The 144,179-nt window shown below is 37.0% G+C and overlaps 1 protein-coding gene across 2 annotated transcripts; it reads right to left on the bottom strand.

The window, feature by feature from the left end:
- Nucleotides 1–25,658: 25,658 nt before the first annotated feature.
- brinp3a.1 (bone morphogenetic protein/retinoic acid inducible neural-specific 3a, tandem duplicate 1) lies at nucleotides 25,659–101,480 on the bottom strand. Of its 2 annotated transcripts, XM_032573037.1 has the most exons (8): nucleotides 100,876–101,480; nucleotides 100,325–100,632; nucleotides 75,986–76,176; nucleotides 72,341–72,525; nucleotides 40,663–40,768; nucleotides 40,004–40,240; nucleotides 32,810–33,032; nucleotides 26,297–27,413 (listed from the first exon to the last, which is right to left on the bottom strand). In XM_032573037.1, the coding sequence occupies exons 2-8, from the start codon at nucleotides 100,576–100,578 to the stop codon at nucleotides 26,297–26,299; spliced, it is 2,313 nt and encodes a 770-aa protein (XP_032428928.1). In that variant the 5' UTR covers nucleotides 100,579–100,632; nucleotides 100,876–101,480. The 2 variants fall into 2 exon arrangements, with proteins under 2 accessions (XP_032428929.1, XP_032428928.1); XM_032573038.1 differs by lacking the exon at nucleotides 100,876–101,480 and having other exon boundaries at nucleotides 25,659–27,413; nucleotides 100,325–100,578.
- Between the last annotated feature and the right edge of the window lie 42,699 nt (nucleotides 101,481–144,179).

The following is a 144,179-nucleotide window of genomic DNA, read 5'->3' as shown; positions in this document are numbered from 1 at the left end:
TTGGAACAGTGGGATCTAAAATATAAAATAGTAGTAGGAAGACACACATCTTGGAGACAAGTTGTTGCTCCTCTCATTAAGGTAATGTGACTATCTTAATATTAGCAACTTAGAAAATGAGTTCACAAGACAAAGGATTATGGAGCTGTGAGGTTTCAGATCTGTCTTTGTCAAGCATGAAAAGAATTAAAGAGCACACAGGAAGCACCAGCATGCTATTACAGCTTTTCAAGAATCTGCTATCTTTCTTGTTTCTAATTAAACAGGTTTAGCAGATCTTTGAACACAAGTGAGGAGGAAAAAATCCCTGTGGTGACAAACATCTGCTTGTTTTTACCCTTCTTTTTCAAGTAAACATGCTAAAGGTTGACATGGGTACTCTTTATGTACATGTGAGTGTAATGCTTTATTATATTTCCAATGAACTCATGTGGCTAATGAACCAAAGAGAACTTGATGTATTGAGTATGATTCTTTTTTTTTCATTTTCATCTCCTGGCTTTTAACTCTGCAGCTTATTTTTCTTGTTGACCGTGTGATTTTTAGAGTTTGACAACAGGAGTGATGGACGAAAGGAAACTAAAAGTGCAGTTTTTAAGTTATTTGTAGTAAAAACTCTGGATGTGTAAAAGATGATTAGAATGACTTGATTCGAAAGACTCGCACTTGATGAAGAAACGCTTTTCTCCTTTTAGAGTGTGAAGGTGATGGAGGGGGGGAAAAAATCTTCAAACGCTGTTGCCAAAGATGTCAGTATTTGAAAGTCAGCACAGCAGTACTCGCTTGGAGAAGGAAATAATTGGCTGCACCGTGCAAAGGCATATATGTCAGTCTTCTTCGGTGTATCCATAGATGTGATAACAGCAATGAATTGTGCATTTTTCAACATTAGCTCTGTTTGGATGTTGCTGCATATACAATAAATAGCCCTTAATGAATATCCCCATACAGAGAGCTTAGTTTTCCACATATTTTCTACTGAACTTTTTTTTAAAATCAGTAGCTGTTCTTTATGTCAGTGACTACTAATGTTTTATAATTGCAGTTTAATATCACTGCAGGACATCAAAGGACAATGCCAGCCAACTAGCAAAGATGGAAAGTAGCCGATTTTTATTGAAGTCTTTGCATCACCCTTTGCACAGTTTTCTCACTTGCTTCCTCTGATGTTATATACCTTCATGGCATTTCTCACTTTAGGGAAGAAAAAAAGGAGAATAGTTACTTTTTTTGTCTTTGAAAAGCAAAACAGAAAATGTATGGATGTCTGGGTGAGAGTTAATGCAGACTAGTTTCTGGCTTTTGAGAAAACAAGATGAATGCTTTGAGGAGTCCACATTAGTCTTCAAAGATGGGACTTTTCTTTTTCTTATTGGATTAACTTGAAATATGAATTTAAGCAGCTGTTTCCCCTCTTCTTAGAAAATTGACAAGGGCGTACCGTTTCTAATATCCACCCACACATTAATAATACAAATTGCAATAACTACAGGTATTGAAGTGTTATGAAGAAACGGGCGTGTACGTTTCTCTAAAAGCAGATTTATTGTATTGCAGGCTAGTTCCCCATCACTCCTCAATGACACTTTTTCACCTGAAGGTGCCCAGTGATTTTCCACTGCCTGTCACATTGTCATATATGGAAAGTATCGACAGCAGAGGCAGAACAGGAAGACACTAATAAGGCGACAAAATACAGAGCCAAGCATTTTCTAGGAGGGGGAAAAAAGCTGCCACCACAATTTTATATGGGAAAGAAAATTAATGTGCACTGCTTCTCTAATCCTGAATCTTATCTGTCCCCTCAGAATTTTTCAATAGTTATTGCCACCAAAATTGCTGGATTTCTCCAGGCTTTTTAGACAGAAAAAAATCTGTTATATGCTTTCTATTCTCAGCTAATGCATAATGATTCAGAAAAATGTGCTAGCACAGTAATATTAATCCTTTTCTTGACCAAAGGCTTTTTCAGTGGCTTATTTGTATAAAGAGATTTAACGAGAACGCTCAGTTATACAGCAAACTGAAGTCGTGACTGCTCATACATACCATAGATGCTGTAAATGCTTTTGCATTGTAAATGGGAAAAAAAAAAATAATTCACATCTATGACTTTCCTCTAAAATCCAGACAAAATGGTGAAAGCAGATTTAAAATTTATGTTCTTTCTGCCAAACTTTCAAACGGGAAGTTTTTAATTGCTGGGTTTTTTTTATTGTAAATAGTCAATTAGGCACCCCACAGGGAGTCATTGTTGTGAAACATGCTCATTGAAACAAAATTGGTGTATCAGGGCCAACAGAAAGAAGAGAAAGCAGATCTGTTTCTTGTCTGTTGTCATAAATGGCTACATTGTGCTAATGAGCCAGTTTCCACGCTGAGCTCAACACAACCGCAGGAGAATAATCTCTAGAACTGCGCCCTCCCACCAGCTCCTCATGGACCTCGGCCCATAACTGTCACTTTGATTCACAGCATTTATGGCTGGGAAGTAGAAAACAAAGCACTGCCTATCATTGTATGATTCAGAGGGACCCGATACGCCCAGACATTCTGTACATTCTGGGGCTTTAGGGAGAACTTTTCCAAAGGCTGTGTGAAACACCTGCACAGCCAACTGTGCCATCCATTAGATACAAACTGGTCTCAAATGGCCCATTCTCAATTGGACCACATCATTAGTTTTGCTTGAGCCTCTATCACTACATAGACTTAACCGCTATCTCACAGGGGACTCCCACTTGCGATCCTCTGCACTGTTTTTCCCTCCCTAAGCCTCCTTTGCTTTTTACATTTCTCATTCTGATGATGCTCTATCATCCTTTACCTTACTCTTGCATCATTCCCTTTGTTTCTATTACACTGTATACCGCTTCCAAAGGAAAAGACAAAGCAAAATGACAAAATCATTTAGCTTATAGTTTTATCACTTATATTTACATTACTATTTTTTTTACCTATAATTCTCTTTTCACTCTCTTCACTAGTCATTCTCACATTCTCCACATGCATTCACTGCCCACCATTTATCAGCTCTATCCTCCCTAGTTTCCCCTCCTCCCTGCTGCCTTTCTAACCCTTCCACTATTTCCCTCTGTGCTTGCTGCCTAGCCAAACAGAGTCCCACATTATGCCGTCCCCACCCCACCACTGCCACCCCACCTTCTTTGCTTCTATCAGTTGTAGCTTTCCCTGTCAGCCCCAAGCCTTAGTTAATCACTCAGGCAGCCCGGCATTCGGGCAGCTCACAGTGAACTCCCTGGGCACTAATAGCAAGACAAGTGAGAGCAAGAGCGGGGAGGTAGGAGGTGGGCGGTGGGGGAGCACTCATTAGGAAAACAGGTATTTAAAGAAATGGTCCATTTCAAACCAAAAGATAATTTGTCTCTTGCTCAAGCAATGATTTTTTTTTTTCTCTCTGAAAAAAGAAAGCATGGTTATCTACAAATGTGGAGTAGTCGAATTGTGCTGCAAGCTATGCTGAGGCCGGCTGTTGACATTATCAATTTAAGGCTTGATAAATACTTCCTGTGTTCAGATGGCATATTTTATTCCCAAAGGAGTGGTTGGGTTTTCAACCTGAAGGCATTTTAAATTTTTATTTTTTTTTTATGCTGACTCCCTGTTATCGCTCCACTGATGGCGGAGGACTCGATAAAGTTGAAATATGACCTCCATTTGCACAAAGACTTTGCCTGATATATAAAAAAAAGTTGTTGTCGGGTTTCTGAGGTGATCAATGCACCTTACCAAATCCCTCATTGCCTATTTTGTGTTTACTGCCTGAATCAGTGATAAAGCAAATAAAAAATGTATATCTTAAGCGATGAAAAAAGACAGACACAACTTTAAATGGCAAAAATTTTTATGCGAGAGCCTCATTTTAGAAAGGGTCATCGTATGCATATATCACCTGAAATGGATTATGCAGATTACAACATGTTAAGTGGGGTGTACTTTTTGTGGAAAGATTAGCTGAGGTGTGATGACTATCCAAGCCTAGAAAATATTGACAGATCTTTCTTTACATTGAGTATCTATAGCGAGTAAATTTGGTATTGTATTTTTCTGTTTGTAGCATGAACGGCTTTCATGCTGCAGTGTAATTCAACACGGTTGTTGTATGGAAGACCAAACCTTCCATAATTAAGAACAAATAAATAAATTAATAAACAAGTCATTAAGATAGTCAACGAGTGAAAAAGCAGCTTGATAAATAAATTTGCCCAGGGAATCACTACAGTGCAAAAAGATTTTTACAAACTTGTTTTGTAAAACTATTAGATTCTGTTGAAATGTCACTTTGAGGCATTTCTAGATCTGGAACAAGCACAGAGTGGAGAAGACTAACTATGCATCTGACCCTTTATATTTAGCTATTTCCATGTTTTTCAAACCCGGATTCAAGAATTGTTGCTACTATACAACAACTTAAAACAGCAATAAATTACTTTTAGTTATGCAAAGACAGCACCGTAATGATGTTCGTGCCACACAGCACAGTCCGTCTTCATCTGTGTGTGAAGTAATCTCTGTTCTCATGTGGTGAGTGTAGATTGGCCTGTTTGGCCATCTGAGTCCTTGCTGTTTGGCATACAGTACGCTTCAAATTGCACCTCCTCTGAATAAATGATTTTCTTTTGTTTTGTTGCCTTTCACAAATACATTTCTGTTGGTAATGTGTAAGATGCTGCTTCTTTCTTTTCTTTTTTTTGCTGTGGTGCTGTTGACCTTTTGTGTTACACATGTAATGAGCGTGTAGTCTGAACATTTCAAGTTCTGCCATGTAGTACAATGTATGAATGAAAAGCAACAGACACAAACAATAATAGCCAATTTCACAGATGTAGTGGATCTTCTTTCATGTTTCTGTGCCATGTTGCTATCCTTTCTCACACCCATCAACATTAATTTGACAGGAAGTGGAGGTGGTTGATTGTTGCAGGTGGTTAGTTCACCTTAAGAACAGGCTGGACTGAAGCCCTGACAAAGATGTTGTGTGCAAGAAGGGCTTGAGCATACTATTTGTGAGGAAACTCAGATAGTTTCATGTTTTCAGTAAATTGCAGATTCTAAAAATCTTTTACCAGTCAGCAATCTACTGCCATGTGAACTGCTTGGGAAGTAACATACAGTATGTGCCAAAGCCATATATCTGTAAAGCATTTATTAAACAACAAGGCTGACTAAACTGTCAGTTTATAAATTCATAGGCCGTATCAATGGGATTTTAAAATTAAAACATTAAATTAATATATGCAAAAATCTTAAGGACAAACAAGGCATTTCAACTGAAAAACAGACATTCAAATCTTGGTTTTGGCATTACTTAGTACTGGCAGGAAATTTGTGTCAAAGACGCATTCAGCATGTTGGACATCTAAGACTCGGTCTTATTACTCAGTCTTGACAAAACGTTGCTGTTTTGTCAAAGCAGAAACACACAAGATGTTCTTTGGCACCCCTCGCCATGTATCAAAAGCTAGAAAGACTTTTTTAACGGCTTTTAGGGGATGTTCACATGACTGTACTACAGGAGATGGAAGATAAGTACTTTAATTAGTATTTGAACATAGCTCTTCAACTTAAGTTTCCATACAGAATGGTTTATATACATGGATAAAACAAAGAGAAGATGGAAAAGTAAAACAATTTCCATTTCATAGTGGAAAAAATAAAAGACCTTCCATGTCTTTTATGATGAATTCATTAAAGACCTTCCATGTCTTTTATGATGAATTCATTAAAGACCTTCCATGTCTTTAATGAATCATTAATGATGATTTCTTAATCAAAATCCAGAACAGTTCTTTTGACTACAATACAAAATTAACATAATTTTGCACAGAAGTGGTGTACATAAGATACTGCATTATGATTTTAAAAATTAGTATGCAGCAACTGGAACGGACATATAGCAAGCAGGGCATATATTTTTGGGAAGAGGAATCTTGTAATATGGGCTTTGCCATGGATGTCTTGGTCTTTTCCATGCAGTAACACACATGCACGCACACCCCCACACAAGCTACTTATTATTTTCTCTTATTCTCAGTCTAAATAGTTTTTCTCCCTGGACTCTTCTGCAGTTGTTCAACTCAAGGTGCAGGACATAATTCATTGTTCTGGTGAGAAGTTGGAACAGAACCCTGTCAACAATCTTACATACGTTGAGATAAAAACAAGAAAAGAAAAAGAAAGCATGTAGGTGCCTTCACAAGAAAATAGGATGAGAAAAATATGAGAAAATTAGATCCGAACAACCTGATTGCTCCATTTTAATTCAGCTATTTTAATGCATTTAGCAAACATACACAAAGTCGCTATTGATATTTTTTAAATGATTATTTTAGCAATATTAGATTCTGTCAGAACAAGTTGGTCTCTGTTGGCAAGGCAGATGTAATTTAATTGATACATTCAATAGAGTTGGCACAGTTAAGCTAGATTAGAAAGATTACTAAGTAGCATTAATATTTTTGCTTAGCAAAAATAATGCTTATATTTGACGTATATGTTTATAGTTCACCACCTGAATTTATCAATCTAAATTCACAGTCCCAGCATGTGCTAGCTCAAGTTCATTAATTGCTTTTTATTTATAAAATAACATTTTTAAAATATAGCATTTAATCACCAAGCATCAAGTTAATTTTTATGTCAACCTGGAAACCAACTTGGACAGTCATTGTATACACGATGAAGGCTTGCGCATAAGAGACCAAATCTTACCTGCACAACTCAAACACATCAAGGATTTTACTTTGAGGAGAAATGTCAGGTCTCTTTTACATGCAGCAGCTCAATTTTGCCCTAAGACTTTCTCTCTATGGAGTGTTCACTTCCAAATAGAGCAGTTTAATGATGCCAGGAAAAACTGCAATCACTTCAAGTTCTCAGAAATGTTATCGTCACTCATGAATGTGCCCATTTTAATGTGCTAGTGCAACCCATTGATTTTTAGTAATAAATAATTTTGAAAAAAAAGTGTGTTTGGTTGGCTGTACTGTATATTTAAATGTTGTTAAGTGTTCATGACCCTGATTGAAGGACATTTGAAACTTTTTTCTTTTTCTCAGCCATAAGAGAAAAATTTTAAAGTGAGAAAAAACTTTTGAAGTGAATTGTATTACATTTTCTCAATGTCAGGTTGTCCCCAATTGTCTGCTTGTTTTCAGATAATTCATTAATAAAATTGTTTTACTTTTGATTTAGATTTATCCCAGTTCCCAGTTGCTGTGTGTAAGATCTGGCACCCACAGATTAAGTAGTATTACTAAGTCTGCGTTAGCCTCTGTTGTCTCTAGTAATCCCATGAATCAGTTGGTCTGCAGTGCACTAAATAACTTGAATGCAGATCATTTGATCTTTTTACAACACTGGGATTAAAAGGCTAAATGTTGTGTTGGTTTTCAGTACATATAGCTTAGATTAATACAATTTTAAAAGATATTAAAGAGCACTTTTACTGAAGTTAGTTTAACAACAAAGGATGTGCTGCTTATATTTAAAAAGATGCAGGTAAAAATTATATATCCTCTTCATATAATAGCAACAGCTATTCACTGGGTTGTAGCTTCTTTGTTTCATCCACTTGCCTTTTTCCCTCTGGTGGAACCCTATATAACTCTTGCCACATGGTCATTTTCTCAAACCTCCCCTTTGTGGGCCTTATCTTTATAGCTCATTGCACAAAATGAAAGTACCGTTTCATGAATAAAAGGTAGCAAATTGAAAGAAAATGCTGCAAATTGCCTTGACTGCAGAGCACCTCTTCAACTGAACAGCGATGTATAAACCTATGATAAGTGACCTCAAAAAAAGCTTTTTCCTTTATTGCTGATAAACAGGACCTTTGTTGTTGATATAAAATGTGTCCTGACCAAAGATTGATAAATGTGTGCTCATTTTTAAAACAAAAAGTAACAATCTTTGATCTTTGAACTAAATTTGAATCTCAAATCTGACTCAGTTGGGCTGTGTTGTGTCCTTTTTTGTTTATCCAACTGAGGCTATATGATTCAAGTATAATTGTCTTATAGACTTTTTTATTAAAACTGTTATCCACAGTCTGGACAACCTTCAAATGTGAACAAAACACACAAGATGTAACAAACCAAAAGATCTACACTTAACTTTGTGCTGAAGGAATGTGTGTTACAGGATTCATTCCAGGTTTGTAAAGCACAACAACACATATATTTCATCTGGTCATAGATTGTAGTGTTTGTAGCTAATTTATCTTGTTTTGCTGTTCATCACATTTTTGCTTTTATAGAAATCTGTAAGCATCACACTTAGGGATAGATCCTCTGATGCACATTTACAGAAGCACTGAAAGTTTCATTGAGATGTGTCAGAGGAACTGTATCTACTACTCTGTCCTCATGTCACAGCCATTATGAGTACCCAAGATATGAGTGCCAAGTTCTAGAAAAGTTCAAGCATTTCTATCAAAGTGTTAACATCTGATGATAAATTATGTTTTGTTTTTTTATTGTTGTTTTATTGTCATATGTTTTAATTGCTAACTTTCTTCCCCATCAAATCCTTAAACAAAAAAGCAAACACTATATTCTGAAAACAGCGAAATGGTACCACATTAAAAAAAGAGTACTATCAAGATCAGTCACTTTTAGCTCATTAAACAAATTATGTGTTATGCTGCAGAATGTGCATTCATCAAACTTTTAGTGCAGAGGCATTGTCTAGTCTTTGCAAATGCTTTAATATGGATACTTCAATACACTGTATGAAAACAGAAAGATATTTTTTTCGTCATTGTCAACAATAAATCTTACTTTGCTGATTTGGGTTAATTAGGATTACCAAATATTATTTCTGTTTGCTGATTGTCATACTGAGAGAGAATTTTTGAAAACTTCTGCAAAAGTTTACATATTACTAAGTATCAAATAAACATGGACAAACCCAGCTGACATGGCTCCTTAACCCTCTAACAGGTCACTACTCAATATTTCAGTTAAATGGCTATACACCTTTGAATGTGTTTTTCAGGAAACATCTCAAATAGTCATGTTTGTATAAGGTTTATAGTGTGGCCACCAAAATTGCCTGATTTAAAATCCCAGTAGTTTTTTTGTGAACAAGATGATCAATAACTTTACTTAGTTACACCAGATTTAGATTTATCAAAGGAGCCGTTCACCCATTCTTGCTGTTGGCGTGACTTTGTCGAACACTCACATGCTTTCCGAGAACAATATTTTTCACAGATTTTCTGTATGAGTATTAGCACATTGCTGATTGGTCGACTTTTGTCCCATGACGACTGCACATGTCTGGCTCCCTGGTAGGACTCTCTCATGAAGACTGCACATGTGTGTTTCTCTGGCCATGCTCCCATCCTGTCTGTCTCTTTGTATTTTTTGAGAGAGCAGATCCTTCCAGCTTTAATATTACCATGTCTCTTCTAAAGCCGCAGCATAGTTGTGCTGTGAAGATGTTTTAGATTAAAAATGTTATTTTCTAAATGTTTTTTAGATGTGAAAAAAACATTAGAATAAAATGCTATAAGACAGATAGCTTTGCATGTATACCACAATAATGAGCTAATTAGAAGTGGATTCATTGTGTTTGGGTTGGCAATGAGTTTGAGTCCATCAAAAACTCAACCTTTACGTCCTCCATTGTCAAATAAAACTGTCATTGTTGTTTTCTAAGAAGTTTGGCATAATGATTGAGAATATTTACTCATATTTCATTTATTCCGAATGAGAACAGGAAGGTGTTTGACTGTTTTGACAAAGTCTGTCTTTTAAAATGTTTTTTTTTTACTTTTATTATGAAACAACAAGGTAAAGAGCTTGTTAGAGCTGTGACTTTCACCATTTCAAATATTGTTGTAAATGATGACGTTTTAGCTTGAGTAATTCAGTTATTGCATAAAATGTAGCCTTCTGATGATCTCTAAAATTACAAGGTTACTGAGCCACAGGGGGCTCTTGTGAGAAGTACAGTGTGGTCAAAGCTTGATTGAAACTGTATAAAGTATGAATTCAGAGAAGACAGTAATGCTGGCTTCTTAACTGAAGACATTTTCTGATGCAATTCTGGACTTTAAGCAACAAATTACTGTTTGATGAAGTAATTTATTAACAGTTGTTCCACTGTTTATATCTTCTGAGCAAATTTAATGGATAGTGATGGAAGTAGTGATGTGAAGTTCACAAATGATCTGATTCTTTTGATAAGCTCTTTACCATGAATGATTAGACTTGAGTTTCAGTTTGTGAGAGCTGTGCTTTCGATGTGTTTTTATAACTTTTCTTGGTGACAGTGCTCTGCATGTTATTCAGTTTAATTTAAATTTATATTTATTTAATCGGCAAATAAAACACAAGAAATAGGTGGATGTTCAAACACACAGAGCACATTCTCATAGCTCTCTGTTTCCTTTGCATCTCATGGCAGCAGATGGGAGAGAGGATGAGGATGGTCACGTTGCACTCCCTTTTTCTTGGTTACTTCTTGCTTGTTGCTCCTTGGTTGATGTTTATAGTTGTGTGTTGCTTGCTGTTAGTGCATTGCTGAAATTGTTATATTTAATGGTTCAGAAGAGGATTTTTGGTTCTGCCAAAGCAATCCAAACAAAAAAACAAGTGTTTTCCAAGTGATGATCTTGTTTCTATGCTACCAGTATTACAAAAATATTGTTAATGCATATGACACTTATAAAAACTGTATATATATACAGTACAGAGCAAAAGTTTGGACACAACTGTGTGTCCAAACTTTTGGTCTGTACTCAATACAGACCAAAAGTTTGGACACACTTTCTCAATGAATTCAATGAGAAGGTGTGTCCAAACTTTTGGTCTGTACTGTATATATATATATACATATATGTATATATATATATATATATATATATATATATATATATATATATATATATATATATATATATATATATATATATTGAAGGTTATCCTGCAATAGTCAGCCCCGCCCACTCCTCACTACTTCCCAGGGCTGCCTACTGACCAGTTCTCCGTCTAACAGGTCCGGAAAATCTCTGAGACCTGGGTATTACCCTAAAAGTACTCTATAAGAGATAATCTATTTAAACTGGTGGCGAAAGTGATTCGTCTAGCTCTAACTACCTTCAATCCAGAAGTTATGACCCTTTACAGTCAAGAAACAATCAGCTGAGTAGCCCTCGCAGCTGCATAATTCCCATAACCACTTCTGTTAACGGTAGCTCACTTTCTAAATCATAACTTGCACTTGGAACCGGCTAGATTATGTTTAGTGACTTAGATGTAAGTCCCCGGGTCATTATTTAATCTCACCAAAGGAAATTATGAAGCCTCCTATTTACTGGAATCATGTATATTGGTTTTACCTTAATTAAAAGAACTGGACAAAGATTAAATGACTCTATTAATTCCAATGTCCACCAACCTCATTAGAATTTTGTAGTATAAATTTATTAAGCAAGCTTAAGCAGGGATATGCAACATACAAATCAATAATCAATCGTATATAGTTCAAAACAGTGTAATAAAATTTACATGTACAATCCTACTACCCTGTCTCCTTTCCCTAACTCAAGTCGCACTTTCTGAAATGGAATTTAAATGAGCAGATTCAACTCATACCCAGACGATGGTGGATCTTTTGGCAACAGTAATTTCTAGCATCCTTGGTTGAGGTCTTTGCCTTGTGTGGAAAAACCCTCCTTAGAAAGGAACAAAGCAGAACGGGTCCGAATCCTTTTGCAAAACCCAGTTCCTCATCCCTGAGGGACCTTTGTCCTTCCTCCAAGTCTTGTTGCAGAGTTTGAAATTGCTGGGTTGAGACGAGACCAACGGTCGAATAAAGAACCAGAGATGGGGCGATGGGACCCAGTCCTTTCTTAGCGGTGTGAAGTCCGAGCTCCCCCGTGGTTCTGAAGTGCGGTCCGTAGCTCAATCTGCTCCTGCAGGTTGTCTCTTCTTCTGCACCGCCGGACTGGGAACAACTGGTTCCTCTTTTCAGCCCGTTTTTATACATTTCTCCACCATGTGTGTGTATGGGGAGGTTTGGTCTACGTGACTTTCTTCACATCTGCTGTCTCTCATGGAAAAGTCCCCACATTTCCCCACCTGTTTTTGCTGACCGTAGTGGAAGTTCCCGTACTTCCCCATTCCCCGTTGCCTCAGCCAAACTCACCGCACCACCCATCCTGTGCGCCTTGGCCATCTGTTCAGAACTGCTTGCGACATTTCCTGTTATCAGGACCTCACCCATAAGTTCCTCTTCTTTCTCTAACTCACTTTTCCATCTGTTACAATCATTAAACACATTCAACCTGTATTAAACCCATTTGAACATTGACTTCAAATTATCACAAGTTTTAATCCTCAGTTAATAATTGATCACATGTCTTACTTATTATAATTCATCAACCATAAATCATTTACCATAATCATTCCATAGTTAAATCATTACAGGAATTATTACAGATCATAGTTCAGCAATACATTTCAGAAGGTTATTATGTGATTATGTGTAGTCATTTTACTAATTATATTCATTCATATTCAACTTAATCAACTTTTAATCAAACTACAAGATTACTTATTTTTTCTCAGGCCTCTATGTACCTTTTCTGCATGCACCCGGAAAGATCTCACACCCTATGCCAGTTTTCTTGACAATATATATATATATATACAGTACAGTACAGTATACAGTATATATTTCTTTTTTTTTCCACAATATACACATTTTCTTTCTAAGAACATACTATGGGTTTTTTCTTAATGCAGATTATTAAACTTTCTTTAACTTCACCCACAAAAACGATTGATATAAAGCTGTTAGGGATAAAATGGCTTGTTTTGAGAAAAAAAATTCTATTTTAAAAAATGTATAATTTAAGCTGCCTTTTTAAACTGATTGTGAATATTCAATTTCCTTCAAAGACCCACATGCCCATCACTGGATGGATGTGTAACCAGATCCCGGTTCACTGCTTGCTGGTACACTGGAGATGACGAAACGGTTAGAGAAAAGAGTGAGTGTATGTACAATAAATTATTTAAGTTTTTACGTTTAAATCAAGAGTCAAATTAAGGATAAGGTACTGACTTATATATTGGTAAGCAATGTGACATAAATCTTTTTGGATGCTGTGACAGCTTCTAAATACGTTGACGCTGTGAAAGATGTCGAATGTAATTATTTTTCTTGTTGAAAGGATAAATATTCCTTTGTGATTTTGGTAATACCAAAGTTGATTTTGTTCAACCCTGTTTAATAATGGTTGATCTGCATGATGAACTGGGCATGCCACTCATTGAGTAGTGCTCTTTAAAAAATTTTTTAAAAAATGTCTATAGATTTACATATGTGACATATTTACAATGTCACACTGCAAGATGACATAGTGCACCTGTTTACAGTCCGAGCACACTTTGCCACTACATAGTAAAACATAGAAACTTCATTCAATTCACTTACTACATTCTTTAATTTAGAAGAAACTAAAATAGCATTGTCAGATGATTTTTATCATTGGTTTAAATGAACAAATTAATAAAAGTCAATGTAATTAATCATTCTTGATAGATCTAATGGCTTCAACATTTGCACACTGGTCAAGACAACTTACAAATGAAGTAAATATATGTCCTTTAACTTGGAACACAGTGTCCAATGTTTTCACCTCCCTATCATGCTGATAACTAAATGGTAACATTTTAAAGCAACTGACTGCAAATCTTGTGAGGCAAAGTGAATTTTAATGCAAGATGCTGTACCAAAAAGAAAAAAAAATAGCACAGGTACAGTCATTGAAGAGGAAGTGGACCTGTCACCATACTGACATTGCTGCTATTAGAGGAACGTTCTCAGGTGCAGTGGCTGGCAGTCTCCAGTGTTTACCAGAGAACATCATTAGCCTGGCGTCTCACAGCCTTAAAATGTCATATATCCACTGTAATGAACTGTGAGAGCGTGCATTATTCCCAAACTTCCCTGGTGCAGCACCCACATTAATCCAAATGCTCAAAACCTGCACTTCCAGTCCCTCCACTCATTAACAGTGGCAGATATCAGGATAGGAATAATGAGAAAGTGCCCGCAAGTCAGGACATATATTAAAGAAATAGAAAGTGCAAGAGAAATGGAGCTTTAGATGGAGAGAAGAAATCCTGTCATAAATGGCAAAACACCCTCGAGGAAAGGTCTAGGGTTATATGACAAACAGCATGAATTCATATTGTTTGGAGATGTTGACAGACTCTGTAGAAGTCATGAGCAGTCTAAGAAATTTTTTAACAGCATTCTTTAGGCTGCTGGTATTTACTGCATGTAAAAATTATTAAAATATAGACAGAAAAATCCATACAGTAGATTTACAGGGATATTAATCCATAAATATTTCAAGCATCATCCTATGGTTCAAGAAATGATACACTCTTCAATATGTTCTGGGAATATATCGGTTCTTTATGCAATTTTTATCTTGCTGCAAAATCATAGGTTTGAACAATTTATAAGCTTTTGAAACTATTAGAACTGTGCGATTTAGATCAGCTACGCTTGAAATAAACACAACTTCTCCAGTTTTGCTCGGTTCCCAAGGACCTAGCTCTAACATATGTTATTGATGATCTGATTACAATAGACAATATGTTTTACAGTGGTGAAAGACTGATTAAGGATTATCTACATTAAGTTACCTTTGCTTCTTTTTCAGAGGACAAACAAGTGCCCTTACTTAGAGACACCTATTTTTTTCCCAAAAAATCTTAAGAATAAGTTAAGATTTAGGGAATCCAAAAGAGCTTAAGTGATTTACTCTTTGGAGTAATTAAACATTTTGAAAGAAACAGGAATTTTTTAAAGAAAATAGATTATACTCCATGCTGTAATTCAGAGAGTGTGAACTACAGTCACTACAAGCCAGAAAAAGGGGAGATTTTCTTTTTTTGTTCTGCCCTAGCACTGAGGGTAAATCTGGATCATGATCATTATGCTTATACATGATCGACATCATGTATAAGTAACTTAAAGCACATTTTGGTTAAACACACGTGTACTTTTATTCCAGCTGCTTGCAAGACCGATTTTGTGATACTTGAGAGCAAAGACAGGTATCAGTAACCACCAGCTGCACCAGTCGTCCTGTTAAAAAATTGTAAGTCCAAGCAGAAGTATCCATAAACATAATACGAATTTATGGCCACAGATATCAGGATGACAGACTTGTAGTCATTTAACTCTATGATGGTACATTTCTTGGGGATTGGGATGATAATGAAAGCACAATCCTCAATGCAACCACAGGAAGCTCCTTGGGCCAACTAAAAAAGCATCCAACACAAACTCAAATCCACTGAAAGCTGCCTCCAGCTACATTTTGTCCAACAGCAGGGGAAATGACAGGGTCCTTTCCTAAATTCCTTCTTCTGCAGCTTGATCCATCAGCTAGGTTCTGGAGAGTCCCACAGGTAAAAAGTCATAGAAGAACCAGATGAACTAATGAGAGATAATTTAGTACAGCTGTGGCAAGGAGAAGGCAGAGAAACTGAGGGAGGAAACTAATTAACAGAATGAGCTGAATTAAGATTCAAAGGATCTGGGAACCAAATAGAAAAAGCCTGACAATATTCAAAGAAAAATACATTCAAATATACAAGAAACAGAACACAAGATTAAACTAAGAGACAAAGGAATGAACAAATATGTCAAAACCTTAGTAACAACAGTTAACAGAAAAGAACTAAATAAAGCAATACCTACAGAATGTAGATAAACCACAAGAAGATGATCAAACATAAACCAAAACCACCACTTCAGTTAAACAATTCTTTAACCATAATATGTAATGTTTTTTCTTGCTATTTATATGGTGACAATGCATTCAGCTTTAAATTTGGCCAGTGGTGCCAAATAACATTCCAAAAATGTACATTTTTAATTGGAGATAATATTATTTTATATTTACAAAAGCCAAATGGTGCTTTCCAAGCATACGCACAGTATTAAATTAATTTCAAATTTAAATTTAATTTGAAATATTACTTGATGATTCTCAAAAAAAGAAAAAAATTCCATATTTTATCTAGAAAATTAAAAAACCCTGAAATCCCTTTCAGCATTTCCATCAGCTCAAAGTTGAACTTCAACAGGACATCACCTTAGATGGCCATTTGGCCCAGAGTAGGGCTGCAGACTCATCCACAGGGCAGCAGCAGGCAGGTGTAGCAGGAGGCCCTTATAATTGGCAGTCTGCTGTAACCAGGCCTCTGGTGGGGCCAGGCTGTGACTCGTGAGGAAGACACATGAAATGAGCTACTGCATCAAAAATTGAGGTTGGCAACCTCCATGCACGTCTGGGCGATTTTTCAAATGAGCATTTCTAGGCCCCAGAGGAAACCACTGCACTCATGCTATCGTAAGCAATTGGAATAAAAATGGACAAAAAGTTCTTCTTTTTTTCCTGGCATGCTTAACTGGGCTGGGCAAAAGGGCAAACTGTGATGTTCAGAAAGATGTCTAAAAAAAATAGGTTAGCATCATTTTGTGACCGTAATTTTGTTCTTTCAAACCTCACAGGCTGTTCTCTTAAGTAAGGGATCAAAAAGAGACTTTGAGTAGAATTAAGGACTATACGGCTTAAGAGTGTTTTGCTGCAGCTGACATATTTTTTTAACCTCGCAACAAAAATAACTCAATTTTCACATTGAAGATTCCAAATCTCTTTAAAGTTTGATGTGAAATATGCCTTTCATGATATCTGTTATCATTTTTATTAAATACAAAGCAATTTCAGAACAGCAGCATTTGTTGTTTTCCTCTCAATTTTTTAAAGAAGCATGGAACGACTGGTTGTGTAATGTGTCTGAATACGAAGACAGAAACTGTGAACACATCACAAGCGGTATTTTCATAAACAGTAAAGCGATTTGGTTTAGTCAAAAGTGGGTGTGTTTTGGGTTGGCACTGAGTCTCTGGAGGCCTAGAATTTCACCACCACAATGCTGGCATTGAATAAGAAGGCAGAAAAAGAAAGCGACAAGCTTTGGATTAGAAAGGATTTGCAAGCAACTTAAAGAAACATATAAATCCCACAATGTCTGTGTTCAGATTTACTTCAAAATATTAAAAAAAGAGAAAACATTAGGAAATCAAATGAAGCTGGCAAAAAAAGAGATATTTTTTTTTATAATTAAGCAATCAGCAAAATGACCTTTCTTATACAACCCATTTTTCATTTTTTTGAAGGCTCATAATATTCCTAGATCTTTAGTCTTTAGCTCAAGACTTAATTGGAATTTGTTGTTTTTCACAGACATACCTTGGCTTACATACAGGTACTGTCGAAAGTTTAAGTACAATTATGTGCATAGGTCACAGACGTTTAATGCTTTTATTTAATATACAACGTTCAATCAAAGGCATACAATTGATAACTTACATTTATTAATAATAGTAATAATAATAGTAGTAGTAATAATAATAATAGTAATAATAATAATACATTTTATTTACAAGCAAGACTCTCAAGGTCATTTTACATGAACAACATAAAAAAAGAAACACATTTTGAGCAAAGATTAAACATGTTACCCATGTATTTGTTGTAATATTTGTATTTAGTATAGTTAAGTCTGTGTAAAAACGATTTATGAAGTCAATATTGGAAGGCAGGCAGAAAGGCTAAGTTGTAGTGCTCCATACACTACAACTTAGCCTCATGCTGACACAACACTGGAAACACCATTTTTATTATCTCATGGTTTACTGTTTGAGTTAACAGTGAGATCAGTAATAGTACACACAACATAAGGCTGGTTTTGTCACTCACTGACATGTACTATATGTGGTGTAAGCTTCATTTAGTTTAATGTATTATTATTATTATTATTATTATTATTATTATTATTATTATTATTATTATGCATTCACTAAGCAAACTGCACTAAGGATCAGTGCAAACACATCCATTATAACATATCATGTCACAGTTGTTCTTGCCTCTCAGTTAAACATGACATTCTTCTTAAAAGGCCAGCAGTCACTAGTTTATAGAATGAAAGAAAATTCCCCCATAGAAAGCTGACAGGTAAACTATTGAGGCATTCTTTAAAAAGGACAGAACAATATTCGACTTTCATTGGGAGCTTTCTCCCAATGAAAATTTCATTGGAGAAATTTTCATTGGGTAACATTCCCAGTGACAGTTGGGAAAGTTTGCATTCATATGCAATTGAATGCAATTGCAATTGCATTCAAAATTGCATTTAAATCAATTTTGAATGCAATTGATTTGAAATTGCTTTTCAAAATCAACAATACTTATCGAGGTTTTTAATGCATAGCTAGAGCCCATAAAAATGTGGAAACATTGATATATATGAACAGACTCACTCAAATATACATATATTCTTGTCAAAATTGGAAATGGACTCTGGGTGTGTTGCTTGGTGCAGCAGTCGAATGGCCACCTCATATCCACAGGGTAAAGTCCTCGATGCAGCTGTTTTGGTGTTGATTCTTTAAGAGCTTTGCAGCATGCCTTACACCACTCTCTTTCTCCCCATTTCCTTTCTGATTACTGTCAATAAGGGTCACTAGTGCTACAAAACAAGTCTGTACTTCATTCAGACACCAAAGCGATGTTTAAAAAAAGAAAAACCTTGGAGGAGCTTTACAACAAATATGCTATTCTCTTATTAGGGAATGCAAGCTAATCAGTTCCTGGAACCTCTTTGCACAACTTGCACCTGGAATCTTGCCTGGTAGCTCTGGGCTTCTTTTGCTCTGGTGCATAAGGCCTGCTCCTGTGCTGCCATGATCAGTGCTTCCAAGGGCATTGATAGGTATTATTGTGTACCTAAAGTACAAAGAAAGAACCACAGACAACGTTTGAGTTTTCAACCAAGCTTTTGCAAAAGGAGAAGACACAGCGAACTGCTCCTCTGAACAGCTCACCATGTGTTCTGAAACTCTGCAGTAGAACTTGCCTTTTATTAACACAAGACAAAAGAAAGGGGGCTGGTACTGATAAGATCAGCAGTCACTCAGGAACTAACACATAACAAAGGTAAGGTTTTACGACTAAGGAATTGCTAAGTAGGGGGCACAGAGTATAAACAAACACAGGTTTACGACTAGGGAAAACTCTCAGAAGACCATCTTCAAAGAACATGTTTTAAGGGTTAAAAGGAGGTCATCTCTGTCCTCATGTGAACACATGTTCACACTTAAGCAATAGATAATCCTAGTAACACTACTAATGTAGCAATGATAATAAAATTATTCTAACAAGCATAAATTCCATCTCATTATTGGGGGGGACCATAAACAGGAAAATTTCTTAAGAGCAATTTTGGGGGGGTCGGCGAGGTTCCATTGAAATGTAATGTAAAATGTGGTTTAAAAAGTTTTTAAACCACACTCAAGCTGCAGGACCAAAAATGACTAATAATTCATATCAAACATGTTTTATTCTCAGTAAGCAGCCTGCAGAGAAGTAAAACTAAAATTCAAATTTTGCTTAGATACGAGTTTTGTTCAATCTGACTGCAGATTGATCTGACTGCATCTAATCTATGCTACACATTTACAAAAATTTAAGGTTTTAAATACAAAAGCTTTAATGAGTAACTCCTCTTAATAAAATTCCTCATAAACATTGATTTATTGAAATGGCTCCCAATACAAGTCATTTGTTATTTAAATTATAACTTGTTACTGTCAAGATTTGAGTTTTCTGTGTGTTTATATTGAGTTTCTGTGTCTCTGAGTCTCCCTGTTGTCCTGTCTCCCCTTAATTGTTCCCAGGTGTGTCTTGTTTCCGTGATTACCCTCTGTGTATTTAACCTCACCTGTGTTCTTTGTTCCTCGCCGGGTCCTTGTCTAAGCTGTGTATTCAGTGTTGTTGTCGCACGGCTTTCTAGCGAGTCTCTCCGTCCATTCGTTTCACCAGTTGTTACCGGTGTTGACCCCTTGCCTTTGCTCAGCTGTGCTGCCTGGTAGTTGGACTGTTTAGGATTGTGCTTTGGACCATGTCATTTTTTGGATAATTCTCACCATTAAACTCATCATTTTCACTTCAACCTTGGGTCTGCTGCGTTTCCCTCACCGCCTACCACTTCACCTCATGACAGTTAAGTTGCTTTATTTTTAAGCCTTTTTTAGTTTTGACATGTCCTGGGTAACTGAGAACAAACAAGAAATTAATATCTGGGGAATAAGCACGAGAGTTTATATAGACAAATATTTAGATTTTATTTTGTGGTTTTAAAGGCTCTACATTGAAGACGGTAAGAAACAAAGGCATAACTTTTTGTCAATTTCTATCTATTCTCTTCTGTTCTTGACTCCCACACTCTGAGCTGGGGTTCCGACCCCCCTGTGATTTAGGCCATGAGTGCTTCTGTAACCTGGTGGTGCACCACAATGTTGAACACGAAAAGGAAGTTCTTTGCCACTTCCAAATGGGAAACAGTACAGAAAGACAAAAACTTTAGAGTAAGCAAAAAGTAAATTAAATTTTAACTCTGTTCTTAAACTGTTAAATGTTTATGAGCTACTTAACAGTTTAAGCTCATTAGCCTTAAAAAAGTCATCATCTGTCAGACATAGACATGGCCATGACCCTTTGATAACAAAGGTTGAAATACTTTGTCTTTAAACATGACAAAATTGTAGAGCTGCATAGGCAAGGCTCCTCAAGACAAGGCATCACTGCTGTGGTTACAGTAGATGCAGTGTTTTTGTTTCTTTCTGTTATGGGTGTCAAAATGAAAGCATACTTTAAAGGCAAGAATGATATAAGTTAATAAGACTTGACTCTCCTTCCACATAACACATTGTTATCTCAGAAAGGAGTCCACAACCTATTGTGATAAGTATGTAAACACTATTGAGCTTAGGTTAATTGCTGATTTAAATTTAATTAAATTCAAAATTACTTAATTAATCCTAAAGGAAAATTAAATGTTTCTGTAGCTCATATTACACAAGTTTATTCAAAGTGGTTGTAGATGCCAATGGCTGTGGTAGGAAGGATCTTCTGTAGTAGTCAGTATTACAGGCCTTAGCAAAAACTGAGATGATTACAATACATGTGGTGTTGACAACTGCTGATGGTGGTATGTAAGAGGTTGCCAAAACACCCTCTGTTGTTCACAAGCACTGCTAGTGAACCCCCCTTTGGGGGGGCAAAGTCTACCCCCTTTGCTTTTGCTCTTGAAATCTTTGCTTGTATGGTCAGAAAGACCAGCAGAGAGACAATGGAGTCAGGTATTGGATCCTCAGTGAAACACATAATGCTGCAGGCCTGACTCGGTCATAGATAGGTCTTCGACGTTATCCAGCTTATTTTTGTCAAAGATCTCACAAGGCCCTTTATGATCTATACAAGAGATTGTTTAAAATTCTTATGCATAATATTGATCTAAATTTACCAAATCCATCTGATTTTTTTTACATTAATTAAACAGGCTAAAACTCATTTATAAGTTACATCTTTGGAAGTTTTCATCTCTCTACTTGGGTATTCTCTTGACTGCTGTAAAAAATCTGACCATTTGAGAGAACGTGCTTCTCATATGTTTTTGTGTCGTGGCTGAACAAGTTAGCAGAGCAGAGACGTAAGAACACATTTGCATTTGGCCGACCAAATCACTATTTTTATAGACCTCTTTTGCAATTACATATTCTTTCTGTTAAAGCTACTTTCAGATGGAATTAGTTCTTTATGTGCTCCAATGCTTGTAGTCCATTAATTTAGTTTTATTGCTGCTAAATTAGATTCACTTACGCCCTCTGGCAAGGAAGCATACTGTGCATAAAAATAATTTATACCACTAAACATTTGTTCTCAAAACATTCATCTCAAGTTCAGTGTAGGTATGTCACATGAATGTTAATGACCTCAAAATCTCCTTGATGTCTCTGAAAGTTAATATAAAATGTTAATGTAAACTGAACAACTTGCACTTTTTCATTTGGGTTTCTCTAAAAGTCACAAGCAGCCTCTGCCAGCCTGGGATATCATGTCTCACCGCCTACTGCAACTTTCAGGGGGATTCTTTTCTCTGCGAATCTGGCATTGAGATAATAATTATATTGTCACCTTCACCCACTATATTCCGCGCAGACTGTGCTCTTTCCCTTTTATCCTCTAACATTATGTTTTAGTGTCACATTTTCAGCATTATGAAAAATGCTTTCTTTCTGCTGAAGTAAGAGCTGCAACTTCAGAGGTCACTTTGAGTATTTTATTTGATTGCAGCTTGTGTGCTGACCTATGAAGTACATATTCAAAAGAGCCATACTATTTGTTCTCCATTTTAAGCTACGTTAGGGTAAAACAACAGAACAATGGGGAGGAAAGGCAAGCCTAACTGGTGGAGATATACTTATAATACTACTAATGCATTTCAAAATAAGCATGTATTCTGTGTACCATATTTTGTATTGTATTATTGTAGAAAAATTATTTAGTTCAGGATCTGACTGTTCAGTCAGTTGCTCCACTTGTTGGGATGGATGACGGTACATTTGTCCTGTGAAGGTATAAAATAATCAAAAATTTTTAAGACGGTCACAAACCAATGGAATGATTGTAATTAAGCACAATATAGTTGGATAATACTTATATATTTTTATGCAGGTTATTAGAATTGTTATGAGCTTTAAGATTGGACATCATTAGTGTTAAATGCTTAAGATTATTTGAGCTTTGAGACAAGTTGCTGTATCTTAGTCATGACAGTATGATTATACAGTGGCCATAAAGGTGGTGGACAGGATCAGCAACAATACTCAGGTATGATCAGGTACCTACAGTATGTGCTTATTAGATGCTTATAACTTTTTTAGGACCATTCTCTGTACACCATAGAAGTAGTTATGGGTAAAAATGTCATTTTAGTCTTTTAAACTGACTTTGCTTGCTTTGAAGTTTGACAACTTTGCCATGTCTATATGCTTTGATTACATTAAATATAAGTTGGGGTGTTGACGGGGAGCCCTTCCAACCACAAATTTGGAACCTATTACCAAAAATGAAGGGTAAAAACTCCAGTGGAAACATACACAACATTTGTGTTCAACTATAAGAAGGATTTTGTTTACTCGAATTCCAAGATTTATCCTCAGATATTCTGAAGTGTGTAAATAATTATTGAAATATCATTTAATGAAAAATATATTTTTAAACTAATACAGCTTCTACATTGCTTTATTATCTTTTGAAAGAAGTAAGATTCTTAGACTAATGACACAATTTAAAACCAGAATCTGCCAGGGTTATGTGTAATTTTGGGTTAAGATAGTATGGAGGTTAGTGAGCTAAACTAGAAAAAAATCACTTCATGCTTATTTCCCTGTTTTCATTTTGGTCCACAGTGTAGATCAAAATGATCATTTCTTTCTTTTGACAAAAAAGAAGTTACTTTCCCTAGTCTTTCAAATAGAGCAAAACAACTCATCCAGATGTTACTTTTTATAGCTATAATGCTTGACTAATTTTCACTAAGTCAGCATAGAAAAATAAATAAACAATAGCACAATACTAGACATTGTAAGGCATGGTGGAGCATATGTTGTATTCCATTAGATGTCGGAAGGGGGAAACCCCCTGGTGCTACAGTGTAATTGCAGTGTCACTGTGTTACAGGGGATTAACTCGGATATGAGGACGGAAAAGAAACAATCTGATTTCACTGCCAAATTAGTTTGTTTTCCTGAAAAGATTGAAGATTCCATTAGAGGACTAAATCTTACAATGCTTCACTGCAACTGCATTTTGTAGATTGGTCATAATACAATAGTCGATCTCAAATGGCTTTTGAGGTTGCAGTAATGTTAGTTATGACACTTGCTAAAACATTGTTTTAAAGTTTCTTTTAGTCCTTTTGCAATTTTATTATTATCCGTCCACTATTTTAACATAAAGAAGCCATTAATATTTTTCAGAAAACTTTTAGAGTGAAGCTTCACTGCCTTCGGAGCCTATAATCTGTAATTTTCTGGGCAAACTCAGTTTCTGAACCAGCTTTTCCACATTGACTGCTTTTCTACTATGAAATGTTTAAACATCAGAGAGGTCCCTGCAAATGGTTTTGTGAAGAGCATAATACTTGTAGCACAAAGCACCTGGAGACAAAAAGTAATGCTTTTATTTCATGGCTTAGAATAAGACATAAACCTCTACAAATTACAACAGAGTACAAACCACTGTGAGACACACCTGAGATAAAAGGCTTTGATCCTTGTGTCTTCCCCGCTGCCCCCAAGCAGCCATCAACAAAAATTTGAAGCTTAGACATCTAAAACCCAGCAATGTTTTGTTACAACAGAGCACCAAATTTACTGCTTCAATCTCTGGTACTACATATTAGCTGCAGTTTGCTATTATCTAATTTGTTATTATGTTTTTCTCCTTCACAAAAAACTTAAGCTATCTGACATACATTCATTAGACATTTCACTTAACAATTATAAGGAGTTGTACAGTCTCTAAATGCAATTCCTTCTGCCATTTCCCTTTTCTGTTAGTTTTTATTAACTCTTTCTTAATATTTTATTTTTCTGTTTCACATTTACTCATTTTTATTTTTGTGTGATGTACTTGAAGAGTTGCTATAAAGAGAGAGGCATTGAAAGTTTTTGATAAATGTACAGAGTGAACTTATGAATCATATCTTAAAAATATACTTTGTGTGGGACTTTATATTGCTGATAAAAATCTTACATACACTCATGAAATCACATTATGTTTTAGGTTTTTAAAGGTTTAGATTTAAAGCTTTGTTTATTTAAAAAAACAAGAATTGGGTAAATAAGTTTATTGTTATAGAAAATCTAAATCAGCTTTAGTAATTCTGCCAAAAAAAGTGGTCAAATACATCCAGAAATATGACATGATCTTGTTCAAGGCTACAATACAAGTGTTAGCATTCACTCAAGTGTTACGAGTGAATATCCTTCACTCATATTTGAGTGAAACATATTTCTCGCAAATATGTTTATATTTGAGTGAAAATATATTTTTCTTCTGTGTGGGTTTTAGGAATTTAATAAGTTCAAACGTTTGCATTCTATTCTGCATATTAAAAATCAGTTGTACTCTTACTTGTCATCTGCTTATCTGGAACCAGGTCACAGGGGCAACAGTTTCAGCAGACGTGTACATTTCCCTCTCCCCAGCCACCGCTTCCAGCTCCTCAGCAAAGGTTGGGATGATTTTACAACAAACAATTTACTTTTTGGTTTTAAGACTAAAAGTCAATTGTTCTATAATCTTTCCGACCTCTAAAAACACTATTTAAAAACCTCAAGTTAGGACATTCAGTACTGTGTGAGTTGCATATTTGAAATGTCTGTACATGGCAAAGTGAAGTCAAAGTCAAATTTATTGTTTTTGCAAAAACTTGGCCTGATTTTATGTACATGCTTCTTATCTCCACTCTTTTTAACAATATGGAGCAAAAGCCAGTTTTTAAAACACGCAAAATTGATATAGACCACACATAAAAATGTATTTTATTTAGTGTATTAACAAATTTTACTGTACATTTTATAGACAATGTTGTCATATCATTTGCTTCACAAACAACAGCATTATAAAAATAAAAGCACATGTAACACATTGTGAACCTGTTATATTGTAACACATTGTGAACCTGTTATATTGTATCTTTCAAGAAATCTGCATGATACAGCATCTATTTAGCATTTTCTTACAAAAATGTGTTGTAGACTAGAAAAAAAGTGACGATGCTTGTTTGGAAAGTTTAAAAAAAAAAAACAAGTAAAAAGACATGCCCCATCGATGCATAATAAAATGAAAACTACTATTTTTGTGATGAGAGAAACACCAAAATAAATAACAAATCAATGCAATGCCAAATTAAACCACGCTGGTATTGAGATTATTTTTGTAAAATAATAAGACTGGTCGGATTATTCTTTGACAGCATAATGTTTCTGTTTTATGTGTGCAAGTGAATCAGGTTTCTACAATCTACAAATTTTAGCACATTGGTAAAATATGACAACGAAGCTTTGAATTCATAACATGAATGGCAAAACCTTTTCATAAAGAGTAATGAGGCATGTATGGTGAAAACCTATTCACTTCTAAGATGTTATACAAATTTATAGGAAAAGTTGATATGAGAATCTCAGACGTGGAGTTGAGAGTCATGTCAATTACAAAGTCCACCAAAATGTCCATTGCACTGCTTTAGAATTGCTCCTCGCTATTGATAGGCCTGTGTGATAACTGCTCCATCTGTGCATCTGGCCACCAGCCAACTTACTAGCTACATAATTTGGTTGTTTCATATTCAATGGAGTTTGGCTGCTTGGCACTGAAAGTCTGCAATGCTGCCTGGATTCTGGTAACATCTGTTGTGGACAATTTGAGCCGGTGCCGCAACAGACAAGAAAATAGATCCAGAGGCTGAGCTCCAGGTGGGGAAAGCCTGTTGACCCGATCCCGGATCTCCAGCAGCTGCAGCAGGGCCGAGTCCTGCGATCCCTGAGTATACGGGTAGTCCAGCTGTAAAATTAAGTCCTGGATTGCTTCTGGGTCAAAGTGCATGCTGTAGCCATAGACCTGGATGCTGTTGATCTTCATGTAGCCCAGATTTTGGCCCGGTTCCAGGTATTCCAGTGGTTCAAAATATACACTTCCATTTCCATTGCCTGAAGGCCCTCTGATGCGGCTCCGTAGGTAGAAGTGAACAGTCTCAAAAAATGTTTTCCATTTATTGCCTAAAGTCAAAGTCCAGTTGTAACAGTCATAGGGAAGATCTAATTTAGTCCTTTCCCAGTCTGGGTAGTTGTTCTGGTCAATGGGCATGATCCAACTCTCTGAGTGACTCCCCCCAAAAGGATTGATGTAGACAGAGAGCATGGGGTCAAGTGTGCTGTTCTTGGTAAGGCAAATCTGCAGAGACATGCCCAGGAGCATGTGGACATGGTTTGATTTGTATTTATTACTTTTTAGAGTCAGCAACATCCTCTTTCTCCATGATGGGTCAAACCAGTTATTCAGCCTGACATCATTGCTGACGAAGATCCCATGAATGCTGATTCTGTTGTCTCTTTTCTGCAGCAGGTAGCGCAACTCCATGTCCTGCAGGTCAGTCTCAAAGCCGATGTAATGGTCAGTGGAGTCTGGCACTTCGTTGCGGCACACGCCCTGGCTCAGCATGTAGCCCTGATTACATGTGGCACAGCGGGAGCGATTTTCATAGGAGCAGGATGCGCACGAGGAGCCCTCCCCTACTGTGCATGGGATCACACTCTGGCAGGGGGGATGCTCGTACGGGCAGGAGCAGCTTCGGGTCTCCTCCATGTAGGAACCCAGGTGGTTGTTTTCACTGCAGTACATGATGGACAGGATGTAGCTGAGCCAATACCCAAATGGCCTGCAACAGAACCAGAGCAGTAGGTGAATACATGGGTAACAGAGCTTATTATTTTTGAACAGAAACCAAATTCAAGCACAAACATAACCCACTTTCTTGTTTTGAATACATACTTGTGTTTTGCCTATAGTGGACAGCGCATATTAAGTCGAATCAAATATTTTAGAATACAAACTACGTAGGGCCAGTTTTACACTCCCAGAAATCACAGTAATGAGATATATGTCCCATCTATTAAGGAACCATGTTGCCCTTATAAAGAGATCTTCCATCCTGTAAAACATGAACCTATTTTTAAGGACATATCCTTCACTTCTGAGTGTATGCATAAATCCATCTAATTAAGTCTGATTTATGGTGCCCATCGTAATATAAAATATGGATCATCACTGAAGCCAGCAAAGTGATGACATAAGTCAGGGCTGCATGCTTCAATCTTGAGATCAAAACCCATGCAAGTTCTAACATCATTCCTTGATCTAACAATGTCATAGAGGGGGAGGCGACTTTTATGGCTGAGGATCTACATATTTCTTCAGTTCTGCCTCTATTTGTAATGTGTGTTATACCAGCAAAGTAAGACTAATGTTCAAGAAATCTCTTTTGATCCCTTGCAGTTTCTGTGTAGGTTATATCTTACTGGCTTAGTCCAAATATTTTTTTTAATTTGATGTTAGATAGAGGATTAAATTGTAATTTTGTGTTCTTTAGTAAGAATGATAATACGAGTAATTAGAAGCAAGAGTTAGTAAAAGTTGCATAAACAGCAATCATATTCAGTAAATTAAAATCTACATCTGTTTAAGTCTTGTTTGTCAGATTTAAATTACCTTTAAAAAATGTTTAAACAGGTATTAAATATGCTTTGTATTAAGCACACATGTGTGTTTTGTTTTTTTTACGAAAGAGTTTTTAATAGGTCAGTAAGAACTGAATGTAAAAATACCACGCTTTCAGAAACTCATGTTGCACATATCCGGGCTTCAGAGTGTAAACTGTGTACAGCAAGAGAGAGGAAGCTGTCTTACTACTGCGTTGGATCAGCAGGACATGCAAAGTCATGGAATATGGGCATGCAATATGGGCCAAAGAGAATCTGTGTTTTCATTCTGCAATCTGCTCTATGTCTATTAGTTTATTTCACTTGGATCAATGTCACACATAAACTTTTTTCTGCCTGCGATTCATTTTACACCTGTGGGGGGAAAAAAGATTTTCCCCTGAAGATGCAATATAGCTTGTTCCATTAAAAGCAACATTCATTTGACAAAAAAGCGCACACTTCTCCTGCAGAGCTTCATTATGACTGTTCTGACACCTCCACACAAACAGCGCAGCAGAAAGCAGAGCATATAGCTTTTGTGCCTACGATACTTTTTTCCTGCTTTGTCCTCGTATGAAAAGGACCCTGATGCCTCAGTACTAAAATAATAGCACAGAGCCATGAATGTGTTTTTTTAGAATATATACGGGATTTAAATAGGATGGTTTTAAAAATTCAAGTATTAAAATTACTATTTTAATAAAAACTGGTAAGGTTGGGTAGAATCAAGAGAATTACCCTTACATAGATAAGGGATTGGATGAAATGCATTAGAAACCCCAATTAAAGCGATTATTTAAAAATATCAAAGCAGATTTCATAGAAATTGCATAAGAATTACTCTCTTTCTTCATCTCATCACATAATCTTCAATGTAATCAGAGGCTTTAGTTCAATGTAACCATCAGCCTGATTCCAGTTTAACTGTAAACTAAAAAAAAGTCAAACCACTTAAAATTTCTATCACTGTCCTCATGCAGTTTTAATACCCTGAAATGCCAAAGACAGCACAGGCTATTCTACAGCCACATGGAGGTCAGTACTTTGAGTACCATTATCACTCTGATCCCTACCACAGTGTGCTGTCAATTTACATCTGAACACCAGGACACATTCCAAAGGGAATTAAACTAAAGTTCTTATTTTTCTTCCTGGAAGAGAATCCATCAATTTAAGAAAATGTATTGTGAAACAGTCATTTGCTACACATTACCAGAGATAGCTGTCCTAAAAAGTTTGATCAGTGTGTAATGCTCCCAACATTATGACAGAGCAACAATAACAATAATATTCTGCCCTGTTTTAAAAGTCACATACTTTGGACCTACAAGAAATCACAGATGGTGTCGAGTCAGTATCCCTGCTTAGGTCTCCCAATAATGTGTTTTATAAAAACAAGATTAAAAAAATGTTTTAAGCACATTTTTTATTTGTTCTAATCATACAACAGCGATAACTTGACCTCAAAGTGTAAAGTGAAAATCGTTATTTCTCCACGATTGCTTAAGAGAAGTTGAATGTTAGACATGTTGCACATCTTTGCCAGTACAAGCTAGGAAGCAAAGCTAACATTACAAACAAGCTGTGATAATATTAAAGTCCACTCAGTTCACGCTGCCAGTTTCAGTAGGGGTTTTAAAGATGTAAAAATGTGCTATTGTGAACTGTTAATGTTAGCCTACTGATAATATTTTGAGGTCAGTTTTTCCATTTGTTTATTTAGTTTCAGACCAATTTCAAGAAACGAAACAATCAGATAGCAAGACAACAAAGAGGAATCAACAAAATAAATATAGCTAGAGAAAACAAATAAGCATAAATAAATATTTTGGCCCCTCTGCCTGTATTCATCAGTTCTGTGTCCAAAAAGGAGTGGGTCGAGTAAACTCTTATATAATTCCACTCCCTTTTCCTTTTAAGTTTTTTTTGGTCAGTCAGTTTCAATATGAATCGAAACTGGTCGATTCATATCGAAATCTTTACTCAATCTTTGTTTGAGTAAAGATTTTGTTCTTTACTCAAACAAAATCCCAGACAGTTAAAATAACAGTAAATAACCACTGAATTATATTGCAAATTCAGTAAAACTCTTAAATCCAAACAAAGAAAAATCAATTTATGGCCATCCATACATTTTATATAAACCTGTTAATAATCAATGCATGTCTTCATTCCCAGTGTACATTGATCAAAGACCATTTCTTTATACTTTGCTTTAAGTTATTTTAAGTTTTCGCACTGCTATAGCTTCACATTTAAACTATCCCACAGCTGAAATTCATATATAAATACACGAAAGGTTCTCTTTATGGTATGTGCTGTAGTGTTTTAAAATTTAAGTTACTCATAAAATTATATCCTCCTTCTCAAACCTTAAATATTTTCCATATATTATCTGGTCATGTGTTGTGTCCTGCACAAAACATGACTTGTACTGTGTGAAATTTAAACAAAACTGTAAACCTAAGTAATGTGGCCTGCAAGAAAAGTGAGTTGGTGTGATGCGGATATCTAACCTTGTGAATAATGCGTAGCACTCTTTTCTTATATATAGTATGATCAACAGCAGCAGTGAAGTAATGTAGTTGTTACATTAACCATCTAAACAGTAAGTTGAGTTTTGTAAGATTAATGCAGAGTAAGCAGTATGGAGTGTATTATGATCCAGAAAATGTTTTGCTTTATTGAGGATTGAAATATTTCTTGACAGTTTAGATTTTAAATGCTTAATATACTTTTTCAAGTTTAACTGATTGTCTATTACCACCCAAACAACTTTAATTTTGTTAACTTTTTCAATTAAAATCCTATCTATTTGAACCTTTACATCCTTGTTTTTAATTGTAGTTTCCAAATAGCACAAGTTTAGTTTTACTTATGTTTAAAGACAGTTTACTAAGGAAATTGTATGAACAAAAATGTTTTGTGTTACAAAGATAACCTAACAGGGGACATTCTGAAGATGAGTAGCCAATGGGAAATAAATGCTATGTTATCTTTAAAGATCTTGAGACGAGACAATTACTGAGGATTGTAGTTCAAACCTCCCAATACCCAGACTATTGTCCTAAATGGAGACCTGCTTAAACTTAAGAAAAAAAAACTGCACTGTTACATCCTGCTTACTACAACTCCAACTTACTTTTTACTCCATCTAGTAAAGCAATAATGAGCGCTATAAATTTATATTTCACTGCAGCCAACTACAACTAAGAATTCAGAATTTCTAGTTCTTCTGTAATGTCTATTAAGGTAGGACTTCAACAAGGTTTAAGACAATTTATTTATTTTTTTTTCAAATAATGCTTCCTTTAAAAATTTTAATAATTACACAAACTTTTTATTAGAGGCCTGGTGATTTCTTATAGTAACATGATGTAAAAGTTGACATTCTTAACAAATAGAAAATAAATGAGAAATTTTTAACATTTCAGAAATTTTTTACCTTTTTTGTTTGACATCAGAAATGGCTTACATAGTAGTCAGATTTTCCATTTCCACTAACAAGTTCATCTGAAAACATGAATCATCTCTCTTCTATCCAGCAACAACAAAACATTGTTTGTGTCGAGGAACAAAATGTGTGACAGAGCAAATACCAAAACACTGCTTGGGGTGCAAAGAGTTAATGAAGCAAAACTCTTGAATGTAAAAGGGAAAAAAAACTAATTTAGAAAAAGAAAAGAGCAATTTATTCTCATAAAACTGCAAAGTGTGCATCAGCTCTATATTTCACTGGCTATTATGCCTGAAGCTGCAACTTTACCACATAAATATGGATTGAAGATCTCTGTCTAAGCAAAACATTAAAAACTCCACCAGTGTCAAAGAAAACATACATTCTTTTAACAATTAAGATGAAAAATCTGCAGTCTTGATGAGTTGTTTTTACAAAAGCAGTGTTTTTCTTGCATAAAGAAGAATACAATAAATCTAATTTCAAAATAGATGTATTTAGATTTTCTCCTAATAATCCTTAATTTAATTAATTATTCCTTTTTTTGATAAATTATAGATTTGTGAAGTAGTATTTTTCTCCTTTGTCTAATGTTGTTAATTTACCAAAAATAAAGTGAAAGTCAAGATTTTCTCCTAAATATAATAAAAATAATCACTAATTCAACAATTCCATGCATGTATACAAACTTTTTTTTGCTAACTTTATATTTCAAAATAAGATGATGTTAACAGAAAACAAATGTTGTATGATCTAAAAATGAACAAAACAATCCTATGCTCTCATTGCTGTATAGTCAAATCCCTTACACTCTGTAACATTCTTTAAAATACAGCAAACTTTAATTTCACAGAAGGATAGTTCTGATTTTGTGAAAGTAAAGAAGATATGGATGGGAATGCAGCCAAGAGATCAGGTGTGACTGCAGCTTAGTTCAGCTTAATGTCAAAGAATTCATTTATTTTGTGTGTCCGTACTATGTGATGCCTCGTTCGTCTGATAGAAAAGCACTACACAAATAGGTGAATGGAAAGATTAAATGAGTGTTCCACAAACACATACATCCACTTCCACGTAAAAAAAAAAGGTCATCCGAAAAACTTCTCAGTTTCTCACCTTTCCCGTAGCATAATAATTTTTGGCTGAGTTTGACATCTCTTGCTGAGGGTGAAGATCTTGTTGATGATGCGCCGTGCTTTGCTTGCAAGCTGCTGTGTGCTGAGCTCTAGCTGTTTGTAGCGTTGGTGAATGGACGGCTCCGTCTTCCAGAAATACTGGATGGCAGACGCGTTCAGGGCGTAGAATGTGGGAAGCCTTCGAACAAAGTTTTGAAAGTCTTCTGGAAAGCAGAAAGATACGGAAAATGAAAGTCTCAATCTCTTCCTGTCACATTCAGGCAGAGTTAACTTCTTTTTCAGTTGCTCTAATTATATTTGGCTAGTTTAGACATGGCAAATGAGAACATTTCTTTTTTAGGGTCGTGGGATTTCAAGTGCTGCAGGACTAAATGAAAAGAATATTGGTTGACGTGTATGCTAATGGGAAAAGGCAGGGCTAAATACAGATTGGGGTAGGATTTCTTCCCCCTTTCATTAATGAACAGCCTACAGGTCTTTCAATGCTCTGAATGCAAATCAGTCAGGGAGAAAAACAGGGTGGACATGGAGCTCAGAGGATAATATCTGTCAGCAATTCAGAGCAACTGTTTACTGGATGCATTCTGAATAGAAAGCAGATTAGATTTCGAGGCATTCAATAACAACATCACCGTCGTCATCATCATGATTGGATGTATTGAAAATCAAACATGTGCAAGGCTGATTAGAAAATGACCGCGCTACTGTTTGTAATTACTTAACGTTATCGTGTTGATGAGGCAGCTGATTATAAAACCAATTAGGTGTCAATAGTTTCCCAAGTGATTGTGCAAGGTGTGTATTGTTGTCCTGTGAAACTCATGTATTGATTAAACAAGATTGTAAGGAAATATTTCTGTGTAAATGAGCATTTGGGTACACATGAACAATGACAAAGTGTGAAAGTCCAAGAAGTATTAATACTTTTGGATATGTGCAGGTTACAAAGTTAAATTATAATTTTATTGGAATTTATTTTTGACAAATTGACACAAAGTAGTGGAGTGGAAGCAAAAAAGAAATAGATTTCACAGAGCTTTTATAAATATCTGGAAATTGTAACCTGAGTGAATAATGCAGAATTGCCTGTCACTGCAATCATTGTAGTTGTAGGTATTTTGTGGTGGATTTCAATCACCTTCTCATTTTTTTTGCTAAATAATTTAAACTCTGTGATTTTGTTGAAAGAGACTCTGAATAGAAATGTTTTTGTTAAAAGAACAGATTCACAGTTGGCTGTAAGTTTGGACTTTCAGTAAAACATAAATATGTTCTGATATAATCAACTCAAATCAATCTCTAGCTCTATGAATTCTTTAGAATCATAATAATTAAGTTAATTGATTTTTTTTAACCTGAGCTGTGGATCTCTGCACCCCTTTAATCGTTCCCATGGCCACTTAAGTTACATTTGATTCAATCTTTCTCAGTCTGTCTCTATAAGTGGAAGGTCCTTGCACTTGTGGGTCTGATTTTGTGCAAAAAGAAGCTTGCAATGTTCAAGCCAAACCTGCTTTAAAGTTCTTCATGACTTTAATCCTTAGGTGAATTTGAATGACTTGTTGCAGTAGAGCTTATGTAGGGATAACATTTATTTAGGGATAACAGAAAAAAGGGCAATTACAAATGCATTAGTCTTTCCAGATCTTTATTTGTAAAAGAAAATTGGTAATCATTTTCCTTCCTTGTCTCAGTTTTGCACCGGTTTCTGTTGTTCTATCACATAAAAAACTTTTTTTTAAATATGGAAGTATGGAATTTAAATGCGACATGTTCTAAGGTGCAGTGGATATGCATATTTCAAACTTGCTGAATCATTCAATAATCCCATATAGATTCCATATTTTAGGCAGATTTAGCTGTATTTGTCTAGTGATATGTAAAACCTGGGATTTTACACTACAAGAAAAAATGGCTTTGTCTTTCTCTTCAAATTCTCTACACTTGTGCACTGAACATATCAACATTAGCAGCAGGGTTCTGTGGTCTATTTAATTTTTCAACAACAATGATACTGTGAGCAATAGAGGGATGAAATATATCATGCTTTTGGATGCCAAACAACATCCACCCTTCATCATCTTTCATTGTTTGAGTTATTGGAACACCATTTGTCATGACATGCAATAAAAAAAGCTCAGTGGATATTTGCAAGTGTGCCGAGGCGAGGCAAATAGATCTAACAGAAGCTATTAAAAGAAATGAGGAACAAATAACTGCAAGCAAAGGCTGAAAGGATAAAAAGCAATGCATAATGTTACATGCTAACATATTGACTTAAAACATTGAAGTGAACTTTTGCGAGCTTTAGGATGATTAAAATCTTGTATGTTCAGGAAACTGCAGAATTGCGAAATGAAGCTAGAAGACATAAACTCTCATTGAAATACAACCTCATCGCTGGAAATTTGCTATCTTACACACCATTATTATCTTATCAGCCACTGATTGAAAAATGTAATGGCACTTTTATAATAGAGGCCACTCTGGTAGTCGTCTTGCAATCGGAAGGTTGCTTTACTTCCATGCAAGGCACTTAAACACACAAACACAGATGTATTTGTGTTTGTGAGAGTGAATGTATCTGTAGTGCAAAGTGATTTGAGTGGTCATTATGACTGGAAAGGTGCTATATAAATTCTGTCAATTTACCATAACAATTAGGCATAATAAAAATAACCTTATCAGATTTTAGTCTAATTTTCATTACAAAATTATGAGCCAGCTTAACTAAAAAATGCTAGATGTTCTAATTGTCTCAAACAGTTTACGATTAATGGATTGTGTACAGAGAACTGGGTTCATTTTTTAGAGACAACATTCTCATCTAAAGTGTGACTTGGTTTGGATGTATAGGTACATTCTAGTATAGAGGTTGTTGTGTGTCTGGGTTGTTGTGTTTTAGTTTTGTTCTCCTACACAATAGTGTTCTGTGTATGAGCACCAGAAAACAAAAATCCTGTGTCCATTATGAATTGAGAAACTGATCTAGCTGAAAAATATATAATCTCTTCAATAAACCATGTTACTCTCAGCGTGAGATCAAAGCAAATCATATCTACCATCAGCTGACAACAGAAACCTAATTTAACAATCAGTTATGATTATTAATCTTTCTGGTAAGGCAGTAAGTTGTTCTCCATATGATCAAATGTGCAAGTAGGTCCACAGGGGGTTCATAGGAATTAATTTTTCTTTAATAAATACCGCACTGAAACTATGCTATCGGTGCACCTTGCTGCTTAAATTATTGCCAAGAATGTGCTAATCAAGTCGCTCTCAGTAAAGAAACATGTAGTCAGTGGTAATGGTCTCAACCAGCAAGGTGTACTGAAAATGGCTCAAGGCAAAGCTGGAAATGTCTCAAACAGCGAAGTGCTCGTGAATGCAGCTAAGTTTTGAAAATAACAGAGAAGCAGACAAGTTGAGAGAGGTACAAAAATAAAGAATGCACAGAATGGAGGCAATGTTTGACGTAACCTCCAAATCGTTTACACGAGACAGTTTGTCAGATCATAAATGGAAATTGAATTAAAAATGATCATCTAAAATCTGTTGATGTACTCTTCTTTGTCATGTTTATCAAGAAACATTAAATAAGGCTAACAGACAAAACGGCAATAACTGAGCCGTGAAGTATTATATTAGAGGTTACATCATGTGCTATAACGGATTATAGCAACTGTGGTTCCTTTCTAGGGCATGACAAATTCTCCTCAGGCTACTGGAGGGTCTTCATTTGACTGATTCACTGTTGATCCAGTCACATCAATTCACATGCACTTTTGTTTTCTGGACCAAACAATCTAACTACAAACACAGAGGCAAAAATGCCACCATCAGATACATGTACTGTATAAATGTCAAGAATTAGGTTGATGTGCTTTGAACGCTCAATAATGCTTAGACAGAGTCAGCTCACCCTTGGATGTCACATAGAAATCTTGCACAATTGTTAAACAGCACTGCTTTAAGCCGCTATCAGTTTTTTATTATTTCATCATTGCTTTGCTTAAGTACAAACTGAGGAGAAATTCCTTTGACATACACGGAGAACATTGTCTCACGTAGAAAAGAAACAAAGGTCTTTTGAAGACAGTTAACAATAATAAAATTACCTCAGTGGTTTTGCAACAATTTATGTCTGCGGAATTATCACAGAACATTTTTATTTTTATTAAAACTGACCTATCTACCTACAAGAGAGATATTTACAAATCATCTTTTTCAGAGTTTCAGGTCTTCAAGGGGCAACCCTACATTAGACCCTTAGGGTTAGGGTCTAATGTAAAATGTGTCCTAATACCAAGTCAAAGTCAAGTCGTTTATCCCAATTCAGGATCAAGTTTCAAGTCTTTAACTAAAAACATTTTCCAAATTAATACAAAAGGGTTAGTGCACCTTCTACCCTGTATCCTGCAAGTTAGGATTCCACACTTGTAATGTTTGTCTTTAGTGCTTAATTACCATAAGAATGTTGGATAATTTTTCAGCAGTTATCTTATGATCATTTAACATTTAATTTATCATTAAAAAATGTGCTAAAAGTTGATTTACATTATTTTGAAAATTGATCATATTTACCATATAGGTAAATATGTAATAGCTAATTAGGTATGATGTCTGAAGCTACCACATTTCTGGTTCATACAAAGAATAAACACAATGACCATGTCTAGCCATCATACCATTGCAAGCAGAGTGGCTGTGTGCCTCAGAGATAAAATGTATATTGGTGTGAAATTTGCAAATTAACAGCAGCAAAGTCATCATGAGGAGGCTGAAGCTAGTTTAAGAAAGTCATTATCCACAGGGAAACTGGTGAGAAAGAAGCTATTAGTAAAAAAGCTACATGAAAACACTAATTACGGTTTGCACTCTGGGATTAAGCCTAAACTTTTGAAGATATGTGTTCTGGCCTGATGAAACTAAAATTGTAGTGTTGGGCTGTAATGAAGGCTGTTACATTTGAATGAAAAAGAGACACTTGAGATTGCCGTCCCAACTGGGAAGTAGAAAGATGACTGCCTTATGTTTTGGATAGTGTTGCACCGATTACAGTTTTCTGGCCAACCTTTAAATAAATAAATACATTTATCTCATTCATTATTCTGGCAATTAGTAAATACAAATTGTTTTGGTAACCCTGGGTTGTATGTTTTAGGATGCTCTGAATTTAAAACATGATCTTTCAGCTTTATATTAGTTCTAATATCTAATGTAAAATGTGTCCTAATACCAAGTTTCATGTTTATGGAGTTTTTCAGCCAATCCAAAACCACACATACAAATGCAAGCTTATGGCAGAACGTAGTATGGGAACGTGCACATGAAACCCATCCTTGACATGTTATAGTCTAATATAATTCCTGAATAAATAAATGTCTGAAAGTCAATTTTGGTGCTGTTTCACATCTAAGGTTATGGTTCTGCACAAGAGCTATGATTTAACAGCACCTAATGATACGATGGGGAAAAAAAAGATTTGCAAGTGAAGTAAGGCTGACTGTAAAACCAGTTTGAGATACACACAAGCCACATGGAAACATGAACTAAAAGACTGGTAAAAACTCTGAATTCGAGCAAGCATAGTATTAACCCGTTTTCATTACAGTTTGCTGGAAGGAGGAGTTCCCCACAGCTGTAATCTCTGTGATGTCATAGAGGTATAACAGCATGAGCAGAGCAGACTTTGCCTTAAGCTCTCCACAGACTGTGTCATGGAGAACAGGTGTGTGAAAGTCTTGATCTTTCTGGCTGAGAACAAGACAATATCTTAAAAAAAAAATTTCTTAGATCCAAAGTAAAATATGGCCTGCTGTCTCTATAATCAATGACTGTAACCCAACCGAAAATAAGGCTAGGAGTCTGAAACTGGCTGTCTCAGCTCATGCAGAAAGAATCTGATCATAGATACAGGCAATTCTGTCTCCGTTATCCCAGCTGCTAATGCTCACATCCTTACTGAAACTGGGAAAATAGAGCATATCATCTCCATTCTAAATTGCTTAGACTGATTCCCTATAGCTCAAAGAATATATTTTAAAATACTTTAGTTGATTTAAAAATCACTGAAAAGCTTAGCACCAAAATACATTATAGACCAGGTGTCATTGTGTCAACCTTCCAGATCACTCTATTCTTCTGGTTCAAGTCTGCTCTGCATCCCCAGAATCAGAATCAAACAGGGAGAATCAGCAGTTAGTGTTATGTTCCGCTAATCTGAAATAAACTTCCAGAAAAATGCGGAAATGATTAGTTCATTTTAAATGAAAGCTAAAATAATCTGCCAAGAGTTGATTACTAATGACTAGAACATCAATTAATTTAGTCTTTATGGTGATGATTGTGGTGATGATTTTGATGAAGTCATTTGAGAAAATTGAATGTCTGTTCCTTTCTTGTTGTTTTATGTTTTCATAATTTAAATCACCTTCAGTTTACTTGTTTACTTGAAATTTGCTATACAGATAAACTTCTCTTGCCTAAGAAGTTATCCACCATTAGTCCTGCTGTGGTTACTACACAGCTCACTGTGTTCGTGCCGCGGTCAGTCAGAGCACACCACCTACACTCACACACATTAATATATGTATTAGTGGTACTTAAATGTGGGACTTAGATGAGTTGGCAGCAGCCTCAATTTTCCCCTATAGTAGTTTAATAGTTTTTCTTTTTTTTCATTTTGTACTCAGTAGTTAAACTGAATCTTACTAGCATAGTTAGAGTTTCTTGACAAAAGTGTTTTAACTGAATCTTGAAGTATTTTGTTATTAAAATATTTTATTTTGGAGAAATGTTGTTATTCTGCATCTCACAAAGCAGATAACCTTAAACAGTAAATGACAGCAACATAGTTGTTTGACTATTACTTCAGTATAATTAGGCAGTGCCTTAATTTAGTAATTTTGATAAAAATGACAAACATTAATAATTGTCTTAGGTCCTCATCAATAATAATTTGTAGCCAAACCAACATGTTGCTGCACAACACCAGATATATCTCTAATTTATATTTTCATCAAGAGAAGAGCCAAAGTAAATACATCACTTCTAATTTCTCCTATCAACAAATCATTTCTATTCTTTTCACCTCTTTTGACAATGGAGTGCATTCTTTTCCCCAGAGAAAGTAACACCATCAATCAGGGAGAGACAGGAGAATAACACTGACCTGATGCCTCAAAGTCTTGGTTGGCCATGTTCCATGAATCTCTGATTTGCAGTAAACTGCCTTCCATAGCCCTCAGATCAACCTCAGGGCAATTACATTGCGGATAGTCGACAGCACACTGGCACCAGCAGTCGTTGTCCCGGCACACAAACTGGCCCTCTTCATTACAGCCAATATAACTTAGAGCAGCCTGCACAAACCTGGCTCTCAGATATTCTGGCAGTATGGCCTGGAGGCCTGAGGCAATAAAAGAAACAGGACAAACATATAGATGACTAAAACAAGAACTGCACAAATGTCCTTTAAGCACTGCAATATAAGTATAGATCACTTCCATATGCAACATCTGTAGAATAATTGATTTAAGACTGATTGTGACTTTCTTATTTACAATGCACATGCTTGGCAACAAAAACATTTATGTGAAGATTCACTCAATTTTCTTTTTACTTCACAGTTATTCTACTTCGGTTCCAGATTTTTGCTGGTTGGGATTTACCTCAAAACTATGCAAGCATGCACTGGGAGGAAAAAAAGAAAGAGTGATTGAAGCTAAATTTGTTCTGACACTCTCACGCTGTAGTTATAAACTTGCCAGGGAACAGACACTGTGACAATTCCTTCAGAAATTGGGGGGAGTTCAATTATGGATAGCCAACCTTGCAAATGAATCTTGTTTTCAGGGCTCTGAACCAAAACAGAGCTGACAGAGTCGAGGTTGTCATAGTTACTGCATCCAAGTGGGCCCGTCCTTGTTTCGGTCACCTAAAAGAAGCAAAGCAGAGCCAGATGATAATTCATACTGAGAAAGAAATTCACTAATGGCAAACAAAGAGAAATAAACATGAAAACAATTATGAAAGGGAATGGAGAATCTGATTTCAATATAAACAACACAATTGTCTCTTCAGAAAATGAAACTATATTACAAGCTATTTAATCTTTCTCTGGAGGAAGTTGTTTTTGAATAGTGACTTTATGATTTACTAAGCTTGAAATTATGTTGAGGCAAATATTTCTGGTGTGTATCATGATGAGATAATTTGAGTCATCTTTAAAATTTGTCTCTCTCTCATATATATACTGTATATATATATATATATATATATATATATATATATATATATATATATATATATATATATATATATAACACTACAATACACACTGTCACTTTGAATGTGCTAAAATCCACTGCATGCAAGAGGCAAGCATATTTGCAATATTGTTACTGGACTATTTGGGCGGAAAGTTGATACAAGGACTGACAACACAATAATTAGACAAACCAATCTGAAATGTGTTCAATTAATTCAGATAATAATAGTTATACTTAGATTAAATTTACTTCCTTTTTTGCATGGATTAAATAAAAATGAGGTCAATGTGGAAGGCAAAGAAAGCAAGAAAGGTAGAACAAAAGAAAGAAGGAAATAAAGAAACACCAACAAATTATTCTAAGTTTAATGTCATAGCCATAACAATGGTATGGCCAAGGTAAATTGAATAGCAACAAGGCAAAGTACATAGCACAGAATCGGGTGCAAGATTTTCAAAAATTGGACAAGTCTGTGAACGTCCACTGGCATGCTTGAAGAAGGAGCTGAAAAACAAGCATGAAGGACAGAGCATCTGGTCCTGCCCAGCGGCAAGTGGCTGACGTTATGGTTGTACTCAGGTTAATTGAAATTCTCTCCCTCTCTCTTGTATTAGATGTGCACCCTCTCCAGTCTGCAAGTCTTTTTGCATCTATGAAGCATGGGTGTGGCTTCTAATGTTCCCTACTTTCATGTAGTTCATGTGTTAGGACAGGGTAAGATACTTAAGCAGAATCCTCCCCTAACAAATGTAGAAAAATTCCACCAAAATGGGTGGAGCCAAGAGACAGTTTAGGGCACGGCCAAGTGTTCATTTATAACGGCAAACACCTTTAAATATACTATGGTCAATACTGGGTTTTTGCTAAATAACACTTTTGTTATCTAGAAAATGGAAAAATTAGTGTTTGTCATGCTGGGAAAAATCTACTGTATCCAAATAAAATTATGGTAAATGGTGAAGTCTGAGGGCACATTTATGTCTACCAACCTGTATTTAATAACCAGCTGTTTAGAGCCAAAATCACCTTAGTAATTTTCTTTAAACATTACAATTGCAAAGATGAATTAATACAAAGGATATTACCTGGTCTGACAGCCAGTATTTGAATTTTCTAAATTTAAAATGATTTTATTCTTAGTCATATTAGTCCTGCTGTGCTTTAAGTATTTACTGGGATCAACATTTTTTTACTGGCAAAAAGGTGTAGAAACCCACTAACAAGACACCTTGAATTCAAGGTGGCCTTAATGTAAAATGCACTTTTTCTGAGAACCACAAAGAAACAACAGCACATTTAAGCTGCTTCTCCATTACTAAGTCTCATTCTAACTGGTTAATATCTGGTTCAGTTCTCCCCAATGTTGGAGGGTGTTCCTTACTATTGTGGGTGTGGATATAGGTAGGATTGTGGGCAGGCTATGGGTTACCAGGAGCTATAGTTGAATCAGGAGAAACTGGAGGATCTGGTTTTAAATTACTCAACTAAAGCAAGATATTTAATTTTGTCTTATAGCAATTCATTACTGACCCAAACATAATGAAAGCAGTTCAGATTAGCTGAACTTAGACTTTATTTTTATTTGACAATACATGTATCTATAATTTAGCACTTTATTTTTATTTTTTAAACATGTGCAACCTTTTGGATTTAGGTAATGCAGTCAAAAGAACCAATATCCAAGCAATGACTTTATTTGAAAGAAAATTCTAAACAACAACAAAAAAATGCACCTCATGCCAAACTAATATTATGTAGTTTTGGAGTTTCTCATCTGCCAGCACCAAACACCAAATTATAGCTGACCACAGCTGCACAGTTTCTAGCTTCTTCATTGCATGGTCGTTCTTCAGAAAGCTGTGCTGCTGGCAGGGCTGCTAAATCATCGTCATTCTGCTCTAAAAGTTGATGCCTATGATCCTCGTGCTCCTCAAGATTAAACTCATAATTACACTCCTTCACACGAGCAGCAGCCTGATAGCAGACAGCATCTCGGCCTGTCTACTGAGGTGGTTGAAATGTAGTTTAGAATTTGCAGTGATGTAAATCATGAGCCAATCAACAAATGCAGTCTGCTATCAAATCGCTTGCACGCAGTATACGGCTTGGCGCAGCTTGTACTGCCTGAAGTGAGTTCAAAAATTGGAGAAGAGCTGCGCTACGCCATGCAGGATCTGATAATTTTAAATGAATCTGGCTTGGATGGACAGGGAGAACTAATTTAGTCTACTCCACTGTCCTGTGCACGACCCGCCCTGGAAACCTGCATGATTTCACTGGTAACCACATCTGGGCCTGCTGCATTTGCTGAGGCTGCGCTGATTGTACTGAGAAGGTGACCAATTGAGTCTTGCATGAGCAATGGTGAGCATCACACTGACTAACTGCATCAAGAAGCTAGATCAATGTTATTAAAGTCAATTAAGCATTTAAGATACCGTCTTAATATATCCTTTTTGTACAACAAATCTGCCCTGTCACATGTTGGCAACCAGTTTCTCCACATGGTATGCCTAAAATACCTTTATGGGACAGGGGGAAAAAAATGATGTACTGTTTTCTTCCGTTATTTAGCTTATGACTCCAGTTAACGATGTGTCAACAACATTTTCCAAAAAGAGAATGTTCTCCTGCTTCACCAACTAGACATTTTGGATGATTACAACATATTTCTGTGCTCTCTGCTATCTCAAAGTCTTTCCCACACAGAGTTGTGTGTTGTTTGTTGGAAGCCCAAAAATATAGACAGGGGGATCTGCAGTCACTCACTAATGCGCTCATACTTTTAATTGCTTTTTTAATCTGAATGTTCATAAGGATTGAAGAAGACTGTTAGTGAAAGACCAAAAAACAGGTTTTGCAAGTCGCACACAGAAAAACAGGCCATGATTTTTTTTAAACTCAGCTTGCAACAGAAAAAGACAAATAAATACTACAGATAACTCCTAAAACAAAATCCTGCACTGTTTTAAAAGTCAGTTTTAAATTTATGACAGCAACAAACGATTCATAAAAGTATCTTTAAAAGCATGGAGAAACATTAAAAAGAATTAAATAGTGATTTCAAGATAAGAAGTATGTACATTGATAATCTGATCTGTCAGAGTGCCATTTTTTCATCTGAACCATTTTAAATTTTAGATGTTAGTGCATATGCAAGTGTTGGTAAGTGGATAAATAGTAACTTCCTGTAATGTCTGGTTTGTCTCTGAAACACTTGTATACAGAACAATTAAAGATTATTTGTTATGATCTGATGGCTGCGAGAGAAGAGAGGTACATTTTTGCCACAAACATTTCCCACAAAAAAGGGAAACAGAAGAAGAAGAAAAGAAATGTGTCTATGTGAGTGAAGAAAAGTTCCTCCATCTGTTTGCTGTTGAGTTAAATTTTAGATTAAAAGGAAATGAACACATTTAGTGCAAGTTTCACTCACCCAGAGATAGTACTTGTATAATATGCACCGCTACAACGTAAGATGTCAAACTTGGTGTCATAGAATGTTCTTTTGGCTCTAATTTAGTGTCACGGCCACTTTATGACCATCACTGTTGTTTTTCTTCATTACCGACACATTGTCAAACAACTGTTTGTACATGGAGCAAATCCTTATCTCATTCAATTATTGATATTTAACTCATTTCACAAGACATGTTTAACAAGAGTGTTCTCTCATGAGTAGGAGTGTTGGAAGCTCCATCTGGAAGTGGCAAGGCCATTTTGTTTGGAGTCATGTTAATTGACTCAGAAAAGACTTGAATGTGTAGGAGTATGAGAGGAGGGAAAACGTATACATCGCACTATGATTTTGCCCTGTTTTCTAGTTTGTATTTATGAACTGTGGTAGAAATTTGTGGCGCTACACAACACTTATAAGAAGTTTGTGCTAACATTGTGCAGATCAATCTGACAAGCATTCTTCTGAGAAGCACTCTGTGTAATCATCTCTTTGAGCTGAAGAACCAATAAAATAAGTGCTCCGGAAATTCCCACCACCTGTGATTTGTAGTCAAAGCTTTGTAGCTCATCTGTTTCAGGACCCAAAGTGATAAGAAACGTTAAACACAAGGAGCACTGAAGTACAAGACGAAGGAATCATGGCAGTTTTGGTAACAGATGTGGAATTTCTGAAGTGTGTCTAATGATAATGTAACATTTTTAAAACATGAAATAAGTGACAAAATGACAAGATTTGATATTGTTTTTAGTCTAGCAACTGTTGCTCCTCTGAACTTGCATACACTCTTTATATTGTATTTTACTTAAATGTTTTGTAATTATCTCCAACTTTGCTGAGAGAAAATGATAGGTAAAATTAACATTATGACACTGTTGTGGTAGATAACTGATGGTCAGTTTCACTCAAGCTGAAACTGTTTATTTCTAGGAATGAGCAAGTTAATTTAGGAGGAACTGCTTATTTTCAAATAACTTCAAATAAAATCTCTGTAGTCACAATTTTGCATGTTGTGATATATTCTGAAATTTAGGAAAAAAATAAAAACTGGACAAAATTTTGGCTTTAAAGAGGCACTATTATGTATTATGTAGGCACATAGTCCTATTTTATAGCACAGTCAAAAACCTATGAGGTTTTTTCAAACTTGAGTGATTATGCACCAAATATCTTGCGTGTAAATGTAACTGTGTTGAGCAGATACATAGTATAATACTGCAATAATGTCTTTGGGTTGTAGTTATTTATTCTGCTTATAGACACAGACTTCAAAGATGTAAGGGTCGATTATCTAACTCAAGTTAAATGCAGTTCAGTGTTTTATTAGGCCCGAGCAGCAAAGCGCTGCGAAGGCCTATTGTTTCTGTACTGTTTCTTATTATTAGGCCCGAGCAGCAAAGCGCTGCGAAGGCCTATTGTATCTGTACTGTTTATTAGGCCCGAGCAGCAAAGCGCTGCGAAGGCCTATTGTATCTGTACTGTTTATTAGGCCCGAGCAGCAAAGCGCTGCGAAGGCCTATTGTATCTGTACTGTTTATTATTATTATTCTTCCCACCTCTTCGTGTGCCTTTTTGGGGGCTTTATCATATTCAAAAACTCACCAAACTTGGCGGTCGCAACTAGAAAAATTAAAAATTTTGAATTTTAAGGTTGTTGCAAAAATCGCAAAAAAAATTGCTCAACGGCGGCAACTAGCAATTTTCTGTTAACACAATGGTATGAACGTACTTCATCGTAGAGACATGAAATTTGGCACACTTGTAGAGCTCACCAAAAGACTCAGAACTTACATTTAATGTTATTAGCCAACTATCACAGGAAGTCAGCCATTTTGTCTTGAACGTCCATTTTTTTCCTCGATTTTGACGTTTACAGCCTTCGTATTTGATCGAACTCCTCCTAGGGATTTCGATTGATCGACTTCAAACTCGGTCAGTCTGATCATAAGGCATGTTTGATTTAAAGTTATCAAATTGGTGAGTTTTGGAGCATGTTGAAGGGGGGTTAGCAGGGGTCAAAGTTCACCTACTCGCCATGAAACACGAAACTCTTATATTTCCTATATAAAAACACATAGAGGGACCAAACTTTCAGTGATTGATCGTCATCGGGTGCCCTACAATACCCTATGGTCAAATGATGACATCACTTAGGCCACGCCCCCTGAGAACAGGAAGTGTCATGTTTTACTGTGAACGGTCGCTATCTTAGCCCTTTGACCTAATCAACATGAAACTGTGTCCAGAGACAGAAGACATGTTGGTGTGTTGTGGATTCCAACCCCGACCGGCTGCGATGAAGCAGGTGGGCGTGGCGGCGTTGCGAACGCCGTCGAATTTCGTTTGGCTCTGAATTCCACAATTTCGGGCCCAGCTGCTCCAAACTCACTAGGATGGATCCTTATCCACCCACCGACAGGAATTCATAACAAAATTTGGTGGGCGTGGCCTAATTTATCTATTGCGCCCCCTAGAGTATTTTAAATGAACAGCCCCAAGCCATGCTTTAACCTAGAATTACGAAACTTGGTACATATGTGTATCTTGTCAGGACGTACAAAAAAGTCTCTTAGAGCCATGGTCGAAACCCAACAGGAAGTCGGCCATTTTGTGTTGAAGGTCCATTTTGGACCTCGAGTTTGACGTTTACAGCCTTCGTATTTGATCGAACTCCTCCTAGGGATTTCGATTGATCGGCTTCAAACTCGGTCAGTCTGATCATAAGGCATGTTTGATTTAAAGTTATCAAATTGGTGACTGTATGAGCTTGCTGAAGGGGGGTTACCAGGGGTCAAAGTTCACCTACTCGCCATGAAACACCAAACTCTTATATATCCTGCACAGAAACTCACAGAGACACCAAACTTTCAGTGATTGGTCGTCATCGGGTGTCCTAAAATACCCTGTGGTGAAATGATGACATCACTTAGGCCACGCCCCCTGAGAACAGGAAGTGTCATGTTTTACTGTGAACGGTCGCTATCTTAGCCCTTTGACCTAATCAACATGAAACTGTGTCCAGAGACAGAAGATATGTTGGTGTGTTGTGGATCCAAGCCCTGACCAGCTGCGATGAAGCAGCTGGGTGTGGCGGCGTGGCGAAGTGACCTGTAACGCCGATGCCATACGTTTGCTTCTAGATTCCACATGTTTCGACCGAGCTGCACCAAACTTGGCCTGACTCATCCTGGTGTCATGCCTGACAATGCTATGTCATCATATTATGACGTCATCTAAGCCCCGCCCCCTCAGAATGAATTAGAGAGATCTTCTGTGTAATTACATAATAAACAGTCCATGTTCGTTGTTTGTAGGGCAATGCTGCCCTCTGCTGCCCACTGAAATAGTTTCATTATTTCAGTAATTCGACACCAGAGGGCAGCATTGCCCTACGGAATGACAGTTCAATGTTGTAATGGAGGAAAAAATTAAATAATTTGTAATTCTAACACAAAAACTCACAGAGACACCAAACGTTCAGTGATTGATCATAATCGAGTGTCCAATAATATCCAATGGTCAAATGATGACATCACTTAGGCCACGCCCCCTGAGAACAGGAAGTGTCATGTTTTACTGTGAACGGTCGCTATCTTAGCCCTTTGACCTAATCAACATGAAACTGTGTCCAGAGACCGAAGACATGTTGGTGTGTTGTGGATCCAAGCCCTGACCGGCTGCGATGAAGCAGCTGGGTGTGGCGGCGTGGCGAAGTGACCTGTAACGCCGATGCCATACGTTTGCTTCTAGATTCCACATGTTTCGACCGAGCTGCACCAAACTTGGCTTGAGTGATGCTGGTGTGATGTCTGAAAATTCTATGTCATCAGATTATGACGTCATCTAAGCCCCGCCCCCTCGGAACCGGAAGTGCCGTTTTTTTCCTTGGAAAGCTCTGTTTATGGCTCTCTTGACCTAATCAAGGTGATTCTGTGTTGGATGACAGATAGGAAGTTGGTCTCGCTTGCTTTAAAGTGCCAAGAGTTTTCAATGGCGGCAACGCCGTTCATATACGTTTGCCTCTACATTCCACATATTTTGACCGAGCTGCATCAAACTTGGCCTGAGTGATCCTGGAGGCTTGCCCGTCGATCCTACGTCATCACATTATGACGTCATCTAAGCCCCGCCCCCTCGGAACCGGAAGTGCCGTTTTTTTCCTTGGAAAGCTCCGTTTATGGCTCTCTTGACCTAATCAAGATGATTCGGATGATGAGCTCTGTCATTGCTCGCTGCGGGCTGAACCGTGTGGGCGTGGCCAAATGGCGAATATCAGTCCCTCGCCATATTCATACGTTTGGCTCTAATTCAAGCATGGATCATCCGATTGGCTCCAAACTGGATATGTATGACCTTTGTTCACCTCTAAAGAGCCCAACGGGATTGAGATGTAATTTGGCTCCACTGCGCCCCCTAAGTTAATACATCGGCTGTATCTCCTCGACGCATCGACCGATCTGCACCAGATTTTTTGACAGTCGTCGGGGAGCGCCGCCGAACGCATTCACGCGTGTCGCCCGGTGGACGGGCGTGGAAAATGCGCGACAGCTTCTGCGGCGGCTAGCGGGCGGCGGTGCTGGAAACTGCGGCAGAGCTTCTGCGGTGGGGAGCGGGCTGCGGCTCTGGAAATCGTGCGAGAGCTTCTGCGGTGGCTGGAACCCCCGCGGTGGCCAATAGGCCGGAGCGGCGCTTGCTGCGAGGGCCGCCCGAGGCTGCTTGCAGCTTTAATTATTATTACGATTCTTCCCACCTCTTCGTGTGCCTTTTTGGGGGCTTTATCATATTCAAAAACTCACCAAACTTGGCGGTCGCAACTAGAAAATTTAAAAATTTTGAATTTTAAGGTTGTCGCAAAAATCGCAAAAAGAATTGCTGAACGGCAGCAACTAGCAATTTTCTGTTGACACAATGGTATGAACGTATTTCATCGTAGAGACATGAAATTTGGTACGCTTGTAGAGCTCCCCAAAAGACTCAGAACTTACATTTAATGTTATTAGCCAACTATCACAGGAAGTCGGCCATTTTGTCTTGAACGTCCATTTTTTACCTCGATTTTGACGTTTACAGCCTTCGTATTTGATCGAACTCCTCCTAGGGATTTCGATTGATCGACTTCAAACTTGGTCAGTCTGATCATAAGGCATGTTTGATTTAAAGTTATCAAATTGGTGAGTTTTGGAGTATGTTGAAGGGGGGTTAGCAGGGGTCAAAGTTCACCTACTCGCCATGAAACACGAAACTCTTATATTTCCTATATAAAAACACATAGAGGGACCAAACTTTCATTGATTGATCGACATCGGGTGTCCTAAAATACCCTGTGGTCAAATGATGACATCACTTAGGCCACGCCCCCTGAGAACAGGAAGTGTCATGTTTTACTGTGAACGGTCGCTATCTTAGCCCTTTCACCTAATCAACATGAAACTGTGTTCAGAGACAGAAGACATGTTGGTGTGTTGAGGATTCCAACCCTGACCGGCTTTGACATAGCAGGTGGGCGTGGCGGCGTGGCGAAGTGACCTGTAACGCCGTTGCCATACGTTTGGCTCTGAATTCCACAATTTCGGGCCCAGCTGCTCCAAACTCACTAGGATGGATCCTTATCCACCCACCGACAGGAATTCATAACAAAATTTGGTGGGCGTGGTCTAATTTCTCTATAGCGACCCCTAGAGTATTTTAAATGAACAGCCCCAAGCCATGCTTAAACCTAGAATTACGAAACTTGGTACACATGTGTATCTTGACGGGACGTACAAAAAAGTCTCTTAGAGCCATGCTCTAAACCCAACAGGAAGTCGGCCATTTTAGATTGAATTTCATTTGACCTTGATTTTGACGTTCACAGCATTCGTATTTGATCGAACTCCTCCTAGGGATTTCGATTGATCGGCTTCAAACTCGGTCAGTCTGATCATAAGGCATGTCTGATTTAAAGTTATCAAATTGGTGACTGTCTGAGATTGCTGAAGGGGGGTTACCAGGGGTCAAAGTTCACCTACTCGCCATGAAACACGAAACTCTTATATATCCTGCACAGAAACTCACAGAGACACCAAACTTTCAGTTATTGATCATCAATAGGTGTCCTAAAATACCCTGTGGTGAAATGATGACATCACTTAGGCCACGCCCCCTGAGAACAGGAAATGTCATGTTTTACTGTGAACGGTCGCTATCTTAGCCCTTTGACCTCATCAACATGAAACTGTGTCCAGAGACAGAAGACATGTTGGTGTGTTGTGGATTCAAGCCCTGACCGGCTGCGATGAAGCAGCTGGGTGCGGCGGCGTGGCGAAGTGACCTGTAACGCCGATGCCATACGTTTGCTTCTAGATTCCACATGTTTCGACCGAGCTGCACCAAACTTGGCCTGACTCATCCTGGTGTGATACCTGACAATGCTATGTCATCAGATTATGACGTCATCTAAGCCCCGCCCCCTCACAACAGGAAGTGCTATTTTTTTCCTTGGAAACTTTCATCTATGGCTCTCTTGACCTAATCAAGGTGATTCTGTGTTGGATGACAGATAGGAAGTTGGTCTCGCTTGCTTTAAAGTGCAAAGAGTTTTCAACGGCGGCAACGCCGTTCGTATACGTTTGCCTCTACATTCCACATATTTTGACCGAGCTGCATCAAACTTGGCCTGAGTGATCCTGGAGGCTTGCCCGTCAATCCTACGTCATCACATTATGATGTCATTTAAGCCCCGCCCCCTCGGAACCGGAAGTGCCGTTTTTTTCCTTGGAAAGCTCTGTTTATGGCTCTCTTGACCTAATCAAGGTGATTCTGTGTTGGATGACAGATAGGAAGTTGGTCTCGCTTGCTTTAAAGTGCCAAGAGTTTTCAATGGCGGCAACGCCGTTCGTATACGTTTGCCTCTACATTCCACATATTTTGACCGAGCTGCATCAAACTTGGCCTGAGTGATCCTGGAGGCTTGCCCGTCGATCCTACGTCATCACATTATGACGTCATCTAAGCCCCGCCCCCTCGGAACCGGAAGTGCCGTTTTTTTCCTTGGAAAGCTCCGTTTATGGCTCTCTTGACCTAATCAAGATGATTCGGATGATGAGCTCTGTCATTGCTCGCTGCTGGCTGAACCGTGTGGGCGTGGCCAAATGGCGAATATCAGTCCCTCGCCATATTCATACGTTTGGCTCTAATTCAAGCATGGATCATCCGATTGGCTCCAAACTGGATATGTATGACCTTTGTTCACCTCTAAAGAGCCCAACGGGATTGAGATGTAATTTGGCTCCACTGCGCCCCCTAAGTTAATACATCGGCTGTATCTCCTCGACGCATCGACCGATCTGCACCAGATTTTTTGACAGTCGTCGGGGAGCGCCGCCGAACGCATTCACGCGTGTCGCCCGGTGGACGGGCGTGGAAAATGCGCGACAGCTTCTGCGGCGGCTAGCGGGCGGCGGTGCTGGAAACTGCGGCAGAGCTCCTGCGGTGGGGAGTTGGCTGCGGCTCTGGAAATCGTGCCAGAGCTTCTGCGGTGGCTGGAACCCCCGCGGTGGCCAATAGGCCGGAGCGGCGCTTGCTGCGAGGGCCGCCCGAGGCTGCTCGCAGCTTTAATTAGGCCCGAGCAGCAAAGCGCTGCGAAGGCCTATTGTATCTGTACTGTTTATTATTATTATTCTTCCCACCTCTTCGTGTGCCTTTTTGGGGGCTTTATCATATTCAAAAACTCACCAAACTTGGCGGTCGCAACTAGAAAAATTAAAAATTTTGAATTTTAAGGTTGTTGCAAAAATCGCAAAAAAAATTGCTCAACGGCGGCAACTAGCAATTTTCTGTTAACACAATGGTATGAACGTACTTCATCGTAGAGACATGAAATTTGGCACACTTGTAGAGCTCACCAAAAGACTCAGAACTTACATTTAATGTTATTAGCCAACTATCACAGGAAGTCAGCCATTTTGTCTTGAACGTCCATTTTTTTCCTCGATTTTGACGTTTACAGCCTTCGTATTTGATCGAACTCCTCCTAGGGATTTCGATTGATCGACTTCAAACTCGGTCAGTCTGATCATAAGGCATGTTTGATTTAAAGTTATCAAATTGGTGAGTTTTGGAGCATGTTGAAGGGGGGTTAGCAGGGGTCAAAGTTCACCTACTCGCCATGAAACACGAAACTCTTATATTTCCTATATAAAAACACATAGAGGGACCAAACTTTCAGTGATTGATCGTCATCGGGTGCCCTACAATACCCTATGGTCAAATGATGACATCACTTAGGCCACGCCCCCTGAGAACAGGAAGTGTCATGTTTTACTGTGAACGGTCGCTATCTTAGCCCTTTGACCTAATCAACATGAAACTGTGTCCAGAGACAGAAGACATGTTGGTGTGTTGTGGATTCCAACCCCGACCGGCTGCGATGAAGCAGGTGGGCGTGGCGGCGTTGCGAACGCCGTCGAATTTCGTTTGGCTCTGAATTCCACAATTTCGGGCCCAGCTGCTCCAAACTCACTAGGATGGATCCTTATCCACCCACCGACAGGAATTCATAACAAAATTTGGTGGGCGTGGCCTAATTTATCTATTGCGCCCCCTAGAGTATTTTAAATGAACAGCCCCAAGCCATGCTTTAACCTAGAATTACGAAACTTGGTACATATGTGTATCTTGTCAGGACGTACAAAAAAGTCTCTTAGAGCCATGGTCGAAACCCAACAGGAAGTCGGCCATTTTGTGTTGAAGGTCCATTTTGGACCTCGAGTTTGACGTTTACAGCCTTCGTATTTGATCGAACTCCTCCTAGGGATTTCGATTGATCGGCTTCAAACTCGGTCAGTCTGATCATAAGGCATGTTTGATTTAAAGTTATCAAATTGGTGACTGTATGAGCTTGCTGAAGGGGGGTTACCAGGGGTCAAAGTTCACCTACTCGCCATGAAACACCAAACTCTTATATATCCTGCACAGAAACTCACAGAGACACCAAACTTTCAGTGATTGGTCGTCATCGGGTGTCCTAAAATACCCTGTGGTGAAATGATGACATCACTTAGGCCACGCCCCCTGAGAACAGGAAGTGTCATGTTTTACTGTGAACGGTCGCTATCTTAGCCCTTTGACCTAATCAACATGAAACTGTGTCCAGAGACAGAAGATATGTTGGTGTGTTGTGGATCCAAGCCCTGACCAGCTGCGATGAAGCAGCTGGGTGTGGCGGCGTGGCGAAGTGACCTGTAACGCCGATGCCATACGTTTGCTTCTAGATTCCACATGTTTCGACCGAGCTGCACCAAACTTGGCCTGACTCATCCTGGTGTCATGCCTGACAATGCTATGTCATCATATTATGACGTCATCTAAGCCCCGCCCCCTCAGAATGAATTAGAGAGATCTTCTGTGTAATTACATAATAAACAGTCCATGTTCGTTGTTTGTAGGGCAATGCTGCCCTCTGCTGCCCACTGAAATAGTTTCATTATTTCAGTAATTCGACACCAGAGGGCAGCATTGCCCTACGGAATGACAGTTCAATGTTGTAATGGAGGAAAAAATTAAATAATTTGTAATTCTAACACAAAAACTCACAGAGACACCAAACGTTCAGTGATTGATCATAATCGAGTGTCCAATAATATCCAATGGTCAAATGATGACATCACTTAGGCCACGCCCCCTGAGAACAGGAAGTGTCATGTTTTACTGTGAACGGTCGCTATCTTAGCCCTTTGACCTAATCAACATGAAACTGTGTCCAGAGACCGAAGACATGTTGGTGTGTTGTGGATCCAAGCCCTGACCGGCTGCGATGAAGCAGCTGGGTGTGGCGGCGTGGCGAAGTGACCTGTAACGCCGATGCCATACGTTTGCTTCTAGATTCCACATGTTTCGACCGAGCTGCACCAAACTTGGCTTGAGTGATGCTGGTGTGATGTCTGAAAATTCTATGTCATCAGATTATGACGTCATCTAAGCCCCGCCCCCTCGGAACCGGAAGTGCCGTTTTTTTCCTTGGAAAGCTCTGTTTATGGCTCTCTTGACCTAATCAAGGTGATTCTGTGTTGGATGACAGATAGGAAGTTGGTCTCGCTTGCTTTAAAGTGCCAAGAGTTTTCAATGGCGGCAACGCCGTTCGTATACGTTTGCCTCTACATTCCACATATTTTGACCGAGCTGCATCAAACTTGGCCTGAGTGATCCTGGAGGCTTGCCCGTCGATCCTACGTCATCACATTATGACGTCATCTAAGCCCCGCCCCCTCGGAACCGGAAGTGCCGTTTTTTTCCTTGGAAAGCTCCGTTTATGGCTCTCTTGACCTAATCAAGATGATTCGGATGATGAGCTCTGTCATTGCTCGCTGCGGGCTGAACCGTGTGGGCGTGGCCAAATGGCGAATATCAGTCCCTCGCCATATTCATACGTTTGGCTCTAATTCAAGCATGGATCATCCGATTGGCTCCAAACTGGATATGTATGACCTTTGTTCACCTCTAAAGAGCCCAACGGGATTGAGATGTAATTTGGCTCCACTGCGCCCCCTAAGTTAATACATCGGCTGTATCTCCTCGACGCATCGACCGATCTGCACCAGATTTTTTGACAGTCGTCGGGGAGCGCCGCCGAACGCATTCACGCGTGTCGCCCGGTGGACGGGCGTGGAAAATGCGCGACAGCTTCTGCGGCGGCTAGCGGGCGGCGGTGCTGGAAACTGCGGCAGAGCTTCTGCGGTGGGGAGCGGGCTGCGGCTCTGGAAATCGTGCGAGAGCTTCTGCGGTGGCTGGAACCCCCGCGGTGGCCAATAGGCCGGAGCGGCGCTTGCTGCGAGGGCCGCCCGAGGCTGCTTGCAGCTTTAATTATTATTATTCTTCCCACCTCTTCGTGTGCCTTTTTGGGGGCTTTATCATATTCAAAAACTCACCAAACTTGGCGGTCGCAACTAGAAAAATTAAAAATTTTGAATTTTAAGGTTGTTGCAAAAATCGCAAAAAAAAATTGCTCAACGGCGGCAACTAGCAATTTTCTGTTAACACAATGGTATGAACGTACTTCATCGTAGAGACATGAAATTTGGCACACTTGTAGAGCTCACCAAAAGACTCAGAACTTACATTTAATGTTATTAGCCAACTATCACAGGAAGTCAGCCATTTTGTCTTGAACGTCCATTTTTTTCCTCGATTTTGACGTTTACAGCCTTCGTATTTGATCGAACTCCTCCTAGGGATTTCGATTGATCGACTTCAAACTCGGTCAGTCTGATCATAAGGCATGTTTGATTTAAAGTTATCAAATTGGTGAGTTTTGGAGCATGTTGAAGGGGGGTTAGCAGGGGTCAAAGTTCACCTACTCGCCATGAAACACGAAACTCTTATATTTCCTATATAAAAACACATAGAGGGACCAAACTTTCAGTGATTGATCGTCATCGGGTGCCCTACAATACCCTATGGTCAAATGATGACATCACTTAGGCCACGCCCCCTGAGAACAGGAAGTGTCATGTTTTACTGTGAACGGTCGCTATCTTAGCCCTTTGACCTAATCAACATGAAACTGTGTCCAGAGACAGAAGACATGTTGGTGTGTTGTGGATTCCAACCCCGACCGGCTGCGATGAAGCAGGTGGGCGTGGCGGCGTTGCGAACGCCGTCGAATTTCGTTTGGCTCTGAATTCCACAATTTCGGGCCCAGCTGCTCCAAACTCACTAGGATGGATCCTTATCCACCCACCGACAGGAATTCATAACAAAATTTGGTGGGCGTGGCCTAATTTCTCTATAGCGACCCCTAGAGTATTTTAAATGAACAGCCCCAAGCCATGCTTTATCCTAGAATTACGAAACTTGGTACATATGTGTATCTTGTCAGGACGTACAAAAAAGTCTATTAGAGCCATGGTCGAAACCCAACAGGAAGTCGGCCATTTTGTATTGAAGGTCCATTTTGGACCTCGAGTTTGACGTTTACAGCCTTTGCATTTGATCGAACTCCTCCTAGGGATTTCGATTGATCGGCTTCAAACTCGGTCAGTCTGATCATAAGGCATGTCTGATTTAAAGTTATCAAATTGGTGACTGTATGAGCTTGCTGAAAGGGGGTTACCAGGGGTCAAAGTTCACCTACTCGCCATGAAACACGAAACTCTTATATTTCCTATACAAAAACACATAGAGGGATCAAACTTTCAGTGATTGATCGTCATCGGGTGCCCTACAATACCCTATGGTCAAATGATGACATCACTTAGGCCACGCCCCCTGAGAACAGGAAGTGTCATGTTTTACTGTGAACGGTCGCTATCTTAGCCCTTTGACCTCATCAATATGAAACTGTGTCCAGAGACAGAAGACATGTTGGTGTGTTGTGGATTCAAGCCCTGACCGGCTGCGATGAAGCAGCTGGGTGTGGCGGCGTGGCGAAGTGACCTGTAACGCCGATGCCATACGTTTGCTTCTAGATTCCACATGTTTCGACCGAGCTGCACCAAACTTGGCCTCAGTGATGCTGTTGTGATGCCTGACAATGCTATGTCATCATATTATGACGTCATCTAAGCCCCGCCCCCTCAGAATGAATTAGAGAGATCTTCTGTGTAATTACATAATAAACAGTACATGTTCGTCGTTTGTAGGGCAATGCTGCCCTCTGCTGGCCACTGAAATAGTTTCATTATTTCAGTAATTCGACACCAGAGGGCAGCATTGCCCTGCAGATGAAATTCTTCGATTTTGTAATACACAGGAAAAAATGAAAAATTGGTATTTCTAACACAAAAACTCACAGAGACTCCAAACTTTCAGTGATTGATCGTCATCAGGTGGCCTACAATACCATATGGTCAAATGATGACATCACTTAAGCCACGCCCCCTGAGAACAGGAAGTGTCATGTTTTACTGTGAGCGGTCGCTCTCTTAGCCCTTTGACCTAATCAACATGAAACTGTGTCCAGACACAGAAGACATGTTGGTGTGTTGAGGATTCCAACCCTGACCGGCTTTGAGATAGCAGCTGGGCGTGGCGGCGTGGCGAAGTGACCTGTAACGCCGATGCCATACGTTTGCTTCTAGATTCCACATGTTTCGACCGAGCTGCACCAAACTTGGCTTGAGTGATGCTGGTGTGATACCTGAAAATTCTATGTCATCAGATTATGACGTCATCTAAGCCCCGCCCCCTCAGAACAGGAAGTGCTATTTTTTTCCTTGGAAACTTTCATCTATGGCTCTCTTGACCTAATCAAGGTGATTCTGTGTTGGATGACAGATAGGAAGTTGGTCTCGCTTGCTTTAAAGTGCCAAGAGTTTTCAATGGCGGCATCGCCGTTCGTATACGTTTGCCTCTACATTCCACATATTTTGACCGAGCTGCATCAAACTTGGCCTGAGTGATCCTGGAGGCTTGCCCGTCAATCCTACGTCATCACAATATGACGTCATCTAAGCCCCGCCCCCTCGGAACCGGAAGTGCCGTTTTTTTCCTTGGAAAGCTCTGTTTATGGCTCTCTTGACCTAATCAAGGTGATTCTGTGTTGGATGACAGATAGGAAGTTGGTCTCGCTTGCTTTAAAGTGCCAAGAGTTTTCAATGGCGGCAACGCCGTTCGTATACGTTTGCCTCTACATTCCACATATTTTGACCGAGCTGCATCAAACTTGGCCTGAGTGATCCTGGAGGCTTGCCCGTCGATCCTACGTCATCACATTATGACGTCATCTAAGCCCCGCCCCCTCGGAACCGGAAGTGCCGTTTTTTTCCTTGGAAAGCTCCGTTTATGGCTCTCTTGACCTAATCAAGATGATTCGGATGATGAGCTCTGTCATTGCTCGCTGCTGGCTGAACCGTGTGGGCGTGGCCAAATGGCGAATATCAGTCCCTCGCCATATTCATACGTTTGGCTCTAATTCAAGCATGGATCATCCGATTGGCTCCAAACTGGATATGTATGACCTTTGTTCACCTCTAAAGAGCCCAACGGGATTGAGATGTAATTTGGCTCCACTGCGCCCCCTAAGTTAATACATCGGCTGTATCTCCTCGACGCATCGACCGATCTGCACCAGATTTTTTGACAGTCGTCGGGGAGCGCCGCCGAACGCATTCACGCGTGTCGCCCGGTGGACGGGCGTGGAAAATGCGCGACAGCTTCTGCGGCGGCTAGCGGGCGGCGGTGCTGGAAACTGCGGCAGAGCTCCTGCGGTGGGGAGTTGGCTGCGGCTCTGGAAATCGTGCCAGAGCTTCTGCGGTGGCTGGAACCCCCGCGGTGGCCAATAGGCCGGAGCGGCGCTTGCTGCGAGGGCCGCCCGAGGCTGCTCGCAGCTTTAATTATTATTACGATTCTGCCCCCCCAAAGAGGCGCCTTTTTGGGGGCTTTATCATATTCAAAAACTCACCAAACTTGGCGGTGGCGACTAGAAAATTTAAAAATTTTGAATTTTAAGGTTGTCGCAAAAATCGCAACAAAAATTGCTGAACGGCGGCAACTAGCAATTTTCTGTTGACACAATGGTATGAACGTACTTCATCGTAGAGACATGAAATTTGGTACACATGTAGAGCTCACCAAAAGACTCAGAACTTACATTTAATGTCATAAGCCAACTATCACAGGAAGTCGGCCATTTTGTATTGAACGTCCATTTTTTTCCTCGATTTTGACGTTTACAGCCTTCGTATTTGATCGAACTCCTCCTAGGGATTTCGATTGATCGACTTCAAACTCGGTCAGTCTGATCATAAGGCATGTTTGATTTAAAGTTATCAAATTGGTGAGTTTTGGAGTATGTTGAAGGGGGGTTAGCAGGGGTCAAAGTTCACCTACTCGCCATGAAACACGAAACTCTTATATTTCCTATAAAAAAACACATAGAGGGACCAAACTTTCAGTGATTGATCGGCATCGGATGTCCTAAAATACCCTGTGGTGAAATGATGACATCACTTAAGCCACGCCCCCTGAGAACAGGAAGTGTCATGTTTTACTGTGAGCGGTCGCTCTCTTAGCCCTTTGACCTAATCAACATGAAACTGTGTCCAGACACAGAAGACATATTGGTGTGTTGAGGATTCCAACCCTGACCGGCTTTGAGATAGCAGCTGGGCGCGGCGGCGTGGCGAAGTGACCTGTAACGCCGATGCCATACGTTTGCTTCTAGATTCCACATGTTTCGACCGAGCTGCACCAAACTTGGCTTGAGTGATGCTGGTGTGATACCTGAAAATTCTATGTCATCAGATTATGACGTCATCAAAGCCCCGCCCCCTCAGAACAGGAAGTGCTATTTTTTTCCTTGGAAACTTTCATCTATGGCTCTCTTGACCTAATCAAGGTGATTCTGTGTTGGATGACAGATAGGAAGTTGGTCTCGCTTGCTTTAAAGTGCCAAGAGTTTTCAATGGCGGCAACGCCGTTCGTATACGTTTGCCTCTACATTCCACATATTTTGACCGAGCTGCATCAAACTTGGCCTGAGTGATCCTGGAGGCTTGCCCGTCAATCCTACGTCATCACAATATGACGTCATCTAAGCCCCGCCCCCTCGGAACCGGAAGTGCCGTTTTTTTCCTTGGAAAGCTCTGTTTATGGCTCTCTTGACCTAATCAAGGTGATTCTGTGTTGGATGACAGATAGGAAGTTGGTCTCGCTTGCTTTAAAGTGCCAAGAGTTTTCAATGGCGGCAACGCCGTTCGTATACGTTTGCCTCTACATTCCACATATTTTGACCGAGCTGCATCAAACTTGGCCTGAGTGATCCTGGAGGCTTGCCCGTCGATCCTACGTCATCACATTGTGACGTCATCTAAGCCCCGCCCCCTCGGAACCGGAAGTGCTATTTTTTTCCTTGGAAAGCTCTGTTTATGGCTCTTTTGACCTAATCAAGGTAATTCGGATGATGAGCTCTGTCAATGCTCGCTTCTGGCTGAACCGTGTGGGCGTGGCCAAACGGCGAACATCAGTCCCTCGCCATATGCATACGTTTGGCTCTTATTCACGCATAGATCATCCGATTGGCGCCAAACTGGATATGTATGACCTTTGTTCTGCTCTAAAGAGCCCAACGGGTTTGAGATGTAATTTGGGGAAAATGCGCGACAGCTTCTGCAGCGGCTAGCGGGCGGCAGTGCTGGAAACTGCGGCAGAGCTTCTGCGGTGGGGAGCGGGCTGCGGCTCTGGAAAACGCGCGAGAGCTTCTGCGGTGGCCGGAACCCCCGCGGTGGCCAATAGGCCGGAGCGGCGCTTGCTGCGAGGGCCGCCCGAGGCTGCTTGCAGCTTTAATTTATCTTTGTTCTTTTTGACAATTCCTGTGCCTTCTTTTTAAAAACAGTTTGATTCTGTCTTGATACATTGACATAAATAGAATATTTAATGTACCATCAGATATGAACAAAATCTACCTAATTTGTAGCCAGAAAGTCCATACAGGATTTGTCTAGGAGAAAACTTTATTCTGTCAACATTGTGTACAAGAATTTACTTATTCTTGTATATTCAGTGCATGCAAGTTAGAAATTTGAACAAGAGCTGGTCAGTTTCTAAATTACCCATAATAATAATTTGAACGTTTGTACTAAATTAGTAATCATAAGTCAGAGGTCTCCATTAACCTGGATCCAATGGGAAGTAAGGTCAGCTGCTGCCACATGAATAAGTCGAATTAGTGGACATGCATAAAACATTGGACACACTGGATAAGCAACAGACCCAGCATACATGCTTTATTGAGTTAGTTTTTAGTGCTTGTTTAGATCATGTTATATGCAACACTAGTCTACACAATATTTACGGATAATTTTTAGTGTATGTTTTCTTGTTGAAAAAGACAGCATTCATAGCTGCTCAGATCAAGCTGTCTTTAGTTAATATCTCCGTAGAATTCATAACAATAAACATATATAGATATGCATTAAAGAGAACAAAGGTACGGGAGCTAAGCATCCCTGAAACTCTTGAAGAGAAGAATATGACCCCACGAACAGTGTCATAGGATATATGCCAGAAATTTACTTTCTAAAGAAGCTTAAAAACTGACAAGACTACAAAACTAAATCTGCTATTTGTACTAGTAAAAAACAAAACCTTGAAGTAAGACAGCTTAAGTAAAAATCGTTTTCTTTTTACACTGGCACAAAGCAGATCACTTAATATCTTTTTCAAGTCTTAAAAGCTGCAACAGCAAACCCAAGGACCAAATAAGACAAAAAAGATTTGTTGACACGAACACAAGCACACATTTATTTAAACACTAATATATTTCCTTTGCCCTGAACTCACATTTAGATTTTTCACAAACTAAGCTCAATCATTCTTGACAGAAAAATTTGATGTAGAGGATCCATACACCCAAGCTGCATGGCTAAGATAAACTGCCACCCTGCAGGTAAATCCATCATCCTCGCTGTCTCCAGCAAATTATTGCCAACCATAACAGAGTCTGTTTTTAATATTTTCTCAAAGGTCAATAAGAAGTAACAACAACACCTTGCTCGTTTAATGGCAACAAGCATCGAGTCACAACCAGCCAGAAGGAAAAAGAAGACTTTTGCCACTGCATGCAGAAAAGTTGCCTTTTACTTGTCATCTGCTTTTGAGAGCTACAAGGTCAATGCTGAAAATACAGACAGCACAAAGGCATGAGAAATAATGCAAGCTGGCAGCTTTGTATATATGTTTTTGTTGTACAGCTACTGTACACAGAAAGTTTTTTTTCTCTGCATCTTTAATTGTACTTCTCCTTTTTCATTTTAACAGAACAGGCTAGAGAAAGACTCCTGCAGGGAGAGAATTTGACTTCCATTTTTCTTTTTTAGTATTAGTGCGTTAACACAATTAATTAAAATTCAAGCAGCCTCCATGGGCACTGGCAGATTAAATTCTACTCCAGACAGATGTCCAACTTAAAGGAGAAGATTGACCAAATGCAAATCTAAAGATGTCTCCTTTATGCATAGCAATGAGACCATCTGCAAAAAGAACCCAGTGGAGCAGAGCACGTGTGCAGTCAGCCTTCTCAATTTGAAAGCGACCCTAGAATTAAAAATAAAAAATGTAATCCTCCTTGTATCATCTAGAACTTTTTAATTCCTCATTGAGCAGCTGTTTTTTTTAAGAGACAAATGCTGAAGTTATCTTGACAACATGATAAACAAATGACATTGATCAGATGGTGGGGGAATTATTAATGTGCCATAACTGAGTACAAAATAATTGTGCTGACTGAGATGGAATAACCAACAGCTGCATTTAATGGAACACTTAATTGCACTTAAAGGCTTTCCTAGAATAAGCAGTTGTGATGCCCATAAAATGGAAGTGACTTGATTAGTATGTCAATGAATTTCAGTTTGTCCTCGGGGTTTGCCGTGTGATGTACTGTATGTTTACTGTTTAAATATGCTGTCAGAAATTATTACTTTAAACATTCCAGCCTGTTTTACTAAATGCATGTGTTTCTCTGTCTTAGCACTAATGTTATGAAGATTAAAATTCCCTCAGTGAACCTAAAGCAGAATTAACAAATATTTACCTGCATAGCTTTTGCAAGAGGAATAGAGAGCAGGTGTTTTTTGTTGTTTTTCTGGTGCTTTTTTTTGTTGAGCAATAACAAAACATCTCTGTATTGCTGTCTACTAAACAATCCATACCCCTTAAGATTTTGCACATTTTGTCACAAGCATTGATGTACTTTATAGGAATGTTACTCGAGAGACCAAGACAAAGTAGTGCATATTTATAAAGTGAAGGAAAGCTTATACAGAGTTATAACATGCTGATCAATACATACCTGAGCAGTGATTTGCATTTATATCCAACAGTGTCAGAGATAATTTAATTTGTAACTAGTATTTCATAAAAAAATGGGGAGATTTTGGTATAACAGCAAATATATGAAGTAGACATGGGAGAAGGTGATCTAGAAAAAAACTGAATTTCTGAAAACAAACACTGCAATAATTTCATTTTCCAGTTGCAAAAATCTGGTAGGAACATAAACTTGCAGATGTATTGAAGTGAAAGATGGTTCTTTAAAGTACTGACCAAGAATGATTCACAGTTTTTATCTTTTATCTTTAAAAACTAGTAAAAACCATTGATATATTTCCTTCTGTTTTACAATTATGTGAAAAGGTCAATACCATGTATCCTTTTTACAAAGCAATTTATGTTTTGTTTTGTTTTTTTTCCAACTTTACTCCATCCCTGTCAGCAATAATGTCCATGTCAATGTGCTATTAAACTAGGAATATGCCTTTTCAGGTAACGTCTCCCATGCTGAACTTCTGCTTTCCAATAATCCAATAATTACAGTTGCAACCAGGATCTGTGAACATTAATTTAGTAATTTTTACAAGTTAGATTTATCTCTGCAACACACACAGATAATGACTATGAAATTAAAAACACTTCTGTGACGAGGAGTATTTCACCAACAAAAGCAACAATTTTAATCTTTGCCCTGTGCTAATTTAGTGATGGAGTTCCCAGTTGCTTTTGTTTTTATGAAAATTTAACAGAAAAAAATAGTGTTGAGATCCACTGATTATATTTATATTTCTCTCAACTTCGGATTTCAAGTATGACTTGAATGCAACTCATTTTTAAAATCACTTGTCTTAAACTGATGTATAGCCATAAACAAACTTTACTTTTTTAACTTTTTTTTTTAAAACACAGGGATGACTTTTAAAAGCATATATTTTGGAACCTCTGAAAGGGCCATTGCCTTGGAGAGTTAAAAGCAGAAAATGCCTGCAAAGCTCGATACAGTAAAGTGTATTAACCTGCACTTTTCTTCTGATGTAGCCCTCAGGCCTCCCTCTGCTAGTTGTGTTTAATCACACTGATCAAGCTCTGAATCAAGATGAAGAAGGCCTGAGGGCTGAAACATTGATTAAATTAAGTGGAATGCATACGGAGCTGGAGTGTGACTCTTTCCTCAGTTTTTTGAGTATTTCCCAGTTAGGCACCAACATACTACAGTCCTTGATGTGTTGTACTTGATTTTTTCCCCCGCACAAATTTAAAAAATGAACATTACACAGCTGTTTTTTTTTATACTTCATTTCTCCTGCTGATGCAAATAGACCTGCATTTGGGCACAGTTCTCCCATCAGAAAGGTTACAGACACACTGAAATGAACGCCTACATTTCTCCCCTGAGTTCAGGCATGTTTACTTTATCTGCTGGTTGTTTAATATTTAGAGTAAAATGTAGCTTTGATTTCAAATGTTAGAATTTAGTAAGTTAATGCAATGTATATGCTCATTAGATTCACTGAGCTTGAGCTGAAATGTAAAGTGAAAGGCTAACAAGTCAAATAAAATAAACTCAATGAAACAAAATGATGCAGCCAATTGGTTATAAATAACAAATGCAAAAATCTTAAACCACAGCAAAGTTCTTTTCTCACCAGTCAAAATGAACAAATGATAACTTAATGGTGTGCCTTGCCAAGGTAACACATCACTTGGCCGTTAACACATTTGACTGATATCGATGGTTCACAGGGACATTTATTATTTAACAATGGAAGGACCTCAATATTATTATAGGACCCATTAGACGAGAAGATTTTAGTGATGAAGATTCAGCACCACTCCAAATTCCTCATATAAATAATTCCACAGTACGACATAAAATGTTACAGGGAGCGCCTGTTGTTGTTGGATGTTTAAGCAACAATGGATTTCAAATTGCTGCTTTTTATGCCTACTGGAGGAAAAGAAAGAACAAGACAGCATTAATATTCCATGGTAATCATCCCTCATCTCAAAAGTGCCTCATTTGCTGCACCTTCAAGAATTGTCGTTCGCTTAATCACAGCAGAATTGGGAGATGGGTAAATCCACATTTGCATTGGTGATATGTTTTGTCAGTTTATTCCTTCTTTTAGAATTTTTCAAGTTGTAAACCTATTTTGTTGCCATGGCTTATGCTCGACACGAAGGAGAAAAGGAGAAGGAAGAAAAAAGCAAGAGAAAGAAAATAGAAGTTGCTGGTTGCCTTATAAATAGATAAAGAAAAGAAAAAAAATGCCAGCACATATTGGAATTTAATTTTGTATGTGGTCTTATAATCACAAAGGAGAAGAAATCCTCAATTTTTCAGGAAGTACCAGTGACTTGGAAAGGTGCAATGGGAGTAAATATAACAGTGTATATTTTTGTTGTTGCTTTTTGTGCTTCACTTCTTCAGAGGTAAATAGCAGGAGGCATTTAATTTGTGACATTGAATGTCAAAATTCGGATTAATGCTACAAGATTTCAAGCAGCTATTTCAACCATGTAATTGTTGGGGTGCGGAGCCGCATCTAAAACATTTTCTAAATTGTAAATCTTGCTGAAATGTAAACAGGCAGAAGATTCAGGGACAAAAAACATTTGTCTACCATCCTGTAAAATGGAAAACAAAATACATCTGTAAAGATTTTTAAATACTTTATCTTTTAGATGACAGGCATGTTTAAGATGTTCCCTTTTTTGGCATACATGTTTGTTCCCTGAAAGTGTGCTTCAGCAGGCCTCTAATTTCTTCTGCTTGAGTTTTACTTTGACTCTGGCAAATGAGGTGTGACACCACATGACTGACTGAACACTCAAGGATGGCACTGCAAATTAGAATAGACATTCCCTTTCACACCTCTTCGTTGCCAATAATTTGGCAAATTTTATCTTCAATGCACACGAGCCTAGACTCTTAACGATCTATTATAAAGGTGAGCAAAAATTTTCCTGTGAAAATGCAGGTTCTGTAAAACCTCAACAAAAAAGCCCTGTGGATAAAGTCTTTTCATGTCCTTGTCTCATCTCTTCTGTTCAGTTGCATATAACACCCTAACTCATACCACACAATGTTTGACAAATGACGGTGGCTCTCAAAGGAAATTACTGAAATGGAAGGACTGATTCATCACACTGTGTAAAAGCAGTGCCATTTTTTAGCCCTCCTATCTCTTTTTTTTTTTTCATTTTTTTGATTATTTTCTTCCACTGCTGTGTTGAGTCCTGAAGGGTTTGAGGTCAGGCATTCATGCTATTTAAATATGTTATCTCATACAACCAGAGGACCCACATTCTCCTTAAAGGCTGCTTTGTTTTGGCATCTGACTTTATTGGGGTAAAGGAAGGGAGCCTTATTTGGAATAACAGTGGCAGCTGATGTTGTGAATATCTCACATCAGTCACCTGAGGATGCGTAAAACAAATGCACCGCTAAGGGCTTTTTTCTCTATTTATCTTAATCAGGGGGGTTTTAGCAGCACTCTGGTTCAGGGGTGGCAGCCAAATCAGCTCACCCTCCCCTCCCAAGTCACTTTAGAGAAAGTATAATTTTATCTCTGATGGACTCTATAGTGGAGCGTCACAAAGGATACATCAATGAAAAATGGGTTGCAGTAAAAAAAAAAAAGGGAGACAATCTAGTTTTTCAAGCCCCATGTAGCTGGGTCTGAAAGAGGAGAATAGAATTATATGTCTACTTTTCAAACAGAAAGCTAAGAGATCCTAATGTATGTTTCCACCCACTCACAACATCATGTTCCAACAATGTACTGTTATGTGTAATAGAAAATTATGGATGATAGAACAATGATAGAATACTGAATAACGTTAAGAGGTGCATGTGCTACATACAGTATTTCAGTGTTATGTTAGAACTGAATATAAACTTTCTTTCCATTTTAGTTTGTTCTAATCTCTCTTTTAGAGCTGAAGTCTAAAATGGATGAACATTTATTTATCATTACATATTTTATTGAGAGACTAATCAATCGATCATAAGGAAATATTTTTTTCAAATCTTACTGGTGACACTGTGAAGTAGCATTTATGCACTCCTTTGTTAGACTGATCATGTTTATTTTTCATATTTTATTTATTGTTTGTTGTTATTTATTGTTTTGTTTATTAACATATTTATTTAATATGCAAGCCATATAGGACCTATACAAATGTTGATACCGTGGATACACGATTCAAAAACAGGCTTTAAAATCATATATGTGAACTCTGGCATCAAACGCATTAAGATCTGACCAGCTCGCCTACCTTTCAGGTTATAAGTGAAATGTGAGAGTATTAAGTAGAATGAAACGAAGGGGCAACTACAGAGTAAGATAAATGGGTTAGCACAGTATGTTAAGCCCAAAGCTTGAGTTTTCAGTGTCTCAAATGCAGGTCTTTCAGCCTGAGCAGATCACCATGGTAACTTAGGCTTCACACCAATTCAGAGGAGGTAACCCTCTGATTTTTGGAATTCAACTTTGTTGTAAGAAGAAAGTGCCCTTTTACTTATTCCTCACACTGAGGTACCATATTGCCATCCCACTGTGTGCTTTCAAATAGCATGTGGGCGTTGCAGAATCAGAAGTGCTACCATAATGTTAAAAGCGGTTACGTTCCAGCATGTAGGTTTCACCCAAAATGGCTTTGGGTTGGTAGTGCCATTTATGCTGTCTTTATTACATTAATGTAGACTCCGATCCAGAATCTGGTCTTTCAGCTGGAAGATTAGAAAGGTATACCCAAGCCATAGCCAAATACTGACCTCAAATGGACAACAATGAACATTTAATTGTAGTTTGAATAGTTAGACAACATGGTATAAATATTAAAGTGTATTGTTTTTGCTGATGGCATTTTCTTAGCAACTATTTTTAAATATCAAACATAAATTTTGCTTGTATTGCAACACAAAGCTGCTTGTATTGAAGGAAATAGACAATAAAATATGCAATAAAAATACAGACTAACAGTAGTTGCACTGCAACAGCACTGAACCTAAAAAGCTATAAGCATGAATAATGACATTCACATATTAAAGTCCAATAATATAAATGCCACAATGCTAATGTGAAGCTGACCAAAAGCTTAGATTATGATCATGGTTACCAACATCAGGAAGATAATCTAAGAGTTGAGCACAGACATGTTTAAATGAGCATATTTATGAGCAAATGTTAATGGGAGAAATATTAAGTTCTCCCATTTTTTTTTAGGAGAAAATTATTTTTAAAATGACATACAAAAGCAAAAAACCACTCTCCTTGGCACAATTAAACAGCCCCATACCTGGGTAGGAAAATCTCACAACTAGAAACTTCACAAATTCTATTTAAACATAATTGTTTTTTTTTAAAAAGGACACCAATCTCATTGTACACTAAAAAGGTGTTGTCATATAAAAATGTAGTTTTAATTTGCAACTTTTCTGTCAATATTTCAGACAGTGCTTTCTAAAGACAGGTGTCTGTGAAGCAGAGTTTTATTGACAATTTGGCCAAAATTAAATGTAAGTTACATGACCAAACAGAATTGAACATCGGTAAATAAACTGGAAAAAGACAGGTTACAGGTACAATGTGACATTACTGACTAAATATGCTGAAACTTTGTATATACTGTAGTTCAAAATGACTAAGTGCTAGGCTGTATGTCACAGCAACTGAAACTCCCATGCTTAAAGCACCAGAATGTTCTACATATAACAAATACAGTTTTTTTATATTTTTTATTTCAGTCTGAATGCCATTCTGAAGGTAAAAATTATCTGAGCTCTTTATTTAACAGCTCTGTTTACTAGAGAGTGTCTCCTCTTCACCAACATCTCATAAAATCTTTACTGATGGTATTTTCACAATAACATTTTTTTTTTCATTCATGCTTAGTGCTTCACAGACATAAAAATCTAACAACACACATAACTATTGCATTCACTACCAATTAAATCCAGTAAATAAGTGAATATTTATGGAGAAAGTCTTAGAGTATAAATATAGATTATTCAGTGAGGTCAGAGAATATTTCTGTTGAGCATCCAGTCTCAAACTGTCACTGCTTCAGCAGATACAGTCAGGGAAAGGAAATAGGCAGAGGAAGCCAGCAGTGCTTCAGATTGGTGTGGCAGAGAGTTATTCTTATTATCTTCATTTTGTGACGTTAATCTGTTGTTTACCGCAAGCAAGTGTAAGCGCAATAAAGCCCTGTGCGAGAAACATTTCCTCAGAATCCCTAAAAATGCTGGTGAGAAAGACAAACTGAGCTTATTCTGTTTATGTGGTTGGATAACAACTGACACAGTGATGAATGTACTCATCTCAAAGTTATTAAGTAGTAAAAGATATAGTGATATTTATATCATCAACATATCTTTATATGCAAAGGAGGCTGTGCCATATGTGAGCTTATGAAAACACACATGAAAAAGAAGCTTGCTCACTGAGGATGCTTATATCCTCAAGTCTCACATTAAAATATGACAAAGGTTAGGTAATGTGATGTTTGTAAGGAGACTAGCAAAGCTAACAAAAAGCACAGCTTCTGCAGCAAAACAGAAAGTAGTGGAAAGTGAAATAAGATGCATGCTTGAAAATGATGTTGCTTAGTAGAGATTACCACATATGATCTCTTCTTCTCTATGTGGCGTCTAAGACTGTGTTCACCAGGAAGGGTCTGCTTAAATTGTGAGTAAATCTGATTTATTGAAAGAATACAGGAAAGTTACACAATAAACTGTAAACATCTAGAGATACACACTTGATTAACTTGACCAAGTGTAAGTTGGCCAAGCAAGTGAGCTAAGACAACTGTCACTTACCCAGGGAACCTATTTTTTGGCTAGGATGTGTTGTCACTGATAGCATTTGCTACCAGTGACAACTTTGCCACAAGTCTGGTGGGATACTACTTTAGTTTCTGTACAAACTCTTGGTACCTCTCCTGTTCTGCCTTTTAGAAACAATGATTAAATATGTTTGGTCAACTTCCTGTCAACAGGTTTTTGAAAGCATTAAGGTTCTATTTCCTGTTATGACAGCCCCCAGAATGGACCATCCATTTGAGGAGCAAAATGTATGCAAGTGATGTTGGCATAGGTGCTGTGCTGTTGTACTGTGACAGAAATGGTGTTCAAGCTCTTATGAGTTTATCACCCAGGATTTGTACCAGTGAAAATAGTGCATGAGTAAAAAAGTAACACTTTCTCTTGTCCAGGCACTATGACATGTTGCTGTTTAAGACCAGTGTTACATTGTCCAAATCACAGATTAATAAAAATAGGTTGTTGCTTTTGCAGCATAAAGTGGTCTGACTGCCAGGTGACAGATGAATTGTCTTGATCCCAGTGATTTTCAAAGTTGGGGCTACCAGGGGGCGCTAGAGAGACCTCAGAAAGTTGGAAGGAAGAAAAAAAAAATTATTGAAGATTGGAGATTAAAGATATAAATAGCCTTTATTGTCCCACAGAGGGGAAATTCAGGAAAATGTTATTTGCTATCAAATTTATCAATTCGCTTTGCTCCTCACGCTAGCATACCAAGCATGGATTGGAAAAAGACAAGAAAAAGACAGAAGGAGCTGTCCAGCAGCCTTGCTTTGGAGGACAATGTTGCAAAAAGCAGGAACTATGGAAACTAAATAAAATTTGATGGGATTAATAGAAAAAATATTACATATTTTCTTATCAAAAGACAAGACAATATGTTGTAGTGGAAAACTTCATCTGGTTATATATTAATAATCATTTTATTAAAGTCATAATAAATTACCTGATAAAATTTCCCCCACCACAGAACTCATTGCCAAGGAAAATCAGAAGGTATGAGACAGCATTGTGCTAAATAAATGTAACACTTATTGAATTGAAAATAAAATTGAGAAAAAAATGTAAAACTATGTTTCTTTGCAAATTTTGTAGAATTGTCTGTAGGTTTGCAAAAGGGGTCACCAGTCACAACCTATTGCCATTTTTGGAGGCCATTGCCTGGAACAGTTGGAAACCCCTGATGAGCCCATTGCTGTTATGGTGTGTTTCATCAGTTTTTTTCCCTTTAATGAAAGTTGTCCTCACATTGTAATTCAATATTTGACATTGTATATTTTGTATCAAGGACAAAAACAAAAAAATGACAACTGCAGATGTACACAATTTTCTTGGCAAATTTATTCAGTAATGAATTGATTGCCTCATTAAAGGTGTGGTCTACAATTTCAAAGAACATTAGATGAGATCTTAAAGTGTGCACACTTTTAATGGTTAATTAATCAAAAGCACAACAAAAGTAACTCTAGTTTATTAGTCTGTGTGTACGACGCAGAATTTCAATGTGTCTCACAAATTCTGATTAGGTACGTTTTTTTACAATCATACTAAAATGTTTGGAGCAGGTCAAAGTTTGCCTATCATTTGCTATTTGTATGTCATAAGGTGTTTATGATTTACTTAATTGGTATGGATTCTTCCTCAAGAGATGGAACACAATTAGAAGCATGACTATAGACCAGTCTAGTGATACGCATAACTCGAAATGTGACATGGAGAATCTGTTGTATATTTGATAAATTGGATGATAAGAGTAATGTCAGTCTACTAAAGTTAGTGGGTAATATCGTTTAAAATATAACTGTTCAATGAGTCGAGTCTACACAAGACGTGTTTTGGCTAAATACAAAAAGACAGTAATAGTATTGCTCTCAAATGTCTAGAAAAAAAAGTACATTTATGAAATTAAAAAAAAGCTACATGTGCTGATCGTAGGGTTAGTGACAAAGTACCTCATGTCCTCACACTGGTCATGATTTTCAGTGCTTCTTATTAACCAGCTGATTCTGACCAGCTGGAATGTATAAAGAAACACACAAGTATGTACAAATAATACAAAGGCTACTTGTGAAGCTGGTTTCATGCAAAGACTGTAATCACAAGTAAAAAAAAAAAGATCCAACAATGTGTGTAATTTAAAGCTGGTATAAACCAATTGTGTTACTGTCTTCAGCAGAAACCCAGTGGGAAGAAGGCTTTTACCTTGATGGCAGTGGAAGCAATCTGGATGTGGTGCAGCTTGTGCAAGGTGCTCTCTCTGTCAATGAAGTAGGAGGCAGCCAGCTGGTGCAAAGCTTCCAGCGTCACAGCTGTGCCGTTGGATTCACTCGCTTCAGACGTCCGACTCAACTTTCTCTTGTCCACAAAAATCATTAAGGACTCTTCCCCTACAGGCGCAGACACAGACAGTGACACATACACTAGCTTCATTCTTTATGAGTCATAACCCTCTGAACACATAATATTTTTAATGTAGATGAACTAACCTGAGCACATCTAGCGGGCCATCATACAGAAATAGAAACATAAAGGTGTGAGAACACCTTAAAATCCAAATGTGTTAATTTTATTTCAAAATGTCAATTTAATAAGTGCTGTTAAAATGCATAAACCAAGACACTTCATGGAACACATATTTCAATAAAAATGAGCAAAAGCTCTCAGAGGACAGTGCATTGATAGATTGTGTAAGGAGTGGAAGATCGATAGAAAAAAATCTGTTCTAATGGGATTAGGTTTTATGGGAAAAGTGTTTTTTGTTTGCAGAGACACCAGATTATTGGTGATAGTTGATTGTTAACATGTCTGCAGCAAAACAGTTCCTCTCACTTAAAATAATATATGTATGTATAATAACATGTATGCATTCAATGAAATATGATTTTACTCATGAGTTTGCAGTGTGGTTTTTGTATTTCTCCTTATTTCACACATTTCATTGTAGAACAATCTCTTGCAAATATGTAGTGTAGAATTTGCATGGCCGATAGCAGTTTCAGCTTTCCATAGGGTTTGACCTGAAGATGCTAACTGTGACCGTTTCTGATTTTATAAAACATAATATTGTAATGTTCTGCAGGTTCTTTAACAGAGGTAGAAATTGTGGATAAAATTTAAAATGAAGAAATCACAATATATTTCCCTTTTTATGCAGAGTAGGAGAAATGGCGGCTATTTACTTTGTTTTTAATGAACAAGAAAGACCATTAAATGCATCTTGGTTGATGCAGTTCAAAAGCCCAAATTGTGGGACTTCTTAGTTTTACTGTTTTTAGAGAAATTGGAAAAATGATTTTTTTTGTGTGTTTGTCTGACTTGCCTATATTCAATCAGAGGAAAAACTTCCTATTTCAAAATTTGACTGACTTATTTATTTTATGAAATTATCAGTTGTAATTTTGGTGCTCTTGTGTATTTAAAAATAACTTTTTTGTATCTTGAAATATGTATTATAAAGTTCTTTTGAAAAATTTTGTTTATTGCTCATTATGAAACTTTTCTTTGCTCTTCAAAGAGAACTTGAAGTTTTGTAGTGCTGATTTATTTATTTATTTTTGTTTTGTAGGAACTAGATTATCCTCTTTATGAAGCAAAAACACAACTGTACACTGAAGCCAGCAGCTTCATGTTGTTCCACTGATCTACAAGTGGTGGTTCTTTGCCAGAAAATGAAGCAACACAAGCAGCAAAGCAAGCTGAGAGCTTGCAGTTTTGGATGGATATGCAGGATTTGAAACACTTGATCTACTGATCTACTTTATTCTCTGGGTGTCAGAAAATGCTGGGATGATGTGACATACTAGCTGCTGTGCCATAGTGACATAAAGGAGTGTTCACAAATATCAAATAATGTTAAACGTAAAAGTTTCCACAATTTATATTGAGAAAAGACAAAATCCCAGAATCTTTCCTTTGGGACTGGATCCTGAAAATTAGGAAGCAATTTGGTGTTCAGAGCCTGTACATAATGTACATAATCATTTTGTACAGGCTTTGACGCAATGTTTTGAAGATGCAGTGCATCTTCAAAACATCCTTTTTTGTGCCGTACTGTGGATTGTGGAGACACAGTTTCTAAAAGTATGTCCTCCCAAAGTCCCATTTAAGAGCAAAGTAAATAAAACATAATTTCTATTTGTTGTAAACACATCATAATATCTGAAAGACAAATTAAAAGAATAAAAAAAATGTAGTCTTCTTATGGGGTACCATAAAAAGATCAACAAAAAAACATATTTGTCCCTTTGTAGAGTTCTTCTGCATATCTGTTGCACTTAAATGTTTGTAATTATAATTTTTCATTTCATTTGTTTGTGTTTAGTTGCTGATTTCTTATAATCCAGTTCAGTTCCAATTTATTCATTTTAATTCAGTTAATTTCTGTAAAGTAGTCTAAGTTGATCCTAGTTATCAACACGGACATACTGTATGTTCCAGTGTGTTTTTTTGTTTTTTTTTTGTTTTTTTTTTCACCTTGTCAGGAGGTCTCATTTCACCACATATTTGGTGGAGTAAAATCATCTGTGAAAATTACTCTCGCAAGCACATTTCAACTTTACGTACAGTCCTGTTAATCAGTTCACTTTAATCATGTGACATGGTGATTGTAGAGCACTGGCCTCTACTCTCTCCCCACCACCAGCTAAAGAGATGAAGGAGGATGAGTGCAATTACTTGCAATCAGATATATTTAATTAAACACCAGTACACATGGTATATGGGTTTACATACCAAAGTGCTATTAAACCATGCAGTTTTTTAGTCACATTTTTTTCAACAATTAATCAAAATTTCAAGCATTAAAAGTCCCAGCCCCAATAATTTATCTTTAAAGAATAGGAAACTGAATTCACATTGGACTAGAAACCCTGCAGCACATAGGTACATAACTGGCAATAACAAAGGAATGTGACTTGTGTATTATGAATTAGGTTTAGTATTGTACATATTTAATGAAAATAGAGTTAACATCTTTTTAGTTACAAGAATACGCACCATGTTTTTTGACAAGTCACTTTGAAATATTAAACTTCTACAGGGGATCCGTAAAACAGGACAGAGGTAATGCTGTGAGAGGTTTGTCACGCTGCAGAATTTGTTTATCTCCCTTATTTCCCAGCAAATAATGGGCAACATTGCAATTTACTTTTTAATACTGCTGGTATTCATCATTTGAGAGTTTCCACACAAATACAAAAGGATGAAAGGAGTCAGCAGAGGAGCGAAAGGGAGGAGACAATGCACACGATAGCCTCAGACGCTGTGCTGAACATTGCAGTCCTCTGGCTAACTTAGATCTATTGTTCTGGAAAGGATCCAGTGGCAGTTTATTTCAATACATACATCAAAGACATTTGTTTTACATGTTTAATAACAAAATATGAGTCCAAACAATTTCACGCTGGAGGAGCTATCTCGTCTTTTTACGAGCACAATGAAAGCTGTTCCAGTTTATCCATTGTAGCAATTTGAAATTAAAATAATTTTAAAAAGACTTTTTTTATATGTAAAATCATTTATCTTAAAGTTGAAGAGGAAATGGAGCTGACAATGCTATCAATTGCTATGAATGTAATTTATTCACCTTTTTCATCCAATTCAATGGGCAATTTCCATCTAATGTGTATTGTGCTTTATTTGTTTTCATGTTTATGTCAGTTTCTCAAGTTCAAGCAATGGTGAAATGTATAAAATCATCAAACTGTATTTCTTTAAAAACTGTATAAAAAGGAGGTGTTCTTCCACGTCTCAGTCATATAAAATCCCCATCTCCGCTCTGTTTGTCCCTGTTAGTTAAGGCAGGTCAGTAACAGCAAAGAAAAACACTACCCGTCTTGTTTGATTTACCTCCCAGCATTGCGGAAAGCAGGAAGTGGGTTCCGTATTTCCTGATGAGGTTGTCAGTGATGGCCCTGAGACTGGGCCTCCTGCCCAGCTGCCTAATGGTCTGCAGGAACTCTGGGTCCAGCGGCAACGAAAAGCCATTGTTTTCTTGTCTCTCCAGGGCCAAGCTGTTCACCTTCCAACGGCCAAATTCCCTGCAATATCACACAAACGCATGCTCTGTGTGAGTGAAGGATACATAACACAAATTTTATGAATGCAGCATGGAGGCTGATTTGAGAGCAGGTTACAAGAAATAGGCAAATGTCACATGGAGGCTTGCACAAAACAGTTTTCTTTATTAAAATCACAAAGCTATAACGGTTACAGGCTTTTTTTTGTAAAAAAAAAAAAAAGAAAAAACACAGTAAAGAGTATTTTGTGCTTTTTTGGGAAGGAGTCGGGTGTATTGTTTTACTTTTGAAATAAGCAGGTGAAAGCTGATCACATTGAATCCTGCAGTCAAGAGCCTGTCTAGCAAGGTGATGACTTCTAAGTGAATCTCATGTGCAACGACTTTATATGAACAATCCAATGTAGTTTCAAGGTGCCACTCAGGGAACTGGATTGCACCATGGTGGAAAAAAAATTGTGTTTTGAAGCAATTTTAAATAATAGCTCCATCTTTCTCATCTTGCATCAGCTTTTGAGGCACTGTGGTCAGAAAAGGCTACAATCATGGATGGAGTCTTGCTGCTTTTGGGGGCCTCTGTTGGACTGAGCTGGCTTCATATGTGGTTTATTGAAATTCAGCCTGGCCCTGGTGTATGCCAACTGCATTTATCATCCAAGTGCAGACTGAATGCTGCTTCTTGATGCGTAGATTAGCACTATTCAAATACAGCTGGTAACAAACATGGTTCTTTCAGCCTAGCAGAAGAAAGATCCACGACCTTTGAATTGGTTCTGGCAAGATGACCTAGCTTTTGATCAAAGACGTAAAAATAACATATTACATCTTTCCAAGAGTTCTCTCTTTGCAAATTTTCAATAGGTGGAATTTAAATAGAAATAGAATATAAATAGAAACCTTGTTGTAGAGCCACACACAAATTGAGCTCAGGATTGTTCATAACCCTGTCACATTTAGTTCAGAAATGATTTTTGTTGAACCATTAAGTTTAATTTTTGATATCTAAAAATTATTTAACAGTATAAAAGGAGCATCGGTCAAATATGAGTAGTTGTGGATATTTTACACTATAAAAAATGGCATGTCAAAATTTTATACCCTTCTCAATACCCTTCTTAATAATTAATATTACCATTGCGGTAATATTTTTGCTCCCTCTCTATCAGAATCAAGTCAGGATTTTGTCTAGACAACTCCAAAATATTAATATTTCCATCAAGTACAAGAAACTTGTTGGTATAAATCTGTTTGGACTTTATACATGAATACAAACAGAACACAGCTTGTATTTGACTTCAAAATGTAATTTCATGTGGAAAATTGAATGTCATTGAGCAATAATCATCACAATGACTGCATATGAGGCAAATGTCTAGGATGTAAACAATTCATGGCCATGTCATCACATCAGGAACATCATATCTCAATATAAAGACATCCTGTTAGCAATGTTCTGAGATTCTGTCTTGATTTAATCTATTTTTTTTAACAATAAGCAATTTCTTTTTCAATAAGCAAACCTCTGTAGTCTCAGTCTCAGAGTAAAAAGAATTACTAACTAGCACCTATCTCTTATTGCATCTTGCAAACAATACATTACGTTAATCAATACATTACTTTATTTAACAGCTGCAAGAATGTTTTTTATGGCTAGTGTTGAAACAAGGCCAGCCTTCAAAAGTGCTGACCATGATCATCAATATATGCTCTTTGATTGCCTTCAGAGGGGAGCTTTATTGTTTGTTGTATTTCATAATTGTCCATCTCATGCATTGGATAAAATATCTGAAAGAAACTTATTCTCTAATTCAGTACAACTATGGACAATCCTAACTGTAGAAAATAGATGGATGCCCCCAACAAGCCAAAATACAACCATTAGATGCTTTTGTAAACAAACCTTTAAAGAATACTTGTTAAGAAAAATTTTTATGAAGCTACTTTGTAGATCCAAAATGCTGATGCTTTACTACATGTCTTGCTTTTGAATGCTTTACAATTCTCCGCATTAGATTTAACCTTTTTCTGCCAAATAACTTCAAATCTAGCATTTATTCTCCTGTGAAATCTTGTCTTTTCATAAATTCTTATGGAACATTTGGCTCTTGAGCTTCATTAGCTTCTTGACACCATTAAAGTGGACATTCAAGGGCACTAGACTGAACAGAGTAGTAAATGTTTAACAAAATCTAACACTAAAACCTACAGTATTCCATGAGCTGGATACAGCCACGCATTCATAAGGAAAAACAATTCATGTAAATAAGCTGTTCTACATCATTAGTCAGATAAGGACTAGCAAAAAACAAAGATAATACAAAAACTGAGCAATGACCACCTAATTTATGCCTAATCATTGCAATCTAAGATAGATAAAGTCAAGAATACTAATATACAATTTACAATGTTCATAAATAATCTATGACAAAATATTTTTAATATTCATTTTTCAACCTTGTTTATTTTACTTTGTTAAAAAAAATTGAGCCACATAAAAAAGGTGATGTCATACTATAAAAAACACCAGTTATGACAAATACATTTGAAAAGTTGTGACTTGTTAACATATTTATATATTCACAGACACAATATTTTAACAAATGCATAACCATACACACACAACCTATTCAGAGGCACACTTCTCATGTCCAAAAAGCTCACACAACAGACAGCTCACAGCTGTCCGTGTGCTGCATTTGGGGTTCTATATTCCTCACACTTAGAATTTTACTCCAGAATCTTGATTCTTTTCTCTGCTTTTTGTATTTAGGGACTGTTTTGCATTGGACTAAGGAACTTTCTCAGAGGTTAATGATCTAAGAACACGAGTTTCATTTATCTCATAACTGAAACTCATGTTCTCTTTCTAGTGCCATATCTCATCTTCCCTTCACTTCTTCCTCATCATTTTGGAACCAGCATCAGTCAAACTTACTTCTGTAGTTTGCAGCCTAGTATTTTTTAGCTATATAGTAATTCTCTCTCAGGTCAAGTTTTTATGAGTCATACCAGTAAAATCATATTTGTATTTGTTATAGCTACATATAAACCTGCACAGCAATGATTTCTTTATTTTATTTGATTAGTCATGGTTCCAGTCAGTTGTACATGCTCAACTCTCGTTGACATAGCAGCATTCAAAAGGTAAGTGGACAGCTGTGTGTACAGCATTTTATATTGTTTCTGTGTGGATAAAAATATTTCCTCTTAGTGGTACTAATTTTGACACCGCTACGTGGATAGCGGATTAACCTACATTTAAAGAGTTGGTAAAGAGAGTCGGTTTGAGAAAAGTGATGAATAAAAGCCTCAGGAAGGTGATTTTAAGAGTTACACAAAGTCAAAAAAGTTGTTACTGAGGGCTAAAAACTAAAATTAACTATTTTTGGTATCAATGTGTTATACTAGAGTAATTCAAAATATACCTTTATTTTCAGAGGCATGTCAGCTGTTCATTTAAGCTTCTCCTTTTAAACATTTTTCTTTATTGAAAAATATATAATGGCAAAGTGTATCTTTTTTATCCGTGTGATCTTTTAATTTCTGTCTGTTACAGAACATGCAGAATTAGGAAATGCTGGCAGTCTTCTCAAGGTCTCAGATATGAGAAAAGTATGAATATAAGGACTACACACTGAGGCTGCTGTTTACATTTACTAAAACTAATCACACAAGATGAAGACACCTTGAAATGTCAACTTCAAGACCAAATCAAACATCATCTCCACAAAAAATGACCTTGTATAACTTTATAAAAGTGTCCTGAGTATAGTGCAAAAAACTATTTAACCTCTATGTTATACTCTAACCTTATTTTAGTAGAATCACTCAACTGTACATATCAATATGTGGGCATTTTGTTTTCTTTCCTTTGCTCTTTACATTTTAAGTATGTCATTCTGGTAGTCAAACACAAGAAAGGTAGAAAGCTTTACTGCAACACTGTTCTTTAGAAACAAAAACTTGAAAAACAGCCTGTAAGGAATACAGCTTTTATAGCTTATGAGTGCATTTCCTGAAACTTAAAAAAATAGCAGTTTTACTGTGAAAATTGCAGATTGTTGGAAATGTTTTCACTAAAGAAACAAATCTGTTTTGACTCTTTCCTCTCTAAACTCCACAGAAAAACACTCAATGTCACTCATGAAAAACATGCACACCCCCACATCGTCCAACAGCAAACATCCAAACAAAGCAGCAGAAAAAACTTTGCTATTTCCCAGAATATGACACCCCCCATGGGTGTGGGACTGCTGCCAATCAATTCCTCACCAATAACAATGCCTCCCCCCAAAGAAAACTACAAATAGAAAACAGCTCATTAAGGCCTTTTCATGTCGGTGTTTCTCTTTAACGAGCAGCCATTAGTGTTTGTGTCCATCCGCTGGGGCCAGCTAAAGAGAGGAGCAGTGTACGGATAAAAAGGGAGAGTTTAGCTGTGATCAGCACACTGTGTCACTGTGATGGACATTTATGAATGGTGTCCCAACTTCGACTCACACATACATAGATTTTTATACATTCTACTACAACCTCACGGACTGTATTGGGCACATATACGCAAATGCATAGAAGGTCCTGCATTTCGTGGAAAGTTTATATCATCGTTCACTATTTTCAGTGAGATACCGAGTGACTGAAACATAGGCAGATTTATTTGTCTCACGCATATCTGTGAAGAAGATCCCAACCTCCAGACGCATCTCTTACTGTCAAGCCCCCCTCTGAGAAAGCCAGTGCAGTGCCAGGTAAAAGAAGAGTTATAGAGGGGATGCCAAAGCTACAGGGGCTATGATCAGAGCATAGGAGTTGTACCTTTCGTTCTGTTCGTCATAGCACAGCTGTCTCAGATCCATCACTGAGCACAAGCTGCCTGAGGGCTCTTCTCAGTGCCCAACATAGCAAATCAGGGAATCAACACACTGAATAGCCCGCTGATGCAGTTGAAACTTGCATCAGAGCACTACTGTGAAGGCTATGCTCAGTTTAGTATCTAAGTAGGGGAAGCAAAGACAGTGCTTTGTTCTTTTTTATGTAATCTTCCCCTGATGTGTTCAAATGACTAAGAAAAGGAAAAGCGATTGAAAACAAACCCCATGGTTGAGTTGAGTATCTGAAAAGTGAAACTACTAACTTCTGAAAGAGGTTTTCCATGTACTTAAAAGTTATTGCTCTAAATCATATTTCTTAAAGTTATTCTCACTTTCATGAAACAAAAAAATCACATAAACATCACTCTAGGAATTGATATTTATGCATCAAAAAGCATCCATTGTCAGAAATATTTAAAGATTTTTTTATAACATTTTCAGTGTCAGAATAAGTTGTTTAAATTACACATCCAATGACATTCCAGTCACTCTTATACTTACATTCATATATGAAAATAATTTATTTTATTCAACAATTTACACTAACATTGATTTATGATTACTAACATTTATTGGACGAATGGACAGTCGGGCAGACAGATTGATTTCCCAGAAGCCTTTAGCGCACTTTGTACCATGTTTTTTGAGACTGTATAACTGGAAGTGACAAACTACACTTAGGATACTTTAATTAGGCTGAGTAAAGGGCTATTTCACAGCTTTTGTATAATCTGAATCATGTTGTACCAGCTCTATTGTGTGATCTTAAATACTGAGCAGATCACTTCAAAAACTATTTGTGTTCTGATGTTTTAGAATATAGAGGACTAATATTAGATATTGAGCTGAATAGACATATTCCAGATTTTTTCAAAGCTATCTTTGATGATATGAGCAACTAACTTCTATTTCTTTCAACAAATGGGAAAGAGTATTTTTCTCTCTTTTTGAGAAAAATACTCAATAAGGGGAGAATGTCATTCAAACAAATCCAATCTTTAATGATTCTTGGTTTCTCCTATTGTACTGCAGAAAATGTACTAGAAATTAGCTTTAATCATCATCTTCTGTAATCATCATCTGTTCTTGTATTAATTTAGTTTTGAAGTGTCTGATGATGCAGCGCTGCCTTATGTGCTGGTGCTCAGCTCCCAGATAGCCTTGTTTTCAACAATGCATCTTTATAAGTGAAGATATCTTTTTATTCTTAGAATTGTCCTCGATAATTAGGCTGACATTGCATTGTCTCACAGTTCTTTTTCTGTCCTTTCTGTGCTAAAAATGGCAAGCTACATTTTCACTTATTCTTTCCTCAAGAATATTTGACTGCCACTGAGAGTAAAAGCGAAAAGCAAAGCTAAAAGAGCTTGACTTGTCTTCACAGGTGTTCTGACTATTCAAATCATGCACTGTCTCCAACAGAGAGCTGATTATCATCAGAGTGTTTTGTTCCAATGCTCATTTCTTCACTGTTTCACACATATGGTGTGTAATAAATTTGCCACGATTAGGTCTGGATCATTGCTCTTGATAAGAAAAACTGGGATTTAAAGTTTAATTCAGATAGAAGGGGATAACAGAGAGAAAATTGTGGGAAGTTATACAAGCATCATGCAAAAACAAACAAAAGAAAGTCACTATGCTAAACATTTTCCAGCTAATTCAGGAGTACTAAATATCCATTCATACATTCATCTATCTTTCTCTTCCTATGCAAGAAAGGGTCGCAGTTGGGATCCTCCAGACTGACCAGTGGTATTTCTTGGTTTTCTAAGGTTTCCCCAAACCAGGAATAATATATTTTCCCTCCAGCGCAGCCTGGGTATTACATGGGCTGTCCTCCGTGAGGGATCCCGATCAGATGCACAAACAACCTCATCTGGCTGCTTCTGATGTGAAGGAGTAGCTGCTCCACTCTGGGATTCCACCAGATGAACTAACTCCCCATCTTATCTCCAAACATGAGCCCTTCCATCCAAAGGAAAAAAAATTTTTCAGCTGCTTCTATTGAAAATCTCATTCTTTCAGTCACGATCCATATCTCATAAACTATTCCAGAAAATAAATGAAATAATCCTTAAAAAACTGGATACTACTGTATGTATAATGTTCTTTAAATAAAAAATAAATACTCTAAATGAATGCATGTACTTTGTTGTACAGTAGTAGCTCAAAATAGTACATACCACAATAACCAACTTTGGAAAACAGTTGACTGAAGTGGACAAAAAAGTATTTCACAGAGCTCTCCAAAGAGATCAGGGCATATGAAGACAAGTCAATCATGCTTCACTTAATAGGAAAAATAAATTGGGATGTGGAGGACATTTCAAGCAAGCAGTTCGCACCTACTTATAAAGATTATCTATTTCCAGCATTAAGCTTCTTTTGACATTTTTATTGTTTTACAGTAGTCATCTTTCATTCAACCAATATGCATATTTGAAACCAGCATATTTAGAAAAAAAAACAAAACGCAAAGAGCTTTTCTTACTCAGATTAAGAGAAAATCTTAACAAACAGTCTGGAAAGCATATCTTGAAAGGTGCCTTCAATATAGCATCTATCAAGATTTTAAACTAATAATGCTGATGATTCTCTCTCAACTAAACAGAGTTTAGGAGAGAAATGAGAAAATAGTTGAGAGGGTGGAAAAGAAGATGGAATCTCTGTCTGAATCTTTTAGTCATCAGCCCACCACAGAGACAAACTGCAGTAAGAAAGGATGCAAGATCATCACTGAGGAAAACAAAGTGTGTAATGATCCAGGGAAGAGTCATTGGTTGGGAATGCTTTACAGAATTGCCACCAGGAGTTTATCAAAACAACTTCAAACAAACATCAGATCATTAATTTGTGATCATCATATAAAACCTACTGAGGGTTCTGTCGACAAGGCAACTGAGTCGTTCTCACTCATTTTTGAAGTTTTCATGCCTTTGATATTTTTACAGAACCCATGTCAAACACCCTAAATCTGTTTTTTTTTTTTTTAAAGAAGCACACTCTGAACCATTCCAGATATCTTTAAATGCAATCCACAAATGGCTATTGGATAATTTTTTTTAGTAATTCAAAACACCTACATCATAAACTGCATACATTTTATTGAATACTATTTTCACATCAATACTATTATGAAAAACTACACCATAATAATTTATTATTAATAATAACAACAACAACAATAACAATAATAATAATAATAATAGTGTCACAGTAATAGAGTAAGAACATATTGCATAAGCTTTTTAGAGTTTGAACATACCATTTTATTTTTGTTGTATTTCTAATTCTTTTAGATTTAATTTCTTAACATAAATATCTCCATAAAGTCATTCAATTCCTGATAGTATTAGGTAGGTAGATGGACATTAGGGGGTTGGTGATTATCTCAAGTTGCCACTGGACAAGAGGCGGCAGGCACCCTGAAAAGCTAACCAGCCTTCAATGAAGAGACAAACAATCATTGAGACACACACACACACACACACCCACCCATGCACCCAGAGCAATTTAGATTCTTCAATTAACCTAGTAGACATGTTTGTGGACTATGTAAGTAAATTTGATTTCCCAGAGTAAACCCTTGCATGCATAGAGAAAAAAAAGACATGCAAGCTCCATACTGAAAGGCCAGAGCAGAAATTCCAACAATGGTTTTCCAGGCAGAAATTAGCAAAGTTTAGCAACGGGGCTAACGTCTGCTAACCCCATGTTGCTATCCTAATAGACTACTAAAATATATAAATGTACATATGCATAAATGTCATGTTCAATATCAACATTTATTTTACAGAATGTTATACAATATCACTCAAATGCATGACTTTAATCCAGCAATCATGTGAAGTCAGTCAAAAATAATTGGATATTAAAATTTTTGACAGTATAATTGCTGTGAAAATGTATTTCTCCCCTCAGAGATTTCTTCTGTTTGTGCTTTGTTTTTTTCAATTAATCAAACAAATTTTAACATTAGGCATGGGTGGAAATAAACAAAACAAAACAAAAAATTTTTAATGAAATTTTTTATTCATCTGGGAAAAAAATATGCAAACAAACATGCACTTTTGTAAAGAACTTCTGAAGAAGTTGCTCATCCACTATTTTACACACATAGAATGTCTGTCTATCTCCACAATGACATTGCATAGACTGCCATTCATTTTTCATTCATTTCTACAGCCTAACCCTGATCCATTCCCTAAACCTGACCATCACCATTACATGCCTAACCTAAACTCGATTCATACCTTAGTCCTAAACCTAACCTCTATCCCAAACAGCACTTCTTCTTTTTCTCCTTATGGAGCCCATTAGGAGCAGTCGGTCCTTACAATGTAATATGTGTTAGGAAAATGGTCCTTACACTGTATCAGAAACAAGGTCTCACACACACACTTCCCACTCCCCACTTCTGTAACAATATGCATTAAACTCTATATAGTCAAAACTTCTGTCCTGCAATTATGCACTGATTAGAATGTCAGCGACAATGTTTGGGTTCAGTGCTTTTCCCAAAGGCTCTTTAACTTGTGGATAATATTGCTGGCATTTGAGTTGAAGGACAACCACAATGTAGTTTACCACTGTGCCTGGTAAGCCACAGCTCTCAATAGCATAATTGCTGAAATGGCTAACAAAGTTTTCAAAAGATAAGAATTAGGGTCAGCTGATCTACATTGCATAACCATAGGTGAATGATAGAATGTAAATAATCTGGTAAATCAAGAGCTTAGTTTTTGGATCAGCTCTTTTATTGCCTTAAAAAAATATAGCAGCACCTGCATTACTGTAGTCGAGATCTCAATCCGTCTATTCATCTCTTGCTCCATATAACCTTCATTCATGAACATCATTCACAGTGTGATTTTAAAAATCATACAGGGATTTGAACACAACACACTGTGTAAGCATGATACGATCAAATCTTGACAGTGACAATTGAGAGGAGGATGGAACGAAGGAAAGGAGGTAGCTGTGGAAGAACTCAATTTGTATGACACTCAGGCTTCTATCACAGCAGCAGCTGAACTGCAGGGTTGTAACAAAAAATATCTGACACTGCTTTATATTTGCTGTAAGTTGTCAAGAGAACTAAATCAAGATTCAAGGTAATATGCAAATGTTTTCATATGGTTATTTTAGATGAAATATTTTGTCAAGAATAAGTGATGAGTGCTACATATGAACCTGGCTTATCAGTCCAATGATGGACCCTAAGAAAAAAATCATACTGCATGTTTGGTTCTCTGTCAGTGCCATTTAGTGCTGTACCCTAAATCCCTTCCGTTATTCATTTTATTTCCCAATATCTTTTTGTTCAGGAGGAAGAAAGCTTCTTTGTAGGTTAGACAGAATTAGAATTTGCAGAGGATGTTCACTTATAATTCTAACTCAATAGTATATCTCAGTCTGCTCGACTAGGTGTCCTGTCACAAAGCTTATGTAATGTAAATTTCACCATCTGCAACTGCACAATAGGGTCTACCAGGAGTTTATGCAGACTTTCATGTGCAGCTATGATTTTTGTGACCGTAACGACCGCAATGTGTGTACCCTGACAGCAATAAAAGAAAACAGACATTTAAATCCTAGTTACAAGCTCACTGCAGAAAATGGAAAACTCAAGGTCAGGCTTTGGGTAGCAGAAAAAACAGTGAGGTTTGCTTCTAAGTAAAACAGTGTAAGAAGAATTGTCCTTCTTTGTCACATGACATGATTTACCTCTCAGTAACACCAAAATCTACCCTAATATCCTATTGACATGTCACTTTTTGTCTGGTTATTTACATTTCTTTCTCTTTGTAGCAAATTATTGACAACAGCATAATACTAGCCCTGTGAGGCTGTAGTGAAAAATGGATTGCTGTAATGCAACTGAGTTAAAGATACTTATACGTGTTGAAGAGTGTGGATTTACAGACGCAAAATATGTGGAGACATTCAAAGAAATCAATTTACATTTTTGCATCTAAATTTCATGGTACAGCTGCCCATTGAGACCTACATATCTATACACTTCAAAGTGGTTACTCATACGTTACACCTAATGTGGAACTGCTGCTACTTCCTCCATTCCCTCAAGTTTTAACAGTTTAATCTTGTTAATTCTGTGTGAATTCATGTGTATTTTCTTTCTAGCGAAGATCTTCAAAGCAAAGAATGCAGTGAGAGTAAATCCTTGTCAAGATAATAAAAATGTCTGTTCATTCTTTGTTTCCCTCTCAAATGCCATTTTAGCATTTGAAACAATTTTTTAAAATATTTCGTATTTGGTAATGTCATATTTATGACAGTGTCATGTCAGTCGTATAAACACCCCGTCAAATAAAATATTACTTGGTATTTTTTCCAGTTCACCTTAACCAAGCTTTTTTATAAGGTTGTACAAAAGCACACAGATGAATTTCTACATAGGATTTTCTTTTTATTTGAGCTTCTGACAAGATTGTTGAGGAAGTTCAAGCAAAGATCATTGTTGTGACATTCTGTTATGCTACAAAGTGGGGAAAAAAAAGTTAAATGTCACATAAGTAGGAGTTTTATTTAAAAATGTGGTATTGATTTGTTGGTAACGCAAATATCATCACTACCGTAGAACAATTGGTGGTTCAAAGCTGCAAGATTATCTCTGTTTACAGAGAGGAAAGCTGCTAAGCCTACCCCCTTTTGTTCTGGAATTGGTCATGATACTGTTGACAAGAGATTGATCACTGTGCACAAAACATAGAATGCCTAGAATGTAATTGTTTTCATAATGGGAGATGTACACTATCAATACACACAGTTAACATCGCAAACAAACACATGCAAACACAAAGATAGCAATTCGCACATGAGTCAACAGTAACAGTAAATCCCTCTTTTCAAGACTTCATGTTTGTTTCTGTCAGCAACAGGCAAGACATGTTAAGTCTTCAAAAATTATAATTACACCCTCAAGCTCTGACCAGTTTATTTTAAGCACATAACAAAAAAAAAAACATATTCTCTGTAAGAAGCTTCTGTGTTCTTGAATAATAGATGTTTAAAACACTTTTACTGCCAAATTCTGCAGGAGTAATTCATGAGAGAGGCAAATTGACAAGTCAACAAACAAGCCATTCTGCTTTAAATTGATATTTGGAGTAATGCAACACTATGCTTATATCTGCATAGCAACAATTTGTGCTTGAAATAAAATGTACTCTTATTCCAAGCATTTTGCAAAATGTAAATGTTCTTTTTTTTTGCATTCCTTTTTGTTTTGGTAGCTAAGCAGGTGCAGTAAAACTGGTATTTACAACCTTTCCTGTATACGGTCTCAACGGAAATACAATCAAAACACAGAGCAAAGACAAGTAATGTGCTACAGTTAGAGATTCTGTGGTTCTTTCCCACTGCACTTGCTGTCAACACTGAATTTAAGTTAATAATGACATGAGAACTGAATAAATGTTTCTTATTCAGCCAATTACTTCTCGAAAGGCACATTTAACATCTTGGCAATTAAAGTTAAAACATTCATGACAAACTTTGGTTCAATGTGTTTATATTATATCTATCCCATTTTACATGTTGCAATGGATTTATTTTTCATGCATTATTTTAATACAGCAGCCAAGAATGATAAAAATAGTAAAGGAAAAATTAGAAAAAACACAAGACATACTACTATCATTTTGACTGGAAAGAAACTGAAATAAATGCAAACACATGGTTACTGTTGTCTAAATATTACATGGATGGATAGATTAAGTTCAGAAAACAGAAACAAATTTACAAAATTATTTCATGCAAAATATTAAAACCTCTTCTTTTCTGCAATTTGTCAAAATATGTTGAAAAGAGACTGATGGTCTCAACGGGGGCCATAAGCTATGAAGCAAGTTCAACATATTCCGGTTGTCTGCTTAACTCATCCTTACATTAAAGATCGAAATAAAGTAAAGAAGGTTTCTGATACTTAAAATCCTAAATCTAAAACTGAAATTACCTAAACAACAAAACAAATAAACAAAAAACTCTAATATGCTCATAATATTTGTACTCAGATGGATGATAATGTTTTGATATGCTAACTTTATTTGGCATTCTTCCCCACATTACTCTGTAATTTCAAATCATCGGTGCTAATTCTTCACATATGAAACAGAACGTTGGTTGAATAAATTCCAATCTGCTGGACATCGCATTGCAAATGTTTTCCATGTTTGGTAACACTTCACTCATCATCTTTACCAACTTAAGAGTTTTCTTTTTTTGTCTTAGATTATTTTTTGTTTAAGTATTTACCATGTGTTTATCTGTTTGCTTGTGTTCCTTATCCTGTAGCACAGCTGTTATCAGATTCTTTTTTTCAATCTGGCAGCACTGCAGGGCTGAGCTGAGTTCTAAATGTGAAGAGCATGGACCTCAATTATCCCCTCTAATTCTAACAGAATGTAAATAAGAGAAAGCATAGTGAATGGGAAGAAGTAAAAGAAAAATTATAGAATTGAATGACGTAGGTAACATAGGTATCTCTTCATGGTATCCTGCAGTCTCTGTTTATAAATTAATTTACTACGAATCTCTCTTTCATAAGGACTACTTTCATGGACCTCTGGTCCTGATAACTCCCTCATCACCCACTTGTCAGAAACCATGAGCCCTGCACAGAATGAATTCCCTGTCACTGTCATTGCTGCTGGCAATCCAAAGGAACAATCTTCTCTGGCTTTGTCCTAAACCTCCAAACATGAAACTAGGGAAAGTCACTGTCCACTGGATCTCTTCTCTCGGTAAACAAGCTGCTCTTGGAATAATGTATATCTGAAAGAATATAAAATAACATCTATTCTGTCTTTGGAAACAGCATGCAAGATTGTTGTACTGAAGGTCAATCATTTGTTCTGCAAACCCATGTCTGCAGCGTGAAAAATAAGTGGTGTAAAGCTGTGTTCTGAATTTAAAAAAGCACAAATAACATATTTAAGCTTACATTTGCAAGATTTTTCATAGCTTTTCCAACAATGAATACTTCACTATACGGTCAATACCTTTACACAAATCCAAAGAAAGACACATTCAAATTAATTTCTTTCCATCAGATTTGGTTTGTTTTTAATCCCTCATATGCCTTGGGATATTTTATCTTGTGAGAAAAAACCATGTAATTCAGTCAACAAAATAGTTAAACAACGAAGGTCAAACTGAACAACTATTAATGAGTCACTTGGAAGAATTTCAAAAATACTGTGAAAGTTGAAATTCATAACAGAAGGGCTGAAGTGGAAGATCAATTAGCATCTGCTCATTTATTTACATGTTCCCTTTTCTAACCAACTTACATTTTACTGAAAAAATACTGCGGTGAAGTTAATCAATCATGGATTGCTATCTACTAGATCAAGACGATCAGACATGCACACTTCTTACTGTCAGTACGGAATCTGTAATTACCTTAAAATACACATTTTCAGTCTATGGTAGGAAGCTGATCTATCTACAGACAGTGGCATTTTTGCTGCTGCCAATTTCAGACTTAGGTAATAAATAATTGCCTCATAACAACCAGTCAGTTCAAAGTGTTTTATTGAACCTCTTGTCACCTAGAACTCCACCAAATCTGTTGCAACAGACTGAAAGCACAAGAAACGTTTCATCCGCTTTAGTTATAGTAACACTAGAGAGCCTCTCCATTGAATCTGGGAGACGTTTAAAAGGCTCATAGCCAATCGCATTTTGACACAGTTTTCTGTTCCAAATTAAGCTATACCTATTATTACATATTATTACATATTGTGGAACAGTTAAGAAAATTAAAGTTTGTGCAGCATTATTAAAACAAAAAAAAAAGGTTTTTAATCAAAAGTTAAACAATTCAATACGACCGTAGAAAGTTTCTTGACTTTTAACTGTGGAGGAAGAACAAGTTCCAAAGAGTCAGTCAGATGAGTTACAGAAATACTGAAGTAAATGCTGAAATAAATACTCAGGTTTAAAAACAAGTTTTAAACCATTCATGTTGCAGCTTAAATCCATCATCCAAAAGTAAGAGTATGGTTCAATTGTAACTGTGACTGTGAAGAGGCTCATGTTATCTCTGGTAAAGCTGTAAAGCTTAACATCTCATGAGAAAGATTTGAGAACTCACAATACACAAATCTGTCCTTTGCAGAAATGTGGCCAGAACATAATTTTTGTGAGCTCCTAGTCCATCACAAGCCATGTAAAAGGATGAAAGAAAAAAGACATATGAAAGGCGGTCTAGTCGGTCAAAAAATATTTTTCTCCTAAATGCAAAACCCTACCTGTGGCAAAACACTGACAATGGACATCACTCAGAGCACCCCATCTGCACTTAGAGAAATACTGGTGGCAGTACCATGCTAGGGGAATGCCTTTTCTTAGTAAGTACAGAGAAGCTGGATGATTGTGAAAGTCTGTAAATGGCTGAAAGAGACCAGAGAGAGATTAGAACTCTCTCCTGCTTCCAGGACATTGACTCTAAATAATCAATCAGAGTCACAGTTTAATTATTTAGAAGGAAAACTGAGTTACATTAACCTGGTAAAAACTAACCCCTTGCCCTATGCTATTTTCTTCGTACAGTGTCTGGTATCTTGGCTATTGAGAAATGACTGCCTCCTGGAGGTGTGGATTGTGTTTAGGTTTTCAATTTTAGCCAAACGCTAATGTTTGCCTGTGCTTACTGGGAATTGCCTGCACTGGAAATAACCATCTTGCACTGGGATGAGAAATGAACTGAGCCGAATGAACCGAATGCGGTTGTTAATGTGAATTCAATGGTTTGAAGCGTGGCCAACAAGGACTGAATAGCTTCATTCATTTTGTCAAGAAAATCCGAGCTCATCCCACTTCCCCATGCTGGAGATTTAAGTTTAACAGTAATAATAAATAAAGTTATCTTTAAAATGAATCACTCAAGTGACATCTAGGCCCAACAGTAGACTTAGGTGTCAATAAAATAAATCTGGTTGTGTGTGTTGTTTTTGTGTCCAGCAAACTTTGCTTTAATTCTACTTTTTTCTATCTAATCATAAGAAATCATAGTCAGACAGAGAGAGTCATGAAACAGGAAAAGCAGGTTTCCTGGAAAAAGAGGAAGTAAGTTTCCAGCCTGCAGATTTATAAAAATAGCTGAGACTATTACTTATTTTAAAACATGAAAGTTTTAAAGAATGAAATCTAAAACATTTTGAGTAATTTGATAAGATTCAAAGTAAAATACTTATATTAATATTGGTTTACTTGTAATAATATTTACACGTACATTTGTGGGAACACTTACAAATTTTGTCAAGAAAATCCGAGCTCATCCCACTTCCCCATGCTGGAGATTTAAGTTTAACAGTAATAATAAATAAAGTTATCTTTAAAATGAATCACTCAAGTGACATCTAGGCCCAACAGTAGACTTAGGTGTCAATAAAATAAATCTGGTTGTGTGTGTTGTTTTTGTGTCCAGCAAACTTTGCTTTAATTCTACTTTTTTCTATCTAATCATAAGAAATCATAGTCAGACAGAGAGAGTCATGAAACAGGAAAAGCAGGTTTCCTGGAAAAAGAGGAAGTAAGTTTCCAGCCTGCAGATTTATAAAAATAGCTGAGACTATTACTTATTTTAAAACATGAAAGTTTTAAAGAATGAAATCTAAAACATTTTGAGTAATTTGATAAGATTCAAAGTAAAATACTTATATTAATATTGGTTTACTTGTAATAATATTTACACGTACATTTGTGGGAACACTTACAAGAAAAACAAGTAACTGTAACTTTGGCATCAAATAATTAGAATCATGGATTATTCTTGGTTTCTTTTCAGAAAAACATCTGTAATAACTCACATTAGGATTATAATAAGTATAATTAATAAGTTATGGTTATAAAATCATAAATGAATGATAAATCAGAGAAGCTGAAGAAAATAAATGTGATATAAGTTATGGTTATAAAATTATAAATGAATGCTAAATCAGAGAAGCTAAAGAAAATAAATGTGATATAAATGTGATTTTGACATTGAACTTGAAATGGTGTAAAAAGGTGTAACTGCAATTAAACATCACTGATATGTTGGAGGTAGATGGTAGGTGAAAGGTGAACGGAAGGGAAAAAGGGGAACTAACAGGAGAGCAGAGATGATCACCGCCTTATTTAGGTAAAAGGTTGTGCAGGCAATGGACATAGGAGGTTGAGCAACTCTGAGACATTAGCACAGACTTCAGGACATAATGTCTGAAGGACAGTGATGGATGTGAGGTCATCTGTCTAAGCAGACAGCCAATGAAAACGCACCAAAAGGGTGGATAAACCCTATATAAGGTGGGTGCAAAAGAGGAACCTTTTGTTGGATCCTCCGGGCAGCTTCGAGCCAAGAGATGGACAAAGAACTCTGCAGCTGAAGAAGAGCCGGGGCCACAGAGCCGAAGACTGTCCTTCTCATGGAGACCAACCCGTCAGGCCCACAACCTGTGGCTTTGAATCGCACTTCTCTCATCAGCTGGGTTCAGACCCCAAAGACAAAGATGAAGACAAAGACAAAGGCAAAGACAAAGAAGAAGAACTGGTGCCTTTTTTCCTGCCAGCACCAAGTCCTGTGTAACCTCACCATCCATGCAGAGAGGAGGCTCATCAGACCTACAGAGATTCCTGCCTTCGCCGATCAACATCTTCCTCCTGCTGCAACACCTTCTTCATCATCAGGCCAGGTCTGGGGTTCGAAACGCCAAACTCCGTCCGTCTCTCTCAAAGGTTCCCTTTTTTTAGTTCTCAGTATCAGCAGTAGGGAAAGATAGACTAGATGATTGATTTTACTTATTTGATTATTTCTGCTACTGAATTAAGCTGTACTGACCCTTGCAAAAATGCCTTACTAATAAAATATTTAGCATAAAGAAAATCTAAAAGATGTTGTGGACATTCAGTTAATGAGTCACCTTAAAGTTCTTTGATGGTTGTAAAATAGCTCTGATGTTTGATTCTGGAGAGGAAAAAGTTTAAAATGTTTTTAGGTTGCTGGTAGCCCAAATTTAAAACGTCATCCTTGGGACTCGCCCGAGTCACTAAAACCTACCTGGTTCAATAACAAATGCAAGTTGTAAAATAGAGAACGAGCGACCGTTAACAGGTGTGCTCTGTGAAACTAGTTGGCTGTAGGCTGCTCAGTCTGGCTAATTCACAGGGGGAAGAAGGGTGGGACACCTGGATGTAGGCCGTCAGAAAACCAGGCGAATCGTTTCTCGAAACCAGCTTAAACAGAGTTTACTTCAGTTCTGGACAGGGTAAATCCCGGCAGATTTAGGAAACTCAATTAACCCGTTAGAAGGAGAGCTGGTAGCACATCTCCCCTCTCAGAAGAGGAAGCAGAGAGTGAGACAGAGAGTGAGACAGTAGAGACAGAAAGGGGGGGGGGGGGGGGGGGGGTGTTGCGCAACAACAATTTCCTCCATATTCATCGCTCAATGCTAAAACTGCAGGTAGACTCCAATTCTAAAACAGCATAGAAATCAACATCATTGTTCACAACCTCCCATTCTGTCCACTGATTGGCCTGGAAGAAAATCTACTAGAGACAATCCAACACAAGGGGAGAAAGCCCAGACTGTGCTGTAAGTGAGAATTTCTTTCCAGTTGAATCCTATAGGAAAGCAATAGCTAGGCCAAACTTAGATTGACTGTCAAAGTCCAAACTTAAATTCAGCTGAGAAGGTAAAAAATATTGTTTGCAGATGATTGCCATCTGATCAGATTGAGCTTCAGCTATTTTACAAAAATAATGGGTAAACTCTTCTATCTGTTACTCTTCTAGCTGGGAAAACCATGTCCCAAAACACTATGGCAGTCATATTTGTAGTGACAAGTGGTTCCAAAAAACACTGATTCGGACAGGTTGAAAACAAATGCATGCCACACCATTCAGGTTCTTAGTTAAAAAAAAGAATCTGAAGGGTTCTATTTTTACTGATAAAATGAAAACCATGAGTTGTTCTCTTTCCACATCACAATTATATGCTACTTTGTCTTACAAGCATAAAATGTCAATAAAATATGTTGAAATTTGTGGCTGTAACGTGGCAAAATGTGAGTCAAAAAGTCTAGGATTAATTTTTAAAAATATCAAAATGCCTTTGACTGCAATAAGACATAATAATTAATTGATAAAAAACTTTGTTATGCATTTATTTGATTACATTTAATAAATTCTATAAATAAATATCCATTATCCACACAAAATAACCTCAGTTTGTTTTTTAGAGAGCCACATATTTTTATGCCTTTGGATGCATTTGAATTTAATGTAAACTGCCATAGGTGGTGGAGCAACACTTTTTATCTTGGTTGTTGCAGTATTTTTTTTATTATTACTGCTAGTCTCCGTGGTAGCAGTCAAAACAAATCTCTGATGTATAGCCGCCCCAACAGCAGAATGTCTTGTGATGCATTGACTCCCAAGCATTCATAAAGTTAATATAGGAATGGTATAGAAACTCTCAGCATGTCTCATAGATCACAACAAAATTAAACATGTAAATGCACCTAATCTCATTGTGATCCATTACATATTTATGTTAATTACACATAATTTAAAAGTAAGATTTTATTCTCCAGTCTTAAATATGAATTTGTGTGGATCTATACTCTAAATGGTTTATCGAGCTGCATTGCTGTGCATTATGGTATTGCGTTCCTTAATCGCTTTTCTCTAGTATTCTTCTTCCCTCTCTGTTCTCTTCATTGCTTTTTCATTGCAGCTCTATGCCCATTTATTCCATCCCATTTCATAATCTGTTTTAAATGTGCTTTTTCATCTAAAGCATTCACAATTCCATGGGAAAGTAATAAACAGGAGATTGATAAAGTACAATAGGCAACACAAAATGACAGGTGTTGTGAAATCATGCCTCAGCAGCCCAACCTCTCCACAAACATGCCCGTATATAATTGAAACACTAATCAGACCATAATTACAAGAGACATCTCCTTGCATCAAATGAAGTCAATGTAATCGCCAGTGGGCTGACAAGGGAAAAGAGAGGAGAAAACAAAGGAGATGAGGCGTGATTTAAAAATTATGGTCCATGAAGAAGAAGAAGGGATGTGCTGACATTTTGACTAATATGCTACTTTGTCCTCATATGGCTCTACTGCACCCAAGAAATTATGGGGTAGGAACTTCTCACAAGCGGAGATGGTTTCACAACACCACCAGCTCCTAAATCATTAAATGAAAAAAGCTTTTCTTCATTTTACACCCAGTTCTCTGTTTTGTTGGCACTGGGTTCAAGAAAATATCTCTAATTCAGCCTCGAGACGAGAAGTCATCTCTTCTCTTGGTATGAATAATATGGACAATCTAAATTTGTATTAACTGCTTCAGCCGTGTGTTTTTAAATGTAGCCATGTACGTCTGCTTGACAAGGACACAAGGAACTGGTTGGCGGCATTCAATGGGAAATAAAAGCGACAAAGCAGTTTGAAGGTTTGTAACCCACAGTTCAGAAAAAAAGAATGAATGAATAGCTTTTTTTAAACCCCATTATGTCTGACATACAGGTGGATTTTACTGCAATCACAGCAGAAGCAATACCGTTAAGTGCGTCTATGCTTGTTTTTCACTGCTTTTGAACTCAATGAATCCATCTATGTGTGCCATTATTGCACTTAAGAGCTTAAAAAGAATAATAATTTTTTATAAAACTTCTTTCACTCAGAGGATTTGCTATAGAATCACATCTTTTCAGGTGCTTTACATTGCTACGCTGCAACCCAGAGCTGTACATTTCTAAGCTATTAAATCTCCCCTTAATACCTTGCAGCAAATGACAATTTGCTAGTGGAAAAAGATGTCACCATTTCTCTTCTGATTACAACTCGAAAAAGATTCAGAACTTGTTAAAAAAAATAGCAGAAAGATAATTCCCTGGGTTATTCCGTTGAAGGGACAGACCAGCAGGTGGGGATAAAGCCCCCCTATTTGTACTCTAACTCCTCTGGATCTCTCCTTAATCCTCAACTACCTCTCACCTGCCCTCTGATGGAAAAGGCCAACTGAGCTCTGGAGAATATTTATGAGCAGGGGAAAAGGAATTGGTTTGAAATCATTTGCCAAAGGGGGAGAAAAGATAGAAAATGTGAGAAAGACATACAAATAATGCAGAAGATAGATTAGGTGCTAATATATTTTCTAGAATTAACTTCCTGTTGATCTGGGTTTATTAGGGTCTACTTCTTACTCTGCATGTGTAATTTGGTTTCTCTTCTTACAGGTAAAATGTGTAGAAATGGTCGAGATTGCTCTTCTCAAAAGCTGAATATGAAATCAGGTTTATTTTCAGAATTTCAAATGTATAGTGGTGATAGTATAAAATGCATTAACTACGCTTATCATATATACAACAAGTGCAACACTGCTGAAAAACCAAACATCTACTGCCCTTTTGCACCCAGTTAAGTGCTTGCACACTTTACACTGCTTGGTGCCATTCCGCATCGGTCACATTGGGCGAGGAACAGGGTACATTCAAGACAAGTCGTCAGTCCATCTCAATACTACATAGAGGCACACGGCACAAACAACCAAACACACACACATGCACAACCCAGGGTAATTTAGCATAACTAATTAGCCTAACATGCAAGTTTTTGGACTGTGGGAAGAGAAAACCCACACTTTACATTGCTCCCAGTAGGGATTCAGAACTCTGGGCCTTCTTGCTGCAAGACAGCAGTGTTAGCAACTGCTTCACTATGAAAGCCCAAGAAAAAGAAAAAGAAAAAAAAAACATTAAAATACTTTGATGGCATAAATTTTCTTTCCGAAACTGCAAGTCTATTCTTCCCCCTCATACAATACAAAAAAAACTCTCTTTTAATTTGTCAACGTCTTTGAATGCCTTCTGATGGAGCCTGGTGTTAAAAGTGCAAGATATTTAAAGCCGTAAAAGGTTTGCCTTTTCAAAGCAGTGGGAAGCAAATGACTATGTGGGAACACTATCTTTTTACTTCAACAATATAATATTTAACCTTTTCACTTTAACTTGAAATGCAGTTTGCGGTAATTAGTCAGAGTTTTCTCTAATCTTTAACAAAAGACTCCAAAGGCCAGAGTAAACCTAAGGGACAAGACAACTGCAGACTTATGAGGCTTACATTTCCATTTATTTTTGTCCTTAGGAAAGCTTTCATCTTGGCTTTTCACATAAAAGTAATGAGAAAATACATCTGGTTTTCTGTTATGTAAATCAGATAATCTTGTGCATCCATTTAACTAATGTATGCTAATATCTGTCAGCTTTTCATGTCCTAGCTGAGGTGCAAAATGCAAAAGTAAGGAGGGGGCAACAAGGTATGAAGCCATTCTACAAAACAGAAAGGGGACCCCAGCAGAGATGGAAGAGGGGAGGAAATGATGGATGTAGAGAAGCAAACAGAGCTACATTCTCTTTCTTTGCCTGGCATTGTTGCCCCTGTCAGCTGCTAAATGCCAGTGTCAGTCAAGTCTCTGTTCAGCTGGCAACAGTCCTCCTACTGAACAGTGGCGACACCCTCATCGTGGATCATCAAAACACTTACCTTGCACATACAGCCACGAGTCCAGACACTCAAGTATGCCGAGCCAGTCATGCTCAATCAACTTGCACAGCATCCGCTGATGAAAATTGTCGGTGGGTAAACAGCACACTAGAACTTTAGCATATTAAGAAAACCATCATTTGGTTTGAGCTAATTCAAAATGACAAGCTTTTTTCTTTTCTCAATCTTTACGTAGCGATTTTTTAACTAAATGTCTTTATATACAAACATGCATCCTTCAGAGCAACAGACACACAGTAACAAACAAGATTCTGTCCTTTCAGATACAGTATGCAATGTGTGTAGGTCACACTGACTGACACAGATGTTTGCTGAACCACCAGCCTAAAAGGATTTAATCAGTCTGGGTTTCAGAGATGATGTTTGAACGCCTCAGATGTCTTTCTCTCCTAAGAAGAAAAAAAACCTATGGGGACAAACACATCAAGTGTGTTAACTGTCTTATTATATTTGAACGCCCAAAAGTAAATTTACAGTAGAGATGCACAGATCAGACATTTTACTGGTCAAAACCAATTTTCAGGTTTTCTTTTAAATCTGATGTTCAGATTTTAATTATTCCTAAGAACTAAAACACAGAAGAGACAAAAGTGTAGTGTTTCTTTTCCCTATTTACAAATAAATGCTTTTAATTACAACAGTGCAGGGGAGATACCATCCTCATCCCTAACCATGACCTATTTTTTTGAAACTTTTATTTACAGAGGATTGTGCTTTTAATTTATGTGTTTATACACCGAAAATGTCAATGTTCTTAGTTGTTCTTTTGTTAGTAAATACGAAAATAAAATTTGATCTCAGCTACCTGATCTGTCAATCAAGAAAATAAAATACCTGTTCTGATATTAGGCCCACTGATTGGAGTATTTCCATTTTATAGTTTATGCAGCTTGTTTTATATTCTGCTGTCCTGAACATTTCCTTTTTTACTTTGGACAAGGTTTGAGATGGTCAAATATGAATTCTTGAAGTTAACTTAAACAATTTACAATTTACAATCCTTTATTGTTTTTTTTAATTGTTTTGTATCATTTACACAAAATAAATAGTTAACTCACCATAATTTACATTTGATGAGTTTACACGTGAATAAGCCTTGTTGCATCCTAAACCGTGCTCTGGTCTAAACAGAAAATGTCACAATACATTGAATACAGCATTCAAACAATAACCCACTGGGTCTTCGCACACAATCACCACACACATTTCTAAAGCCACTTGGTCTACCCACTGTCACACATCAACAGGCTCAGTCAGATATCTGTAACATCCCACTGCTTTGTTCTAACCCTCCTGTGGTATCTCTAGTTTAAGTTCCCACTGATATGCACCATTTAGAGTTTGTATCATACTCCAACCATATGCCTCTGCTGCCTACTAAAAAGGAGGCGAGCAGCCGCACGGAGACGAGCTTAGATCTATGCAGAAGGCACGCAGAGCTTTCATTTGTATGCAAAACTCCACTGAGTAATCTTCTCAGTCCCTCATCCCTCTGTTTGCCACCTACTAAATCTGCATCTTTTGTGGTGAAAAGAAAAGCATAGTGTCATCTCTTGCCTATGCTTTGTTGAACAGCCTCCTTTTCCCTCAAGGGAAGGCTACAAAAGAAGCCAAAGTAACTACAGAACCTCTTTAATGCTTGTTCCTTTTTGGATGCAGGACAAGATTTCACAAAATATTTTTAAGGAGTTTAGATCTCCAAACTCTTACCTGTATATTTTGTACTTGGTGGTGAATCCCTGCTGGTAGCGCTCTGTGAAATCAACAAACTCCTGCGAATTGTGAAAAGGACCCTTCTCTGACAGGAGCCAGCCCAGGGGTCCATTTGAGCCACTGAAGCCAGCGCCGGTAGAGTCCGCGGCACTGGCCCCTACTGACAACCAGCTTAGGAGCAGGCTTAATGTCAACCACTTCCATAGAAACATGAGGGCCGTCAGTCTAGTGGAGGTCCACGGGCCACTCATGGTGTTTGCCCCGGCCCCGGTGACTCTTCATTCTCCTTGCGCTCCTAATGAGTCCTGTTGGAAGACAGACAGAAAGGAAGAGCGAGATCACACCGAGGAAAAAAAACAAAAAACAAAACAAAACAAACAGTACTTTTTAAATTTCGCTTTGAATATATAAGTGACAAAAATAAATGAATAACCACTTTTGAATGCGATTATACAATCCATACTGTTAAGATAGATTATTGTTTCGCTTAAGACTAAAAATATTCTCGTCTGTAATCACTTTTCGTACTTCAGTTGTTGTGTCCTTACCTTATTCGGTAAGTCTTTTGGTCCGTGACTGCTCGGAATAAATCTCCGCAAAATCCCCTCATAGGATCGTGAAGTTCGGTTCTGCTGGGCGCAAACACCGGGGGGCATTGGAGAAAGGTTGCGCGCAAATATAGAAATAAAAAAATAATTAAAAAAAAGACTGCGCAAGTTGAACTAAACAGAAGCTGAAACCTGATCTCCTCCTCCCTTAAAAATACGCTATGTTTCCAGCTGAAAATCTCCCAAAACGCTCAGAAGGAAGGCTTATGTGAGTCCTCTCCAAGTGAGTCGCTGATGTGGTGTCTTAAGAGACTCGGCTCTTCCAGGTGTGCTAATTATTTTAACGCATCTTCCTAATGAACAAATGAGCAAAGTCCACCGAAGCACGGTAAGCAGCCGTCCTCTAACTCATGCAGTTTTTGATTGGAGACAGTTGCGCTCGGGGCGCACGCAGAGCGCACGGAGATCCGCCGATAATTCCGACGGTGACCGAGCTCCCCTGCGCGCGGGATGTGTGAATGGCATTCAGGGCGCGCTCTCCCTCCCTCCTGTACCCACACCGCTGCAATTTAATTTATTCCAGCAACGAGAATACTCCCGGTTGGCTGGGACGTAACTGGAGGAAGTGAGAGTAGGAGGCGCTCAGAAGTGAGGGTGGCAGGCAGGATGCGGGGATGGACAGTTAATGGTAAACTGGGTGCTTAGTTTTAGAAAACCGATGGAGGGCACCTGCAGTCTGCATTAACAAAAACTAAATGCAGGAAGGAAATATGGGGATAAATGTCTTGTCTGTGTGGAATGCAAATAAAATGATTAGAGCAAATTAAAAGACGTTATTGCTATAAATTAAGTTCTGGATAAAAGCTGCCTTTCTTGAGAAATAGGTTATTACAAAGAAAGAATTTATAGTGACATTGCTTTAGAAACCATACAAAGAAGTGTATATTAAGTAGTGGTTGTTAAAATTGATGTTATTTCATATAAAAATAGCTAAATTTAAGTTAGTTGGATAAAGCCGTTAAGAAAGCTGGCACTCTTCATCTTCACGAGGACGATTATAAGGGAGAATGACCGTAGTACATTAACCCCACCCCCGCACGCGCACCCCCACACACACTCCGGAGTTGTCCTCGTTATCTTCCATGCCCTGGTCGTCCCTCCTCTCTATATGCTCCAGAATAATCATCACTTTCACCATCAGCAAACTTAATTAGATCTGCTCTATTCGAGCGCCTATGTGCGTCGGACACCGAGCGTGGATCAGAGAGGCAGAGAGCAGGCGAACCGAGGGAAGGATATGTGCTGCCTTTCAGCTTCTCCGCAGACGTTCAAAGGGAGGTTTTATACAGGGATTGGATTAGAGAAATGAACAGCATTGAGTCTCCAGATTCGCCAGCTTCTAAACTCAAAGAGAGGCTGAAATCCCGTGGCGCAGCGACTTGCAAAATCTGAAGTGAAAGAATGAGTTGATTTGTCACGGTTTCATCATCACGTCCTGGGATTGGGTGCCTTTTTCCTCTGACCCTGCCTTGCAGCAATGAGGACTTGTGAAGGACAACTATCTAATAGGAAAAGGAAATCTCTAGTCTGTAGTGCTGTTTCTGAATAAAGGGAATTTGATTCCTCTTACTTTTACACTGCTTTGGTGGTTGACCAGGTCTTGTTTATCTCCAAACACACTGCTTGTTCTTAAGTTTTGAATAAAACATAGTGGATAGTGTCATGGCTCATTACCTGGATGGCTTCACACAGCATTTTAGGCAGTTCTTGGAACACCGCAGCTTTCAGAGTCCCAAAACTCATATAAGCAGAATGCAAGCAAAGTCCCCGTACTTCATATTTACAATTTCAAATAAATCATTCATCACTTTGAGAGTGTTGGTGCACAAGAGTAGAATATGTTTTTCCGATATGTAGAATACTGGAGTGTGCATAGAGGCAAGTGTGCTTGTTTCTTTCTTTTTCAGCAGAGGCTGTCGAGGCAGGAGAATTGATTGCCAATTGATTCAACATAAGGTTGTCCGCCTGCTCCACGTGGATGTAAACCAAGTGCAAAGAGGGAGAGAGATCAAAGACAATGTCACAGAAAAGTGCTCATTAAGGCTCCAGGAAGGTGTGCAAAATGTGCAGGTCACTGTGGCTGAGCAGTGAACTGTAACACAGAGTGATACTTTGTTCTTTTGAAGCCCTGGCAACCAAATATCTCAAAAGTGGAATCTTGGCAACTGTATTCTGACATGCATTCTCCAGCTGGGCTTTGAATTTTGTAAACTGGAAAATAATTTTACTTCTAAGTTTGTAATAGCGGTACATGATTGGATTTCTCTCTACCTCCTAAAAAGATTTGTACCTTGGCAGAAATACTGATAATAAAATGCACAAAAACATGTGTGAGCATGATGCAAAAGAACTTACTTATCAGAGAACAAGAGGCATCACATTATAAAATGTTAATATGAAAAAGCTTCACAATCTCAAAGTCTGTAAGTTTTCATGATTAGGATTTGTGACAAATGAGAAGATACCTATTTTAAATAGAAATATTTCTATCTGTGTCTGCATGTCTCTGCGTTTCAGAAAGAAACACCATAGTTTCTTTCACCCATCCATCAATTGTCTTCCATTTGTCCAAGACTGAGTTACAGGGCTGACAGGTCGTTGGGTGAAACCCAAAAAATTATTTTCCCAGAAACACTTTCCAACTCATTTTGCTAAATTCTGGTCTTTCTAGCCTTTTAATAGTAATAGTATATTGCAGTCTAACTAACTACCACATAAAAATATATAGCTAAGCCTAAATATTATTCATTCCAGGTAGATTTAGGTTTTAAGTAATCTTAATGCTTTTGTTAACTGGAAATAGAAACTAGATCCCTAATGTCCACATCCCTGCCTAACCGTACACATGAAATAAATGACTTTTCGGAATTACTTTAGATAAATCTAATCTATTGGAAGAAATACAGCAGAAATGGTATATCCAGTTGTTAGCAATTCAAATAAATATATATTTCAATCAATCCATTAGATATAGACGCTTATATCTGCATGATTGCAGGAAGGCTGGTGCCTATCTTCAGCGGTAATTGCGCGAGAGGTGGGATCCACCCTGGGCAGGCCGCCAGTCTATCGCAGGGCAACACAGAAATACACAGGACAAACACCAATGCATACATACACCCAAGACACTAAATGCAGTAAAGACAAATTAAAGACACAAATGAACCCAACAGTCATCTTTTCTCTATGATGTCATGTACATTACTTTACATAATCTTACAATCTATTGAAAGATGCCCCTTTGCTGGGAGACTATTATCTCCCAGCAAAGAAGAGATCAGAACACTGACTTTCACTGTTCCTTATGCTGGTGAATTAGCAAATTACAGTGGTGTTCAGCAGTTATTACACTCGGCAAAAATAATGACCACTTGCAAATGGCCTTTTGTTGTTAGATAGATGGCCCCAAAACCTGCTGCTGGGGACTCATCTGTGTGGCTCTCTAGCTCCTGCGAGTTATGTGAAGGACCAAAGCACTTCCATTTGCTCAGCGCTGAGACAGATAGTCATTAGGGGAGGTAAACATTCACTTAAGCCTGCGCGTGCCTATTGAAGCCACTCAAGAGTCTTTGTGAGGAGTGATCAGGGAACAGAATGAGTCAGAGGTTTTAATTAGCTAGAGAACCTGTCAGGCTTTGACAATGCTTTGTCACAGGCTTCACCTGTTTTTTGTTTTTTTTCTTTTTAGTGTGGGCAAAACACAATGGATTAAACTGCTCTAGCGTTTTGCAATGTCTGCATACTTCACTCAAATGGATCTAAATGAAAATAGTATGCTAACAACTTTATTTTATTCTGTCAGTGTGTTATTGCAATACTATTTTTTGTGAAGTAGGAAATGTTTGCAGACATCTGTAAAGAAAACCTTTTTGGGGACAGAAGTATAGCTACGGCAGAAACTGTAGGCCTGACTACACTTTAATCAGAATGGTGATTAGTTGTTGCTTATTTCAAACTTTAAATTAATCAATTAAAGAAACCAGTCTTCTCCTATCTCGTTCTCTTTCTGGAGCATCTTCAAGCTTGCTTTATTTTAATTGCATAGACTGCCTTATAAATAACGTCCTCCTTATTTTTTTAAACTTATTGTATTTTTTACTTGCATTACACACACAGAGACTAATTAACTGCTGCAGGTGTTTTTAATTCTGTGATATGTTTTACACATTGTATACACTGATGTGCAGAAGGTGCAAATTAATAAGCTATTTTTTAGTAGACAGTTTTCTTTTATTAAATAAATGACACCTTTATAAAATGATGGTCTAAGTAATTTTTTGAGTAAGTCATCTTTTGGCAATAAAGAGGTAGTGATTTTTCTTCTGCCAAAATTACTTTTAGCAAAAGATTATGTAGGCCATTATTTCAGTAAGTTGACGATATTTAAACCATATATAATATTCTTCTCATTCAAATATGTAATTTTAATTAGTCTTTTTAAACTTTAATTTTTGCATAATAGTTCAGAAAGGCATTTCCACTTATTAACACTCCAGTGAAAATATATCTAACTTATTCCAAATTCCATTCTTGTGGCACCAAACTTTTTAAACCAGTGACATTAAAGTCTCTTCTTTTCCTGGTTCAACACACCAAACAGCACACCGAATCAAATCAGCAAACACCTGTTATTCAGCCATCAATTGAAATTAGCTGGGCTGAAGCAGGGAAACGCCTAAAACACCTGGATCTGGTTACGGCCTGTTCTCGTTGCTGCTGACCCGAAATGTTCATTATTCACCACTGAGCTTTGGATTGCAGACAAAGTAACCTCGCTGAATATTGGACTGGTGTCTGTGAACCCACTCAACTTGCTACTTCAGTTTCTTTTCTCTATGATGTCATTGTTCAAATTAGCTGAAGAACAAAATGCCTACAGTCAAGCATGGTGGCAGTAGCATGTTGGCTTGGAGCTGCTTTGCTATTTAGGACTTGAAAGACCTGAAAAGCTTAAATGATGAAACTGTACTCTGCCCTCCAACATAAATTTCTACAGGTAAATGTTCAGACATCACTTCCTGGCCTTAAGCTCAAGCCCACTTTTGTGTTTCAGAGAGAGAGTGCTCAAAAGCACACCAGCTACATCAGATTATTAAAATGTTTTTCTTTTCTTTCTTTTTTTTTTAAATCATGTACCACTATTACTCCCAAAAGCTGTACAACCAGTTATTTGAGTTAGGGGATAACTATTTCACACAGGCCAAAATTATTTTAAATGTTTGGAGTTTTTTTTCATAAAAGATCTAAAAACTGCATTTTGTAGTTACTTGGGTTATATTTGTCATATAAAAATATCAATTTGATGATCAGAACTATTTAAGTGATCCAGAAAAAGCAAATGGAGGAAATCTGTGAGTTGCCGAATACCTTTTCATTGCACTTCCTGGAATTCCTGAAAAAACAGTCTGTAAAAACATATGTTGAAGACGCCTTAAAATTCTGTTCTGTTGCAACCACAGCTGCTTTACTTCTCCGCGATTGATGACATGCCATGATAAACCTCTGAAGTCTTCACAGAACAGCTCTGCTATTACTAAGATTGAAGTACACAAGTGGACTACTGAAGGCAGTTGGTTGCATGTATTTTATTTAGAGGTATCTGTAGAAAGAACCCTGAATAAAAATGTGCACCACACGTTTTAGATTTTGATGTGTAAGAAATTTCGAAAATTGTCTTTTTCTTATAGTTTCATCATGAGGCTGCATTCTGCTTCAGTAAATCACAAAAATGTGAATAAACTCGACTGAAATTTTTGATTGTCAAGTAACAAAATGAAAGCAACTTCACTGGGTATTAATAGCCTTTTTACAGTGCAAAAAGATTACAGTGTAATCTTTTTGCACTGTATATTCCAGCAACGCACTGTAATGTATTTTTTTCTTTCTAGTTTCTACACATATTACTTGATTTACATAGAATTTCATTATAAACTCCTAAATGTCTGGTGTCTCCCTCTTGTTGCTTCTACATTTGAATGGTTTTGACATTCATATTTTTAGCCATGACTGCAGCGAGAGTGGGTCTCTTTACATCTGCTCGTAGATGTGCAAAGATCCTATGATAGTCTCTGTAAAATCATTCACCACTGTCAGAGCTGGTAGACTTTTCACCTCATCAGGGAGTTGACTTCATTTGCACAAGCAAAATTGTTATTTGCAAGTGTGGCCACTTCAGTTGAGAAACCATTAGCTTCACAGATTGAAAAATATACTGTGTTGCATAGTGAACAGCAAACATTATTGGGTTTTTATTGAGTGGGAAAATACATTCCCCTCTAGCAGATGGCAAACTCCAGCACATGTAACATCTAATATGCTGCAGTTTAAACACATATCACTGTGTATAGATTGGATACACTACATATTCACATTCTTAGGAAAATTGTTGAAATTGTGTCAGATCTTTCAGTAGTATTGTAGAGAAAACAAATGAATGGAACTTAGAACAGCAAGATTTATGATTCTGAGTTGCCACTGGACATAAAAAATGAAAGCATATGAATAAATAAACACAAAAAAATACCAGCATCAGCCAGCAGTCCAGTCAGCAAGTGTATACATTTTACATACATTTCCATGATGCTATTTTGTCTTGATGATTTATGTTACTTCACAGAAATCAGGACTATCTCAGATGTATTTCTTAATTTTCTTTTGTAGTGGACTCCAGCAGAGGTTAGTGAACAGTTCCCCTTAATGACCCATACAACCATCCACTGTGGGATGTTGTTTTTTTTAGCTAATTTGCAGAGTTAATTGAATTTAAAATCATTGGCTCTGTGAATACTACATTGTTTTATTATGATACAATGCATTTCTTTCAATTTACATGAAGATACCAAACTCTATCTTTAGATAGCCATTGTAAACTGTCACGCCTGAGATGGTCTTCTTCTCTTCCTCTCCCTCCTTCCTGTAGGGTTTGAGCTGCAGAAGTAGTCCCTGGTGTGTGTGCATCTGTTGTTGGCTACATCTTGTTCTCCTGTTCCATAAATACTTTTTGCTTCCAGATACCACCAGATCATTGGCAGACAGACAATGCTAGTTATGGGACAACAAAGCTTTACTTTCTGAAAAAGCTGGTTTTACTTGATATTAACTTTAAGGATTTGTATCACATTCTGGCTTGGTGGAATAGTAGGCTCCACTCCCAGTATGCTGCTGGGCATTAGTATGGATAACTTAAAACACAAAGTCACCTGAAGAAAATTTGAAGGACTAATGTCCCAGCAAGATCTAGAGAACTTGATCAATGGGTCAAGTTCTCTAGATCTCTAAATTCTCAGAATCAAAACCAAACACAGAGAACAACATTCAGCGTCTATGCACCACAAATCTGGAATAAATTTCCAGAAAATTGCAAAACAGCTGAAACACTGAGTTCCTTTAAATAAAGACTAAACCCCCACCTTTTTAGAGCTGCTTTTGATTAGTAGGAAATGGAACATTGAACAACACATTTAGGTATATTGATGATTTTGATGATGATATTAGATCAAATCGATTGTTTATTGCTTGTTTCACAATTATATATATTGTTAAATATATTTATTTCCTACTCAACTCCCACTTTATGGTGTAAAGCACTTTTAACTGCTTTGTTGCTGAAATGTGCTATATATAAACTTTACATAACATCCGCAAGCAGAGATCCCTTCTTGCTGACCAGAAGCATCCACTTATGACCGTTTTCAGACCGCTATCCATCCCTTTCAAAAAATACAAGTACTTTATACCAAAAGCAATTTTTTATAAACAAATTGAAGCAATAGGCTTTTAAAGGACATCTTTCATAGTCAGCAATGTGAAGTGGTAGAACTTTCATTTTTCTTTTTCATGAACATTTTTAAAACAATTACATATTCACTGTTTTTGTTATTTATTTTTCCAGAGATTGGATATCTTGATGCATAATTAAGAAGTATGAAGCAAAGCTGCAGAGGATGTTGTTGTTTTTGATTCTGTTTTCACATTGACGATGGTTAAATGTGTCTGATGGAGATTGCAAGTCTTATTTGATTATTTTTTGTTTGTTTATAAGTTGATGTAAATAGCTTGTGTCATGTAGTCACTCACTGAGTAGAATTTCCCTATTGGAACAATAAAGTATCTATTATATTCTATGTTTCAAGCCAAGGTTTGTTATTCATTAAGCTCAAAGCTAACCATGTTCTCCGCACTGTCAGAGTCTGAATCTCCTCACCAGTATGACTGAGCTCCATTGGAAGAATTTAACATTTTTCTCCACTGATTCAAGACTTCAAAAGAACCACAATTACTGTCAGTGAATTGACCTTAACCCCTTCTTGACTTTTCAGTTTTTATATGGTTTGTTGCCTTACAGCAAGAAGGTCCTGGGTTCTTTCTGCAGGGAGTTTGCATGTTCTGTGTGTGCATGCATGGGTTCTCTCCGGGCACTCCGGCTTCCTCCCACAGTCCAAAAACATGACTGTCAGGTTAATTGGTTTCTCTAAATTGTCCGTAGGTGTGAGTGTGTGTGTGCATGGTTGTTTGTCCTGTCTGTCTCTGTGTTGCCCTGCGACAGACTGGCGACCTGTCTAGGATGACCCCGCCTCTCACCTGGAATGTTAGCTGGAGATAGGCACTAGCACCCCTCCTGACCTCCTGATATATATACTGTATATATATATATACAGTATATATATACAGTACAGACCAAAAGTTTGGACACACTTTCTCATTGAATTCAATGACACAGTTGTGTCCAAACTTTTGGTCTGTACCGTATATATATATATATATATATAGCCTTTTTCTTACATAATTTGACATATCAGAACCATTAGCCTTTCTTAAGATCTTCTTCTGAACAGCCACCCTATTAATATTTTCAACACTATGTGACAAAAGATGAAGCAACTAAAAGCCTAAATGCAGTTCTTAGGTTTTGTTGTTAGGTGCCATTTTTTAAAATCAATATTTGCATTTATTTGTTTATTTTTAGAATTTAAGTGCAGAGATTTCAAATAATACAAAACCATTTTATTTTTTACCAATCACTTATTTTTACATGTTTGATTTTCTTCTTATACATTTTCCACAGTTTAAATAGATAAAATATAAAACATTTAAGGAAGTAGCTTTTGAGAAATATGCAATTTAAAATATAAATAAAATATAAATTTTAAATTGCATATATTTGTAACCTATTTAATGGTTACAAAATGTAAGTAAAGAGAACAGAATGACAGAAAACGGAATACAAAATAAGGGCTTAAATTGATAAAATTGTCAACTGACCTGCCGGTATTAACACATAAAACATACAAAAACATTTTGTTTTCTGGAGGCAAAGAAATCAGTAACAAAAGCTTCGCTTATGCTGAGTGCTATATCTTAGTTTAAGCTTAAGTATAAGTTTAAATTATGCACAGAAGACATTAATAGGGTTAAGAATAACAACATTGAAAAAAAAAAGTCATATTAATAGCACTGCCTGGCTAGTAGTACCTACATTTCTTATTGCTAGATTTCCTTGTTTTTTCATCTCCTTTGTTTTTCTTCACTCTTTTACTTTTTGATGGTATGCTGAGTTTGCTGAGTGGACCAAGGACAATTCTTTCCCTCCAGAGACTGAAAGGAAAACAATTTCCCATTGGGAGACTTTTGCAGAATAAAAAACAGTATTATAACAACATTGTCATGGTTTATAGAGAACATTACTCAGAGGAATAAAATACCCAGCTCCTGCGTTTAGTGGCTGGCTACCGATCAATGACCCCAGCCAAGAGTCCTCTGACTGTAGTTAGTGTCCAGCAGCAATACACAACAGCTCTGCAATGATCATCCACATGTTATGTGCATATTGCATGAAAATTGCTCATGCAATGTAACTGTCATGGAAGTATAAAAAAATGCTCCATGGTTTAGTATATAACTATGTTTTGGCAGTGGGAACTCTTAAGTGATTTTCTTTTACATGCATATTTTAACCAATAACCAAGCGCACAAACACATTTACTGTAACTTTCAATTGTATGTCATAACCAGAGGGGCAAGCTGGGAACACAATCTTAGCCAAGGCTAGAGGCTTTTTTGTTCAATTAAAAAACTAAGCTGCTCTAAAATATAATACATATTTCAAACACTCATGTGCCATCTCTAAATCAGGTTTTATTGAATTTATCCCCAGAGATTTTGCATAATGCTGTTGAAAGGTAAAGAATGCTTAAAATATGTTTCCACCCTGACTGGTGTCTCCATAAAAGCAGCAAATTTCAGCAAATAAACACAACAATATTTTGTATTATTTAGTTACTAACAAAGTATTGACTCTGAAATGAAAAGTGCATGAAGCATTTTAATTAGAACATATCCCATGTGTTCATTCATAAGGAGACACCAAAAGTATTAGCAAACACGCCACTCTTGTAAGTGACATTGTATATGAAATATATTGTTCCAGGGAATATATGAAATGATATCTGTATGGGCAAAATGGTGCAGTAATTAGGAAAATAAATAAAATGAATAGTATTTACTATTCATGTATGAATCCAACCTAAGCCTATTTGAAATTCTTACAAAATTGCTAACATTTGAAGGACTAAGCAGCGATAGAAAAGGAAGGAATAGCAGAGAATCCAAAACTGACAAAAATATATTTTATGGAAATAGTACCTCTTTCAAATATTTCTTCCTTCACCAATTGAAAAGAAAGTCATGAATACCTTCCCATATAAAAACAAAATAACCAAGTCTGACATAATTTCAAAAATGTTTGACATTTTTTCAGAAAAGTGGTGTGTGGTGGCCTGGTAATTGTTTTTGTTATTCTGTCTTTTTTTTTTCTTTTATTAATCAAGACATGGTTTATAGAAAATGTGCAGAAAATTTCATGCAATAAGTGAACTATTATGTGAATACTAGGTTTGCCATATTCATATCTCCCCATTGTGTGCCACTGGTTAAAATGAAGCATGTTTGTCTTAAGTCTTGTTATTATAGTATAAAAACTTTAACCATTCTTGCATTAGTTTGGTTAGATTGCTTTATATAGAAACTCAGTCAATTTCTTGTTGCCGTTCTTAAAACAGAGCTACATATCTGTGCGTTTTCTGAAAGAGAGCAGTGATCATCTTTAATTATAGCATCCTTCTGATTGCATGTACCAATAAGTAACGTCTATATGTTGATGATTTGCTATGAATGTATAGACCATTATGGTCCTCTCTCTCACAATGGCTTTAAGCTTCAGACCTTTCTTCTTGACATTTTGAAATAGCAAGGAAACCTGGGAGCCATTGAGAAGTGGTGTGAGACCCTCAGAAGAAGTGCAGTGGAAAAAAAATCTTAGCTATAATGAGATAAATATTGGAATTTTCAGTTGTTGGACTGTGCTGCACAAGATGTTTGCAGTAATTTTATGGTCATTGTTTGCCCACATTATGAATAACCTTGTTAAGGTCACCATTGTTTTGGGCCAGAAGCTGCATTGGCTAACTCATTATGCTATAATGACTTGCAAACTCCACCTGAGTCGAGGGCTTTGAGTCTTCTCTTCTCTTCTCTTCTCTTCTCTTCTCTTCTCTTCTCTTCTCTTCTCTAGTTACTTAGAAGCTTGCTCTATATTCCATATGGTGCAGGTCTTTCTTTCTATTGCTGCAAGCTATGTTTAAGATGTGATGGCTTAAATAAGGAATGGAATAGAAAGTTCGAACAATACACAAGCAGAACTAAACTTTGAAACTGCAATTAAAATGATTATCATATCATGTGTGTTGCTCCAGTGTTTCTCATCTTTAAATTCAATTTCTGTCACACTATTGGCACATGTTCTCCCCTCTCCAAGTATAGACTATAAAATATAAAAACATTACACAACACCAGGACTTTTCAACACCAGGCAATGAATGGCAGTAGGGTAAAGGGACAAGGGATGGCAGATGGACAAGTGGTTAGAACTAATTCAGCTGTAAGATGGACTGAACTGGGGGAGCGTAGTTCGCTTTGTGTGTGTTACTGCTTGTATGGCAGACTTTGTGTGAGTCTAGCTTTGAGGCATGGCCAGATGCTGTTTTGGGACCTGATCTCAAGGGAATAAAAGCCTTGGCGCTGTAAGACCTCATCAGCTGCCATCAACAATGGGACAGTGTAGAAAAAAAAAAACAAATTACAAGAGATCACAAACACTTACCAAAGAAATGGAATGTTGTGATCTGAAGGTGTAGCTGGAGAATGACTGATGTAGGGGAGACGGCAGAGACCTAAACTGTCACAACTAGGACCAGAGAGAGGTAGAGAAAATAAAACAGCAAATTACAAGTGTGTGTGTGTGTGCGTGTGTGTGTGGGGGGGGGGGAATTAAAAGTGTACAACACCTTAACTTGCTAAATCTAGCTGGTAAAAATACAAAAGTCTGTTTGCTTCATATTGGCACTGAAGTAAGAGTCTATTTCACAATTTTTCAAAATTACAAAAGAACATTTTTTATTTTGTTTCAGCATTACATCTAACTTAGAATTAGACAAATATAAAAAAGCCACAATATATGAACTGGTCAAACTTGGACTGACTTTTTCTTGTCACATTATTCTAAACCCAAAATATTGTCTAGTATCATAAGCATGAAAAAATGCTAGTTTTGCAAAAACAGAATTGTACTTCTAACATTTCCTTTCCTTTTGTCGAGAATGACTTATTTACTTTGTGACTTTTTAATATTTGTGGCTTAATTAATGTAGTTGTTGAATCCATAGAGTAAATTCAGTTTTTTTACAGGGCAATGCAGCATTAGCTCAAAAATGATATTCAGATGTCTGGGTGCAGGACAAATGATGTCTTTTGACACAAACATTGCACTTAAAGATGTGCCATCCTACACTCAGATTGGCTACAGTGGTACAGCATATATCAGCTTGCTAGATAACATGACTGCAACAAAACTTCAGGAAGTTCATCAAACTCACAGTCCTGAGATCAAGCAACAGCTGTCGATATTCCTTTCTAAATTTTATAGACAAAAAAAAGCCCATTCTGTTATTTTGGTTGTTAAGTGATTGACAAAAGTCACAACTCAGACAAATCAATTCAATAATAATAAAAAAGTCTCAATACTGTCAGCAAATCTAATTTATAATATGAGCAGGATTTAGAGTAGATATTTATATTCAAAAATAAATGTAATCTGAATTAAATATCTATTAATTGGGTTCTTTACTTGACAGGACAATTCTTCTCTTCACACAGTACTAAACATTCAGAGTAAATAAAGTGTTCAATATAACCTTCCTGGGAAACTCCTTTTAATACTGCTGATGGACGAGTGTAAGTATTTCATTCCACTTAAAGTGTAACTAAAGCTCCTCTGACAGCATGACCCTGCAGCTAGCAAATTTTCAAAAATTCCAGCAAAGTGGTTGGAGCCAAGAGATACGGCCGAGTGCGGGGTGAGAAGAGAGGGTGGTGGGGCTGCAATCAGGACCAAAGAAGTACTTTTGTCAACATATCCACTTTGTTGCTATATTTATCACATTTTCAGACTCTTCTAGTGATTTTTTTCCAAAAAAGCTAGTGGTAAATCTAACGACTCTTTTTCTGTGTTGTTGGCAACTTTTACGGTAACAATGCTATACTGCAGCTTGACTGCAGGCAGCCTGTCTGTTCTGAGAGCAGCGAGAGCGGCCATTAGCTGCCATTATCTTCTCCCACCTTCTCAGCACTGCCATCAGTCTCACATAATAATCCACACAACACCATACCTTTTCTAATTGTCAGAGGAGAGAAGACCCATCCCACTCTGTGTCCACACTGCAAATAAATCACACATTTGTAAAACTGGGATCACTGCTCTCTGGTCACCATGTACGGCAACACTTGCTACACCGACTCTATTCTATATTCACTTTTGGGCAAGCAGGGGCAAAAAGAGGTAGGAATGCTGTGCTGTGCTTTTATACCCAAAGTGACAAAGTTGTACCAAGTCGTACCGCTGTGACCAAAGGAAAATCCAACTGCTTAAGAACCGTTTTACCAAAGAGGCCAGCAGTGAGATGTGTTTAAGGCAAAATAATGTCAACTAAAATGTCAAAATTTGCACAGAAACGTGAAGATAGAATCTTCTGAGAATAACTTGTTTAGACAGAGTATCGACAAAAATCTTTCATTTGGGTGTGAGTTTCACTTTGTGGTGTTTTAATAAAAAAATTTAAAATGTATTAGATTTAACAATTACCAAATATTCTTTTCAAATTTTATAATATAAAAATAACTCTGAAAAGACTTCCTCCCAGAGATATTTAAATATTAAGTGAAATCGCTATTATGTATACAATTTATCAATGTCATTTGGATGGCAATGAAATTATTTTCCATTACAAATTCTAATATAAACAAGTGTCTTCTTGAATAAACTTTTTGTTTTTTTCAGTCTTGCGTGGATATGTGGATGTCCTTGTTGCAGGCAAGGTCAACGTCTGGTTTCAGAAAACAATCTGTTCCAGGAACCCTTGCTGCCATTCTGGCAATAACAACCCCTTCTCCAATATAACCCACTCAATGACAAATCCAAAATTCATTGGGACATCAGCTTTAAAATTTTTTAACATTTTAAAATGTATTTTCAGGTGGAGGAATAAAGATTTTATTCAAAACAGATTTGACACTTTGAGTATTTCTTAGTATTTTGGTTGGTGTCACGAAAACCCAGATTTTTAACAGAATAATGTAGTATATGGAGTATATACATACTGATATATTGTACATTTCCATATACAGCATATCAGTATATGGAAATGTTTTTTTGTCTGTTAAAATGTAGCAGTGTGCTGCAGGATAGCACATATTCCATCAGCCAAAGAACAAACATGATGAAGGTGATAATAGAAATAGCGAAAGTCTCCTATCCACATGCCGTCATGTATTTAATAGCCCCACAAAATACATTTTCAACAGAAAAAAATAAACATCTGTGTGGAGCAGTGCCTTCCAAAATCCAATGAGCAACATAAAAAAACCCCAGCATGCACAGCATCTATAGAAAAGTCAGAATTGGAGAAAGCAATCAATTCACAGAAAACAGATGAGGACTAATTCCTCATTTAAATCCTTGGAGTTTAATGTTTGTAAAATTTGAATCCAGAATGCTTCCCTTTCCAACAAGAGTCTGTCTCTGTCACTCCTTATTTAAGGAGGAGATACCTTTCCAGCCCTTGAAAATATCAAGAAAATTTAGCTGAAATTTGTCCGCCTGGCCTACAATAAGAAAAATGAATACAGAATGCCGATTATCTATTTTGTTATGCTTCTTATGCTCTACTAACCTGGCCATTACCTTCCTGTGCAATTCCACTGGACTTTTTCCTCTTCACTTGGATTCACTCCAGTAAATTTTCTACAGGGCAAATCAGCGAACAGAAGGAGAAGTTGTGAACGATGATGTCATTTTTCTGCGCTGTGTTAGAAATGTAGTCTGCCTGTGTCTTAGCAATAGAAGCGGAAGAAGTGAAGGAAGCCGTTCAGTCCGCGTTGGACACGCTTCCAAATATTAAAGTAACATTAACAGCCACCTGGTTCAGCTCTTCTCTCTTCGAGTGGTTGTTTACAGTGCCGACATTTTCGTGTAAGCTTATTAGCATTGAGCTGGTGCCTTACATTTATCACTGGCAAATGTTAAGTGATTGGGTAACATTTATAAGTTCAACAGTCCACACCTCCTAGAAGCAATAACTTCTCAATGGCCGAGAGCTCAGACCCTGTGTATGAAGCAAATAGGATAGAATAAGGGGATGGTTTTTACCAGGTTTGTGCTCTATGTAGCAGCCTACTTGTTTTTACATTGGAGTTGTGGGCTGTTACACAGAGTACCTCTTTCTCTTGGGGTTCCTTGTTTTATTGACTTTTCTGAGAAAGTTCCATATTCTGAGAAAGTTGAGATTTTCCTGAAACTCTCCTCTGAAATTTTAAGCTAATTTCTCCTGTAGTGTGTATATAACCTAAAGCTACACAAACTTAAGCACTTTGAAAGCATGGTGTCAGGGATGTTTAACATTAGAAGCAAGCATATCCTATTTATGTGAGTAGAATGAACACGTCTTTTATATCTCACTGAAGTAACAGACTTTTTGAAGATAAACAAACCAGCAGGTTTTCTTTGAGAAACCTCAGGTTTCCCCTTGTCCATGCCTGACTGAAGCAGATGTATGACAGGAGTTGTAAGAGGTTTTCTATCCCCCAAAATACTCTTTATTTTTGCAAGAGTATTCCTTTTTCAAATTTCAAACATTAAATAAATCATGTTCACTGATCACAAAAAACCCCACAGCACTAACATCACCTCACATCAAAGCATATTGTATGAGTCATGCTGGCCTTTATATGCAAATGAACTCTTGGTATTTATATTGATACCAAAAACTTTTGAAGACAACGGTTTGATAAACTATGAGAAAAGTATCCTAAGTGCAACATTTACATAGAAACCTATAATACGATACATAAATTCCACAGGATTCACCATCAAGTTAGTGGATGGTAAATCAAAATTCAAAGTTAGATTTTTATATTTCATTAAATAACATCCCACTGAAGTCTCAGACAGGGATTAGGCAATATTTAATTTATACTGCAGAGCATTCATATGTCATAGGGTGTATAAAAAGAATATAGAGCTGCTTCTGTAGAATATAAAGGAGACTATGTGAATAGGAATGTGATTACAACATCCCTGTCCACTTGTTAACAACATTAAATTCACATCAGAAGAAGCTTCAATTCACAGGACGTTTGCATGCAATTTCAGGACTGTATGGAAAGCAGACCACAAGCGTAACTCATGAGAATGTGATGAGGACCTACATATTTGCATAATTATTCAATGTTTTTCCTGTTCAAAAAACTCCAATGTATCCTTTGCAGGAGTTCACTGGACCCTGATGGAGCACAGAGCACCCTCCTAACTCAGAAAGTAATTTTCAACCTTTTGAATTTTATTTTATACTGCTATTTCATTTGTTTTTTGTCTGATGTATTACACAATACACAAAACATTTTATTCAGTCCACCACTCTTTAACCCAAGTTCTATGCTCTAATCATAAATATGGATCAATGCTACATGAATACAGGAGAGTATTTGAAGTTTCACATTCAGTTGGGCTAGTCTTTCATTCCAAGTAAACTCAAACTACAAGGAGGCCTTTTAGCAGAAGAGCTATCATAACTTTTTTCGTGTTTTCTTTAGTGGTTGCTATGGCGAATCAATTTATCTGTTCTCTGTTGCTCATGGTTTTAATTGTACCTGTGAAGAAGCCTAGCTCAATATCCAGACACTCAAGGTTGATTAAACTTATTGACAGCGGCTCTTCTGCAAGCAAAAACCTTTTCCCATTCATGAATAGTTTTGTAAACAACTTTTCTTAAGAACAGCAAAAATAATCCAAAAAAGAATTGCACCAGAAAAGACTCACATCCACAAAATGTGATAGATGGCAAAGATGAAACTCCTGGATGTGACAAAGGGCTGACTAAACTTAGGGCTGGGCTGGAAAGCAGCTTGAGTTAATTATCAGGCTGAGAACAGCTGAGGAGAACAGGAAGCTTCCCTGAAAGAAGACACAAACAAGAGGAGAAAATGACAAATAGAAAGTACCAAACCAAAAGGTGACAAAGAACCTGAAAAACAGGATGAGTGGGAAGTAAACGGATCATCAAGATAAAGGAAGAACTGGGAACCACACTGGGAACCACACTGGGGATGAAAACAAAACAAAACAAAAACTTCAAGTTCACAGACAACTAACATAAGAAGTAAATGTAAACACATTCAAACAAAAAATACATGATGACTATAACAGAAAAACACACCTATCAAAAATTAAAGGCAAAAATATTACAAATCCAAAACAACACCAGAACTCAAATCCAAAAGCATGGTGATAATATTTATTTAATCAGGACAAGAATTATATTGACAGAAAAAAAACAACAACTCTGTTCAGCTTTTAAAAAATACTTTCTGTTTAATCTTATTTGCAAGCTATCATATAATACTTAGAAATGTCTTTTCTGTTGTTGTATTATTCAAGACTCCTGCTTTTCATCCACAATGAAAGAATCTAGAAAAAGAACTCCTGGCGATAAAGAATTCAGCTCTCATCTATTTTTCACAAGGAAAAGTGTGTTCTGCCAAATAAAGTGATAAAAACCACAAGCAAAACAAGATGTACTTGCACTCTTTCTGCCACAAGGAGCGAGTACATTTTAGTTCTTTTGGATCACTACTGGATGCTTATCTGCAGTAGGATCAACAGATGTTTTGACACCCATCCAGCTCCTTCTGCTGCCTTCATATTTTCACAAGGGTCCTCCCCTGGTTTTATTTTTAACCGCCATGAATAAATTAATCACTTGAGAAGGACCAATAAACTAAGCTTTCTGTGAAAATAATGCAGTTACGCACACTGTACTACTTTACCCCAGTGCAATACTTTCAGGATCACATACACACCAACACACTCGTGCCTGCTCATAAATCTCTCACCCCCAAGGGACCCACTGTTTCTAATTGCGGTCATGAAACTTGTGTATAGCTGTGTTGTTTAGCCTGAAAAAGATTAGTACATAACTTGCAACAATGTCAGAGACGGTGCTGCTTGATTTATGTCCAAAAGTAGATGTTTATGCAAAGACTGTAAAATGTGCAAGTTTGGTCTAAGGGCTAATGCCTTTCATATAGAAAAATATTCCTCAATTGTACTGTTTGCTTTTCTTAAATGTTAATGTGAAATTCTGTTTACTTACTTCTAACTGAAAACAAAATATCAAAATACATTGAGCAAGTTTTATTGACCTTTTCATTTATATGCTTTTAGAGTAAGATTTTTGTCTTTCTTTCTACTATGTTATTGCTGTGTGGACTGATTGCTTGTGTACATAATTTATATAATTTTTTTGTTCAGATTTTGAAATCTTTGCACTATGCATTCCTTCAATTTGGGACTCTTAAGTAAAGTTTTTGTTCATGGCAAGTGAAGAATTGTCCCTTTTAAAAGCAAAGTAACTTCTCTCACTATGTTCCGAAGATAAACTGATGCACTGTTGGATACAAAAGTGTCTGGCCCAGGGGTCTTCAAATCCAGACCTCGAGGGCCAGTGTCCTGCAACTTTTAGATGTGTTTTTGGTTCAACACACCTGATTCAAATAATAAGGTCATCATCAGGGCTCTGGAGAACTTCACTGCATTCAGTGGAGGTAATTCAGCCATTTGATTTAGGTGTGTTGGACCAGGGACACATCTAAAAGTCCTTGAGGTCTTGATTTGAAGACCCCTTGTCTAGCCCATATATTTTCCAAAAATGAAACACAAATAATCAAGCACACAAGGAAGCTGTCATGTGAACTCCTCAAATATCTTTGTAGGTGAGCCAAGCTGTGTGGTTTGAGGGGAAGTATGCTAAGTCCAATGTAATTGAAGCTTGCAGCTTGTGCAACCACTGCATCTTTTTAACACTCTCTGTGTCCCTGGTAAATTATCTTTGCTTCTTTTACACCTTTTAATAAAACTGTCATCTCAATTTTTCTTCTCGGTTATGCATGTAAAAGAGTGGGTTTTCTAACAACTTTTTATCTAGGTCTACTTTTACTTGACCATAGCATTTAAGATAAGTTTATGCTTCAGGCAACAGAAATGTGCAAGTGTGAATAAATGTAAGGAAACCAAATTTAATATTGACAAAACATATTTATCTGACTCTCAGTCAATATGTTTATTTTTTAAATCTGCTTTTGAAGTTGTTATGCCTATTATAGGAGATTAAATAAAAAAAGGCCATACTCAACTATAGCTTTTCATGCTGTGTTTTCCCATTTTACTCACTTTTGCTTTGAATATTTTTTGTTTGGTTATCTCTTAAGAAGTGGTGTTATGTATTTTTCCAGGAACATTATAACATGACATAAGGCTCAAAAAGCCAATTTGTCATTATACTGTAAGCCTCTCTTTAAACACATCTCATTAAAAGATGTGTTTTCATCAACACTTGGGTTTGAGAAATAAAAAGATGAGACATTTGTTGCACCAAAAATGTATTTTGCTTTTAAATTAATGTTTCAAAAGTTCTTGGAAATTTTGTATATGTAGAGTACACATCCAGAAGTTGGTTATACATCTAAAAGTAATTGTCCATGATTTGATGCAAACACAGTTAACCTTGAAATTTTTTAGGCAGCATACATATTTACTTTTAAAGCAGGTGTCATTGAAACTCCGGTTAATGATGGAGGAGAGCATTATGAATTCATGCTACTACACCACTTACCGGCACTCAGTCACCCTTGACATCAAAATCTTCTAAAAGACACAGTCCATTCACCGAAGGATTGTTCAGTAAATTAACCAAATCCCTCAACTGCAGAAGTGTCAGGTAATGATTTCCCTAATTACACTTTAATTCAATTTTGTACTCTATTGACACCCTTCAGTGCATCCCTGACTCTTAGCCAATCTCTTGGCATTGCTCTCTCCCACCTCCTAAGTGGCAAGAGACAGCTCAGCACTCATGTCTTCCCTTCAATGTGGGGTTGCAGCTGTTGCACTAAACTTCTGTTTTAACTGAGGGCTTGCTACAAGGATCTGTCCATTTTGGTGCATTTGTTTTGGATTGGATCGAAATTGTGTAAGCAAAAGTTGTATGCTGAGTTATTGCTTAGTGATTCACCACAACACTGCAAAACCTTTTATTGCCACAAGCTATACCTTTGAGTCATTCTAGTGGCTTGTGCAGCTTTTACAGCTTATAAACACAGATTTTTTTTCCTATAAGGGGCCTGATATCCCAACATGAGCTATTATACACTACAATTCAGCTAAGGCTGTAGATTTTAGAGAAGTTTGCAGCTTATGTTTGTCCCCGTACAAATAAACAATAGAAACTGCATAATGAGAGAAATCTGAACCACAATTAATTTTTGCTTTGTTTTGAATATTTTTTATACTTTTTGTTATCTCTTAAAGATATTCAGGAGAGGGCTGTGTGAGTGTGAGCAGACTGTAAAGTTAGCCTGCTGGTCACTTGTTTTTTATGACCAGCAGAAAGCAAATGCATTACTATAATTGTAATCCAATTACTTTTCAGGAAACTTTAGAGAAAATAACTGAACTGCTCAGACTCCTTCCCATCCACTGCAAGTTTCAGTCACCTCTAATAATGCTGTATCATTTGATCCTCAATAAATGTAAACTTTTCTGATGCAGCAAACTGAACTAATTTGCAAACAAAATAGCAAGAAACTGAACATATTTACAACATGTGCATGTAAAAACACAAACTGGCATATGTATAGAGGTAACAGAATTTATTTCTGTAAGGAGGAGAATTTTTTTCTTTTCACATCCTATCGTCAGAAAAATTTGCATAACTCCTAGTTTAAATTTCTGGTGGATTTTTCTGAGATAGTTGTGCAGGAAAAAAAGCAAGCAAAACTCCCTCAACCCAAAAACAGGAAAAGAAAAAAAAAACACAAAAACAACAGAGCCATGTTAGGAAGCGAGATGGATGGAGCAGGTGCAAATATTGCCCATGAAGAGGCAAAACAGAGAAGCCAGTGTCAAGCACATGGAAGCATTTGTGCGAGTGCAGAAATATTTAGAAGGCTAAAAACAGTGGTGGCACTTAGACTCCACATCCATCACAAAGGAGACTGCTGTGTTTGTCCAAAGGAAAGGGCTGTGTGAGTGTGAGAAGACTGCAAAGTTAGCCTGCTAGATGGCTTGCCAGGAGAGAGAAATCTTTTGGATTCGACACAAACATCTTCACTTTCTTACACACATACACAGAAACAGTATGTGTGTCCAGTGCAAAATGATCCCCAATATTGTTTGAAATCTGATTTGCAGTTCAGAATTTAGCACCATATAAAATTTTAGTGCTGTTGTAAAAAATTGGGAATGCATTTCAATTCACTTCAGTTAATTTATATGGCACCAATTTACAACAAAAGTTAATTCTATCCAACTATGCATACACTAATAATGATCCTACTTATCAAATAATGTAGTCATTTGAATCAGAGATTGTTCAGATCTCAAGTGATAAATTCCTAAATAAATGTTAATTTGTACAGTAGCTTGTGGTTTATTAAATCAATATCTATCAGACTAAGAATCAGATAGATTATGACCAGATCAACATGATCCTAATGTTAATGAAAAGTTACTCAATAGACACACTTTGATTGCACAATGAGTTGTTCTTGACTCAGTAGGCGTTTGCTTGGGTGTTTAACAAATTTGCTGAAGTACTCCAAAAGTTTTTGTTTTGTTTTTAATATGAATGTAGCCATTTGAAAAGTGCATCATACACAGATTCAATTCATCATTTGCCTCCTTCAATGGCTTTTATATTGTGTCTGCCTTCAGAATTTTACAATATTTACAGCTAATTATCTTTGTGATCAAACATCCTTAGCCTGACTGTATTATATGCACTGCATGGTTACAATCTTTGGGGGGAAAAAGAAAATCTGTTTTACATTCAGGCTCAATCTGTGGGACTTTTTTGAGAAGGTCTCTGAAATGTCATTGCTTTCTGTCCTGAATGGCTGCTCTGTGACTTTTGCCAATAGAAGATCATTTATAAAGGCCCAAAAGCTGAGTGCATGTAACGGTTCTGTTTCTCTGGATGTTTTCCAAAGTTGCCTTGGCAAACATAAAAAGTCAAAAGGTCCCCAGCTTGAAGTTTGGCAGCCCAGTGGGAGTCCTGCTTTTCAGGTCTTCCCAAAGTAACCAATCGTTCACCTTTTTGCTGTGGCCGCACTACTTACATGTTCCAGCAAGAGAGCCCACATTATCTCAATTTTATATTCTTTAACTTGGCTACATATAAATTTTAGGCTATGTTTCAAAATTGTCACACTAAGATGCAGAGGATTAAACATCCAGGCCCCAAATTATATATGTATCTTCTCAAGAAATTTACTTCTGTTCGCTCTCTTTCTTCAGTGGCTCAAAATTTTCAAGTTGTTCCAGACACCAGATTTAATACCAAGGGGGACACAACCTTTCAGTCTGCAGCACCAAGGCTGTGGAAGTCAACAAAAGCATTACAAGAGCTTTTTGTGCTGTTTGAAAAAGCACGTATAATGTTGTTTAAACCTACTTTCTGTTAAATGTGTATTTTCTTTATGTGTTTTCATGAGTTTACCTATTTTATCATTTTTTGGGGTGGTATTTAAATAGTTTTGTGATAACTTTGCCTGTGAAAGGCACCTACTTGCTTTATTTTTACCTTTTGTGACTTTATTATTTCTGTTTTTTACTAATCAAAAGTAATATAATAAATTAACAGCAAAGATAAAGATAAGCACAAAAAACACAACAAGCAACCTACTTGACAGGAATAAAACAGTGTCGTAGGTAATAAAGGAAGCAATATTATATTCAATTGATTAGACTGTCACTATCCAAACTTTGTAAAAAAATAAAATAGAAGCCTTGTATGAAAGACCTCTGCTTAATCTGATGCTGCTTGATTTGACAGAAAATAGGGTTTGAAGTTCTCTCTTCCATATCCATTCTTATCAAGTTCCAGATCAGTAGAGCAGCACAAAATTTTACTACCTTATGTCTGATTGGAAAACTGAACAATTCTCCAGCTCTCTAGAGCTCAGGCCATCAGCTAGCAGACAGGATAACAGTCCTGTCTCCTGGCCTCTCTGTCAGGGGAGTCTTGGTCTGGAGACACCAGGTTTCTGTCCAGCAAACTTTAACATTGGGATGGTATTTGGATCCCAGTGGGGCTGAGATATCAATAAGACGGCTTAGGTCTTACTTGCCAGGTCCTGTGACAGAAAGTTTCCCAGTGGATGAAAAGGGAACAGTCTCTACGGTACCTTACAGAAATGTTTTCTCTCAGGAACCTCAGGAATGTTATAGACAGGAGCAGGTGATACTGCCGAAAATAAGAAAATTTAAGCCTAAAACCAAATTACCAGGCTGAACATGTTGATAGCAATTATCAAACCCCAAGCTCACAAAACCGTACACACTGACTATTAAAAACAGTGTTATTTTGTAAACTAGATTTGGTGATGGCAATCTGTGAGGAGAAAATAAAACAAAAAAATTACACATATTTGAAAATCACCTATTGTACAGATTTTACCTTGCATGATACAAAATTGCTTTTTTATGAGATATTTTTCTTATTTTTGGTACAAATGCATACATATATAATGCACAGAAAAATAAAATCTAAACTACGCAAGCAGATGATGACATTCCAAACTGGTCAATCTTCCATGTTCCCTATCAGGATCAACTTGTGTACAAAAACATTTTTTAGTTTAACCTTTGGAACCCTGTGTCGTCAACCAGATGGTGGCAATCTATATTTATGATTCAGAGCATAGTCAGTATTAGAGGCAATGTTGCTAGTTCAACTCACCATTTTGGAGGATGTCCTACAATTGTTGACCACAATTTTATACCAATCTAGATTTTTCAGCAATGGACAGATTTTCATACCACATGATGTTACAGTACAGGAAATTATGCCACCTCACCTAGTATCATCCTTTGTTTTGTCTTTTTACACAGGAATTCAAAAGAGTTTTTCAAAAACAGCAAATCAATCATAGTGTCAAAGTATTTAAAAAACTTTACCCGATTGATTTTCTTATCATGGATGGTAATAGGAATTTTATGAAAGTAAAAAAAAACTCTTTAGTGTGTTCTGCTTATTTTAGGAGCACTATCATGGGTCCATCAAACTTAAGACCATGTTATTTGAGGCATGAATTGAAGAAAAAACCCAAGTATAAATTAAATATTCCCTATTTGGGGAAAAGGGTAATTTACTTATGCATTGATTTGGTGTATTTATACAGTCAAAAGTTATCTTTTATTTAAACTTTTTTTTTTCATTTATCAAGTATTTAAGTATTTAATGAAAAGTTCAGCTGGGTTTTCCTTTAATAGTAGGTTTTCCCATCAGTGTACCTGGTATGCTCAGATAAGATAAGACTGCTCTGTGTTATCTAACTCCTCTGCCCATTCAGATCCAAATGTTGCCATTTCATCCCAACCTCATAAGCGAACAATTATGTAAAATGTAATGAACCATAGTGTATTAGTTTTTCACTTTCAAGCATCAGATACAAGTGATTCTACCTTCTGCTTCAACAAACATAACTTTATACAACCTCATGCTGGTTAATGGGGTTGATTTGGGTTACATGAAGATATTTCTCTACAAAATACTTTGTCAAAGTGGGAAAGCACATCCTTGCACAAGGTAGGAAATGATGCAGGGTTGATATGAAATACCTCGATGCAGGCCATGAGATCCTTCATACCAAAAGTAGAAGTATTAAATGTTGAGGGGGTTAGAAGTGCAGGTAAATATAAAGCTCCAGGTTATAATTACGAAATGGGAAACAGGTGAAGAGCACTAGAAAAGAATGGGAAAGCAGATTCAGAACTGGAAAGACAGTAAAGTAGCATCCCCATACGAAAGAAAAGCCCAAGGGAATGACAGAAAGATCGCTTGAGAGATGGTGGCAGAGGACAGAACATGTGACAGTGAGAAACCAGAAAGGGATAGTCTGAGATGACAGGTGTTTTTTTTATTATTGTATTTCCTTGGGAGTGGCAGCAGAGAGGACATTAAAGGACAGCTAGCTTGAACTGGACCTAAAGAAAGGTTGACTCACTGTAGTTGGAACAATAATTTTGAACAGTAAGTTGCAGCCCAGGAAGAATAAAATATACCACCTGCCAGTTTCCTGTTAAAAAACCCAACCCCATTCTGCCTGGTTCACAGCCAGCCTCCAACAGCTGTCATATAGCCAATAAAAGTTGGAACTTACACTGAACAGTTACAGGCTGATGTACATTAGGCTTGCAATGTCTCATTATTTAGTTCCAGGCTTCAGCAGAGCAGACCATTCAACTCAAACCTGCTCCTCTTTAGCTCCATGTAGTCGCATGCTGTGTGTGACCTCAGCTGATGTCTTAATGTGTTTTTGTCAATTGTCTTGCAGACATTATGGTAACCATTAGAGTTAATTTAAAGTGATCAATTGTTCTTACAGATAGGTGTGTATCTACCACACTGTCTGTCCGCCAACATCTAACTGGTTCAACCTTTTCCCATCGAGACTGTCAATTTTAGGTGATCGCAGCAAATAGTCAAGTCAGTCATTCTTGAGTGACAAATTTTTATGTCAAATTAAATTATAAAGTTCTAACAAAGATCCTCAAGATTAACACTAAAAATCCAATTGATTGGGAACTGCCAAAGACATTTTAAATCAATGACAGAGTTGTCTTAATAAAGACCAACATTGACTTGGTCATTAAAAATAACAATTTCAACAAAAAGAGATAGTTTTAGATCAAAGTAAGTAAAATAGTGCTAATTTACCTCTATCTAGTTAAGGGGGGATGGGGGGCATGTAATAAGTGTGCCTCATTGTCATATATATATAAACTGTATATCTATCTATATATATATATATATATATATATATATATATATATATATATATATATATATATATATATATATAGTACAGACCAAAAGTTTGGACACACCTTTCTAATTTAATGGATTTTCTTCATTTTCATGACTATTTATAAGGCAAGAAATCCCACTTATTAACCTGACAGGGCACACCTATGAAGTGAAAACCATTTCAGGTGACGACCTCTTGAAGCTCATCAAGAAAATGCAGAGTGTGTGCAAAGCAGTAATCACAGCAAAAGGTTGCTACTTTGAAGAAACTAGAATATAAGGGGTATTTTCAGTTGTTTTACACTTTTTTGTTTAGTGCATATTTCCACATGTGTTATTCATAGTTTTGATGCCTTTAGTGTGAATCTACAATGTCAATAGTCATGAAAATAAAGGAAACTCATTGAATTAAAAGGTGTGTCCAAACTTTTGGTCTGTACTGTATATATATATCTTTTTCTCACTCTCTCTCTGCCATTCCTACGGTTCTCTCCAAAATAGTGACAATACCATTCCAACACCAGAAAAACTGTCGTAGTCCAATCAACCATCGCCCCGCAAAGTTCAACAATCCTTATTTGTCCCCCAAACCCTGGCAAAATGGCATAGAATTCAACACCATGCTGCTAGCACTTCACAACAACTCATAGGTGGAAGTAAGAGCGCTGCCCTCCACAAATACAGTGCGCTACATAATAAAATCTAATTTAAGGAAGCTTCCAGGCAGATAAATTTTCCTCAAGGAATTTTAATAATCGAGGTACTTGAATCATTCGAGGAATCGTTTCAGCCCATATTATATTATATAGAAAGTCTACATTTTGAACATGGAATTTTGATGATCCATAATGTTCTTCTTTCTCTCAGTCATCCATTAGTAGAGAGGAAAGTCGCAGTGCTGACTACTCTCTGGTAAGTGGATATTGGCTTTTCTACTAGCCGTTAAATGACATGATTACCCAATTTGCTTACAAGGGAAAAAAAAAAAAAATCTGTAAAGTGAAAATATTTTGTCAACCAGGACTGCTGCTTGGGGAGTTTGTGTCTTTTGGGTGCTTCCTTTTCTCATTGAGAAAGGGTGTACAGAAAATGGATGGATGGATGGAGTCTACAAGATTTCTACACCAGAAGACATTAGGTTTGTTTCTAGTTTTTTGTCCCTATGCTGCTTCATCTAAATACTTGCTAATAATATTGACAGTGTGGCTAAGTTCGTAACACTGATCCCAAAAGTTTTGGATGAGTTCTAGACAGCTGTAGCGTGGAGTTGCTCTTGTAAACCAGGGATAGTTCGCAGGCTGAATTTCACAACGGGGTTTCATCATTCAGCATGACTTTAAAAACAAGTGTAGTCACATCTGCTGTTTTAAGACTTATGTGGCATTTGTTATGGCTTTGGCCTGGGCTGAAATGCTAACATGGGGCTGTTTAAATGGTACTGGCTGTTGGATTGGTACTTAAGCTTTTTTATTTTCTTTGCACAGGTTATATTTATATAACAGTATTGACGTTTCAAGTGAGAAATGAAATTTGATGTGGAGCTAACTACTTGCCTTATTGCTGTTTTAAAATTGCTGAGACAAAGATTTTATTTCATTTCTCTTTTCTTTCTCAATTGCCACTATAATTGAAGTGTAAAGTATTCCCAAACAGAAGATTTGGAGACAGGGTGGTAAGGCTATGGATTTTCTCTGTTCTTTTTGGTGCCACTGTGAGAAAAGGTGCACAGCAGACTGTAGAGGTTTGCACAGAAATGTTCTTCATAAAATAACACTTCAATACTGTTTAAAACAGTACATATAAACTCAAAAGACCTGTGGCAAAAACCTTCAGTGTGAAAGCACATGCTCTTCCAACCTCGTTAAAAAATGTATTTTGGAGATCGCTAGAAATCAATTTGGAATCCAGAAGTGGTATTTATTCATTCCAAGATAGAAGGAGCAAATGATAGCTTTCCTTAATTAAAGTTGTTTGATTTAATCATATCCAGAAACAAATGAAAAGCAAAATAGATGGAACATGAATAATTGAAAATGTTTTTTCTTTGATTGGATTGTGTTATACACCTCTTTGTACAATTTAAAAATTTATGTTTTCGTCAAATCTATCCTATCACCTCATCTGCCCCATTTTCTTTTTAATCCAGCTCTGATGCATCAAGACATTTCTTATTCACTATATAGTGGCTTACGTGGGTTTTACAAAGTCCAAGTGAGCATAATTTATTGTCTTAGAGTTTTCAGGCTCCTTTAAGAAAGGAGTGGAGCCAGTATTCCCACTTGACATTTGATGAATAATCTTCTCTGCCCGAGCTGGATGTCTTTGTCAGATAAAATGCCATGCATCTTAAATTGGTGAGAAAATGACCATCCAGCAGAGCACAACAGGCCAACAACCGAGACCATCAGAAGGCTCCATCAGTCCCATCAAATGGCGCCTCCCCACCTGGTTAAGGATCGTGGTAATACATAGGTTGGCATCAAAGGTTTGATGAAAGAGAGCAAACAAAGATAGAAAACTGTGTGACTCTCATAATGATAGGCGAAGTTAAAGCCATGCATAATGTTAGAGTTGTTGCCGCAGCATGTCACATAAAATTACATCTGCCTGTTGTGATAACTCCAGCACCGTTCATTTTGCATCACAACACTGGTAGAGCCGTTCATGCTTGCGTGTTTACAACGGGAAGATGTACTTCATGATTTATTCATGAAATACTGAATTCCTTCCTGTCACCACTGGCTACCTTTGTTAATATTTTTAAAGTTTGCTGTTGTAGTGAAAAGTGACTTCACACACAAGCATCTTCATATCGTTTCCATTAAAATGAGTTAATAAATTACATATATCCAGTCTAAAACTTTATGCCCTGAAATCAGGCAAAATTACGTGCAATAAACTCAATATGGCAATATCTATTGTAGTTTATATTGTTTGAGAAGAGACAAAGCATATAATCACTTCATACAGCACAAAGTACCAGATTTAGCTACTTTAACTTCAGAAAGCCAAAAAAAAAGGTGTACATGTCTTTTAATCCTGTGTATGTAAACTACTGATTTTAACTGAAACTAGCACACCATGTGGGGCAAAAGTTCAGTTTTCAATACGCTGCCAGAGTGCCTTCAAATAGTGAAATAAACTTAAAATAATTCATTGGAAAATATAGAATATAGATTTGCAACCATTTCAAACATTTGATATGGATATGTATGCGTTTAACCACTTTTTTCTTGCTCTCTGTGTCGGCTATGTTACGCGCAAACTCGTTGCCATAGCAACAGACAACAGTGCCACCATGTTGTTTCAGGATTCAACACCAGAAAACACTCAAACATTTTCCACACAAAGAACAGAACATTCAGTCTGTTGCAGTATTATGTTATAGGCTTGATGTTTATTTTGCAATTATTAATGAGTAACTATTATTAATAAGATCACTGTGGTAGACTAGCTGCTGCTGCTGTTAGCTAATCTAACACTGCGGTGGCTGATTAGCTTATTTAAACACCTGCTCTACTCATGATCTATCAGAGCTGGTGTGCGGGCTGCTTTTTTATTTTGTAACTGAACCGAAACACACCAAATTCCACATCACATCTACATGTTAAGGTTGTCAAAGTCAAGCAAGCAAACATGAACTTCTCTTTCCCTCCCTTTTGTTTTTCTTAATTCAAAGTTTTTACTGACCTTGTTATCTAGTTGTCATAGTGTAGCAAAGCACTGGACCTCTTTTACTTATATATATCAGATGTGCATTTAAGATCTAATATGTTATATTGACAACTTAACAGCTAAAAATAATGGTAGTGATTGTTGGGGAGCAGCTTTTTGCCCTCCAGCTGGGAGATGAAAGCGCGATCTTCTGCGTGTGATGTCACACTGCAAGCGGTCCATAAGGAGAGAAAATCTTCAATCATACAGACAGAACACCTGCATAGTGTGACAAAATATCAAGTAGTGTTATTACTAGGTCATTCCTACAGTATTTGCTTAGTATCTATGTAAATTTTATTGGAGTTTGCAGGTATTCCACATGTGCAATACCTACAATATCTCTGAGTATCAATACTAATGTCACTGAAAATACCAAAAATCCCTTGCAGCTTGGCATAGCACATTAAGTATGCTGCACTATATACTTGGGACAGCAATGAAGGACTATGTTATTGTCGGGGTACTGGAAGCATTGGAAATGAGAACATATTCTACCAGAGGTGAGAGAATGAACTCTTAGTGAAGGCAGAGAGGATGAACGACACGGAGGAGTGAGAGGAATCCAGAGGTGTTGGTCTGTGATGTAACAGGGAGACAAGGAGTTAGAAAAAATGGTGGTGACTTGGATGACAGAAGGGCAGTACATCTGCTGTGGGAGCTGAGATTGTTGGAGCTGCAGGAGTGGACGAGGCTGGACAGGTAGTAAGTCAGATAAAGAAGCTTAGGAAGAGGAGCCTTACAAGTAGTGAGAAGTGAGACAGAGGTTTGTTGTAGGTTTGGTCTAACTGAGGGAGATCCAAAACTGAGGATAACATTTAGGGAGGACAAGGAGAAATTAGTGAAAAAATAAACGCAAAGGGAACTCTAGGAAACACAGAGTACTTCAGCTTTATTACATTGTCTTCAACATACCTATGTACACGCAAGCACACCTGCAGAAATCAGCCCTCCCCTGTTCCTGCTGCCAGATCTCTGTGTCTCACCCTGTGGAGATTTAAGGGAAAAGCTGAGGGAAATAAACAACTACATAAACATAACATCTCAGATTGCTGACAAGTCCTTAAGTTCAAAGTGGGTGTAAGACTTCTCAATTAGTAAATATGGTGTTAAAGTATATTGCATATACCTTGACGATTCAAAAACTCTTAAGAGTTTACTCAATTACTTGATTTTATCATAAATGTTACTGATTAGCTTTGATTTGTTTTTTAAATAATCCTAGACATTTTCAACGGGCTGTCAGAAATTGAGCAAGCAGTAGAATGTATGTAGAATGTATTCACAAGAATTGTGTCTAAGACATAGATCAATCAAAGGTTTTATGCAATTCAATTAAAAACTATTTCATACAGTACACATGCTACCAAAAGGGGATCTGATGAAAGCAAACATTAAGATGTATATTACAATAGGAAAGAAATCTTACAAGTACAATAATAGCTTGTGATTTCCAAAAAATAAGAGCGATTACTGGATAGTTTCAAAAGCTCTGTGTCTAAAATTTCCCCTTTCAATTGCATGAATTCAAAACAAAAATTTTGTTCACTTTGGTTGTGTTTACACTGTTTTCATATTAGACTCCACGGCACACCTAACCTGCTGTTCGATTTTGTGTCTCAATATCTTTTGCACAGGACACCTGCCGTTGGTCTGCTAATGTCCTGAAGACATTTATCTACACAGTTGCAAGTCAGATGAATCTAGAACAAGTAAATTCTTTGTGGACAAACAAAGGGGCCATGACAAATGCTTTTGCTGACCTTGTATGCTTCCACCCTAAAATCCTGCAGCACACACCGCCTCTGACTCATATCCTCTTGAGATATGACATCTTCCACATAAGACCTACATAAAACTGCAGAAATAGATAGGTCGGCAAACTTTGTCCTCTGTCTTGGTAAACATTGTCTTCAAGTGCCAACACTATGTCTTTGTTTTATGAAATATAGATAGTCTTTTCTATTATATCCTCCTCATAAAGTTCAGCTTGATAAAACTGTAATTTCTTTACAGAACATTGAATTAAATTAGATACTGTTGCAGATGGAGCAGGGTATCCTTCCCTTCATTTTTATTGCATTGTTCTTTGCCATCAAAAACACATTTTGCTACCTCAAGTGCTTTCTTTTTTCTGTCATCTCTCTTCATGTGAAATTAAATCAAGACATTATATCTTTTGCTGCAGTCATTACTTTGTAAACTTTTGGCTCTTCTAAGATAATACAAGTGTCTTTCAGCTGCATTTATACATGCTATGCTTTTGTGCCTTGGTGGAAATGCACACACACACAAACTCCTTTCAGCTTCCAGTTGACTGAAGTGAGTTGCTTGATCTTGTAGAAATACATGGAAATTAAATTAAACTGACTAGTAAGATTTTGAAGTGAACATTTATTTAATACTGAATATGAATAAAGCATTGTATGCCATGCAGTGTCTGCTGGAAACAAACTGGGTCACGTAACCTTGACACTGAAAATAGGCTCTCAGACAACAGAAGTACTGTACATAACGTTTTTGTATCAGTAAAAACATTTTTTGATGGTATATGTCTGAATTATAACTGTTTATAAAAGCTATTGCCCCGGGCTTGGCATTTTGAAACTTACAGTATTGCTTTGGACACTTGCTACAAGTCAAGTAATCATGTTCCATATATTCTGCTTTCGGACTCAAGTTTGCCAGCAATGTTTTAATGTTTCATCAACCCCACCCAGCCTTTTCCCAGCAAAATCCATTTTATCCTCTCTGCAAGTTCAGTTACAGACAGATAGAGCTTTTCATCCCTAAAAGAGGTACCCTGTGCCTCACTGTAACAGTGTGACAGACAAAAGCTTGGGGGGATGCCTGTAGCTAGCTCAAAGTCTTCTCTTCATAATGTTACTTTCCTCTGCCACTGCAGATTACCTCCATGGAAACTAGGAGTTTTTGGCTGTATTGGTAAGGTGCTGGCAGCAATAGAAGCAGCATATGTAATAACACTGTCTGTCTAGTATTGACAAAATGAGATAAACATTCCCTCCTTCTAAGCCACATGCATGGCAGTTGGATTACCAAGAATCTATATCTCCATGCAGATAAAAATAAGTTAAGGTTGTAAGGTTTGTGAGTGTACAAAGACCTGAGTACATTATAAAAGAAAATAGATTTTCCTGGTGAAATAACGGTTAATAATAATAAAAGAAAAGAAAAGTGAAGCTTTTGGGCCACAGTTACTAAAGATTTTTATTTATTTATTTATTTTTACAAAAACAACAACCTGCCCACAGTAAGACATGATGCTGGCAGTGTTAACATATGGGGATACTTTTCTCAGAGAAATCCTGAATTTTGTCAAAGTGTCTGAAATAATGAACAGTCTGTTTTTAACCAAAAACTTCAGGTGTTTGCTAGAATGTTAAAGAGGAAGCAGAATTAAATTTTGAACCATCATACAACTAAATCAACAAAAAATATTCTTCCATGGAACAACATGTGAAAAATTTTTGAAACAGTCTAACCCGAGTTTAGAATTATTGGAAATGTTCAACTTTTTGTAACTCTGTTACTAAGTCAAGATGTGGGAAAACAAAATTTCATTAAAAGTTGCTTCAACAAACTTCTACTTTGAGGGTGTGCACTCTTAGGCATCCAGGACATTTCATTTTAGCTTTTATGTTTCTCTTTCTCATGAATCTGCTAGGTTTCCAACTGAATTGTACAGAAAACATGTTACATTAGGAACAAACAGAAATTATTTTGGTGTCATATTTTAGATCCAAAATAATTTAAAATTTTAACAGGAGTCTGGACCGTTTTGACCGTTACCACAGGTGTTTGATATCTTTCCCTGGATGCATATTTTCTTTTTTTTTTTTTTACTTGGCTACTACCAAGTAGTCATCTTACTGCTACTTTTCTTGCAGCATCTACATAACTTTTAATACCTCAGTCTATTTCCTTGACTCTACATTTTCTTCTTTGTCTCTTTAAATATATATATTTTTTTCAGTTTGAATAATTCTGTAGATATTTTACCTTCACATTTTCTTTACTTTAACCAGATTTCCTTTGTTCTTTTTTTTCCAAATTAGCCTGCTTGTTTTCTTCCCTTTTATTTTTTCAATGTTTATCTCCAATTGACTTTTTCTCATTTCTAATTCTTGTCTATATTTGCCTTATTGTCTTTTTTGCCAGCAGTTTTGCCAACTTCTTCTTCCTTTTAAGTTTGTTCTCCGTATTTATTTTATTATATCAACTCTTTTCCCCAAGAATTTGTAATTATTTGTGATGAGTCTGCGTGTTTTTTATAGACTTTTTTCTGCCATATACACTGAACAGCAGTGCCACATGCTTTTTATCCACTGGAAAGCAAATACAATACTTCATTTTCCATCTTTTGATCCCTGTGCCAACGATTAGATGTAATAAATGGCATTTGTTACGTAGTGTATTATTTCCTTAAATTACATTAAAAAGTCAATTGCAAATATATAACAATAACAGATAGCAGTCTGAAATCTATAATTTCATAGCAGATGAACCCTGATTAAATAACAACCCGATGATACTTCCTACAGTCTGTTTGCTCATTTATTTTTAGAGGTCCCTGCAGTACAGAGCAGAGAAGCAATAATCCTGGCATAGTCGCCGCTTTATAAATCAGAGCACTGAAGGACCAGAACAGATATTGAAGTTTTTCATATGTATGAATGCATGTGTGTTCTTCAAAATTAATATCCCAAAATTAATGTATTGTGTTGGTATAAACTTGCTGTCTGTATGTCCTGAGAGAGTAAATGCAGCTCCTGTGATAATCCATTCATGTGCCTGTAGCTTTCGCCATGCTTGGTTTATTTAGTCTAGAGTTATGGGTCATTGAGGAGGACTGATACTTTACTAGACTTTGGAATGACAGCGAATTAAAAATAACAGATTTTTACTGACAAATCACAAAGCACCTGTGCATGTGTTATTAATGAACATATAAGAAAAATGCACAGTTGGGGTTAAAACCCACACCTTCATAGAGCTCCTTCCTCGCAATTGTTCTCTTGCTGAAAATCAAGTGGTAATTTACTGACAGGAGAAAGTATGTATTCTTTAAACTGTAAGCTGTGTCTGACTATGGTAACTCCCCTACCTGCCTAAATAAGAAAATCAAAGTTTATCAAAACCCCTTCCTCAGCAAGAATAACCCCTTATCATGAAAAACGTAGTTGAAGGCACATGTGAAGGGAGAACAAAATACTGGATCTTTTTGTCTGCTACAAGTTTGTCAGCAACTTTTTGGGATTGTCAAATATATCTTTTTAAAAACTCATTCCACCCAAGTTGCACCAGATGTCTGTTTCAAAAGGCAGTACATGACCTGCTATTTTCTCTCATACTTTTTTATCTTTGTTCTTATTCCACAACAGACATCTCAAGGGCAAATATTCCAGCACACATTCTTTCGTATTTAGAACATCTCTGTGGGTTCCTGTACTTCTTTTGAAGTTGGAAGCCGAAAGGATCAATCTTAAATTGTAAAGCAGACAAAACTTTAACAGACCTTCCAGTGAAAACCTTCAATGGTTATTGATCTAACCAAAATTCTTCAACCACATATTATCGCAAAGAAGTAGGTCAAGTCAGAAACAATATTCGGTACAAGATTTGTGACAGAAGCAAACTGAAATTTTGGGCATTACTGCCCATTTTGCAACAGAATCCAGTCATAAAGCAACAGCTATGATTTACAGAGCATCAGAAGCTTAGTTGGCTTCTTTATTGTGTACCTACTATCCTCTATCCTCATTTGTGTGACCCACCTCAGCAAAATATGCTGAAGAATGTGTTGCTTTCTAAAATGCCTGAAGGAGAAAGGACCAGAGAGGAGAGGGAAGAGGCTTGCATGAAGAGCTTGTGAGGATGCACTTGTTTATCTCTTGCATTAGTGTCAAAGGTAGGGCAAGGTGATCTTTTATTATCTGGGGCAATAATTGGTACCACCAGTAGCCACTGGCCCTCTTTTCCATTTTAGGCATCTGTGATGTCAAAAGGCCAAATGACGTGTTAATCCTTGTGTCGTAAAATACATTTAAATAAAGAGATAGGCTGTCAAATATGCTTCCAATGCTCACCTGCCAGGATTGCCAAAATAAAGCAAATAGGGTGTAGCAGAATGATGTGACTGTCTAACATATCATATTTAATTGACATTGGGTTGAAAGAAATGCTCAGAGGCAATTAGAAATGACTTTTACATTCACTTCTGGCTTCTACTGACTTTCTCTTTCTTCTCCACTCAAACCTCTGAAGGGAGGGCCAAGGACAAGAAGAGATCTTCCATGGCAAAACTCTCGCCTTGGGTAAGGATCTAGGAGCTTCAATCCAAAAAATGAGAAAAGGGGCAAAACTTTGGAGGTTTGCCTTGAAAACATTAAGTGTAACAGAAAACAAGACCAAATTCTATGATTCTGCAACAGACTGTGAGACAGTGTTTCTAATGTAGGTAATTCTAAAAATGTTCTGGTGGGCAAAGTAGCCTGTCGTGTGATGCCAGTAACATATTACTCCAGTATGACCACTTTTTTCAGTAGCAAGTAATCAAAGGTATTACTGTTTCCAAACCAGTAATCAAATTAGAGTTACTTTTCCAAGTCACTGTGTTTTCTATCTTTGTCAATTTCTCTTGTAAAGAAATCAAAGATCAAAAGGTATTCAGGTATTCATATATATATATATATATATATATATATATATATATATATATATATATATATATATATATATATATATATGCACAGTATATGAATACATACCAAGCAGTCGGCAACACCACAGATGTATTAATTTCTGTGTCATATAGGCTACTACTTTATGTTGCTTTTTCTCTTCTGAATGCCACATTTGTTTACTATATTGACTCACAATCTCTACTCAATTGTAGTATACCTATATCTTTCAGCCCTGGGGCACCAGTAGGACTGGGATATGGACAAGATTACACTTTAATAATGTTGCTAATTCCTATTTGACTCTGAAGCTTTATGAACTGGTTTAGGTCACCTAGAGCACAAAGCATGCAACACATTCCCAGGACAAAAAGTAAAATCCTTTTCCAAATTAAATTCACACCTAGCCATTATCTTGTGTCCTGGGGGGATAACGACCTAATTAGAAAGGGAACATTGGTCTTATGAAGTCAAGGAGGGTTGCAACAGCTTGCTTTGTAATCACCCACTATCAGAAGAGCGTAGATCCTCTTAGGGATTCGCCTTAATATCAAGCCAATTTTGAAATGATTTACCTGCAAGGGAAATAAGCACTTTAGCTGTCGCTTTTATTGATTGGACAAAAATTGCCTATAGTACAAGAAGAAACATACCATGAATAAACTTAATTTTAAAGAATGCATAGAAGGCATTTCTCCCCCTTCTTTCACCACAGATATTGTTATCATTGCTCCTCATTATCTCCATTGCCCGATATAACCAACAATAATTCACATTGTTTTTTCTCTTTAAGTGTAATTGCTACACTGGTTCACATTGTGAGATTTCCAGCAGTTTATTACGCCAGTTTCAAAAATGTAATAGCTATAATCACAGCAAAAAATAGACTGTTGTCTCATATTGCTGACCCTGACTCTACCAGAATACCTTTCAGACATACAGTACATACAGGTCTCAATTGTCTCAAGGCAATGACTTGTAGTATTGGTGTGGGACAGAGTGACCTTTCAGTCCACAACTCCATGTGTGTTGTGACACTTGCTTGCAGCAACAAATCTCATTCCACTGATCCAACAGAAAACCCGGAGTAGCCATTTGGCAGAACAATATTTCTGTAAAAGACAACTCTGTGTTGACAGTACCAACTTAAATTCATGAAAAATAAAAATAATATATTATATATACTGTATATACCGGATATATACAGTATATATATATATGTATATATATATATATATATATGTATATATATGTATATATGTATATATATATATATATATATATATATATATATATATATATATATATATATATATACAGTATATTTCAGTCTGAATTCTTTTTGTAATGAGGTTGAGGGGAAAACAAGAGTTTTTATTTTTGGCACTATAAAATAGCTAAGTATGAAATTAACATTTATTTAAAAATGTAGTGTTTTCATTCATAGTTCTTGCAATAAACTGAACTCATTGCAAATTAGAAAAATAAGCAATATCGTGAAAGCTTTGGTTTTTGTTTAAAAAATGCAGTATGACGTATTTCTTGAGGCTTGAGACATATTTTACATGTAATATTATGAATTGCTAAAAATAAACCTTCTACTATGTTTTCATTTTCATGAGAAATGTTTATTTTGTGTCTCGCAAAATATTCATACCTCTTTAATTTTTTTAGGCAAAGTTATACTTAACTAGTGGTTCATGGTTGTGTATTTATTGTGGATCTATGATGTTACCTGGGGATTGGTCATGTCACTCTAGTTCTTACTGAAAGCTAAACCTCTAACCCAGTCTATTTATAGAGGTTTTATTCCAGTTTTAGCCTATATTTTGCTCCACCTTTGAATCAACTTCGACTAGTCTCTCTGCTGAAAAAATGTTCCTCATAGCATGATGCTATGAGTGTCAGACTATCACATGAAATGCAGATACAATAAATTAGTTTGCTGTTGCATCATGACAAAATTAAAAAAGCTTTTTTAAACCAAGATTTTTGAGATTTTAAAAATTCATTTTCCTATTGTTTGAGGACATGAAGTACTTGCCACGGTTGGTAACAATTGGTAAATTGTAAGTTCACTCTCCATCTGCTCACATTCTAGTCACAATTTGAATAAGGCATGAGAATTATAGTTATGGCCATTAGAAATTAACAGCTTCTGATGTGTGAAGGGACATGAACTCCAGGAAGGCAACAGACTTCACAGGAAAGTGGTCAGCTTCTTGCACTGGTTCATGATCACTGAACTAATTCAGTCTGGAAGGATTAGATATACTAAAGTAGATGGCTTGTTATGACAAGACATGTATGAGTTGTCTGATGTTGACTTAGTCAGTACTGGTTCCCTGTTGTCACCAAGAGGGAAGTGTCCAGAATGTAAAATAATAATAATAATAATAATAATACATTTTAACAATGTTTTTTTTTTCCCTGCAGACAAATCTGGAAAAGGTAGATAGTAAAACCAACCAATCAACTAAGCCCTGTCACATTCGGTCAAATATCCACATCAGAACAAATGTTGTTTTTTTTCAAATGGGTGTAGACTTATTGAGAGGGAAGAGTGACAAATTACAATAAATAAATAACTTATGAAATAATCATTGAAATGTGTCATTAATTTATTTACAAGGGAAATAAATGCAGAACTTATTATAAATGTAAATAATAATGTGTGCCTCAATAAGATGTTCCTTTTTTCTTTTTTTTTTAAAGTTACACATTTTTTTTCATGATCTAATTAATTCAAAATCAATTCATTATGTTCATGATTCATGATTCTAAATAAAACTCAGTGGGCATAAATAGGATGGCTTCTACAGACACCCTGAAATCTGATTGGCTGCTTCTAATAGCAAGTCAAGGAAACTTCTTCCAAATTTGATATGACCCTGAGGTCAATATCTTCTCTGGAAAGTGCAGAAATAACTTTGATCACATAATGAAATTATTACAATTTATTTTCCACAAACTCTGGGTGAACAGCCTCAATATTTAATCTGAAATATCTCTAATAAGTTCACAAGAAGTTACCTGGTGTTAGTCAGTAGTCAGGGTTAATTATCCTGAAGTCTATGCAAGTGTCCTTCACACTTAGTGGAGATATTTTAGACCAAAGTAGGGGCTGGAGTTGCTGACTCATAATTGGCAACAATTTATTGAAGCTATTGTCAGACTTCCAGTGAAAATAAGAATAGAAACAGTCCTAATCTTGCCCACTGAGTTGATGGGTGAAGTTGACAGTTTAAATTAATTCATGATGTGCTTCAGCACAGGAACATTGAATTATTTATTAAATCATGAAATAATTATATCTAGTTTTAAAATGAAATAGGTAAATTCTATTGAGGCATATAAAACTAACTCTATATCAAATAACTTTGTTTCCAGTTTTAATAAATGAATGACACATTTCAATAATTATTTCATCATTTATTTACCTATTGTAATTCGGCAGTTTGCACTCTCCATATAGACCAGCAGATAATACAAATAGTTTTTGAGCTGTTAAAATGAGAGATTGAAAGTCCTCTAATGCATTCAGCAAATCATTTGGTTAGTACATATCCTATACATGTCTATGTATCTTTCACCCTAACACAAATAAATAACCAGTAGCTATATGACTCACACACCAAATCATGATTCACTGTGTCCTTGTAAGGCATGACATTGCAGTCCTCCAGATGAACCGAACACATACTGTGAACTGGACTCTACATGACTGACCATAGGAATTCAGTGACCCTTTCAGGGGTCAGAGTCCTGATATTCTCACTGTTGGTGGCATTCTTCTTGAATCAGTTTATAACTGCACAGATTACTCTCTATGCTGAGAGCGAACACTTAAGACATGTCAGCCAGGTTACACTATCTCTGTAAGTGTAATGACGCGTGAGCATATGAGGCAAAATGTAGATTCACCAGTGCGAATGAAAGTAATAAATTATTCTTGCAAGATTTCATTTCTGCATAAGTCAGGAGGAGTCACCGGGGGGAAAACAGATTGTAGATTGTTTTGTGTGCAGAGAGGAAATGGGGGTGGTTGGCTGTGGCATTTAGATTAATGCATCTGCCCGCTTTGCAAAATGTCTTTGAATTTGCAAGTGCAATGTATGTTAAAAAAAATATTTAAAAAATAGTTAGGTACAGTATATTACAGTATGTAATTAAGCAGCGATTTCCCTGTTCTGTCAGAAGGGAAAAACATGTTACTGAGCATATGATTTTCAGGGAGTGCAGAGATGAGCTCTTTGACACTCGTTGAGATGTGGCACGCGGAGGGCACTGGTTATGATTTATGTCATTACTCTCTACACTGGTGGAAGGAAGTAGGAGGAGGATAACCCTGAAGGATCAGAGAGTCCATTTGGAAGAATTTTCCATTTAAAGGTGATAAGGAAAACAAATTTCACCAATGCATTTAAGGTACAAATTAGGTTACTGGTATTTCATAAATGTAAATAAAATGTAGATAAATAAAAGTTGTTTTTTATCAAAATTCTATAAAATGTATCTGTCATCTGATAATAGTTTATTCATTTTGTTATTTCCTTTACAAATAAAATATTGATAAAATAACACATTAATAGATTTATCATTTTAATGATCAGTGCAGCTGAACAAAGTTCTATTTGAGAAATGTATTGGGTTTTATCTGTGACTCTGATGTTTAATACTTTCACAGTTAACTATGTAATATAAGATAATCTTGTCTTCAATGCTTGGCCACATTTTTCTGTTTCACAAGCAATTCTAATTGTTTAAAACAAAAATCCACCCAGAACTGAACTCAAACTCAGAATATTTTGTTTCTAAGAAATTCAAAAATGGTAAGTAGCCCAGCAGCAGTTGACCTTGTCAACATAATGTAATACAGAATACCAGGTTTGAGTTAACACTCTGCAGTTTTAGGGGAAGAAATGGATTATATGAGCATGTCTGAGACATGAAAATTGATTCTTGGCCTGTGAAGTTTGAAGACTGAAGTAGAGTCACAGATCAGATGTTGCACTCTTGGATATGGCCAAATGCAGAGCTTCAGTAACAACTTAAGTCTAAATCTCAGGTAGAATATATTTTTATATGTTAAAGACACACATGTTGACTCATATGAGACAAAGTATATCTAATTAACAGTGTGAAATCATGGTTGTACTTCCTGATTAGTATCTGTGCCTCAAACTTTCATTTTATTTAAACATTTCAAACCAAGACTCCACTACATCTATCAGTAGATGTAGTTTGATAACTTTGATAATATTGGTTACCAGATGAACACTTTAATAAAAATTGTACGTATATATATATGATTAAGTTAAATTTATAAAGCAATTGAGTCCATGAAGTATGTTTAGAATATGACATTAAACATTTCTTTGGGGGTTAATTTGAAAACATCTGAAGCATAGCTGTTTTTAATTCTTTCTGGTGTCTTATCACCAGCCGTCAATAGCCAACAGGCTGACACATCCTGGACAAGAAGACAGTCCATCACAAGGTTACCTCGGAGAAATACACGACACATAAGGATATGCAAGCAAATTCACACTTCAGGGCAAGAGATTAACCTAAAAGTCATGTTTTGGACTGTGGGAAGAAGCCAAAGTACCTAGCGAGAACCCAAATATTCACAGGGAAAATGTGCAAATACCATGCAGAAAGAGTTCATGGTTAACCACTGCTCAACCGTACAGCCCAACTTGGATCAGCCAAGTCACTGACATGGTCTTTAACCTTTCAAACAGGCATGTCTAGACAGTAAAGGTCTTCTTTTGCAATTACTATTCCGTTTTAACACAGCACTGAAAACACCCTTGTGATAACATATTGTTTTCTTCAGATTTATATGATGCTGTCAAAAAACGTTTTGGTTTTTTTCCCAAGACTATTCAGGCTGACAGATGGCTGCTATGCTTTCTTTCCTTCACATAAAACAAATTATATGTGAAGGCATATGGACTATTCAGAGTAAATTCCACTACTTATCAAAAATGTCATGTGAGATTCTTGAATGTTCTGTTCAGTATCTTGGCTGATTCTAAGTTTGAACTCTCCAAGACAGAAATCTAAAAGGTTACTCCTGGAATCTATTAGCCAATATGGTTTTATGAGGGTTAGCACTCCAAGAGCAACACTAACTACCAGCTCCTCTGAGGTCATGACTTTCCAAAATTTCTCTATTTTCTCTTTGACGCCTTGGCGTTTTTCAAACTTCCCATGTTCCTTCTTCTTGATGCTGCTGCTTCCACAAATTGCCAAGTCTGTAACTCTTTTCTGCTTAGTCCACCAACATAGTGTCTGGTTGTCTAGCCATCACCGGCCTAACTGCTGCCATTTGGCTCATCTACAAACAAAG

The sequence above is a fragment of the Xiphophorus hellerii genome, chromosome 9 (genome assembly GCF_003331165.1).
Source record: "Xiphophorus hellerii strain 12219 chromosome 9, Xiphophorus_hellerii-4.1, whole genome shotgun sequence".
In the NCBI taxonomy this organism is placed as follows: Eukaryota; Metazoa; Chordata; class Actinopteri; order Cyprinodontiformes; family Poeciliidae; genus Xiphophorus; species Xiphophorus hellerii.
The sequence above is the reverse complement of the archived record's forward strand: the minus strand, read 5'-3'. Positions and strand labels throughout refer to the sequence as shown.

Coding starts and splice junctions, on each gene's coding strand:
- brinp3a.1 (XM_032573037.1), bottom strand. CDS start 100,578: ATGAGTGGCCCGTGGACCTCCACTAGACTGACGGCCCTCATGTTTCTA. Junction 40,769..72,340: donor TTGCTTCCACTGCCATCAAG/GTAAAAGCCTTC, acceptor TGCTTCTTTTAG/GTGACCGAAACAAGGACGGG. Junction 40,241..40,662: donor AAACAAGATTCATTTGCAAG/GTTGGCTATCCA, acceptor TTATTGCCTCAG/GCCTCCAGGCCATACTGCCA.